This window comes from Biomphalaria glabrata, chromosome 3 (assembly GCF_947242115.1).
Source record: "Biomphalaria glabrata chromosome 3, xgBioGlab47.1, whole genome shotgun sequence".
NCBI lineage: Eukaryota > Metazoa > Mollusca > Gastropoda > Planorbidae > Biomphalaria > Biomphalaria glabrata.
The window spans coordinates 17,526,144-17,670,322 of NC_074713.1; the positions used below are offsets into that span (position 1 = coordinate 17,526,144).

Below are 144,179 nucleotides of genomic sequence, written 5' to 3' on the forward strand. Positions count from 1 at the left end.
TCAATGTGTCCTGAGTAGTGAGTACCCTATAGTAAGTAGCAGAGCGTGGAACAAAAAATTAAATGTGTTCCACTTGCACTGTCTCCACTTTATCTTAAAAATGACATGACAAGACAGAATTAGCAAGACTGGGATAATTTCTTGCTCAGGTCTCCCAGTTTATACACCACTCTCAGGCAAAGCTTACCTGGATATATCCGCCGTATGGAGGTTGAACGATTTCCCAAGGTCATCCTGACACAAGAAAAATGGGTTGCCCTCACTTCCGTTACGTATAGGTAATCAAACAGGACATCAAAACAGTGGACATCGATGTCGACTACTTGGAAGATATAGCCATAGATTGCACTATGTGGAAATAGCGACAAACAAAGCAATGGAGAGGGAAAAGTAATGATCTCAGCTCTGGAAGAAAAGCGAGTCAAACGAAAAATTATTGATTCTGCTATCACCAAACCAAAATGCCACATTCTCCTGCGATGAATATAGACGGTCATCTGATTCTTTGGCTGATGGTTATCGAGGGTGCCATGTTGCTAACACAACAATCAACCGCTTTATATTTTCATCATCTAATGCCAGGTACCATTCAGAGTTTTGTTGGCCTCAAAGGCATCATAAAAATCTCAAGTTTAAAATCCCAGCCATCACCAAGATTTATTTCGGAAGCCAAGTGAAATCGTGGACAAAACTAAGAAATATCAAGTCAAACAGGTCAATAAAGCTATTGAAGCTAATATGAAAAAAAATAATTAAAAATCCTTAAACAGAAAACGTACCTAAGGGGAAGAACTCCGCACTTACAAATATATGTCTCTATAAAGTAGAAGTTACTTCTCTTATTCGAGATCAAACAAAATAATTAATTGACAAATATAAAAATTGATTCATATTTTGTTTTTAGATACAAGAAATAATTGTTTCAAAGTTTCAAAAATGGGTGTGGGAGAAATAACGGGGACAAAACCCTACATATTTAACCATGTCTTTGAATACTGATGGATTAATTTCCCTTGTTGGTATCAAACCAAATAAATAATAACCAGTTATTAATTGACTATTTTTTCGATTGATTCATTGTTTACGACAATGAATAATTGTGCAAATATAATAATCCGAGAATGATTGTAGTAGAAATATATTGAATAAAGTTTTTACCTGACAGACAGAGTGAGTTGATATAAGCTTTGTAAAAAAAAAAGTCTAACTCCCAAGTTTAGACCTAATCACTTGGTTAGTTCAGTCTGTGTGCTTAATACAATCAGGCCTAATTTTTAAAGTTTATCCTAATGATCTGATAATGTCATTGAAATATATAATATAATCGTCTTTGAATAAAATTAAATTCCATAGACATTTTGTGTAGGCCTACATATGAAAAGTTATATCGTGATAATCTAATCCTAGTGTTATTACAGCAATGAATGGATTGCCTCATTCGCAAAGAAAAAACAATGACTTGGTAGAATTTAAGTCATTGCATAACACGAATGAGTAGATTGACTAGTAGGAACACGCGTTAAAACGTAATCGTCTTTTTTGAAGTAACGTCTATATTTCATAAAATATAAATAAGCAGTTTCGTTTTTCATTACCTACACCTTATGCTATACATCTCACACATAAAAACTTTTTCATAAAACAGGTGTTAAAACCACAATGAAAGTGCATGGCATTATGTAATTGTTCTCAAATTAGCCCGCATTGTTAAAATACACTGCTTTCCAGAAAGAATGGACAAGAACGACCATGTTTCCGAACAAACAAAAAATTAACCAGAAAATATCTAATTTGGCAAAGGAGAAAGTTTTTAGCGCCATCTATTTTGATTTTTATGAAAAGTGTGACTACGGAAGTAAAAAGACTAGATTCAGGATCTAGATATCTAGAACTAGACTCTAGGAGCTATACATAGATATCTTTATCTATATAGATTTAGATCTAGATGTTGCAGTTAAGACCCGCGGTCAGCGGGTAATATCTATCTAGTCAGATGATAAAGTTCCCCTTTCAGACCTTGCGATCTATAGGCATCTCTTCTATATCTAGATAGATAGATTATAGATGTCTAGATTTAGAATGTAGAGCTACAATCTATATAAACTATATAGAGGTAGATCTAAGATATTGATTTATTCTTTTGCCCTTTGGTGGCTTGGTCTTGGTGCTTCGGTTAAGACTTAATAAGAGTAGGGCCTATGCCTATGCAGTTGCCTACTAATAAGTAATAACCTAATTCTAATTAAGCCTACTACTATTAGTACTAGATCTAGATTTATACATTAAAATCTATCTAGACATCTAGATCTAGTTAAAGTTATAGTTATATGTAATCTAGGTCAGTGTATCAATTTTTATAACAATAGTAGTAGGCCTAAATTAATGATCTAGATCTGGTAGACCTACTAGTAGTACTAGTAGGTTTGTTTTAGATCTAGAGTTCATTGGTTGTCTGATTTATACTAGGCAGGGTCTACACTAGTCTAAACAGCAGAGGCGGGCTTGCTATTTGGGAAAATGCCCGGTGGGCTGCTCCCATAGGCTGGTGGGCCGACGTCGAGAGGATTGCTTGGAATGGAAGTATGGTCCTTAATGCCATTCATTGGCCTCCTTCAGTCGTAGAACGACTATGCTTCATCTCAGAGCACACTTCCTCATGTGGCTATGGAGCCCTATTTCTACAAATAGCGTAGGTTAAGGTGGCTTTTGCTTCGATGGTTGGAGCTGGCCATTTTTCGGATTGTACGATTTTCTTCCTGATCTGCAGACGGGTGTTTTTGTCATTGCATTGTTGTTGTTGATAGCAGTGAGCTCATTTCTTTTCTGCCTCGATTGAGAACAACAACATCGGACAAATAAGTTCACTTAAGACTATTTTGTGTTAATTGTTTGTCTTTGTGTGTGTGTGTGTGTTTTTTGTAGCTGATGAAGGCATCGTAGCCTAAACGTCCTTTGTTTAACTTGGTCCAGCAGGGTTTCAAATATGCATGTTTTTCGTATCTTCTATTTCGAAAAGACTATACAATTTACTTTAATGTGAACTTAGTCTAGTATACCAGCATTCGAATAGGCCTACAAATTACGTAAATTCTTGCATGCATGAATTTAATTTTCTATGCATTACCAGACTCTACATATTATGCGGACATTAACGAATGGATGCTTATCATTATTATCTGGCATTATTATCAGCACTTTGAGGGCTGGATCGTATGGTAGCTATTGGCCTAATGCCAGCACAGATTTCGTCACATAGTCCGTACCTTCTAGAGAGAATATTGGCCAACTTTTCTGTCAAACAACTTTTCTTAAGGGTGTAGATATCTGTATCGTTAGAGTATAGACCACAATGTATAGACCTACTACTTAAGAATAAAAATTGATGTAGACCAGTGTTTCTCAAATTTTTTAAATGAGATAAATTTCGTTCACCCTGCCCTCCTCTTTTACAACTAGCGGCCTTGGGGGGGGGGGGCACTCTTGGCTCCCGCCATGGGTTCTGTGAAGGTTTGAAGAATGCAATCGATAAGATTTAAATTAAAAAAAAACAACTTTATGACAAATTTCCTTTTTATTTTTCATCTACAATTACGATATGTTTGGAATATTTATATTTCAGCGTCTGAGCTTCACAAATTCTTTCCGCTAGTGTCTACCATTGTAAGAAGAGCGCTATCAAATATCTATATATACCGGTATCTATATAAAATGTCAAGGTAAATAGGTGAGGGACGTTCTGATATTGGAAGCACGACAAATAGCTCACGACATTTGATTCAACCGACTAATAATTCACAGACAATTGGCTCACAAACATGGTTCACTGGAGAGTAAAATGTTCTCGTTGAATTTGTTTACAAAATGAAAGAACACACAGAGGATTCAGATTGTTGCTATTGTTTCCACTATTTTTCATTTTACACCTAGAACACAAGAAACTAAGAAATACGTGGATACTGCTTTAAGATGGCTTTGAGTTAAAAACACATGTTTGTATGAAGATGTTATTAGTTTAAATATAATGAGAAATAATATGAACTATTACTTTGCTGTCCGAGGTCGGTGTACTAAACTTTTTCAAAATGATGTTATTGAAAAACAGAAATGACTAAAAAGTGGTATTGTTAAAATTGTTTATTTCAAAATATCAGAATTCAGAATACATTGAAAAGCTTTTTTTTTTTTTTTTTTTACAAAATCATAAAGACAATGATATGATACAAAGTAGCTTTCGGCAATGTAAATATGAAGGCTACAGATAGCTACATAAAAGTAAAAATAAAAAAAAATAAGGGAGAAATTAATGAACAAATTGAATGAATTCACAAAATGAAATAGCTGGTTACTTCCCTTATAAAAGTAAATTGAGAGTCTGAAATTGAAAACTTTTTTTTAACGTAAAAAAAGGGAACTCTGAATGCTATGACTTATGTAACTCTTATTTTAACAAATGTTACACGGCAAAGAGATGAACAACTACTCATTCTTTATCATGATTGGTAGAGAAGTTGGTAGTTGTTCTGCTGTTTTCTCTCTCTTAACTATTGTTGATATATACAGGAAAAATTGTTATTTACTTATAGCCTAACTGATGACAGTGAACATGGTTTCAACTTGGGACTAAAATGTTAACAGCCTATCATATCTCCTTGACGAAATAAGATTATTTACTTAAAAAAAAACAACTTTTTAAAATCCTATTTTTCTTATTATGACTAGGTAATCTTTGATAAGAATGTATTCATTTTACAAAGATTATTTATTCATTCAAAAAGCAATAGAAAAAAAATATGAATAGAAAAAACATCATTTAATTGGACAAGTATGACATCACTGTAAGACTATAAGAGATAGCACTGTCATTTTTATACAAGATAAATATTGCTAAAATCAAAGATAGTGAACAAATATACTGAATGCATTTGTGACAAATGTTAAGTCATTAAGAAAAAGATTTATAATTATAATTTTTTTCCAAATTGTTATCTAAAACAAATTGAAATATTGTGTTGTTGATCTTAATAAAATATAATCTAATTATTCAAAGGGAATATTTCTTAAAAAAAAACAACAACATATTTCATCTGCTTTTTTCAGTGATTATAGAAGATTGTTTAAAACAAATACATTAATTTTAAGTCAAGTTTCAAAATCTCAAATGGTAATTTGAAATATGATAAAAAAAACAAACCCTAATAGAGCATGAAATCTAAATTGAAATTGTATTAATTAATATGAATGTCACTCAATGTACTTACTTTTTAAAGGACACATTTTTAGGGGAAATTCAAAGTTCTCAGTACACAGCTTTTTTTTTTGTTAGATGTAAAGTCAAAGTGTCACATAATAGCTTAAATTTCCTTTTTTTTAAAAATAATCTTTCAAATAATTTTCTACCATTCTACACTGGGATGAAAAAATATACATAAGAAAACTTCTTAACAACAATTGGCATGTCACATAATTAATAATGCTTACATATACTTTTTAAAAACATAAAGGAAACAATTAAAGCATCACCTTTTTAAATGGTGGCTATTGATAATTAATTTAGATAGGCAGGTAAATTATAAATCAATTCAAATTAGCCAAGTTGTTGCTATTTTCATTTATAAAAAAAAAATTCTTTCTATTCCAAATCTAAAGAGACATACTAGGTTTTTAATTGTTAAAAATCTACTAATTTTATCAAATTATAATGAAGTTGTGATTATTTTCATAAATTGATTCTTAAAAAAACAAAAATTTGCTTAAAAACTAAAGATAACATGTAAACAATGTAAAATGGTTGTGATAAATGGCTTTAACCTCACCTTATTGGTTATTATTGCCACATCACTTTTGGTTGATTTTAGTTAAGTGAATTTGAATTAATTAAATATATTTTTCATAAAATTAATTAAAATTAAATCTAAAACCGCCAAATCGTATGGACAATAAATTTAACCCATATATTTTTTATTTACTTATTTACCAAATATAACAAGTAATAAAGAAAACAGAAATTTATTGCACATGAAACATTTTGAATTTAAAATATTAAGCATTTTTTTTTCTCAAAACCTGCTTATTTGAAGTTTCTTGGCCAGTGCTTAATCTGACACAGTTAGATATGAATGTAAGGGTTACTTGTGACACCCCAATAGTCCATCGGACTCCTTGACAAGTGAAATTAAGTTTTTTGATAAAAGCAAAACAGTAAACAGAAAAAAAGTCATGTGATAATCAGTAAAGTTTTGAGAGATATAGGTGGTACAATAAAATAAGTACAAGGTTCACTATGATTGGTGTAGTGATTTACTTGAGGGAAATATAGATATCATTAAGTTTTATGAAATTAGATGCATGTGGATCATTGCCAATTCATACATGGTGCATTCAAAAAAGTTGTGGAGCTCAGGACATCTTAATGACTCAAATTATTCCAAAGAGTTGTCTTAGTGATCATTGCCCAATAAAAGTAGGTTTCAATGGCTATTACATTTCTCATTAAATCTTAGAATTAAAGAATGGAACACATCACAGATATTCATATAGCATCACATACACATTTACAACATCTTATAAACACCTTTTAATTAAGTGCTTCATCTGTTTTGACCACCAAGTCATATATATTTATATTGTTACGAATCTCACTATCCAGGCTCTCTGCAAACTGCACCATACACCACCAACTTAAAGAACTTGACAACTCAGGGCTCCAAAGTAACGTAACACTTTAATAGTTGAAAAAATAACAGCCAATACTGTACAATTGGCAACACGTACACTGTACAAATGTCTCTCCGATAACAACGTTCCGCAGTATCAACTCTTGCACTGGCCTCTCCGTCTCGTTCCGGGCTTGCACTGGGTTCAACAGTTCAGGACTGACTTCACACACTAGGCTTGTTGTGTCGGACTCGATCGCAGACCAAGATCAAGACGCCAGCCGTCTCAACTGTACTTGACAGTACTCCGCACTGAACCGTCGTAATGCTCCGTACAGAACCACACCGCTGAACTGTGCTGTAGTCGACCGGACTGTAGTGAACCGGGCTCTGAACCCCTGACGTGAACCGTCTTGACTGCGACACCTCCGCTCTTATATAGGGTCCCTACTGGCCTTCTCGAACCGGACAGAACGCCGCTCGGCGTTTCTAGGTGGTCAGATGACTACAACTCTTGTGACGCTCCTGAGCTCTGTTCACGACGTCGATCCTTCTCAGACCGCCGTCGATCCTTCCCGAACCGCCGTGTTGACACTCGTCTCGGCTGACAGTCGTAACTCGTCACGGTTGACCGCTCGTCTAGCGCTGGCCTGGGGCGATTTGCGTCGGCTGACTACACACACTCCACTACCCCCATCTGTGCCACCACCAGGTTTATAACAATATATAGATATGATGGCAGTCTGGTTGTGCAGTATGCGCACTGGACTGTCTTTCGGTCATTGTGATGGTCCCGGGTTTATATCTGACCTCTGTCATTTCCTGTTGTCTTGCAGGTTTGGACTAGGAAGTAGATTATCTTCAACATCCAAAACATGTATAACATTTTACAAACTTATACAAGTGTGTGTGATGTGAATAAACTGGAGTACACATTAGGAAAACACTATGAAGTCTATGCCTCCACATAACGTATTTCTTTCAGGCAATGACTCAAATGATTTTCATACCTTGTGCTAATAGTCTAAACAATAAAATTGTGCAAGTTCCACAAACATAAGTAATAAGATATGTTTATTTTTAAAAGCTATGCTTTTTTTAAAATAAAAATACAACACATTCTACTACACAAATTCTAGATTTGGTTCTTTAAAAATGTTGGTTCAGTATTAGTAATACTATGTGTTTGAATTAACACTGCACCACAAAAAAACAGGTATTACTATATAGTGATACAAATAAAAATGTTAGCAAAATAACTATAAAAATGTGTTTTTTACTAAATCAAGAATTTAGTAAAGAAAAAACAAGGGATAAAGCAATAATTTTTATCTAGTAATATTTTTGTGGCAAATGGTTACAAAGGGCAAGACCTTTTAATTAGTCATATATATCCTAATATCTAAAACAAAACGTTAACACTTTGATGTGAAGGCAAAAAATGATCAAATGCCCTGTGCTAAAGGGAAATGATCATATGCTCTGAAAAGTAGAACTTGCAATCCCCATGAGATAAAAAAAATCATGGCTGTCAAAAAGAGCAACACACTTATTTATAATTTACAGTGACTAGGCTGACATGTTTTAGTTCTTTCTCATTTTATTCACTTTTGTTGAGCTATAAACTTAACTTTTTTTGCATGCAAATTATGTTAGTTTAGTTTAATGTCATTTGAACTTACGTGTTTACAATAGCAGCCCAGACCTACATAGTGTATACAAATAATCATAAAAATAGTAATTTACAGCTAAAGCCACATAGTTGTAGCAAATGTATTAATATTATGTCAGAAAGAAAATGCAGGCAATTTTGATCTGTTTTTTTATTCATGATTTTTTAAATTACTTCTTTCAAATAACTTAGTTTTTTTGTTGTTGTTGGCCTAAAAGGTTTAAATAAACAGAGAAGGAAGTCAAATCTAAATGTTATATTTTTTTAAAAGTGAGTAAGCCCTGTATAATTTTAACATAATTTTAGAAAAAAAAACATCAATTATTTTGCTATGTGCTTATAAATCACAAATAATACGCTCTGGTTTGTTTCTTATAAGATATAATAGCCTCAATGATCCATCTGTTTTAAAAAAGCATTTCATTGAAGTAGCATAAAATGTAATTATTGCTGTCACAGTAGAATGAACATGGAGCACAAAATAGATGAATGTTTTCTTTATAGCAATACAAAAATGTGTTATGATATAGTCTTAAGTAAGTAGTGACACATTTAATCCACAAAACTAACAGATAAAGTACAATTTTGTATCAAGTACTCTGACTGTTTTTATTATTACATTAAATGGAGCACTCTCAAACATCATTCAATTTACACCCAAACAGAAAAATAGCTATAAAATAAGGGGGCCGAGTTTAAAGCTTAATTCACAGAATACATCAATCATAAATAAAATAAATATTGATTAAAAAAGTAAAGTCTGACAAAATTGACAATTTATTTTGCAAATTGTACTTGACACAGGAAGGGCAAGACTGACATGCCTCGTCAACAATTTTTCATGGATTGCTGCATTATTAGAAGAAACATTCCAGAAAATTGAGACAATGTGTCAGCACTATATTTTCTTGAAGAAAAAATAATATCATTTCCTTTTTAATTGGAGGGAAAGAAATATGCTAAGAAACATGAAAAGAGAACAGCAGAGCTACATTTTGGGATACCTACTGAAATAAGATGAGCACAATGATAAAGCAGGTATTCTTGCTGCCCACCTTTTCATTTAGAATATTTTTTCTAAGGTAAATGTTTTGTATACTGGTAGAATTTTTTTTTTGCTAGACACAAAAATACAACACTAAAAAATATTGATGTATTTTGTTCCAACTTTCTTTCAAATGGCTTTTAAAGAAATTGTAATTCTACAAAATTTCATGTAAAAAATATTCAATGTTAACTAGCAATAATTTATGTTCAATTCTACTTCCAACGATCTTCCTCTTCCTTCATCTTGCTTGGATCCACTTCATTTCTCACACCCTGCACTATGCTGGTCCCAGCCTCTGCCAAGAGGGCCAGGGGTTTGAACAAACATTCAGGTGCTGCATTTCTAAGAGCGCCACCAACCACTCCTACATAGCCTTTGTGTGCACTCTCTTCACTAACGATAGCGGACAAACTTGAGGCAGACTCTTTCACTCCCTTAAAGATAAAATGACTTCATTTATCATTGTTTCAAGGAAAAGTGAGCTATGCAAACAAAATTAAGTTCAATACCATCTTCAAAACCCATACTTCTTTTCAAAACAAGTGTAGCAGAGAGGCCAGACCTACATTGTGGACTACAGGTTGGGCATCCCTGCACTTAAATATATAGATCTAGATTAGTCATATGCATTTCAAGACAAAAACAAAGCTGTTTTGAGAGTCAAATTTTCCATTCTTTAGATAAGGTAATATTGGTGTCTGCACTATTTCTGTTTTGAGAGTCAATGTTCCATTCTTCAAATAAGATAATATTGATGTCTGCACTATTTTTGTTTTGAGAGTCAAATGTTACATTCTTCAGATAAGGTAATATTTGGTGTCTGCACTATTTTTGTTTACAAAATATGACTGATAAGCAAAAAAAAGTTCCTGCCTCTAGATATAAGCAAAAACAAACAAACAAAACTGGATAAATAGAAAATCTTTGTAAACAGAAAATCATAGATGTTCCTTGGATGTCAGGACCTGCATCAACAGTAGTGAATAATTTAGATTCCTTATAACCATTGAAAGACACATTCATACATAGTTTTAAAAGTTTGTTTATGCATCAAACTGATAATTGTTAAAATACAATGAAGTTTTTTAAAATAAATACTTTACACTTTTTTCTGTAATAAAAAGAAAGAATCTACCAACCTCAGTAACCAAGGTCAAAGCAGTTTTAGCACCCTCTGCAATGGTTCTAGGTTGTCGACTATTCTGTCTTAACTGCTTACGCCGCCTCACACTAGGTCCAGGTGACATCATATCATAGCCCATCTCAGCACAATACTGATAAACAAATTTTACAGTTCTTAAAATTAAACCCTTTTCATTACGTAAAAAGTTGAAGTTGGATACAAATTGTTTTAATTTATTTTTTTTTGAAATATAATTAAATTATTTTTTTTCTGAGATCAAATGAAGATTTTAAAGGACAGACTAATACAAACTAAATGCTCTACTATTTTCTTCTTTAGTTAAAAAGTACTCAGTAAAATAACTCACATATGTTAACAACAAAAATTACCTACGCATGCACTTGATTTTCAAAATTAAAAAAAAAAAAGGTTTTATAATCACGTTTTGCAAATCACATTTATAAAAAAAATAATAAGGGAGATAACACTCATATTTGAAAAATTCTGAAATAATCAACACCTTTCTTTTCAATTCTTTCTTTAAAAAAGTGTATTTCTCTTGGCCTGCTTTTTGACCTGGAAATTCCAGTTTTGCTAAGATCCAAACATATTCTACAAAAATGTGTATAGAGCTTTACTATTTGGGTATACCCATCTATATACATTAAGGTCTATGCACTTTACAAATAAATCATTTTATAATAAAGAGTCATCTCACCTGTATGGAACCCACCACTTTATTGGTCAGTTCTAAGATAGCCATGACTGTATTCAGTGTAAATGAATTGGCACCACGCTGTAGGCCCCTGATTATTCTCCTGTCTTTCTGGTACTGCTCAATGGGAAGACGGATCAAGTCCATCACACCCTGAACTGAAATCAGACAAGAAATAGTTTTAAATACTCCAATACAAAGTAACCAACTTAGTCACTTGGTGAAATGAGATTAGCTAATGAGTAATTCTTTAATAATACTTAATATGACAAGCTACTCCATTATTGGATTCAACAGACAAAAAATGTTTACGACAAAAGGAATAATTGCTGTCAGAAATGTAGGATCCTTAAGTGCAGAGGATTAAAGATCTCATACAGACAGACCTTTACATCATCTGCCCCATAGATCACCAAGACTGAAAGGGGGACTTTACTTTTTTCAAACAGAAAGGTTTTTCTTTGATTCCTCTTCAATTATAACCTGGCTAAGAAATATTTGCCTTCTTGAGACTTTGTGAATTATTTTTGTGACCCACCTGTAAAAATGTGGCAGGTCCTTTCTTATAACAAACTTTATGACCTATCAATACAGCCTGACCTTGTATTATAGGTCTATTGACAGCTCATTGTAAACTCACTTTGCCACTTACCTATTTGAAATATTATTGAAAGACTTCCAACACCCTTGAGAATAGAGTGAATTTGATTGGTTCTGATGTCATTCAGCCATTCATTATATGCATACATCAGTAGCTTGTCCCAGCCTAAAATGCTGATATGATACAATATTGCTTATTAATTAATTTTTTAAGAATTAAGGAATTAATAATAATAATAATCCTTTTTTTTTTTTCAGAAAAATGTTGACCAATTAAAAAAAAGTACAGGTTACATTTTTATAATAATTATCTTTTTCATGTTAAGTATTACTGTAAAGCAATTAACAAATTAAATCTCTTAAAATGCATTGGTATAATAATAAGAAAATCCATCACTGATGCTATTTCAAAATTCAAAGATACAGTAATGTGTAGTATACAAGAAAAAAGTACCCTTTCTGACAGTTTATTCTCTTTAATTTAACAATGGAACCAGTCAATGAAGCCACACCAAGCATCATTCCCACCATGCCCTGCAAAAGTGTGTGTAATATAAAAATTAGAAATGAACAATCTTGCATTTTCAGAAACTCATTGATTAATAGGCATAATAAAAAAGATTTTTTTTTGGTAGACAAAAAGTAACAGACTAAAAAACTCTTACACTGTCCATATCACATCTTTTCCCCCTGTAGTCCAGTTTAATTGTCACCTCAGAGATTAGAATAAAGGACCTGAAATAATAATTTTATAACAATAATAATTGTATAACATTTCATTCAAACAAAGAATAATTTTGCTTTTAAATCAGAAACAGTAAGAAAATAACTACGTTTGAGTTTGTTTTCTTTTGGCTTTTTTTTTAGGGAAGGGGAGGGGAATTAATATTTTGTACTTCATGCTATGAGTTGTACTTGCTTGATAAACACTGGTAAGTCCTCCTCAGGTAATTCCATATTGGTATTTTCATTCAGTCTTGCCTGCAAATTGCAGATGCAGATAATTAAGAACTTTTAAAAATGAAATAATTAGTAGTATGCTTTAATTACATTTCAAAATATAATAAAACCAAAGTTATAAAAATTACTTCCTATATATTTATTTACCATTCATTAAGTATCAGTATCATTAAAAAAGAAATCTTTTAAACTATTGTATTTCTTTGAAAGAGAAGTGTATCTCTAATATTTAGATAAAATCAATCATCACAGGATTCACTTTATTTATGCTTTTTTCTTGCTCTTTCCATAAATAACCTAATAATGCATCTATCTTATAAAGAAAAACCTGTAAATATAAGCTCTGTTGGTTGGTAAAGTCTTCAAATTTCATCAGCAGCTCTGTCTGGTCCATGCTGGACTCGCAGGTGGAAGAGGAGCCAATCCTCATGATGGGGTCAGTGCTGGTGATGGAGCTACGTGGGCTCAAATGTGTGGGAGAGGCCCGACCACTTAGAGGGGATGATCTGCCACCACTTTCTAAGGGACCTTCTGTTTCTGGCTCTGAGACTTGAGAGATAAACTTCCACAAGAAGTTCAAAGACATCTGTCATATAAATAGAGGAAAAAAAATCTTTAATGTATCTAAAGTGTTGTTTTTTTTCAATCCATTTAAATCATCTCTATGATCATGCAGAACTTTGGATGTTAATGTATAGCAATGGAAATGTAATTCACATTGCAACAAGTGGCTGGCCTTTTAAAACTTGTTACTTATCATATTCAACATGTTCTACTCGTGTAAAAAGATTTAAAACTTTCCACAACTGGAAGCGTCTAAAAAAAGCCAAATTGAAAGATCACATGAAAACATGTAAGAAAGACTTGCAGGATTGACACTGAAACAATGCTGTCAGGCAGAAATCATGCAAGCTGACCTGTAGACTACATATGGTTACAAATCTCCCTTAATTATTTTTTTAAAATAAATAGTTTGTGTGTGCATCTATGTGGAACTCCTCTAAAATTTGTGTAGATGTAGATAAAGAAAAAAAATTTATGTAAGTTATTTGTGGTTAAGTTTTAGTATTAAAAACAAAATGTAGATAAGCATTTTCAAGTTAACTTTATCAATTTAATTTTTTTCTATAGAACTGCCATCATTTGTGCTTTGAATTTAAATAATCAAATAAATCAATATTCTGACCTCTCTGGATGAAAGAATAATTAGATTATGTACTGTAAGGAATACTCATTGCATTACTGTAGGCTAAAGATAGTGTGCTATGAATAAAGCTGTAAGTGGAACTATAAATGAAAAGCTAATGTAATGTTAAACTTCTATACCTGATCTATATTTAGTTTGATTGGGAGACAGAAAGCCAAAAAGCTAATGTAATGTTAAACTTCTAAATCTGATCTATATTTAGTTTGATTGGGAGACAGAAAGCCAAAAAGCTAATGTAATGTTAACCTTCTATACCTGATCTATATTTCGTTTGATTGGGAGACAGAAAGCCAAAAAGCTAATGTAATGTTAAACCTCTAAATCTGATCTATATTTAGTTTGATTGGGAGACAGAAAGCCAAAAAGTTAATGTAATGTTAAACCTCTAAATCTGATCTATATTTAGTTTGACTGGGAGACAGAAAGCCAAAAAGCTAATGTAATGTTAAACTTCTATACCTGATCTATATTTAGTTTGATTGGGAGACAGAAAGCCTTTACTTCACACTCTTTTCTAAAAGGCAAATATTCAGGTCGAGTGAATACACCAGAGAACATCAGCTGTAGAATAGAACATTGGTTTTTATATAAAGGTTAGCTCCCTTTGGTTGACCCTACATTTATTACTGAGAAAGTTTTCAGCTTCCCTTTATCTATTATAGCATCTTTGGATCCCAATGCAAGCATTAAGACATCTTTCAAATGTACAAATTACATTGAAGTGTCATGAAGTAAATAAGACTGCAATTAAATTAGATTGAACTAAAATCATATAACATTTTTACTCAAAATAACAATAATATTATGTTACCATGTAAGCTGAAGACTGTTCAGGGTGTTCTTTGTCAACAAGTTTTACCAACAATTTGTTAACTTCTGAAGATTTTATCCTGTCTCTGATCTCAATACTGTTGACTAGAAGTTTGAATCGTGAAGCCTGTTTAGTGTTGTTGGGGTATACCTCATAGCGAAATCGTATCTAAAAATATATATATATATATATAAGTTGTGCATTTGTATTCTAACAAGTACAGTCAATAGCCTTGCCATTCAATCTCTTCAACAAATGTCAGCTTTCAAGAGAAAAGTGGTTGTAGAAAAATCCTAGAGACTGGTCACTTGATGGACTAACACCACACTTCTTTGCAAAATAACTAACTCAATCACTTGCCTAACATCACAGCTTACTCAGATATAACTTAGTAGCATTCTTCTTGGATCTCCAATGTCTTCAGTGAACCTTCAGAAGATAAGCTGTTTAAATGATTTCCTTACCTTATTTCAATGTTAGTAAAATGATTTTCTTACTTTAAATTCTTTCTCAATGCTAGTAAAAAAATTTCGTTACTTTCTTCCTCAATGCTCACAGAAATGGTGAATTATACAAAAACAATACATGAATATGTCATTCATTCTTTAGAATGAAATTACAACATACTGCTCACAAAGGAAAATTCCCTAGTCTGTCCATAGAGGATGATAAAGTAATATTCTTCTTTGGAAGGTTTGTGAATTTTTATCAGTAAATTTACACCAGGCAATCCAAAATCTTGGTACTTCAAGTCATTAAGGAAAAAAAAATCTAAAATATTCCTAAAAATAACAACAAAAAAAAAACCCTTATATTTATCAATGAAGACGTTTGTAGTCCTTTAGCTCTTGAAAAGAAAAATTGTTAAAAAAAATGTTTCTGAAATGGACTAGTTTGCAAAAAAAAATATATTAACATTGAACTTGAGCAAGTTATTTAAAAAGATGTATGTGGGTAATTTAGTTCCACTACAATACAATCAAGATATCTTCAATTCTTTTACCTTGTTAAGGTCAAGTTCCATAAGAACATTAAAGTCTCTGGAGTCACCACCTCTGTGTCGCCAACTGTGCTGACGTGTCTTTATCCCACAGCTTGATTTTCTCTGTTCCCTTGGACTAAAAGAAGCACACACATATTCATAAATACAAAAAGACGTTCAAGTAAGTGTTACCAACATATTTATAAATAATTAAACATATAAAAGTCTTACCAACATATTCATAAATACTTATACACATAATTATTTTACCAACCTGCTCATAAATACAAAAAGACATTCAAGTAAAGGTAACAACATATTTATAAATACTTAAACACATACAAGTATTCATTTACACACATACAAATACTTACACACATACAAGTCTTACCAGCATATTCATAAATATTTAAACACATACAAGTAAGTGATGCTGACATATTAAAATGGAATATATACTGAGCTTAAGGTTAGGTAACAATAATAAATATGTGTAGGTGACGAGTAAATATATTTAAAAAAAAAATAATTTAATAAGTAAATAGGCAAGTTATACAATTTAAATAATCCATACTAAAACTAAATTCATTTTTTTAAAAAGCTAAACATTTCCTACTTGTATTAAATGTTAGAAACAACATCATTACCTTGGATTTCCTTTAGATAAACCTTTGTGCTCTAAGGAAACAAGATAAAAATAAACAGATTACAAATGTAAACATGGACAAACTGGATGTTGTGAGCACGTTTGAGTAAAATAAATTGAATAACTTCTAAGCTTAGATAAAAAAAACAAATATGCAATATGCACAGCAATTAACAGTATATTACAGTACATTACCGGAGCTTGATCCTCTCCGTGGGTGTGAGAAATCACTTCCTCCATATATATGCCAAACAACAGACATCTCCCGCAAAGTGTATTGCACCTCAGGATCTGGAAATTTTTCTGGTGCTTTTAGGTGGTCGTAGCTAGATGTTGGCTTACGTATAAAGTTCTCATTCACTTCTATGGGCTTTGGTGTCAACATGTGAACTTCATGACTTCCTTTGATATTCTAATAACAGGTCAAATTGTATTATTGTAATTGTGTTATCTATCAAAAATATTCAAGAACTGAAAATTATTAGAAGCACAAGAATAACAAACAATAGACTACAAGATCACAGGTGCTACAAATTAGGAGGCTGACTAGTGCTACACTAATCAATACATTTAAGGCCCTAAAAAAAATAACTTGCTTGACCAACTAGAAAAAATAACAACCACATCTGGAAGCATATACTACCAGTATACATAGCAAGATGAAGTTCATTAATAAGGTGGAAGAAAGAAAGTTTTATTTTTCATATTTCAATCAACTTCACATCCATTAAAAAATCATCTACTTTATCTCTTTGTAACATCTCCAGGCAAAGTGGAAGATTGAAAAGTAAAGTTTAAGGGATTCAAATAGACGCTGAAATGTATTTCAATGTACGATAGGTCCTAATCAAAGGTTATTCTTGGATTAAGTCAACTGTGACAAATCTACAAAGATGTTCTTCAATATAAATAATTTTTTTGATATTTAATGCAGCAACATTACAGGGTATTAAGGGGGTGAGCCCAATGCAGCTAATTTTAATAGCTAAAAAAAATGGAGGGGGAAAAAAGCGGCAGAATTAAAAGTCATTTTTCTATATGGGAATGAAAGATATTAAATAAGACTGTCTTGTATGAACAACACTTTTCTTAAAGCTAACTGCTGATGTATATCTACACACAAAATCCAAAAATAAAAAAACAAATTTACAAGGTAAAAAGTAAAGTTCCCCTTTCAGACCATGCGGTCTACAGGGCAGATGTGAAGATGTAAAGGTCATCTGTTTCTGTGGCCCACAATTAATGAGGGTGTCATGTGACCAGCCTTTAATTTTCTCCAACTAATGTCAGGTAACCATAAGAGTTGGGTGGACTCAGAGTCGCCCTTAAAGATCCCGAAATTAAAAAAAATTCCAGTCTTCACTAAGATTGAAACCCAAGATACCCAGTTTGGAAGCCAAGCGCTTTACCACTCAGCCACTGTGCCTCCAAATTTACATTGTAGATTAATAAAATAGCTAATTCAAGTGGTAGAAAAATACTAATTGGTCTGGTAACTTATAATGTGAACCAAATAACAATGTTTGCTTACAGTAACTTCTTTGAAATGACAATCAACAATTTCAAAGTCCTCCATATTTCCGCCCATTCCTTCTTCATCAGGTGTAGTTGAGTCTGAGCTGTCTGAAATTGTTATCTGGAGCAAGGCATTGTCAAGGTCATTCTTCATGACAGGCATCTGCTTACTGTCACACTGGAAGAACACTGTGGTCATTTTCTGAGGCTTTTCTTTTTTTCCCGAAGGATGTCTCAGTTCTACAATGACACGTACACAAATTTGAATGTATTAGACAAGCAAAGAGCTCATGATCTTCGAGAGCAATGAAATAAAGTCAGAAGAAAATATACATAGATCTACATATATATTTATACCATAAAAGGGAGTGGAAAAATGACATAAAACTATTTGTAGTATGTAGGATTTCATAGGAAGCTAGTAGGATTTTATAGGGAGCTAAGTCCTCTTAATAGATAAGAATACTCTGCTGGGTGACTGGTTAACTGATGTAAACATGATTTTTTTCTCCTCTCCCCGCCAAAAAAAATAAAAAAATATATATTATATGCGTGTGTGTACATAAATAATCTTTATTACATTCTGACCCTTCATTCTTTCGGAAGAAGTTTATTGTACCCTAGAAGGGCTAGAATAGATTCTTCCTGAGTTAGTGGAAAAAATGTAGACTCCCCGCCAGCAAGGGGGTCTGGGGAAGCGCTGGGACGGGGCCAAACACTATTTCTTGTATTGAAAGCCAACAAAATACATATTCTGAGGTAACTAAAAAGCATTATCCTGCTATTAAAAAGTTTTATTTCAAAAACCTAATGTGCTCTTCTTACTGACCGCATTGGGCGGCAAGCTGTTTCCACAAAAATCTGACTCTGCCTCTTCAGACATGCTCTTAGGACCTCCATGAAAATATGGCACCAAATTAAACTATGATGTCCCTGTTTGTGCTTTCCTGGTATTGGCCTCCATGTCATCGCAACTCTTATAATGTGTAATTCATTGTATTGGAGAACATGTACCATAAACCTCATACAATGCTGTCACAACCTAACTAAAGGGTCGACTCCCAGTTCGGCATAGGATTTCCTTGAATGAGACCCGATCTCTATAACTGAGTTCTAAAATCCGTCTTAGCCATCTTTGTCGAGCCACATTTAGTCTTTTTCAATTTCGGCAGATGACTATTCATTGCACTTTATTAATGGAGCCCAGCCACTGGTAGAAATTTGTAACCTCTCTTGGCCTAAGTAGTTTTTTTTTAACAAATTTAAAACCCCTTAGCAACGCTCATAGGATTTAGTAACTGTATTTTGCTTTAGAATAATATTGAAGAGAGGTTTTCACCCTCAAAACTCTCTGTATGGAGATTTTAAAAACAAAACCATCTGGAGGGGTTTTAAACTTAAAAAAAAGCCATTTGGAGGAAGGGGGATTAAACTAAACTCCTCCCCCCCCCCCCATTGGCTTGGCTATGCTCATAGAATTTTTAGTGTGTAATTTGCTTTTTTTTTATATTGAAGAGGTATGTTTTAGCATCAAACCCAAACTCAAAACCTCTCTTGAATACGCTCATAGAATTTTGAGTTTTTCGCTTTTTTTTTTTTTCATTGAAGAGGTATATTTTTTACCTTTAAACCTCTGATGAAGGGGGGTTTAAACTCAAATCCCCATTTGGCTACGCTCATAGAATTTTGAGCCTGTAATTTTCTTTTTATTATATTGAAGAGGTATTTGTTAGCTTCAAACCCTGCTGAAGGGGGGTTTAAACTAAAAACTCCTTTGGCTACGCTTTTTTATATTGAAGAGGTGGTTTTTAGCTGCAAACCCCACTGGAGGGGGGTTTTAAACACAAAACCCCTCTTGGCTACGCTTATAGAATATGAAGACTGATGAATGGATAGTCATATATAGAAGAGGGGGTTTTCTCGTTAATTTCGGAGGGGTTTTAAAATCAAAGTCTTCCTTAGCTGTGCTCTTGGAATTTGGGGATTGTTATTTACATTTTTTTTTATTGTTTCATAAGCTACTCCTGTCAATCTGTTCATCTTTTTATTTCTTACAAGCAACATATGATGCCAACATATGTACACATATGTAAACTTCATTCAATGTTAATGTTAAAACATATATATTCTAATATAAATAAACTTTACTCTGTGTTTCTGGACACTCAATCATGGCATCTTCTAATGCAGCTTCTACAGAGGCAACTTGTTCTGGGGTGATGTTTTGTAACACAGGCAGCGAGGAGAAAACATCTTCATTCTAAACATTGATATAGAATTATATTAAAACAAAGAAATCTGCATATTGTTTGCAACATTAAGTCAAATATACATTTTAAAATTGTAAAAAAAAAAATAAAGCTGTACTCACAGATAGTGGAGGAAGCTCTTCACTCCCTGTAGGAGTAATGTCCCCTGCATCACTCTTTTCTTCCAAATCTCCATCACTGACAATATACTGAATTAAGTCCAGTAAAGCTTTGGTTGAGTCTGCACAAGTGTACAAGTTCAGTTCATTTACCATAAAACGTAAGTCTGATTTAGGAGCTTTCTGTAAGGAAAAGTAAATACATAAGTTTGGCTCACTGACCATAAAACCACAATTCTGATTTCCGAGATATGAAATAAAATTTAAAATGTCTTATTAATTATAAATTTGAATGTGACAAATTTAACACTGTGCTGGTAGGAATACATAAGCGCAAAAATGTGCTGTTAAAAATACAATAACAGAACTAGAATGCACAATCTCTGACAGCATTATGCTTTTTCTTCAACTGTTATAGAGGCATGGTCGAGAGGCTAAGTACGCTTGACCTTGGCTTGGCTACCTATAAAGGGGGCTCGAGGTGTGACACCCGACTCGAGCAGAGTTGTGTTTACTGAACGCCTAAAGACAGCACGGAAAACCTACTCCCAGATACCTCTCCCCCCCACTGGTCCACAAATGAGATTGGACCATAGTGCTCTGGGCATGCTATAAGCATGAAAGTAGTGCTATATAAAAGCAATAATTTTATTGACAGTGACAACAATCTTTTTAGAAACAAAACGTATACCATTGTTTAGTGATCTATTAGTGTTTGTTTCCTTGTATAGAGTTTTAAGAATAAATATATTGTAAATCAATTAAATACCTGGTAGCCCTTTTTGTCATAGCAGAACTGAAGCCAAATTTTAAACTGGTCAACTTCTGCTACACAAATATAATCTGTTTGAAAAAAAACAAGCAAATAAACAAAGATTACAAGTTATTAGGTACAATACCTATAGTATTATGCCCAATGACAATAGTTAAATTAATATTCAAATATTGTTCAAGTATTGTTCTTTTAAATAAGTTAAATTAAATTGAAGTAGATATTTTAAAGAAATTTCTGTCAAACTTGTGTTTCATTGGAGTTTGTAGTTTCAGTTTGTAACCCCATTGCTGATTTTATGCAGCCAGATTTGTGGTACTTTGCTATGTCTCAAATATGCATTTTAATAATAATAATAACTAGCAATAATATATAAACATTTTATATTCTTAATTTAGACTTCAGTTCCATCCCATAGTACCTTTCAACAAGTTCACTTCCTTATTACACCTCTTAGATATAAACAATGCTGAATCATCCAATGAGAGTCTGATCTGAGAAAACACCGACTCTGCAATGATATTGCTGCAGACATTGAAGTGCTCCACAGTAAGGAATGTCCAGATGGGAAGATTGATGGGTCTGGAAATAAAAAAAATGTTTTTAAAAAATGTACAAGTGATAAAGTATATGCTAATTAAAAAGTAATGAATAATATGCTAATTAAACTCAGGATCGAATGTGATAATCTTGAGGCATTTGTATTCAAATGGGTCAAAGAAATAAAATACCTAAATAGGAGTAAGTTACATTTGTGAAAATATCTCCAAAGTATAGAAAACTAAATACATGTAGGTTCAGATAACCTTAAAAACTTAAACAAAAGATGTTTTTGCTAGTAAATAATTATAATGCTGGATTATGGTTACCATGAATCCAATTATTTTTAAAATGGCCATTATTGAAGCATAAAGGATTTCTGTAGAAAAAGAGCACCTAAAACAAGGACAATGCTGTCAAGTATATTTAGCTAGTGACAGACTGTTACTTTTTTTATGTTCAATGCTAAGTGGCTAAATATAAAACAATCTACCAAACACTGTACCTGTAGTCAACACAACAGTGATCTATTTGAAGATGAATTTCTGTCTTTATTTTAGGCACAGTGTAGCCAAGTATAGGGAAATCTTTCAGGTCCAACAAGTCAATTGTCTAGGGAAAGGAACAATAGCTAACTGTTAGCATTTGTACATATATATTAGGGTTAGGGTTATATATATATATATATATATATGTTAAAGTCAAAATCAAATTAACTGAATGTCAAAACTTAGTAATTCCTTGTTGCTTTCATGTGATACCTAAGTCTCATATGTGGACTACATTGAGACAGTAACATGATAATTGTTTTGCTCATATTGGTTCTGGTTTACTTAGAAATGGAAATGGAATCACTGTATAGGAATTAGTACTATAAAAAAATCCTCTACTGTGTTTTTTTTTTTTTTTAGCCATGGCTTCATAATATTTACATTTCATGGAAGTGTTTGATAGAGGATTATCAGATGAACTTGGTAATTAATCCCTTATTCCTGGGCAGTCATAGAAGACTCCGTTTATATTTGCCTTAATCCTCTTAGGGTTATGGAAATCATATGGGGAACAATGAAATGTGTCAGCACACATACATAATTACAAGAAAAAAAAAAGAATAAAATCTAATGAAAAGAGTGGGGATGGGCTTTATATTAGGTGATAATAAATTTTATTTAACACAAGAGTCAGTGAAGTTTTAACAACAATATTTCTAATGTTAATTTTGAAAGAGTGATTATAATCCAAGGACCCACCTGTGAGATCCAACTCTCTCCAGGCCTGTGCATCTCATGACGTAAGGTAGCACCATCTACCCTCAGGGCCAGAGTGAAGTTCTAAATAAGAAGTGTACTTTTAAAAATAAAATAACAGCTTAACAAAATATATATTCTAGATCAGCTGTAAGCAATCCTTTTGCCAAATAATTGTGGCAAAACCAGATTTCTGAGTAGTTACCAATCTCTGAAAAAAGTTAACCTAAATGAAAATGCTTTTTTTTTAATTAACCATATGCAAATAATTACAAAACAATGAGGAGTAACTCTACTAACTTTGACATTATTCAATGTGTCCAATTTAGTCTTGACAACCAGAGTGACCATATCAGGAGTGTCCATCCCATAGCCAGCTCTTCCCTGAGACTTATCAGACACCCAACGGTCAGAGCGATACAACTTCGATTTCAGGTAGTCTGGGATTTTGTTTCTTACAAGTTCAAGGTTACCAGCTTTGACTGGATGAAGCAAGTGAGCTAAAGGGAACATTGAGACATATAGTGAATGAAGGCACATTTTATATGGAGACACATATTATAGACAGACATATATAAAAAAAACATTATATAAAGATATATGGAGAGCATATTATATAAAGATACATATTGTAATCTTAATAAAATCTCTTGAATTTTTTTACACTATTTGAATTTATCTGGAATTACTGACAAGATTATTTGCTATCACAAAAAGTTTGGTGTTTACTAAAAAGTAGCACCTGTACATGTAGATAGGACAAAATCAAAAGTTCTGATATAGGGAGCTGGTGATTGAACACCTAAGATTCCAGCTCCAGAAGCCTCAACAGGGCACCTCAGTGGTAGTGGTATGTAGTACTACCCAACCCAGAAATGGTCACTACCATAGTGGAACCTTCAGGAAGGAAGAGCTCCCAGCCCATACCTGGCTTTTGGATAAAATTGTTTCTAATAGTCAGGATAATGGCCTCTATGGCCCCATTTCCCTACTAGGCTACATTGAAGGAAGTGGAACTGGATATGTTAAAGACGGGTAGCAAACACAGCCTCTGTCGGGTTTGTCTTATTAAGCTGTTTTTTTAATCTCCTATGGGGTGAGGATGGAAGATATCTGACAACCCAGTCCAAAACATCCACCATGTTATTCTGCAAAGGGGTCCACCATGCCATTCTACAAAGAGATCCAGCATGCCATTTTACAAAGGGGTCCACCATGACATTCTACAAAGGGGTCATCGGCAGTATGAGCCACTGGTGTGGTGGTCCTTACGTAGTATTGTGGCTGTTAGAGAATAGGAAAAAGAAAGAGTTCACTGCAGTTAGCGCAGCCTTTGGCTGCTTATAGCATGGTAGCTGGATCAGGTGGCTGTGCACGACATATATATGATACAACCTAATGATAGCAATGGGCACTGTCATTGTGGAACCTTAAGACAGGACTTAGGGTGAAGAGCTCCCGGTCCATGCATGGCCATTAGGTAAAATCCTTCTTAACAGTCATTGTAATAATGACATGCCCTGCAAGTCACCAATCCCCAACTAGACTTCATGGTGATTGAACTATTTATAAAGAAACATATTCAGTTGTTAATACTGATGTCTGCAATGATCACTTAGGAATCCATAAAGAAACTTATTTGTAAACACTGAGGTCTGGACTGAACACTTTACCATTGTGATACATTTGAGCATTGTTGGCTTGAAGACACAAATATTTCAAATCTGGGTCTCCTGCATGCTCATTGACAGAAAACAGAAGGCCATCTTTGAGTGTAATCATGATCTCGCCATGGAGATCTGGATTAGACTTGTCCTGTTGGGAAGACATCAATAGCAATTGACAAGAGCAATATGAATTAACATACATCAAGAGAAAAAAAAATGCAACAAAACTTTCAGACTGTGTGGCTGAGTGGAATAAACTGCTTGGCTACTTATCAAGGGGTCTCAAGTTCAAATCTCAGCCTGAGTTGAGTTGTGTTTGCAGAGTGCCCAAAGGCAGCAGGGAAACCTTCTCCAAGATACTCCCCCCAGAAGTTCACAAGAAAAATTGGATGAAAGTGCACTGAGCATGCTACAGAATGAAAGATGCTCTGTGCAAAAAAGAAACACAAAAAAAGTAATGCCCCCAACTCATTGGTGTCTAGTAACAGCCCACAACTGATTGAACTAAACTCATTAACTTCAAGGGATTGCTCTAGACTCATTGACTTGATTTCCTCAGCAAAAGCAAAAAAAGAAAATTGAGATGTAAATATACAGAAAGTAGATTAAGTACATATTCTGTTTCTGTTGACAATTTGTTAATAAAAAATATAATTCTATTGACAATGTTAATAAAGATATCATGGCCATTTTTCCAAAAACAAAAATGTTATGTACTCATAATCAGTCTTTAAAATTGTATGATTCATCCAATAGGATGTGTTAGCAGCTCACCTGATGAGGTACAACTGCTAAGAGAGCTCCTTTTCCTATACTCAGAGAGAAACAAAGTTTATTCAGTAGCTTGGGTGAAACAGTTTTAGCTGCCTTGTTGCTGTTTTTGTGGTCATGGATGGAGTAATGCATGGATGTATCATCATCATCATCAGACTCAGAGTTCTCATCATCTGGGGACCAAAGAATGTGAAGGGAATCAAACAACAAATTTTACAATATAAATATTAATAATATTGTATATGTAAGTTTTACATTTGGGATGGGAGGGGGGCAATGCTTTTAATAAAGATTGATTTGATTTTTTTCTAGTTCCATATATTCGCTATTGGTACACACACAAAACGTTGTGGAAGTAAAGACAGATGGTTATTGGTCTGACTAAACAATACATTTGACACAAAAAAAGTTTAATTTTTTTTTTCCATTTTGTTTACGATCTCAATTTTAAAGCATGCTTTTTTTTAAAATTTATATTAAACAAATTATAAAACTGCAGAGTTTAATCATTTAAAATTTTTTAATTTTCTTTAATAGAGCTATTAAATTCCTGAAAATAAAATAATCAACATTTTGCATGAGTATTTGAGGTAATCCATATAATAATTACAGAACATGAGCTCAGCTCACCATCAATCTATTGTAAGTAATCTCCCCATTGAAAAATGACAGGGTGGAAAGAAGATGATGCTAACTACTAGTACATTATTTATCATTAAGACTATAGTGAAATGGCAACAGAGAATGTGGATAGCTTTCTTTAAAGCCTGCATTTGTATCAAAGGACAAATAATTCACTGGCCTCAAGATACACTTCTTAAAGACTATATCTGTGGAGAACTGCTTGATCAGGAAACAACCGTCACAAGATATAGGGCTAGTTTTTAAAACAACCAATGCCACATATAAAAGAGAAGAAAAAGAGAATGATTATAGAATTAATTATTTAAAACCTCTGTAGATAATATCATAGATAATAGTACCTGAATTATGGTTCAGCTTGTCATCCAGATCTCCCATGACATTTTGAAGCAGGTGCATGACACCCAGACTTGTGTTTGAGGGTATCATACTTGCCAGGTAAGCATGTTTTCTGGGAGGCTGGGGTTCCCACATCAACAGATCATTATTAAACCTGCCACATAAAGAACAGTACCATCAGTTAATCTCCCCCTTTAAATTTAAATAGGAATCAGACATATAAATAAGTTTTCAAATATTTTTGAAAAGGGTTTTGAAAGAAACACCAGTCACACAGACTAAAAATATCTAAGTGTAATAATAAATGAAAAGTTATCATGGAATCCCCATATTGATGAAATTAGTAAAAAATCATTCAAAACTTAGAGACAATTCAGGACAGAGGAATAAAAAGTAAAGTAGCAATAATACATAAAACACTAAACCAGAACTAACAAATAGAAAAACAAAACCTAATGAAATACTCAGAAAGACACAAGGATATGTTTGTTTTGTTTGTTTGTTTTACATGTTTCGGATGTTCCTTCAGAGTTGAAGATAGTTTACTTCCTAGTCCAAACCTCCCGCAGGACAACGGGGGATGGGAGCGGGCAGGGTTTGAACCCTCGACTAATCCAAACGACAGTCCAGCGTGCAAACCGCACGACCAGGCAGCCATATAGGCACATTTCTTATTCTATATCCTAGGACAAATTCGTACAAGTGCTCCTTTTTCCCTAGTGCCATTAGAGAATGGAATGGGTTGCCTGAATCAGCCAGGAAAACCAACTACTTAGCAGAATTTTAAGTCATTGATTAAGACGCATAACTAGATTGACAAATGAAAGGCGTAGGACGTAATTTTCTTTTTTGAAGTAACGTCTATACTATATAAGATAAGAAACATCAAAGGGCAACAACTTAGTACTTCATGTTATCCACACTACACAATCATCTGATGAGAGCTAGATTGTAAGGTCAAACTTCTGATTATTTCACTTCATTTTTTATTTGTTTGTTTGTAAATTGCTGCTTATTTTACCTACTTGTTTTACGAAGTACTAAATAATGTTGATGGAGATACAAAGACATTTTAATTGTTTTTTTTTAATAGGAAATTGGTCTTTTGTGGTATTTAGACTCATACTATATTCTTTACCTTAATGAAAAATATAAGCAGACAACAAATAAATTGTAACTAACAGTGAAAGTGTATCTTCACCTGTTATAAATAAGCTCCAAAAATTCTCTACTGTGAAGAAATGCAGTCACTGATGGAATGGTTATGTCAATGGAAAGACCAGTACGGGCAAGGCACTCTTCACGAAATTGTCGAAGCTCATTTGTGTCCCCTGGCATTACCATCTGTTGAATAACAAATATTTTGTTAGTTTTTTAAATCAATGGAAGGAAAAATATTTGTCAATAGATTTTTAAAAAAAATATATGATTTTTAAAATCTTTTTTCCATCTTCCTGAAATTTTCTAAACCAAAATGATTTTGGTTTCAATAAACATAAAAACCAAACAAATGTAAGATTTAATGTCTGAAAAGAGTAACAAATTAAGAAAATATCTTGATATGTTCATATAGTAGTAACAACACTGAACAAAATGTAGTACATGTTCCATTCAAAGTCTGTGCTTTCTGGCACTACTATTAATGAAGTCTTAGGTTCACACAAACATATTGTAGCAATCTACTTCATCTACTTTATTTAGTTAATTCTTTCTATCATGGAAGTTGCTTTTACATACATAATTTTTACACACTTATGTTTGTAAGATGTTTTACATGTCTCTGATGTTCCTTCACAGTTGAAGATAATTTACTTCCTAGTCCAAATCTCCTGCAGGATGACTTTGGAATGGAATTGGGCAGGGTATGAACCTGGGACAATAGAGACGGCCAAATGACAGTCCAAGGCGCATACCACATGACCAGGCAGCCATCTAAATATTTCTAAAAACAAATTTCACACAGCTCAAAGTTTCTTTCTGTGTTGCAAACTCCTCACAAATACATAAAAATAGGTCAGGGACTGACTGCTTACCTCATCATAGACTGGATTGCTTTGATTGAAGGAAAGATCATCTCTCTCATACAGACTTTTCTTCTTACTGAATGGACCAGCTTCTCTCTTGAGCAGGCCGGGCTCCATGTAGCTGTCTATACTGGTGGCTGATGCATCTGATTCCTCCTCAGTCTCTAGAGCTGAGTTGGCTTTGTTGCTGATATTTATGACAACCCTTAACAACAGAAATGCTCATTAATATTTGAGGCAAAACTCAATTTTTAAGTAGATAATAATCATATAACAAAAGAAATCTGTTTGTTTACTTATGTTTTAAATATACAAACATTAAAGGTGCATTGAAAAAGGTAGTATGTGAACAATAAAAGTTTAATATTTAATAATAAATTTATGATACTCCAGCTGAACATTAAAATAAGCTCTAATTCTCATTAAAAAATTCTCAAATTGTTTTCTTATATTCCTCATCCTAAAAAATCTTAAATCAAGGGATAATGGCTTTGCATACATTTGATGTGACAAAAATATGCAGGTCATAACTGGGTGTGCTTGGTCACATGAGATGGGCAATCATCCTTATAATCTTCCGAACCGGAGACAATATAAATACATATTCCTTATCATAAAGTAACATCCTAAAATGTGGCTTATTGTTTTATTATCTTAATATGCTTAATTAGTAAATTAAAATGTGTATGACTTAAATCTAAGGAAAAGCAAACTTAGTAAAAAAACAAACATCTTGATCTTGTATCAACCAACTACAAATATATGTGTGCTGTTACCTGGGCCAGTTGAAATGATGAACATCGTGCACCCCCGGATCTTCAACAGTCACTTCTCCAAACAGGATTGGATCTTTGTTTATATCTTCTTGAAGATAAGCTGATACATTAAACAAACAAAAACCTTGTTTTAAATGATAGAAGATCAATGGTCAAATTATGGGGATGACTGATGTGTCATTAACACATATACTAACAAACATACACATATACTAACAAACATACACATATACTAACAAACATACACATATACTAACAAACAAACACATATACTAACAAACATAAGCCAACATTTTAAAGCATGAACATGAACCTAATTTTATTCTCTCATTCCAGAAATAAATACTCTGTATGAAAAACTAGCTAACATCAGTTACAATTATCTTGCATTGCTGAATTCAATTTGCACTTCTAATTCATTCTGGATTAACAATGTACAAGGCTACCTAAATACTTGGTCAATCAACAAATATAAAAACAACATTATAACCTTCAAGAAGGAAGGTCTTCAACAAATGAAATACAAGAAAAACATAAAAAAATACTTTAAAAAAACAACAAATCTTATATCAAGTGTAATTGTATCAATTAGTTTGTATCAATTATGCATTTATAGTTACAACAGACCTGACATAATAAATCTGTGCAATTAGAAATATTTTTACCAATTGTTTTTTGTTTAGCTTTCAGAATGCGCTATGAACCTATCACTATCTGGACAAGTTGGGAAAGTGAAAGGAAGAAAGGAGTATCCTTGAGAATGTCTACATGATTGATTTTTTTAATGCATAAAAAATTTTCACTAAGGGTTCAAGAGCTTGTACCACCACATCTGTCAAGTATGATTTCTTTCCCTTGTTCAAGATATCAAACAAAATAATTAATTACCAATAGTTAATGAACTAATTGGTTATTTTTTTAATATTGATTCTTGTGTTGTCAGGTAAAAGAAATAATTTTGCACAATTTCGACTTAATCCGAGATAATGTGTGGGAGAAATAATGTGTACAACATTTTTGCCAGATAGACAGACAGTGAGATGATACAAGCTTTGTAAAAGATGGACAATGTCTAAAAAGTCAAATCTCACCACTAATTTTAAAGATCTGAAGTGCCAGTTGAAGAGGCTCATCTGCTTGAATGTTGGTCACAAAATCTGGTGACTCCAGTTTTAACAAAAGGACTTCCTTGTGAAGGTTGCGCCTCCACCAGTCCCGATTGTGTGTTGGTCTGTCAATACGTAAGTCTGGAATGGGGAACCTGGTAAAATAATCAATGTCATTACTTTCTAATTAACATAGCCTAAATTAAAAAATAAATTGAGTTAAAAAAAAAGATTTTGAATTGTAAAAATGTCTCAGTAAAATTATCACAAATGAAAGATTTTTTATTTCTTCCGTAAGGCTTCATAAAAAACATATCTTTTACTGACTATGATTAACAAGGCTTATAATTAAAACAAGTCTCAGAAGAATTGCATATAAGGAGAAGTAATATAAGGGGAATAACTCGCACAGTGCTTTTTTTTGTACAGAAATAGGTGCTGGTACTCAGTGATGGAGTGCCTAAGTTTTAACTACTAATAAATTAATAATAAACATTTAAGTTATTCTATTTCCACCAAAAAAAAAAAAAGAAAAACCTAAGAGCTTTTACAAACCATTACATAAAATGTTATTTGGGGTTCAGAAAAATTAGGATTGAGCTACAGCAGCACTAAAAGAGGAAAATCTTTGTCAGACTTCACAGATAGCAATAGATTATCATCTAAATATCCTTTTAACAAAGATCATATAACTCAATGACCAACCTGACTCTCAGAGTGGCATGGACAGCTTTCACTTGTACATCTAGATTCAGTTTGTTTCTTCTGTGTTCATCTTTAATAGCTTCCTCGATCTAGATGACAACAAAAAGTTAATTTCAGCAATAATTTTGCACCCAATAGGATATTAAAAAAAAAGTTGCAATAGCTTTCGAAAACTATAAATGAGTTTGAAGCTTTTTATGCTGAAACAAACGATGAGTAAACGTGACATGTAACATGTCAGCAGCACTAAGGTACCAAGGTTGAGAGTAGAAGGTGAAAAAAATGTGGCAAAACATGGATAATAAGCCCCAAGGAGAACTCAATCCAGGGTCCCAACCCGGTTATTTATTGTCATTAAATCAAAAATGATTTAGGAATTTAATGACTACACTGAAATCTACATTCAAACTTGATTTTCAGTTTAATTTATCATCCATTTATCTACAGGGAAAAGATATCCAATTTAAAAAAATTGAACCTAATAAGAATCAGAATAAAAAATAACTGTCATGCTCAATTGCAAATAGCAGCTAACTGATGTATGGAAACTGGCCAGACCAGAGATCAATCTGTGTATATGTAAAGCCATGATCAAAATATGGGTTCAATTTTTGTTTGTATTGGGTCTTAGATAAATAAATATAAAACTCAAAGCTGGAGTAATTATTTTATAGACAAATAAAATGATACTTGACACTGTGTTTCTTCAGTGTATTACTATAGAGACACCTCCAAAACTGTAAATAATACCTTCCTTTGAGAGACAAAAAGTCTAACTGATGGTGTGAACAACAAAATTCTCAAATAAAATATGTGACAGTAACATACACATAAACCTACACCAACTTGTCCATTCGTGTCCATCAAATGTGCCCCGAGATTTGTCCCACTTCCATTGGCAGGTTCTCTGTGAATCAGATTGGTCAGTCTGTCTAAAATTGTAATATCAAGCTCTGACATCATACTGTTGAAATCCAGAGATACTTTGATTGCTGGGTTTTCTCTGCCATGTCTTTTTGACTGAAAGTAAAATAAAGAGAACACTGACAATATAAAATCCCACATTCAGAACACTTCAGTAGTGGTTTTCACAAATGCATGTTTACATAACAGACATGGGCGCCTGCAGGATTCTGAGTAGTCGAATTCTAGCCACTGTTTGCCCCATCAGATCAATTAAAATCTAAGTAGCAACTGAACAAGTAGTGCTTCCACTGGTGACTGAAGTACAGTTGTAGTAGACTAGCCTATGCTTATCAGGCATTGATGGCTGACCATTCAAGTGCACCCCTCTGAATTCTAGGAAGCCAAATTTTAGCCAGTTTTTTACACCTTCAAATCAAATTACTTCTGCTAGGAAGCAACTTAACATGTAGTGCTTCCATTAAAATAAAGTTAATAAGGATAAGCTATTGTAATAAACTGTAACAAGCTAATCTGTAGTTAATGTCCGACCATGTCCAATAATCAATATTCTATAACACGTTAGTCATAACGATTTGTTTTCATTTGCATATAATTAATAGTTATCATTATATTTAGTTAAGACCTAGAATATGATAAAAGTATTTTTTTTTGTCTTGGAGTAAAAAACCTTGCCAGATGTCTTTTGATATGGGAAAGTTTCTTTGAACAAGATTGTGGAGTGCAGTTATCTTGGTAAATGTATTTACGTCTTGCGGAGTTGCAGTTAGTGTTAGCGCTCAATAAAATAAAATAGCAGGTTAAACAGGTCCACCAGTTTGTGATACAAGAGACATAAAAAAAAGTTCTTTCCTATATCAAAATGTTGATTTGTATCGACGGAGCACTGGCAGCAGCAAGAAATCAAAATATACTAGCAGCAGCATGAATTAACTGTGTTTTCTTGGTATTTCTATAATGAAACTGCAGATATCTCAGGCACTGAATAGATGTGTTTGAGCGTTGGATTTGTTGATGGTGATTGTACTCGATAAGAATTCATTTGTTTTGACATTGTTGTTTAGAGAGACGCGCACTGCCTGTTTCCAACTTCATTGTCAGCTAATACATTATGTACATTTTTCACATGGACAAACTACTAGGCCAAGGCTACGATGGCTGTCCCGTGACGGGTAGTATTTAAAATAGTGTTCAGCAAGGATTCGTGAAAAATATCCTAAAGCAGACATTGGTCCATTGCGAGTCCCACAGACTTAAATTTGTTATTATTGACCTGAATGCCATTTCAGATATACATAATGCTGTTGGTGTCATCCAGAAGATAATCTATTTCTTCCATAACAGTCCCAAGCAAGAGTGTTGGTGATAAGGTGACCTCTTTTGTGTGAGGCACGAGGGACTGAGAAATACGAATTCATTTGCGCTTAAAGTCACAACTTTGAGAAAATCTTTGACTATTTAGCGTATTTTACAATAGTGGCTGTAAGTGAAACCAGACAAACTGCATGTGTGTAATTTGTGCCTGCTTCTCATGTGTTTCTGATTTGTCTTTTAATTGTCTATTATTCATCTTTTCATGAACCCGTTTCCATGATGTTGCAGTCTGTCCATCTTAGCATAAGTGGCTGCTTAACAGCACATCAGCAGTCACATTAATGACATAAATACCAACTTGGCCATGTTGAGGAACACTTCAAGGATGTCATTTTGAGGAAGACGAGACTGCTGGCAGGAAAATGGGATATTGAGTTGGTGCTACAGAGAATTGGTAGTCAAAAGACACACTGAGAAAAACAACAACATATGTTTGGATTTCGGGAGTTATTACAGAACACAGCTTTTCATTACGTAACTTTGTTGGTTAGTTTCTTCATTAACGTTTCGCTTTTCAATAATGCTCAGTTCAAATTGTCTTGTCTATATCCTAAAATGATGCAAAAGCTGCAACATTAAGAAGAATATCAGCACTGCAGATAAACATTCATTGCCGGCTTGTCCATCGCAATGAGAAGCAATTCAGTAGTAAAGTTATTGACAGTTTTGGCAACGTTTGCATTTTTTGTTTGATCAACCATTGGAATGCTTGAGCCGCACGGATAAACTGACCAAAGTGTACAGTAAATAATTTGTTCACGTCTTAGTTGTTTTTTTTTTTAAATTTCATGATACACATATTTACTGTGAACATAATATCGCATAGGTATGGGTGGCGTGGTGCACCATTTCTTTTCTTTAATATTCTTCCTAATAAAAAAGTTGCAGTTACGACTTTGAGCCATGAGTGGTGACTTGCACCCCCATGCAAAACATCCTGCGGGCACCCATGATAACAGACCAGCACATTAGAGCCCCAACCAATCAAAATAATTAAAATCTGCACTTCTTCATTATATTACTTAAAACAAATGCAAATATATTTATATTATTCTATTTTCCTTAAGCTCCATTTGACAATTAAGTAAATACAAGTCTATAAAAAGAGGAACTATTACATTTTAAAATAGACTGTATCTCATAACATAACTCTAACATTTGCATAGAAATAGTTTTTTTCATGGCTTAATGTATATTCCATTCAACTAATTAGCTCACTAGATGTTAATCTTATTCATTTTTTTTTTACCAGCAGGATGATTTTGCAAGTCTTTGTGTAGTTTACTCATGTATTTTTTCAAGCACTGATAATAAAATTTAAAACCAGTCATTACCTGCACAGAATCTATAGTTATAGTCAGAGCAGACTGTGGTGTCTTGGTTCTCTCAGAGCTAAACAAATTGAATGGATCATATGGTACTGTGTTCTCATTCTGTCCATTGATATCAAAGGCCAATAACTATGAAGAAAAGAATAAAATATTTATAGAATTAATATTAAAATATAATTTTAGTTGTTTATCTTTCGTGTCTTGCAAGCCTCTGCTAGAAGTAGAAGATATAAGTTAAAATATGATATATTGTTTCATTTATAAATTCTTCAGGTTTGTTGTTTTATGTATTACATGTTAATTTATATTAAAATTAGAATACTGGTTTCTTTATTTTTTTCAAACTTTCTTCCTATTTAGAAACATTAGACACTAAACTAACTAGATGAAAGAAATGTTAAAGCATGAAAACTATTGAGATCATAATATATACAGTCTACTTTTTTTTTCAATTTTACTTATTCCACTTGGCTCAGAAAGTTATTTCTCAAAATATATTCAACATTCAACAGAATAATGTATATTCTTGGTCTGTATGGACAATAAACTCTTGCTATGAGATATGATACAGGAATACATGCACTGCATACAATGTTTGTATTGTGATTAAATTCAAATCAAGTTTGGAAAGAATGCAAACCAAAATATATTTCCCAAAAGTAAAACATGTTTAGAAACTATTATCATATTCAAAATGATTCTTTCTCTGCATTTACTTTTTTTAAAAACATTTTATAAAATGATGGACTTAAATGCTGCAGTGTTTAATTGAACTTCACACTGTTTACATGAGTGATGGGCAAACAGTGGCTTGCAGGCCAACTCTAGCCAAGTAAATGGTTCAATCAAGCCGTTATATATATATATATATTTTAAAATAATAATTGAAATTTACTATTACACTCACAATGCAAAAATTAGTTTTGAATAAAAGTTGATCTTCTCTGTCCAATAAACAAATTAAATGTTCAGATACATGGAAAACAATTCATTGACATTGCCTGGGACATGTTTCAATCAACAACTTGTTCTGTTTGCCTATCAGTTTGTAAAAATGACTATATTCATTTCATGTATTTTTTTTTTAAAACATTTAAATAATTATATTTCATAAATGTAGTTATGGAAACAGAGTTCACTGCTTCATATTATTCCAAACACATTGCTTTGCCTTTGCGGCTATATAAAAATATTTAAAAAAAAAAAAAAAAGCCCAGTGCTACAAGCTGCTCTGAAAATGTAAACTTATTAGTGATGCAAATTGCATAAAAAGTTTATTACAACAAGGTGTGGTTGCAAAAAGTAGCGATGTAAAAAAAAAAAAAGGTTGTGTTCTATTTACCAGAGGATAAGACTTTAGTTAAGCATGTAGGACTGTTATTGTTCAAAGTATTCCCTCGGAATGGAAATCAAAGCACAAGAAGAAGAAGAATGTGGGTAGTTATGCAGCCAGTGTAGGAATATCAATTATAGTTTAGATTTTACAAGGCAGTAAATATGTACGAAACAATAAAATCGCCATTCTCATACATCTCATTAATTCTTGATTAATGAGATAGAATTCTTTAGAAAATATTTCAATTAAACATGTATTATGAAAAAAAAAAATTCTTTTTTTTTTTGAGTCACAAATTTAAAAAAAATTAAAATCAATAAAACTAAGAAAGCTAAATAAGTGAACAAAATTATAGTAGCTTTTTACAATTTAAAACCAAACGTTAAATGTCATGAGCACATTTTTAAAGGCACACTGTATTAGGTTTCAATGGATTAAAGACAATGTGTTTAACAATTAATTTCATTTTAATAATGCAAATCTTTGCTAAAACCAAAAGATTTCTATGCTAAATGTGAAGATACCAAGATATGTGAAAAAAAAAACAACTTTTTTTTTCATTGAATTTTAGGTAAACAAGTAAAAAAAAGGAAGAAATGTAGAAACAAAATGAAAGCTTGTAAAGAACATTACTTTAATAAAAGTTTCAGTATTAACACTACTTCAAAAGTTTCAGTATTAATTCAATGCTAAAAATAGAACAAGGATAGCATAACCAAAGATAAAATGTTTATTTTGGTCACTAGGCTAAAAATTTTAATGAATTAATGTCTTACAGACAATTAAAAGTAAAAAGATCTAATAATAATATCTTATAGATAATTAAAAGTAAAAAGATCTAATAATAATATCTTGTTTTAATAACTCATTCAATATTTAATTTGTTCAAAATATATAAATTACTTAAATGATAAAAATTTTTACTTTGGAACATGTATGTATTAAGCTTTTGAAAGATGTTTTTTTTAATAGCCTAATATAATATCCAACAACAGAAATCAATTTTGAGAAAAAAGTTTTTTGTTTGTTTGTTTGGAATAGACTTAAATCTCTGCAAGGATTTTTGTAGCCTGAGAAAAAGCCCACTCATTGTGAATACATAAGTATTAGAAAATCTTCAGATAATATTTTGTAACACTCTCTTGTAATTAAAGAGCTTCAAGTCATTTTCTTCTCAATGAAATGATAAATTATTTTGACCAAAAGTTGCTTTTGAAATAAATTATAAGCTCCCTTTCATCAAAACTCTCTACTACAAAGTAAAGGAAATAAACAAAAACAAAAAATCTGCCCATTCTAAGGCTTTAATAAGGAGCATATCTAGAGGAAGCTATAAACACTAGTTATGAACAGGAAACTAATAAAGTCAAATGAAAAGAAAAAAACAGTTTTAAAAAGAACCATTTGCTTTTAAAAAAAGCTGACAAATCACTATGAAATATTAATTAAAATGAAATTATTTAAGTAAGCAATTCCGGACAAAAAGAAATATTCAAATGGTCTAGTTCAGTGATAATGAAATGATAAATTGGCAAATAATATGTGACTCAGTCTAAATTAAAAATACCTGATTTATTTGTATATGTTTGCTGGTATTCTTCTTTCCTTTCTTCTGTTTTATAATATAAATGTGTATAAGAAAGTTAATCATGATATATTACAATTGTAGAATGAATAAGACTGAGATATAATTCTACATGGCTTTCAATGATTTGTTTGGGATTTGAAAATATTTTTTTTTGGTTTTGGTTTTTCCTTGCAGATGAATGGGGCAGAGAGAGAGAAGGAGTAGGAAGTTGGTGAGGCAAAAGTTAATCAAGAAGTTTAGATTTTCTATCTTTAGGATAATTAATACATAGTAAGATTTAGTTAAGGGAGTTTTCCAGAATCAAGTTTGCAGGGAATCACAGAAGTCTAAGTTTATAACAAAAGGAAATAACTGTGTTTTGTTTGTAACTTCTCCATGCAAGTCCAATGGTCAGCAAAACTAAACAATTACTATTTTATATGCCGCTAGGAGGCACGGTGGCTGAGCGGTAAAGTGCTTGGCTTCTGAACCGGGGTTTGAATCCTGGTGAAAACTGGGATTTTTAATTTCAGGATCTTCGGGTGCCTCTGAGTCCACCCAGCTCTAATGGGTACCTGACATTAGTTAGGGAAATGTAAAGGCGGTTGGTCGTTGTGCTGGCCACATGACACCCTTGTTAACCAAGGCCACAAAAACAGATGACCTTTACATCATCTACCCTATAGACCATAAGGTCTGAAGGGGGAACTTTTTTTTACTTTATGCCGCTAGGGACCCTCCAATTATGCCATCCATATGAAGGAATTTCTTTGTAAAGTCACACTCCAGAGAAGATGTGATGGTTAGAACTTTGAATCAAAATGTACCTTGACATCAAGACAGCAACTGACATGACTTGAGATTTACTTAGATGGGAAGATCTATATTCAAAATTTCTTTTTAAAAAATTAATAATCAGGGTTGCTGAATGGAATTTGTATACTAACGATGTCTAATGCCAGGAAATATTTACAGTTTTTCCCCTAACCTTTATTTTTTATTTAATTAAACCCGATTTACAGACCCACCATTGAATACAAACACTACGTTCTATTATCGTATTGTTACGTATTTCTGAATCTTCTGGCTAGATGTATTCTTATCTTATCTTATATAATACATACGTTACTTCAAAAAAGAAGATGATTACGTCCTACGCGTCATGCATTTAGTCATGCATATTAACCAATGACTTAAATTCTGCCAAGTCACTGGTTTTCCTGGCTAGCTCAGGCAACCCATTCCATGCTCTAATAGCACTACGGAAGAATGAGTATTTGTACAAATTTGTCCTAGCATATGGGACGAGGAATGTGCCTTTATCTTTATGTCTTTCAGAGTATTTTATTAAATTTTGTTTTTGTATTTGAAGATTATGGTTCAGTGTTTTATGTATTATTGCTACTTTACTTTTGAGCCTTCTGTCCTGAAGGCTTTCTAAATTTAGTGATTTTACTAAAGGTGTTACTCTAGTCAAATGTGAATATTCCTTTGTTATGAATCGCACTGCTCTATTTTGTGTCTGTTCTAGTTTCTTAATGTTTTCTTGAGTTGAGGGGTCCCAAACAGAGGAGCATATTCTATTATTGGCCTAACCAAGGTTAAATAACATTTTAGTTTTATGTTCTTATTTGATTTATAGAAATTTCTTTTAATAAATCCTAATGCTTTGTTTGATTTTTTTGTAGTTTCATCAATATGTGGATTCCATGACAGTTTTTCATTTATTATAACACCTAGGTATTTTGCGTTTTTAGTCTGTGTTACTGGTTTGCCATGAATAAGATAAGTGGAATTAATTTGTTTTAGTTTTTTTGTTACTCTTAACAACTGACATTTTTCTGGGTGGAAAGACATGCTCCAATTTGATTCCCATTTCTGTAATTCATCTAATTCTCTTTGTAAAATATCTGTGTCTTGTGTTGTTTTTATTGTTCTATATATTATGCAATCGTCTGCAAATAATCTGACTTTTGTTCCTGAAGTAATGCAATTTGGTAAATCATTTATGTAAATTAAAAATGGTAGTGGACCCAAGACTGTTCCTTGAGGTACACCTGAGTTTACTGTTTAGTTTGCACACAAATAAAAAAAAACACAGCAAAGAACTTGACGACTAAACTTTCAGTTTTATCTAACTTTATTGAATAATAACTATAACCATTCGTCACTGTAACATGTAGCGTATACGTCTTACATCGACTGTATCGACTGTACCGCACAGTAGACCGCACAGTAGACAACAGTAACGACGACTGTCCTGACTCTTTTCACATGAACTCTCTGGTTTATATAGAGTCCCTAATCGTTTGTCCAATATTGCAAAAACACTTCTAGTATCCTCTGGAACAACACGGGAGGAAATATTACATCCTGTCGTTGTTTATACATGTCGATTCCAGAGGACACCTGCTGCAGTGTCATCTCGCCGAGGTCACCGTAGTGACCTCTACCTGTCACTGTTCATTCGTAACACTGCCCCCTTCTTAGATCTGTTCGTCCCAAACAGATTCTATTTCACCACGGTACTGATGGAGTCGGTCAACGTGGACAACCTTCAGCTTGGACCGTGGACTTTTCTGTATCCGGTAGACCACGTCGTTTATTCTTTTTACGACACGGTATGGACCTTCCCAGTCTCTTTGGAGTTTCGGGGATCTGCCTTTTCGTCTCTGTGGGTTATAGAGCCACACTAGATCATTCTCATGGAACCCCGACGTATTGGCCCGTTTGTCATACCTCGTTTTCATCAGGTCACTGTTGGTCTTGATGTTTCTGCGGGCCAATACATGAGCATTCTCCAATCGTCTTCGGAGATTGGTGACATATTCAGTTGAAGACACTGGCGTATCTCTCGGAATCCCAAAAAACAGGTCACATGGTAGACGAAGCTCACGACCAAATAACATCTTCGCTGGGGTATATCCTGTGGTGCTATGAACGGATCCTCTGTATGACATGAGGAACATGGGGATATGAGTGTCCCAGTCGTCTTGTCGGTCATCAGTAACCTTAGACAGATGTTGTTCTAGGGTTCTGTTGAATCGCTCCACCATCCCATCAGATTGCGGGTGGAGAGCTGTCGTGTGAGTCTTTTCGATGCCAAGTGTCTTGCACATCTCCTGGAAAACTTTGGACTCGAAGTTCCTGCCCTGGTCAGAGTGCAACTCATTAGGTACACCAAAGCGACTGATCCAGTTATCCACGAGTGTTTCGGCCACTGTGATAGCTTCTTGATTTGGTATGGCATAAGCTTCTGGCCATTTGCTGAAATAGTCAATGACTACCAAGATGTATTTGTTTCCTTTCTTGGTTTCAGGAAATGGGCCTGCTACATCTATTGCGATCCTCTCGAATGGAACACCAACATTATACTGTTGCAAAAGACCCCTAGTTTTGCGTCGAGGGCCTTTTGCTGCCGCACATATGTCGCACCTTCGACACCATTCCTCTACATCCTCTCTATATCTGAACCAGTAGAACCGCTGACGAACCTTTTCCAGAGTCTTATTGACACCGAGATGAGATCCGCTAGCGCCATTATGCATCTCTTTCAGTACTTCAGCAACTCTCACCTTCGGTAACATCAGCTGAAGGCGATTGGATGTTTCATCAGCAGATTCCCAAACTCTTTTGATGACACCATTGACCACCGTCAGCGAGTCCCACTGAGCCCAGTACGCCTTGGTGGCTACCCCCTTCTCAGAGATGTCTTTCCAATCTGGCCGTTGTCCATCTTCTTTCCAAGAAGAATGGGAGCCAGATCTTCATCTTGCATTTGGTCCTCTCGAATCCTTTTATCACACCAGGGTCCGGAAACATCTACTTCGAGCCGAAGACAATTGACAGCTACCTCCTTTTCTTCAGCCCTCTTGCAGTGCTTACATTCTGATTTGCAGGTTCGTCGAGACAGTGCATCAGCATTTTGGTGAATTTGCCCTTTTCGGTGCTTAGTTTCAAATTCATAGGTTTGAAGACGTTCGATCCACCTTGCCACCTGACCTTCAGGGCTCTTAAACGAAAGCAACCATTGCAGAGCTGCGTGATCTGACCTTAAGATAAATTTCTGCCCGTATAGGTACTTGTGGAAATGTTTTATTGTATCCACAGCAGCCAGCAATTCACGTCTCGTCACACAGTAGTTCCTTTCAGCTCTCGATAGGCTTCGACTGAAGTATGCGATGAGTCGTTCAGTTTCATCCACCTTTTGGGACAAGACTGCGCCTATTCCAGTGTTGCTTGCATCTGTGTCGAGTATGAATGTCTTCCCTGGAATGGGGTAGGCCAATACTGGTGATGAGGATAGTGTGTTTTTCAGCCTCTCGAAAGCTTCTTGACATTCAGATGTCCAAATAAATGGCCTCTTTTGCTCTGTCAGTTGATGAAGGACCTTACAGATGTTGGAGAAATTTGGCACGAAACGTCGGTAGTATGTACAGAGTCCCAAGAAACTTCTCAGCTCATGGATATTAATTGGCGTAGGCCATCGTTTCACTGCCTCAACTTTGTCAGGGTCAGTGCTGACTCCGTCATTTGACACAATGTGACCAAGGTACTTAACGTTTTTCCTGAATAAGGAATACTTCTTTGGGCTGAGTCTCATTCCAGCACTTCTTATCCGTTGAAATACTTCCTTCAGATTTGCAAGGTGCTCTTCAAACGTTTTGGCAATGACAATAATGTCATCAAGGTAAACAAGGTATGTAGTCCAATGAAGTCCTCGTAAAACCCTCTCCATCAATCGTTCAAAGGTGGCTGGTGCGTTGCAGAGACCGAATGGCATCACAGTAAATTGCCAGAGGCCGTTGCCAGCAGAGAAGGCGGTTTTCTCTCTATCATTGGGATGCATTTCAACTTGCCAATACCCACTCTTTACGTCGAGAGTAGAAAATACCTGGGACCCTGCAAGCGTGTCCAAAGTATCGTCGATTCTAGGAAGTGGATAACTATCTTTATGTGTGACTTCATTCAGAGCTCTGTAATCTACACAAAATCGCATAGATCCATCCTTCTTCTTTACTAAGACAATAGGCGAACACCAAGGACTATTTAAGGGCCCAATGATTCCTTGCTGCGTCATGCCCTCTATCATGTCCATAGCTTCTTGTTGCTTTGCTAGCGGCAAGCGACGTGGTGGCTATCGAATCGGTCTGGTGTTTCCAGTGTCTATTCGATGTTGTACCATGTTTGTCCGTCCGCAGTCTGTTTCATCAGATGGCAGAATATCTGCAAACTCCATGATCAACTGTTCCGCTTTGCTGTACTGCTCATCTGATAAATTCACTTTCATTTCTGTCAGGAGCTTGGTAATTTGTGGATTGAAAGGTTTGGTGGAATTAACGATCGTGATATCATTATTACAGTTTCTGATCAGGTCAAGAGTATTACATATTGCGATGGGGCTGTCTTTCTCTAGATGTCTCTCCTGTAGGCCGAGGTTCATGATTCTGACGGGCACCTTTTGATCTTTTCCGACAAGGACCAATGTTTTTCCTACTGCCATTCCGCTGTTGTCATTTTCCATGCCTTCCACTAACGCCGTCATCGCAGTTTGACCATGCTCTAACTTTCCCCAGATAATTGCTTCAGACTGAGCTGGCAAACTTGTATCTTCTGTTAAAAGGATTCTTCTTATTTGACCATTCTCTTCATCTTCATCCCCGAGCAAGGGAATCTCAACATCACCACATTTCAAAGTACCACCTCCGATGTTCAGAGAGAATTCACATTTCTGCATAAAATCGAGCCCAATAATACAGTCATCCGTAATGTTAGCGATCAGAAATTCATGTATAAATGACTGATGCCCGAGCTCAAAGTTTATATTTGTCAGTCCATGTATAGGCATCATCTCTCCACTGGCCGTCTTCAAGGAGTAAGAGTTCACTCTCTTGATTTCGTTCTTTTTGACAATGTCTGGACGAATGACTGAACGTGAGGCACCAGTATCTAGAAGAAAACGGTAATTTCGAGATCCAATTCTACCATTGATGTACAGACTTTTATTCTTCCCTAACACAGCGACTGGAATTATAGTTGCAGGGGCTGTCATGTTCTTGATCGCCGATTTTTGCCCCATAAAACCGGCGAACGTTAGTTTCCCTGGTAGACATGAGCACCTGACCTTGCATCTGTCTCCGGTCTGTGCTGATACTCTGTTTGTCGGGGAAATCTTCTCGTGCAGTTCCTTTGTAGATGGCCAGGTTCTCCACAATTCCAACAACGTACACTGGTTCTATTCTGTCCTTCTTGCTTCTTATTTGGTCTGCGTTCTTCTAGCACTTCAGTTACCCTTCTGAGAAGTTGTGTAAGATCTTCTTCTTGGACTTCCAGCATACGCCCATGATGGATATTCTTAGAGGCGTCTTTGGCGGCTTCATAGGAGAGGGCGTAGACCAGAGCTTCGCTGGATTTGCGCTTACCACTGATTCTTATTGCCTTCTTCAGTTCTGGATCTCGAATAGCATCAATGAATGCATCAGTGATAATGACGTCCAGAAAGTCTTGTGCTGCTGTCGGATATGCCAAATGAGCAAGACGTTCTATGTCCGCCTCTAGCTCTTGCAAGGTTTCACCGGAGCGTTGTTGTCGGGTTTTCAACTGAACTCTATAAACTTCTTGTAAATGTTCGTCTCCGTAACGGAGCTCCATAGCCTTAACAATGGCAGCGTAATCTTGTTGATTTGTTATTGACTGAAGCAGTTCTGCTGCCTTCCCTCTTAAAGCTAACACCAGAGCAGTCGCTTTCTCTTCTTCAGTGTTCCAGTTATTAACCTTGGCCGCTGCCTCAAACTGTCTTTTGTAAACAGTCCATGAGATGGATCCATCAAACACAGGCGGCTTTATCTTCCCAGAGATTTCGGGCACTATTGTTTTTGTTCTAGTACCCCGTTCCTTACTCAGTTGTTCTTGGACATGAGTCCTTATCTCTTCCATTTCTTTTTCCACAGTGTTGACTCTCTGGTCATTCTTCTCGTTATAGAGCTCATCTGTTCATTTACTTTTTCATTCACGGCGTTTATTTTCTTGAGGCTCTCCTTCATTAAGTCCATCTGGCCCTGCATGTTACTCAGGATCTCTGTTATAGGATCTCTGTCATATCTGGGTTTAATTCAAATATGTATTCATCTGGATCTTGATCTTCTTCAATAAGGGTCTGTCTTAGGCGTTCTGTTAGTGTTTCTTTGTTACCGTTGAGCTGCAGACCTCTCTCGCGAAGTTCTTGCCTTAATTCTTTGACCAACAGCTGGTTAAGTAGTTTCTTCGAAGACATTTCAGCCAGAAAGTATCCCACTTCTGACACCAATTGTTACGTATTTCTGAATCTTCTGGCTAGATGTATTAGTTGGCACACAAATAAAAAAAACACAGCAAAGAACTTGACGACTAAACTTTCAGTTTTATCTAACTTTATTGAATAATAACTATAACAATTCGTCACTGTAACATGTAGCGTATACGTCTTACATCGACTGTATCGACTGTACCGCACAGTAGACCGCACAGTAGACAACAGTAACGACGACTGTCCTGACTCTTTTCACATGAACTCTCTGGTTTATATAGAGTCCCTAATCGTTTGTCCAATATTGCAAAAACACTTCTAGTATCCTCTGGAACAACACGGGAGGAAACATTACATCCTGTCGTTGTTTATACATGTCGATTCCAGAGGACGCCTGCTGCAGTGTCATCTCGCCGAGGTCACACGTAGTGACCTCTACCTGTCACTGTTCATTCGTAACAGTATTTATGCATAGGCCAGTGTCAGTGAAGACAACAGCCCAACCTAACGAAGATTGGTCTGGTAGTGTTAGGTTCTACTAAACTAGATCTTTTTAGGCAGCTCCAATAGCACACAGAAACAGGGGCGGACTAGATCTAGGTGTCGAAATCGGCCCTGGCATTAACGTATAACCCAGTAAACAAATGGCGTTCCAAAAAAGGATCATCCATTGGTACTTCTCATCAAAATATGTAAAATCTCTCTAAGCTCTTCGAAAGCTGGTGTCTCAAGTCGTCTGAGTTTTATGTCACTAAAATTTCTGAGATCTAGACATGCAAACTCTTCATCCAAAATATTCGTTGCCAAAAGTTGTTCATGACTTGCGGAAACTTTTTATGGTGATATTATAAGCCTGTATTTCATTCGCCTTTTCAGCCTTAATAATTATCTCATTATTTTCCTAACATTCATTTTTTTCCATCCTCGTCCTGGGGGACAATGCATTCAATTTACAGTTGCAACTCTTCTATCATTCACTTTGTTTTTGGAAAGTAGTAAAACAACATCAACATTATGATGTTAAGTGACAATAATTACACAACAAACTTAAATCCAAAATCTAACGAAAAATAACTCTTGCTCTTCACATAAAAAAAAATAAGTTTGAATACAAACAGACAAACCAAACATGGATATGTATCATTGTTTGTAAAGACATTAAAAAGAGCATATTATAATGTACCAAAAAAAACATGTAGCGCCAAAATGTCCCGCTTCGTTCCTCTCTTACTTTTAGAATGTCCAACATGAATCTTGTAGCTTGTACTAAAGATGTGCTTCAGCTGAGTGTTATTACACACGATGCGCAGGAAATGATTCATTTAACAGAGTAAAGTTTCTTCTTTGGTCAAGCCTCTTAAGTTTGTCAAGCAAATAAAATAGTTTAGAAATGTTTTGATTTTTGTTCAACATGCATTCACGCACAGCAATATTTATAACTCAATGTCCTGTAATAATAGTTCTGTGGAAACTATAGTAAGTCACCACCGCAAATTATTCACAACGACAAGAGGAATGTGGAATCTGAGTTTCTGAGAGTTGACACCAGAAGGTTTTAACCACTTGTTTTAATCATTGTAAAAGAATTCATTGGTAGCTAAACAACAAGTAATGGAAATATAAAAATACATCTAGAATCTAGACTAAGAAGTAACCCATGGAATCTGAGTTTCTGAGAGTTAATCCCTTTTAGAAAAAGACAAAATTTTACGACCTAAAATGTATAGATTATACCGTATACTATTAGATGGCATGAAGCTGTGAGTGTCGGAGTCACGAGATAGGAAACAAGGAGAGTGACCAGCGTGAAAGAGCGCCGAACCAACAGAAAGCTGAGAGAAGACGTAGGCCTATCTGTATCTGACTACACCTACCCATGCCACATATGCGGCCGGTTTTATATGAGCCCGAATATGACTGTAAAGTCCAATCCTCGCTTTAAATATATATAAATAAATATATATAACCCAACAAATTGGGTAATTCCCAATTTCTGGCAACTTAAGATTTTAAAAAATATATTACAGTTGAATAAGGACTTGCACCGATTACGTCATAATCAAAGCTAAATATAAGCATGACATCGGGTTAACCAATACAAATAGAAGCCATAGTCAATTGACTTTAACAATCTATACAAATAGGTGCAATTCTTTTCCTGCCTCCGAACTACCGCACCCTAAAAAAAAAAACAATAACATGTAGATATCTATTTGTTGTAACACGACCAGGAACAAAAACGTATTAGGCTATTTATTACGTGTAGAGTTTCTCTAGGTCTCACCACACGCACACAAATGTACCTAAACACTCCAAAGTGTTGAAACCTTTACATTTGTGTATTTAAACATATAGATTTCAATTTAGAATTTTAAACTCTACGCGACGGACTAAAAATGTATTCCCGGACTAACAGCGTGCATTAGTCATCACAAAGTAGATCTATCATGAAGTATGACCTTTGCCAATAGACCTTAACATTTAGTTAGGCCTACATTCTTACACTAACACAACAAATATTACAAGAAATAGACTGTCAATTGTTAGATGATCAAAGTGAAAAAAAAAATTCTCGTTACATTGTTTCTAAACAGGCGAAGTGTAAGTAGGTTACAACAGGATTCATTTTTGTAATCCCTTGAAGATCAATGTATAAACCTGACAGTTTGTATACTACGAGTAAATCTATGTCTCGTAATCCGAATCATGAAGACGAACCAACGACCCTAATGTTGTGCTTAAAAGAAAATGTCCTAGTCATGAAAGTGTTAAACGACTCTAAGATAGAACTGGAAAGAAATTGTCCAAGTCATGGAAATACTATACTTCAGAAAGCTTAACGAGGGCATAAAATTTTTAAAAAGTAAAAATAATTGATACAATTTCACTTTAAAAAAAAAAAAAACTCTTGTAGATTAACAAGATTTTCAGAACAAGCAAAAGAACTTCCTACAGAGAACTGAAGATTGTGACAACAATGAAAGGCAGAGAAACAAGAAGAATAAGGGAGAAACAAGTCAAATAGGCATTTGTGATAGGGACTGCAGGTGTGGTGTCCATATCAAGATCTACCAGTGACAAACTACACATAGATCTCCAGTGCAGCAAGAGAGTTTCGCTGTGTGAAGAATGTCTGTAGAGTGTGTTTTACAGAATGTCTGTAGAGTGTGTTTTACAGAATGTCAGTAGAGTGTGTTTTACAGAATGTCTGTAGAGTGTGTTTTTACAGAATGTCTGTAGAGTGTGTTTTTACAGAATGTCTGTAGAGTATGTTTTACAGAATGTCTGTAGAGTGTGTTTTACAGAATGTCTGTAGAGTGTGTTTTACAGAATGTCTGTATGTTTTACAGAATGTCTGTAGAGTGTGTTTTTACAGAATGTCTGTAGAGTGTGTTTTTACAGAATGTCTGTAGAGTGCGTTTTTACAGAATGTCTGTAGAGTGTGTTTTACAGAATGTCTGTATGTTTTACAGAATGTCTGTAGAGTGTGTTTTTACAGAATGTCTGTAGAGTGTGTTTTACAGAATGTCTGTAGAGTGTGTTTTACAGAATGTCTGTAGAGTGTGTTTTTACAGAATGTCTGTAGAGTGTGTTTTACAGAATGTCTGTAGATTGTGTTTTAGAGAATGTCTGTAGATTGTGTTTTAGAGAATGTCTGTAGAGTGTGTTTTAGAGAATGTCTGTAGAGTGTATTTTTACAGAATGTCTGTAGAGTGTGTTTTACAGAATGTCTGTAGAGTGTGTTTTTACAGAATGTCTGTAGAGTGTGTTTTACAGAATGTCTGTAGAGTGTGTTTTAGAGAATGTCTGTATGATTTACAATCCTGTAATGTTATTCGTTTTTCTTTCTTTCTTCGTATTGTTTTTTTTTTTTTTTTGTTGGAAGAAAAGGCTCGTGTCTTTTGTTTTATTGAGAAATTCCCAAACGGAAACATTGGTTATAATTTTTGTTCTATTTTTCTAATTGGATTCGCATCTGTCGCTGGTACTACTACTTCCAATTGAAATGAAAACAAAATAGATCAATCTAGATGCTAAATGGATGTGTAAACAGAAAAATAAAAAAAAATGCGCGTTGTTCAGTAAAAAATCACATGAATAAGTTACCAACTTTTACTAATTGCTTTATAGTCTGAGTAGAAATGTGTAACGCTTCACTTTCTAAGGCATGTATTAATCTGCCACAGTGCTATGTATCCATGCCATTAACTCCACTTTGTTCGACGATATTTTTGGTACCCCCTTCACTTTATTGCATTCTCTTCATTGGCAGACAGATCATGATCTATTACCTAACTTGGAAGATGTCGAACTAGATCAAACAAGATAATTTTTGTAATCTAACGCCATTTTGAAACAAAGACACGAGGTTTTTACCACAATGCCGTGATATAGCATAAATATCTTACACTCAGGTAAGAAAACTCGTTCTCGTCAAGTCACGTTCGTAACGAGATTTTTCTTTGACTACTTCGAATGATTTGAATACGTTGACCATTAGAATTAGCAATGGCTAGAGCTCCATACTGACTGTTTACAAAACTTATCTCAACTCACTTTGTCAATATGGTAAAAAGTTTGTACAAGTTATTTCTCCCGCACCCGAATTATGATGAAATTTTTCACAATTATTTCTTTTACCTGACAACACAAGAATCAATTTTAAAAAATAATTAATTATTTTGTTAGGTATCTTGAACAAGGGAAAGAAATAGCACTTGACAGATGTGGTGGTACAAATTGAATTAGTCCCCTTGAGGACTCGTGAGCCTGTGTGAACATTTTTATGCATTTAAAAAAAGATCATGTAAACATTCACCAACATACCCCCCTTCTTCCCTCTTCAATTTACAACTGGTCCAGACAAATGATAGGATCATAGCGTGAGATAGCTAAAAGCAAAACAAAAACAATTGGTAAAATATTTCTAATAGCTTAGATTTATTATGTCTAGGTCAATCGTACAAATAAACATGACCGATCCAAACTAATTGATACAATTACACTTGATATAAGCTTTGTTTTTGTTTTTTTTAAAGTATTTGTTATAGAAATTATATTTATACTAAAAAAGTGTTAATGTATTTTTTTTTTTTAGTTTTGGAGTAGTCTCCAATTTTCTAAAGTTTAGGCCTACATTCTCCTTGAGTCATAGAGTCAGTCTACAAGGTCCACAAAAACACATTCTAGGCTGGTGATAGGTTAATTCTGCGCAAATCTGAACTAAAAAAAAAAGGCGTTCACTCTTAGCGGCCTCTGTTGTGTACAGCCGCTATTGTTTTTGTTCTGTCTGTCCCGATTATAAGATCTTAAAAACTAGAAGCGCTAGTCCCTACTACAAATTCACTTTCGTTATCGCCTTTATTGAGTCTCCATGAATGTGTCAACTTTCCCCTTTTTCCCCCCTGTACTACGGTTCTCGTGAACTGCTGTCCATCAACTGGAAAAAAAAAAAACGCTAGAAGCAATATAACTTCTGGTCTATATAAACCTACTTGATCTATATATTTATGCTTTCGTCATGCTTAAAAAAAATACAACTAGTTTTCTGAAAGCGTACTATGCAAAAAAAAAATAAACATGCATTTTGTATGAACATACATGGAAACTAATTTTAAACATGGTGAAACAGTAGCATTTCACTTGTTCTACTTCTACTTAGATTTCCTATTTAAAAATTAATTTTAAATTGTGCAAAAGTCTTTTCTTCAAATAATTGCAACAAATTTATGCCAGAGAATAACAATTTTAGAACACGAAGAATTACATAAAAACTGTCGCCATATTTCATGGGTGTAGCCAGGATTTTTTTTCGGAAGGGGGGGGGGAGAGAAAAATACATAATCTTTATTACATTCTGACCTTCATGCTTTCGGACGACGTTTATTGTGCCCGAGAATAGGTTCTTCCTGGAGTTAGTGGAAAAATTGTAGATTCCCCGCAATTGCCAGCAAGGGGACTGGGGGAGTTCTAGGAGCTCCCGCAGCGCGGGGCAGAGCCTCGCCGCCAAGCACTATTTCTGGCATTGAAAGCCAACAAAATGCATTTTCCTGCTATTAAAAAGTTTTGTTTCAAAAACCTAATGTGCTATTCTTACTGACTTAGACCCTCCCGCGCCGTTCGGCGCATTTCAAGCTGTTTCCACAAAAATCTGTCACTGGTAATGTCTGAAGCCTCTTCCCACCTGCTCTGAAGACCTCTATGAATGAGTGGCGCCAAGTTGTACTAGGATGTCATCGCAACTCTTCTTATGCGTAATTCATTTTGTCGAAGAAAATGTCCTGCAATTCTCATGCGACGCTCTGTCACAATCTTACTAAGGGGTCGACTCCGAGTTCGGCATAGGATTTCCTTGATTTAGACCCGATCTCTATAACTAACTCCTAAAATCTGTCTTAGCCATTTTTGTTGAGCCACATTTAGTGTTTTTCTATTTTCGGCAGTGACTATTCACTGCACTTTATTAATGGAGCCCCGCCACTGGTAGAAATGTGTAATCTCTCTTGAATACGCTCTTGGAATTAAGTGACTGTAGTTTGCTTTAGATTTTATATCGAAAAGGGAAGTTTTATCGTCAAAATCATCTTTTGGGGGTTTTAAAATAAAAAATCTCCGGAGTTCTTTTTTTAAAATTCAAAACCCAATTTAGCTACGGTAATAGAATTTAGTAACTGTAGTTTGCTTTAGAATAATATTGAAGATAGAGGTTTTCCACCTCAAAACGCTCTGTAGAGGGATTTTAAACTCAAAACCATCTGGAGGGGTTTTAAACTTTAAAAAAAGCCATCTGTAGGAGAGGGTTTAAACTCAAAACCCCCCATTTGGATTGGCTACGCTCAAATAATTTTAGTGTGTAATTTGCTTTTTTTATATTGAAGAGGTATTTTTTTAGCATCAAACCCCTCTGAAGGGGGGAGGGGTTAACTCAAAACCCCTATGGCCACATCCCAAAACGCTCATAGCATTTTGAGTGCGTAATTTGCTTTTTTTTCTTACACTGAAGATGTAATTTTTAGCTTCAACCCCGCTGGCGGGGAGTTTAAACTCAAAACCCCTTTGGCTACGCTCATAGAATTTCGAGTAATTTGCTTTTTTTTTATATTGAAGAGTTACTATTTGGCTTCAAACCCCGCTGAAGTGAGGTTTAAACTCAAAACCTCCTTTGGCTACGCTAATAGAATTTTGTGTGTGTGTCATTTGCTTTTTTTTTATATTGAAGAGGTATTTTTAGCTAGAAACCCCGCTGGAGGGGGTTTTAAACACAAAACCCTTCTTGGCTACGCTCATAGAATCTGGTGACTGATGAATGGATAGTCTTATATTGAAGATGGGGTTTATCGTTAATTTCGGAGGGGGGTTAAATCAAAATCTTCCTTAGCTATGCTCTTGGAATACGGGGATTATCGTTTGCATTATTTTTTGTTTGTTTGTTTTGTTGTATAGGAGAGGGGGATTAAACTGCAAAAAATCAGTCACTAAATTCAACACCCCCCCCCCTTCTGAGGGGGGAGGATTTCATTTCGGGAGGGGGGTTGAACTTTACAACTTTAGTTGACATACGATATCGCTGTCTATTCAACGTTCAAAGATTAAGGCAAAGACCAAAGTAAAATATGACTGCATTAAAGACCTGCAATTCACAGATGTGTGTCTCAAATGAAAAGGACCTTCCGCTTGAACAAAAAACAGAGGTGAAATAAAAAGAATGCATGCCATAAACAAGCAGAACACACAAAATACTTTTAAAAAACAACAAAGCTTATATTAAGTGTTAGTCTGTATCAGTCATGTAATTAAATATGTAACAGATCTAGACTAACAATAATAAATCTGTGAAATTATAAATATTTTTTACCAATTGTTATTGTTTAGAGCAATTTCATGCTTTTAGCTATCTCAATACTCTATGATCCTATCACTTGTCTGTTCCAGTTGGAAAGGGGGAGAAAGAACGGGTTATCTGTGTAATCGCTTTTTAAATGTATTTTTAAAAAAAGAAAGGAAACGACCTGAATTCGAACTTGTGGACTTAAGCCTTCTCAGGCTTCTCAAGCCAACGCGGTAACCACTCTGATCGTATACTTATATATTGTTTCTATTTCATGTTTGTGTTCACTAAGCCTCAGACAACAGCCTATTATAAAGTGGACTAATTCTGCTTATACCACCACTTTAGTTAAATACTATTTCTTTCCCTTGTTTGAGATACCAACAAAGTTATTTATTACCAATATTGAATTAACTCATTGGTTAAGGTTTTTTAAAAATCGATTCTTGTGTTGTCAGGTGAAATAAATAATTGTGCAAAATTTCAGCTTGATCCAAGATTGGGAGTCGGAGAAATAACGTGTACAAACTTTTGGCCAGACAGACAGAGTTGATATAAGCTCTGTAAAAAAATAATCAATTATGCGCATACCGGGTATGTACCTTTTCTTTTTAATTCACTAAAATCAGACTGAGGCGCTCCCTGGTCAAGGCCACATTCTTATATGGATGCGAATCTTGGACACTGACTGCAAATCTCGAGGAGGATCCTAGCAATGGAGCTAAGATGCTACAGAAAGATCCTATGTTACAACTTACAAAGACCGCATCAAGTATAAAGAGATTAGAAACAGGATTGATACAGCTACTGGACCTCACGATGACCTGCTAACCACTGTCAAAAAACGTAAACTCAAACTCTATGGCCACATCCCAAGACTCGCAAAGACCTTCCTTCAGTATGAAGAAGTAGAGGAAATCAGAGAAAGCGGTGGGTAGACAACATCAAAGAATGGACAGGCCTGTCAGTGAATGAAATTCTATCCAAGCTAAGTACAGGGAGGAATGGAGAACGACGGTTGACAGATCAAGTGTGGTGCCCCAACGGTTTCTTCACCTCAGCTTTCCCTTCATATCTTTCAAATAAGAACTATCGTTGTTTAGTTCTTTTTGTTGTACCCAAACATATTGAGCAGGTTACCTACATTCATTGTTTGTTCATAAACAACGTTAACCTAAGTGTTGATTCTATAGTCAAATTTCGTTGCTTCTGACATTTTATCATTAGTTATTACGTATATTACAATTAAGATTTTGAAAATAGAAATAGATTTGACAATAAACTGAAAATGCTTTCTTTAGTAGACTACAAAGGGCTTCTAATGAAAAGTGTTAGTGCTAGTTTTGTATCGATGAGGAATGAAACATGACATCTTACGATAAATAAATAGACGAGAACAAAAATGTTATTAAGCTTAACATTTAGAAGCGCACAAGAACTTACAAAATTACAAATTAAATGATTCCTTTTTCAGGATTTCAAACTTGATAATCTATAAATAATGCAGAGATTGCCTGATTTGAAATGTGTGTCTTAAAGTTCTTAATTGTCTTTTATTAACTTCATTTTTGAAACGCTTCTTTCACATTACGAAACGTAGACATTGCATTTGTAAACTAGTTGAAGACTTAATCAAAGGTTGATAGAGATTTCTTGAAGGTCCATCTGTATGCCATTTGAATTATAAAAGCAAAGAAATGATTGTTTCTATTTAATGATTTGATTGCCAGGGGAACAAAAGAGTGTTTGTGTCTGTTTGTCTTTGCTATCAGTGTCTTGTATCTCTTTTGTAATGTTAAAATCACGAAATCCTGACCCAAAGGGTGATTTTTTATTACGAGGATCTTCTTTGCTTTTTTATGGATGTTTGTCTCAAACAGCTGCACTAATGGGGTTTGTTTTTTGCCAATGACTTTACCATCAGCATTTGAGATTCTATGGAGTTTATTTTTATTTTTAATGCTCAGATTGCCATACCAGGCAATGATATTAAAACTTAAAATATTGCAGATGTGAGCGTGATAAAACATAGCCAAGGCCTTTTCACTAACATTAAACGAGGGCAGTTTTCTCAGTAATCGTAATCTTTGCTGCCCTTTTTTGCTGATATAATCAATAAAGAACAATCTTACATAAGTGTTAGGTAAGTCCAGATGTTTGTAGCCACAATGTAAAATATTTAGGATGGCATCGTCTAAAATTGCTCACAATTTCAAAAAAAAAATAATTCTTTCTGTCAAGACTCATCTTCAATTTTCCGTGAAATGCCATAGTCTGCTTTGATATATATTGAGATATCAAGAAGTCTGTGCAAGATTTTCCTCGCTCCCTTCTTTACGTTAATCATGGCAATGCCTTAAATGTCATTTTTTAGCGGCCCCCGAAAGGGGAAAAGACGCTATTAGTTTTGTGTGAAATGTCTGTCCGTCCGTCCCGTTTAGATTTCGTAAACTAGAAAAGATAGTGAAAATCCGACATCACAATATATTAGACCAGTGATGCTGCTCTCTTCTCTGACATTCTTTCGAATGTAGCCTAAGTTTTCCAAATTTTAAAGCCTGATCAATGTTCTTTAGTTTTAGTGTGATTTTTACAACTATTGGACAAGTCCACTATTTATCAAAACAACAGAATTAATAAATCGTCTTGCTACTGAATTGTCCTCATCAAGCAAACTGTACACAACTATTCCAATACTTTTGAGTCATGGTGCTCTCTATTTTTGTTTTAGTAAAAGTTGCCTATATTTGCTAAAGGTGTTTTTTTTTTCAACTTGGCTGTCACCCGGTGCGGCCAGCACCCCCTTAGTGACGCCACTGGGTGAAGGTGAAATCTTAATCAAGGGAGGAAAAGGCATGTTATAAAACGTGAGGAAATGGTTAATCTATTTTTAGAAGGTATAGTTATAGACTTAATACTATTCAAATTTCAGGAGGACTTGTTGTGTCCCCATTAACTGCATTAAGCTACTTCCTCACCACCTTTTTTTTTCTCCTTTTCGGTCTTCCATACCAAGTCACATTGATACGAGGGTTCAGCCAATCAGAAAGCTTGGTTTCATGACCTCGCAAACTTTTTAGGTGTGTTGCTTTTGGCCAGGTACGATGTCAACAAAGTGAATGGGGACACGACAGGTAGGAGAACCGTGCTATATCTACCGACGTCTTTCAAATGATTCATGCTTGGGGCACATACCAAGATGTGCTTTTGACGAGATACTGTGACTCCTGTGTGTCACGCTCGGTTATTTCCGTAGACAACCGGATCTGTTCAATATTTACGGGAATGCGCCCAGAAGCGTAATTGTACAAATTCATTCACGAAAAAACAACTTGGGCAAAGAGCAAAAATACTAGACTACATGAACAGCCACAGTGCTCAAATTATAGGTATACTCAATACTGGAACTAGATCGGTTCTATATCTACACTGACTACACCTTCAATAATTTCAACTAGCCTACGTCCAACAGATCTACAACACTAGATCTAGATCTACAAATTAGTTTCGGCCATGCAATACGGAAGCATTAAATTACTACCAATGTGGATTATTCAAATTGTTAAATAACTAGATCATGGTCAGAGCATTGAGCCAGACAAAAGTCAAAGATCTTGATCTAGATTCAAATATTCTTCTCTTCCTCGGAACCAGGGATTAACTAAACTTGGTAGGTATTCGTAACACACAGGTGAGTGCGTACTATAAGTAGCCTATATCTAGATCTAAGTCTACCATGCCTATATCTAGTTACCTAGTAAAAAATGTATTTAGAGTCTCTCTTTCTGCTGCTTCCCCCCCCCCCCCCCCCATCAGTGCTTACACATACAGTAAATCCTGGATTACTGTCACTGTTTGTGCGGTGTTGTGTTGATATTGAGAAATAGAATCTAGTTTTTGCAAAGTAAAAACATCATAACATACAGAAAGAAAAAGAAAAGAGTGATATAACATCTGTTAAACCTATCTAGATCTGTTAATAGACTAGAACTTTGGCAAATAATTGTTGGGTCTTTTTTATTTTTCAAAGGGATGGCTACAAATCTATCCCAACTTAAATTATGGTGTAATCTCTTGGCACAAAGTTGTAAGTTGTAATAATACGATTATAATGGCATTCTGTTCATTAATTTTTAGCGCCCCCGAAAGGGAAAAAGACGCTATTAGTTTTGTGCAAAATTTCTGTCCGTTGGGGCACTACACAAGATCTGTTAACCTTCTTTCTCCATTCTTATCTCTCATTTGTCTTTAAGATATAATTTCATTCGGATGTTCTTTCTGAAAATATTGAAGCCTGCCTGGGTGGACCACTTCAGGGGCCGATTTTGAGCACACTAACTGTCTTTTGTAACCTTGTTAATGTTAAGAATGTTGTTACAAGAAACTATGAATTGCTAATATTATGAACATGACTGGCCTTGGGTAATTGGAGGCTCTAGGTATAGTAAGTTTGGTGGCCCTGAATTAAATTTAAAAAACAAGGTTACAAAGACAGTTTGTGTGGAATCACTAGCTGAAAATTGGAACTTACATAACTTAACAATACAAATATTTAAAAAAAAAAAATTTTGACAAAAAAAATCTACAACCATTTGCATAAATTTGTTAAAAATATGGTAAATAATAGCCTCCCCTATTATTTAAACTCAAGCGTTTGTTACTATTAATAGTGAATAGTTGTAAAAGTGGTGTATTTTTATGAAAAAAAACTGCTTGCATAAGTGATGTAAAAAATTAGATTTTTCACTTTCAGAAAAGAAAAAAGTAGCCAATGCATCAGAACTTTGAATGGTTTAAAATATTGTGACTCGGATTTTCACTATCTTTTCTAGTTTACGATATCTAAACGGGATGGACAGACGTTCCACACAAAACTAATAGCATCTTTTCCCCTTTTGGGGGCCGCTAACAAGAAAAACAAAAAATACTTGAAAAAAAAAAAGCTTATACAAAGTGTAATGGTATCAATTAGTTTGGATCAGTCATTTAATTAAATTTGTAATAGATCTAAACAAACAACAATAAATCTGTGCAATTAGAAATATTTTTACTAATTGTTTTTGTTTAGTACTATTTCATGCTTTTAGCTTTCTCAATAGGCTATGATCCTAACAATTATCTGTACCAGTTGGGAAAATGTGTGAAGAGGGAGAAAGAAAGGGATATCTGGGTGAATTTCACCGTAATCAGTTTTTAAAAGCATTTACAAAAAAAAAAGAAAGGGGAAGGACCTGATTCAAACTCATAGCTAACACCTATTCAAGCCGATATACTAACCACTCTGCTAGTGAGATATTTATTAGGAGAAGATTGTATGGTTATGTATTGTTTGTTTCAAACTTACTTTAAAGTGGCAACATATATAGGGAACTACTTCAGGTTATACCACCACTTCAGTCAAGTACAATTTCTTTCCCTTGTTTGAGATACAAACATACAATAATTACCAATAGTTAATTAACTAATTGGTTAATTTTTTTTTATTGATTATGATGTTGTCAGGTAAAAGAAATAATTGTGCAAAATATTAAGCTTGATCTGAGATTGGGTATTGTAGAAATGGCATCTACAAACTTTTTACCAGACAGTCAGAGTGAGTTGACATAAGCTTTGTAAAAATTGAAAAGAAACAGCGAAAAATAAAATTTTGCAATTTATTACAAACAGAGAATTATATTTGAAGGATTTCCATCATTATCCTGGAGAGAAGTAGGATAGAGATATAAATGACTACCCATATATTTTTTAGCGGCCCCCGAAAGGGGAAAAGACGCTATTAGTTTTGTGCGAAATGTCTGTCCGTCTGACCGTACCATTTAGATCTCGTAAACTAGAAAAGATATTGAAAATCCGACATCACAATATTTTAGACCATTCAAAGTTCTGATGCAATGGCTACTTTTTTTTTTCTGAAAGCGAAAAATCTAATTTTTAAAATCAGTTATGCAAGCAGTTTTTTAAAGAGAAAAAGCTAATTAGTATGCATTATAAGTTAGACCTAATTTAAAATGAATAGTAATCTTATAAACTTCATTTTTCTGAACATTTTTTTTATTGCGGAATTTTTTTTTTTTTTTTTTTAGGATTCGAATAACAGATTGAGCCTTTTCAAAACAATTAGATCAATTATAAGACATCAGTTAGGCCAGGGGAGGCGCGGTGGCTGAGCGGTAAAGCACTTGGCTTCCGAACCGTGGGTCCCAGGTTCGAATCCTGGTGAAGACTGGGATTTTGAACTTTGGAATCTTTGGGCGCCTCTGAGTCCACTCAGCTCTAATGGGTACCTGACATTAGTTGGGGAAAAGTATAGGCGGTTGGTCGTTGTGCTGGCTACATGACACCCTCGCTAACCGTAAGCCACAAAAAACAGATGAACTTTACATCATTTGCCCTATAGACCACAAGGTCTAAAAGGGGAACTAGTTAGGCCAGGTTCATATCCAACTTTACATTCACTTACACCTATCCTTTGATCTGCGGGACCGTTGGGGCACTACACAAGATCTGTTAACCTTCTTTCTCCATTCTTATCTCTCATTTGTCTTTGATATAATTTCATTTGGATGTTCTTTCTGAAAATATTGAAGCCTGCCTGGGTGGACCTCTTCGGGGGCCGATTTTGAGTTTGTGTTTCATACAAACTGTCTTTTGTAACCTTGTTTTTTATGTTAAACTTTCTTTGTTTCAGACTCCACAAGAATGTTGTGCAAATGTCTACTTATCTGCCTGTTTATTATAACTAAGAGTGCAGAGCCCCCAGACTGTGGCATGTATCGCACTGCATTTCCTGACTGCAAATGTCTGGCAGCTGATGACAACAACAGCAAAGGTGTCATTGATTGTTCGGGTCTCGGTCTAACTTCTGTGCTCACACCCCGGAGCCCAATAAATTTTATCTACGAGTTACGTCTTAACAACAACAGCATCATGATTTTAAAAAATAATTCCTTCAATGGATTTAGTAGCGGTATCAGGAAACTGGACTTGAGAGACAATAAAATAGCCACTGTTGAAAATGGATGTTTTGACAGCTTAACTAATAGCTTACAATATCTTTTTATTGATGGCAATGGTACATCTGATCCACCCAAAGTTGCTTTGTCTAAATTGTATAGTCTAACTGAACTGACGATGAGAAATTATGGGGAAGCTGAGCTAAGCGATGTATCAGAGAAACATTTGTTTACGACTTTTTTCAACCTTCAAAAGTTGTCATTGGAAAACTGGAAACTAACATCAATAGCTTCTCATGCATTTTCTGGGCCTACAAACTTGATTAGTTTAACATTGAATAATAATTCTTTAGTTATACTTCCTATTAATTTTTTGGGAGATGGAAATGTGGGTAATCTAAAACAACTAACTATTTCAAACTCTAATATACAGGAGATAAGTAGCTATGCTTTTCAAAAGCTTAACAGACTTGAAAACTTGGATCTAAGTCATAATCATGTCAACAAGTTGGATCAAGACTGTTTTGATAATCTGGCCAACAGTTTATATACATTAAACCTAAGTGGAAATATTCTTTACAGTGAAAACTTACAGGGATTGAGGAATTTACCTAACCTAACTCTATTGGATCTGTCAGCTAATGAAGGTATCTCTTCAATTCCAGATTTATCTCTACTTGGTTTAGCAGAAAATAATTTAAGATTATATTTAGGAAACAATGACATAAAAATTCTGAACACCAATTCATTAGCCAGTTCAGGTAGTCACCTACATACACTTGACCTGTCCAGCAATGCAATTACTTCTATAGACAGCAATACATTTAATAGTCTGACATCACTAGTATCACTCAATCTGTCAAATCAAAAATTACCCACTAATATCTGGACAGTTATCAAGCCTCTTATCAAATTACAGGTTCTCAACTTATCAAGCGCTGGGCTCAACAACATACCAGAGTTTGTGTTTGAAAACATGACAAATCTTCGTGTGCTTGACCTGAGCTCCTCTAGTACTTCATTTCATAATTCATTCACTTCTGTCATACAACCAGCAGTATTTGCAGGGCCACGTGCTAGTTTCAAAGAATTTTATCTGAGTGGCAGCAGTGTGTCCAGACTTTCACCTTGTTTGTTTCATGGCTACACCAGCTTCCCCATCACAATGTCGCTTTTTGGTGGATCCTACCTTACATGTGACTGTGACACTTACTGGTTGTGGATGAAGATAAAAAATGGGGACATCACTTTTCTGCCAGGACATAAGCCAAGATGTTCATCAAACTGGAAACTACTGTCAGATCTACAACAGTCAGATTTCTGTACAGAGCTTCCATCTGTGTCGTGTACAGACTATTATGAACATCCATCACCAAACGCCACACTGGCAGCAGGCACAACAAATATCAGCATCTCCTGGAAAATAGCTGCAACAACCAGCAATATAAAACTTCAGTCAATCAAAGTGGAGATTGATGAGAATGGTGTCTTTGTTAAAAGTCTCAACCTCCCCACATCCAGCACAACGTATGTGTTAACAAACCTTAAAAACAATACCCAGTACACTGTGTGTGTCACAGCTATATATATTACAGATTCTTCTGTATCATGCAAGTCTACTAAAACTCTTGGAAACATTCAGTCAAGTGCCCAGAGCGGAGATTCAAATAATACTGGCATCATTGTAGGTTGTGTCATTGGAGGTGTGGTTTTAGTAGCCATCATTGTAGCCATTGTGTATATTCTGTTCATACGCAGGAAGCCTCAGCAGAAATCTGATCTTCCCCAGCAGCCTAGGAAGTTTCACAAGTCTGAAATGCCCACCATGACTGGGGAGTCGAGAAGCTTTGCCAAACAGAAGAACATCAACGGGTCACACTCTAGAGATGGCAACATGCAAGTTTTGGCCATCAGCGATGGTCACACTGGCCCTCCTCGAGTGGGTAGAGCACAGGTGCTTACTAGCCAGAACAGTGATGGCAAGCCAAAAAGCACAAGCTCTATCTCCTCATCTGAACAAGCTACATATGAAAATGATAGAGGGGCTCTGCCTTCTGTGCCAAACACAAAAACACAACTCAATCAACAGGGCTATATTAACATGGGATACAAAAGAGACTCTTATGATGAAATAGATCCAAAAAGGGAAGTGTCAATCTAAATACCAAGCAAATGCTCAATAGGATGGCTGTGACCATTGTAAACATAAAATTAGGTTCTTGGAATGGCCTAAAGCAGCAAAGAGAAAAAGAACTGAAAGTTGATGTAGAACAAATGTCAACAAAAATATCTAAATATCAAATATAACTTTGTGAACATAAAACAAAACAAGGAAGGAGCTGCTATGTTATACCAGGGTTTATGGGGAAAAAAGTTTTTAATAAACAATGTTTTAAAAACTGTGCCTTTCATGGACATATTCAACTGCTGGTTGGACTGTAAATATTTTTTTTTCTAAATGGATAAAAAATTAATTAATCAGAAAAAGAATTTTAAAGAAACCTTTTTTTTTAAATAAACATTAGAAAGACACTGTATATAAGGAGGGACTGGAACCCTAAAGACTTTCATTGTAAATATGGGTGATGTCTATGAAGTCTATTTCTCATAGACCATTTTAAAAATGTATATTAGATCAAATTATGTAATAAATATATTCCAGCATTTTATGTAACTTTTATTGTAAAGAATCTCTGCATCATTAATTTCCTACCATGCTATTTATTTCATGCTTTGTTATGTTTTATTGTAAAAAAAAAAAAAAAAAAAAAAAAAAAGCTGACAAAATCATATCTTATATTTTAATGACCTCTTTCCAGTGACTTGGCAAAAACATGTTAAATATTTTTTGTTGTGTATTCTGTTATTGTTGCAAATCAACATTACTACAAAAACTATAGCACTGCAACAAAAAAAAAATTTGAGTGGAATGGATTACTAGTTAGAATCTGATTTTGTCACTTTAAAAATGGGGAATGTTGTTTTTTTTTCAATCCAAATTAAAAAACATTTTTTTTTTACTGAATCTCTTTTAGTTTCATCAAAAGGCTTCCATTACATTTTAGGAAAAAATTATGGCATCACTGTGATATCTTTTTAAATTAACTAGTTTTATCTTTAAAAAAAATAATTTTAAATTATTGTACAAATTTTTTTCATAAAAATTGTTTAAAAAAAAACAACAGCCAAGCATTATTTTAAAAAATCTTTTAATGTCCTAGAACTGAAAAGTTATACACTAAAATATTTACTGCTTCCATTTATTGTGTCGTTTATGTTTAGTAAATCTTCCTTCTTTGCTTTTTTACAGCTACGATCAATACAATAACATAAGTTGAAGAAAACTGAATTATTAAAACTTGTAAATATTTTTTTTTTAAATTTCTGTTGTATTAAATTTTTGTGATGGAAAAAGTATTATGAAACCTTGGTCACCTGGACAGACTTCAAAAACCATCAACTTTGACAGGCTTTAGATACAAAATTTTGTTAACTTTGACAGGCTTACAGAAATATTATAAAACATTAGTAACTTGGACAAACTTATGAAGTAAGTGAAATGAAATATTATGAAACCTAGACTAATTTGAAGACCAATAGAAGTGTACTTTTTAATAATTTTGATTTGTATTTAAGTAGAACTCAACAATTAGAAAGAAGATTAATTAAATCACCCTTGATTATTTATTTGCTTATTGTATTAATTCTTTACAAAACTTCTGCCCTATCACTATCCTATTAAGAAATTGTCTACTGTTTTTTTTTTTTGTATTTATTTATTTGTATTTTTTTTTTAGTATTTTGTCACTCATTATCAAATTGTAAAATAAAAAAAGACAAACACCATGACATTAATTTAACAAATTCAGTGCACACCTATTCAAATAAAAAAAAACTCAATTTTTTTTTTTTGCTCCAAACAATTTCAGGCACTTTCAAAAACTAAACTTTCACCTGAAAATCCAACTTTGTTTTAGACATTTACAACCTAAAGCATACCCGTACTATAGAGAGCATAGCCCAACAAAATAGCCAACCACAAAATAGGGCTCTCCATACCTTAAAATGTTTTTATTTACAATTTGCATTGGCCAGCAATGAATACACCCTTTGATGCTGACTGTTTGACATTTTTTTTCATAATACATTTTAAAGGTCTAACAAGAACTGTTTATATATATGTAAACAATGTTTTGTCTTGTTTTGCTCTTACTGTTCGAAAAGATGTTTAATAATTAGTTTTCATATTTTATGTCGTATGACTATGCAATTTGCTGAGATTCTTTGTATACAATATTTTAAAAAATTCTACATATACCTATATAAAATGTAAATGCATACTTCGAACCATTCCAATGTGTAACATAGCATTTTTACTTAGTTTAGAATTTGTTGAGTTAATTAAATTGTAAAAACCAAATTTTTATATTGTAATCTGATATTAATTGTTCATCAAATAAAATTCTCTTAATGAAACAAAACTATTTTGCTACCCAGTTTCTCATACACTTAACCATATTTATTTGGTGTCAATATTCCAAAACTCTAGTCCTGATAATATTGTGAAGGATCTATTAGCTAGCTTACTGTTTATTAATTAACTAATTCTACTATCTACTAGGTAGCTTAGTCCACTGTTTAGCAGCTTAGTCTACAGTAGATTTCAAGTTTCTATATTTTCCTGCTTTATTTATTTCGTAAATTCATTCTTCATGTATTTACAACACACATTTTATAGTAATAGAGTGCAAGAAGGCTGATATTGAAACTGTAGGGAGAAATTCAATCTGAAACAAGAAAGTTGAGAAATATCACAAAGTTTTGAGTCTATCTTATTGAAACTGTAGGGAGAAATTCAATCTGAAACAAGAAAGTTGAGAAATATCACAAAGTTTTGAGTCTATCTTGCTGCAAATGCCTCTTGCAAAAATGGCATACATTCATGAAGGTCCTTCTTAAAAGTTGAAACTACATCTCATAAGCACCAAGATCAGGCTCTTCAACACCACTGTCAAGCCAATACTTCTTAGTGTCACAAAGACCAGGAGGAACCACCATCACAACCATGAAAACAATCCAGGTACCGGTAATCATCAATGCCTGTCACAGACAAGATCTCAAATGAGCAACTGTGGCACAGAACAAAGCATCAGCCTTCAGAGATGCTGGAGATGGTTAGGTCACATCCTGCACAAGCCTGCATCCAACATTACAATACAAGCCCTCACCTGGAAACATAGAGGAAGAGTAGGCAGCCCTGGAATACATGGAGCCATGATTTGGAAGCAGATGTCAAACAGATGTGGGGAAAGAGAGACTCACCCTGAATTGAAATGCCTGAAAGAAGTTGGTTGGCGGCCTATACCAATCATTATAGAAAGCCTCAACACTGACCTGTGATGTTGCAACGTATGGGCAGTTTAGACCAATAGCTCATGGCCACACCCCAGGTCATGATGTCAGTGTTGAGGCCTATTATAACTATTGGTCTTAGCCTATGCCCCAGACAGGACTACACGCAGAGATATTTTATAGGACTGTCACTTCATGGCTTCCTAGTCATGTGGTATGCGCACTGGACTGTCATTCATATGGTCCCAGGTTCATACCCTGCCCGCTGCCATTCCCTGTTGTCCTGCGGAAGTTTGGGCTAGGAAATAGATTATCTTCAACTCAGAAGGAACAACCAAAACATGTAAAACATTTTACAATTAATCACATGACAAGAGACAGAAGGCATTCCCCTAGGAGGAGCAGAATGGTAGACCTTTTGTATCAGGTTGTTTAACTCATTACAGTGTCATATCACAATAGCATCATGATTTTGGCTTCTAAGCCATCCAAAACCTATGACTAAATGTTTCCACCAGGGTATCAACATACTCTGACCACTGAACACCAGCTCTATAAACAAGGAGATGGGCTAGTCATCCTCAAGCAAAGAGTATTGCAATTTGCCTGAAACCAACTTAGATAATTTTTAAAAACCACATTTGAATAAAAAGAGCACTTATGAAATGATTAATCACAAACTTAGGCTAACCTTTTGGGGTACAAACATCAGAATAGTCCAAGTCAAATAATTATTTTTTTGAAAATTAACCTCTTCAAACTTGTACAAAACAAAAACCTGACCTATTCCATAAAGAAAATCTTTCCTGGTTCACAGCGTTGCAATAATAAAAAGGAAGGCTAAAAAAGGAGTTTTGTATAAACATGTCAGATTTTAAATGTAAAATTGCTATTAAAACATGTTACTTAAAGATAAATCATGGAAGACAGACATGTTAGTCACTGAGCTATTCAAATAGTTATTAAAGAGGAGGTTTTAAAAAGTCTATACAGTAGAACATTGAATATCCAGATTAATTGGGAACGGGATCTGTCCAGTTAACCAAAATGTGGAATATTGTTTATATTCCATTTCACCAACAATCTAAAGAAAATTCATACAACACCTAACGCAACAATAAAATTCAAATAAAATATACAGGGAAAAAAAAAAGTGTTATATGTAGTAGCCATAGTAGTAGTGTCGCTAGCTTCTTACATTGTCATGTTTCCTGCCTCACATGATAATTCACTAAACAGCCACCCAATACTTGTCACTGCCTTGCAAGCTTTAACTTCATTATGTGCTATGAGACAACCAGAATATACCAAGAAGAGGAAGCAATGCAATAGACTAATAATGAATAAATCTGCAAAGTTTCAACTTAATCTGAGAATGGGAAGTGGGAGAAATATCATGTACAAGATTCCACCCAGACATACAGACAGAGTTGAGTTGAGTTAACATAAGCTTTGTAAAAAAAAAAAAGATTTACTTCAAAAATGAATAAGATTAAAAAGAAAAATTGATATATATATACCAAATTAAAACTTAAAATAGCCAGGTATTAAAACTTGTAATATAGTAGTAGAGGGTGACCGGTCACTTCATCCCCGGTCATTTCATCCCCGATCACTTCATCCCCGGTCACTTCATCCCCTGGTCACTTCATCCCCTGGTCAGTTCATCCCCCGGTCATTTCATCCCCTGATATTTTCATCATCTGATCATATTATCTAACAAATTTTAATTTTAAAAAGCATTAAATGAGCAATATTTAATGTATTCCTTTTTTATTTAAATGACAAAATTGTAACACTTTAGATTAGAATAAAATTAAAATTAAATGCCATTAAAAACTATAAAAATTTAGCATGTAAAAAAAGAGGTAATGTAAAAAAAGTGTTTTTGTGTTAATCTACGTCAGTAAGATAGATAAGCTATCGATTGTAAGTACAGAAGACGATCCATCGATTCATATTGATGAACAATGTTTGTTATTCTCTTAGCCAGTGTTGCATATTTCTTCCTCGGGCGTTCTTCAGTGCCGGCGCTAGCCTGTAAAAACTGATGCCTTGTGCAACTGACTATCCTTTCATAGATCATCTAGAAATGTCCACATAGTTGGATGGTGGCATGAAAATAGAGATTGGAGGGCGTGATGCCAACCCTCCACAGCATTATTCGTTCGCGCAACACCACCGATTATGTCCAGGTATTTATTCCATGTACTTGGAGCCAAGTTGGAGGGAATAAAGCTGAAGCATAGTTATCTCCTCTGCCACGCTGTCTGCGACCAGGTACATAGGTATGCTCGAAGTAGGATAACAGTTCCGGCATCCGATCGTGTTGTGGCATGGATTTGGCGAGTAATTCAAAGGAATCACTAATGTGTTCTTCACGTACATAGGCCAAAGCCGAAAGACATCTTACCATGCCACGTAACTCGTTACAACCGTCATAGTCACTTTTCATGCCCAATTCATTGACTTTATGTAATACAGCTTGACAGTGGTGAAAATAACATCCCGTTACTCTGCATGTCTGAAACTTCTCTTGTAAAGTTGTCATGGTGGCTTTCTCAAAGTCTGTAACAAATATTTCAAGGCTAAAAATGACTCGCCCATTTTCAAGAAAGAGCGATTGAAAAATATAATAAAGTGAAACATGGTCATACTTTCACCACAGCTTGGCCTTTGATGATAAGTTATCAGCGGCACGGTCATAATTATTCTAATCGCACTTCTATCTCTCAAAAGATTTCCACTACTTGCACCACACCTTGGCCTTTGATGAAAAGTTATCAGCGGCACGGTCATAATTATTCTAATCACACTTCTATCTCTCAAAAGATTCCCACTACTTGCACCACACCTTGGCCTTTCATCATTACGCTATACATAAGTACACATCCAGATTTACCATATAATATTAGATTTCTCATTAAGAATACAAAGTGGAAGAGGAAACACCATAAACGCATTAGTAATATGTCATAAAATGTCAAAAAGAAAGCATTTTACATAATCATATTTATATATAAAATATTAAATTGAGGATGAAATGACTGGGGGATGAAGTGACCGGGGGATGAAGTGACCGGGGGATGAAATGACCGAGGATGAAATGACTGGGGATGAAGTGACCGGGAACCGTAGTAGAGGATTACAATGTATGCAATAAAGAAAGGTATCCTTAATTATGATCTTTTAAAAATAAAACTTGATTGAAATGTTAGATCTTATTTATATAAATATATATTTTAAAGTTTGCAAATCATATAGCTAATTAAAACAACTTAAAAAATATATGCTATAAATTCATGACTCCCATTTCATGTAAATAATTTTTTGCAGCTTAGCTTAGACCCCATACATAAGCCATTCTCTCAGATATACAGTTTTAAAAAGCCATCTTTTTTAATTCCAAAGTAGTATTAAAGCAATAATTGTGCTTCATATTTATTAAAATACCAAAAATAAACAAATAGAAAAATATGTCTAGTTTTATTAAAATGTATACTTTCAGTACCTTTAGGAGAAAAAAAACAACTTATAACACTAATTATTTCTTTAAATATGTTTTATATTGTGCAACTATCATGCTCAGTGCATTATGGTCCAATCTCTTTTGTTTACCAGTGGTATCTGGGAGAAGGTTTTCCGTGCTGCCCTTAGGCACTCAGTAAACACAACTCTGCTTGAGTCATGTGTCACACTCAAGACCCCCTTGCAGTAGCCAAATGGTTTCAGACTCTCAGCCACACATCCCACACTGTCTCTGGGATACTTTATATACTTTACTTAATATACTTATATACTTTAGTATCAGAACTTTCAGTTAAACAATTTCCATTAAAAACAATAGAAAAAGGATCTCACTATAAAATAAGCTAAGTGAATTTTTTCATTTTGAGACAGAAAGAGCTCTTCTTACACAAAAGTTTTTAAAAATAAAAACTGCTGTAATTTCTTATCCTAAGCCACATTTGGAATTAACAAACAATTCATTCTAAGGCAATAGGAGCTCATGTTTTAAGGCACTCTTTCATTGGCATGCTGTATACTTAATGAGAGATAGTTAAAGATTGCTACTTAAAAATAGCGGAACTATATTATGTACTAGGAAACATCAACAAAATTTACAAGAAAGCGCTTCCAAACAGTGCTATTAATATTTCACTCTCATCAAGCTATTTACTCATGAGTTGTTATTCTATTTGCTTTAAAAAAAAAAGAAGTAACTTACCACAGAATACTGAGGAAGTTTCGGAAGAGCAGTTTTAGCAAAATCACTAGGTTTACTTGTACAGTCAAATAAACACTCAATTATCTCCAGTTTGCCAAATGTAATGTTAGCACTCAACTTGGTGTTGGAGATCCTCTTTTCTTGAGTGACAGCAATATGGACTGGCTTTGCTAATAAGCTGTAGAGAATATCAACTGGTTAGAACTTAAAAAAAAAAAAGATTCTGGGCAGTAAAGTGCAGTCTAAGAGGTAGATGTTGAAAAATGTCTTTGTTTCTGAGACCATCTTTTAACAAAAGTCTTATGTCAGAAAACAATCTTAACTTTCCAACAAATACCAATTAGACCTGGGTATATGGCAAACTGAATGATGCATTGTAGCTGAATTTAGCTAGTCTGAAACTTAAAATAAAATGTTTATATTTTATATGCTTCATATATAGGCTATATATGTTTTTGTTTAGTGCTATTTCATGCTCTTAGCTTTTTCAATATGCTATGAACATAATTTATATCAGATTGTTTCTATTTAATAATTTGATTGCAAGAGGAACAAAATAGTTTTTGTGTCTGTTTGTCTTTGCTATCGGTGTCTTGTATTTCTTTTGTGATGGTAAAATCACAAAATCCTGACCCAAAGGGTGATTCTATATTTCTAGAATCTTTTTAGCTTTCTTAGGGATGTTTGTCTCAAACAGCTGCCCAAATGGGGTTTGTTTTTTTGCCAATGACTATCAGCAGCATTTAGGATTCTGTGCACACTGTGCTACAGCCTGGCAGAGCCTGTGGTGCTACTGATCTCAAACTGTATCGGATATTCCGTTCCTTTGGTCTCATCAGCTGTCAGAGACATTGATCCGACCATAGACAATGCCCAGGCTTTCATTTCATCTCTATATTAGGATTCTATTAAGTTTATTATTATTTTTAATGTTCAGATTGCCATACAGGCAGTGATATTAAAACTTAAAATATTGCAGATGTGAGTGTGATAAAACATAGCCAAGGCCTTTTTGCTAAAATTGAACAATGACAGTTTTTCAGTAATCGCATTTTTTTCTGCCCTTTTTTGCTGATATAATCAGTATTTGCAGTAAAATTTTGTTTATTGTAAAAACTTAATTACTAATAATTAATTAATTAATTGGTTAATTTTTTTATTCTTGTGTTGGCAGGTAAAAGAAATAATTGTGCAAAATTTCAGCTTAATCTGAGATTGGTTGTGTAAGAAATAACATATACAAATTTTTTACCAGACAGACAGAGTGAGTTGATATAAGCTTTCTCAAAACTTAATGATAAAAACAAACAAAAAAAGGAATATTTACCCTAAATGATCTATTGGCAATATTGATGCTACTTTGTCTCGTAACAAGTGCAATGGACTCCGTGAATCCAGTTTTGACAAAGCTTCAAAAAGACCAACTGCTACAAGTTGCAGCTGATTTTCATTTGTATTAGTTGATGCTGGCGAGGATTTAGGTGGGGAGCCCTTTTGATCTTTAGAAAATGATGATCTTGAAACTCCTGGTAGAGCCTGAGATTTGGTTTGAGGTTGCTTGATATCTTGGCCATCAACCGATGAAGCTAAAAATTCACCACTGTCATGATATTCATCATCCTCATCACTATCATAGCGAGCAGTTTTGAAAGACATATGAGACTGGTCCATTCCACTATCTGAGAAAAAAACTGGGGCAGTGTCTGCATGTTCTGAAAGTCGTACATCATTGATACTAGATTCAGGTGGACTAGATGGACTGAAAGACTGAAAAGGACCAGATAGTGTTGCCTTGTTGGTCAGCGTTGACAGCAAAGAGCTCAGAGGTGTAGTAATAGTGGACTCTCCATCCAGAGCAGAAGGAATTAATCTCCCAGGGTCAAGGTCTTCTAGCAGAATGGAAATAGTAAAAAATGGGATGGTCATGTTGACTTTTAATGTCTCTGCCATGTTGTCATCCCAGTGTCGACTGATGCTGCGTTCTGGAACTAAACACCATGCAGTAAAGTAAATTAGTTAATCCTTAAAGAAAATCTATATTAGGAAGTGTTTGATTCCTTTACTTAACTTAAAATTTCTTTCCTACTCAACTTACCTTTATGTTTTTTGGTGTAAGAGAACTCACTTGCTATGAAAAAAATATTTTTTAAAATGTTGAAAGATGTGTAATAAATTTAATTTCAGCATTTAAAATGAACATTTGTCTATGTAAGTGTACTAAGACTAAGAAAGCTCAAATGTAATAGTTAATGATTAGCCTAATTTTTAGCGGCCCCCGAAAGGGGAAAAGACGCTATTAGTTTTGTGCGAAATGTCTGACTGTCTGTCCGTCCGTCCCGTTTAGATCTCGTAAACTAGAAAAGATATTGAAATTCCGACATCACAATATTTTAGACCATTAAAAGTTCTGATGCAACGGCTACTTTTTTTTTTTCTTAAAGCGAAAAATCTAATTTTTAAAATCAGTTATGCAAGCAGTTTTTTAAAGAGAAAAAGCTAATTAGTATGCATTATAAGTTAGACCAAATTTAAATTGAATAGTAATCCATTTTTCTGAACATTTTTTTTATTGCAGAAATTTTTAATGAATTTTTTTTTGAGGATTCGAATAAGAGATTGAGCCTTTTCAAAACAATTAGATCAATTATAAGACATCAGTTAGGCCAGGGGAGGCGCGGTGGCTGAGCGGTAAAGCGCTTAGCTTCCGAACCGTGGATCCCAGGTTCGAATCCTGGTGAAGACTGGGATTTTGAACTTTGGAATCTTTGGGTGCCTCTGAGTCCACTCAGCTCTAATGGGTACCTGACATTAGTTGGGGAAAAGTATAGGCGGTTGGTCGTTGTGCTGGCTACATGACACCCTCGCTAACCGTAGGCCACAAAAACAGATGAACTTTACATCATCTGCCCTATAGACCACAAGGTCTAAAAGGGGAACTAGTTAGGCCAGGTTCACATCTAACTTTACATTCACTTACACCTATGCTTTGATCTGCGGGACCGTTGGGGCACTACACAAGATCTGTTAACCTTCTTTCTCCATTCTTATCTCTCATTTGTCTTTGATATAATTTTATTTGGATGTTCTTTCTGAAAATATTGAAGCCTGCCTGGGTGGACCTCTTCGGGGGCCGATTTTGAGTTTGTGTTTCCACACAAACTGTCTAGTTTGTGTTTCCACACAAACTGTCTTTTGTAACCTTGTTTAAAAATAATAATAATAATAATAATCTTTATTGTACGTAAGGAAATTAGTCTTACAATTTGTGCATTACACCAAACAAAACATGATAACTATATAAAAAGTGTAATTAAGTTCAGTCTTGCCATTCATACTTCCCATTCAGCCATATTTTATACAAGGGCAAGATGCAAGACTGAAAAAATTTAAAAAAAATAGACTTCAAGTAAATAAATCCTAGGTAATGCACCAATTTGCAAGGTGTTATAAATATTTCATTATTGAAAAATTTGTTTTTTTCACAAAAGGGATAACTTCTGCAAAAAAAAAAAGCCATTAAATCTTTTTCTCAAAAATGTAAAATAAACAGAATTTTAAAAAAAAGGCAATTAATAATTGCATTACCATTAAAGTTGCTGTATGAGCTATCAGCAGTAAATGTACTGACAGAGGCACTATCACTGACATCAAAAACTGAGACAGAACTCTTGCGACCACTTGGGTAGGCAGAATAAAACATATCATCCTCTGATAGTATGCTTTCTGTAAACAAAGAAAAATAATTTTATCTAAGACTTGAGTGAAATACTTTGATTAAATTGTTTTATTTTAGTAGAAGATTGGGAAAAAAAAGTTATTGTCCAAGGAAATATTTTATAATAGATTTTTGCTTGATCTGATTCTTAAATTTAGAAAAAAAAAAAAAAAAAAAGTAGCCTATTTAAAAAACTGATATTTGAAAAAAATATAAATAGGAAAGATAATTATGTAGATTGACATTAAGTGTGTAGGTACTCTAGGTAAAAGTTTTAAAAAAGGAACCCTCCCTTTATTTTTTTTTAAATATTTATTTTTACATTGCTTCAAAATTTGAGACTTTTTTTTTCAAAAACATAGTTTAATGTTAGCATTATATATCTTAAGAAATATGCTTTATCTACAGCTAGCCTCATAGACTTGGTCAACAATATTTCAGTGAAAATCTCAACCAGAGCATTAGTCCAGAACTAGTGGCATAATCAAGCATTTCAAAACATTGGTCGACACATTCAGGCATCACTTATTAGATCAGAAACACCAGTAAGAAAACATTTCTTAGTACTCAATTTTTTTATTTTGACTGAAAGCTATAATGATGAAGGAAACAAACCAAACATCAGAACATGGCCAAGATAATATACATCAAGCACAGCCTCTGACTTGTAAATACATTTGTAATACCTACTAAAAAATATATTTTAAACTTCTGTGAAGCTATTATATACAGAGTGCGTAAAAAAAATGTATACACACTTTGAACTGTCATAGACAATTTATTTCCAGTTCTACAAGGGTAAATTTCTGTGAGAAAGTAATGTCATGTTTCTTAAACATGTTGCAGCAGTGGCAAGGAAGTAACTGCAACATGGTGGACGTGCGTTTGAGTTTTAAAGAGCGGAAGTACGAGCATAACTGGATCACAATGTGCCAGGCCAGTGGTTAGGACGCAGGGGACCAATCGAGTTTCCTGCACGCTCTGCAGACCTCACGCCGATGGATTTCTTCTTATGGGCACAGTTAAAGATGAGGTGTACAAACATACACCACGTAACCTGGACACACTGTGGAATGAGATTCAGGGGGTGTGCGCAGAAATCTCAGTGGACACTTTGGTACGATGCACGGAATCAGTGTTGACTCGTACTCAGCAATGTATTGATGCTGAAGGCCACCAATTTGAACATTACTCACAGTAATCAAAAGTATTTTTTAAATTGGACATTAAGCTTTCCATGTCCAGAAATTTAGCATTGTAGAACGGGAAATAAATTGTCTACGACAGTTCAAAGTGTGTATAAAATTTTTTGACGCACCCTGTATATCTCCATGGTGTCTTAGCTGCCATTATAAAAAGATAAGCAGCTACAAAAAAACAAGATCTCAAATCTCTGATGTTATTATTGTTATGCATGAGTTCAAAAACAAAAAAAATTATATAACCTGCTGTTTTTAAAGGAAGTTTTGTTAATTACCTGCGGTAGCACCACGCATGACTTCCAAGTGTTTCTCTATTGAAAGTTCAGGCACACTAAACAAATGACTGTGTCTCTGGGGTGGTTCTTCTGCTTCCTGCAGCCTGTTGCACACTTGATAGTCTTCTTGTGTCATTGGAATAGACTTGGAAGTTTTCTTGGATTCTTAATGTTCATTGGATTAAAAAAAAAAGTATCTTTTTGAAAGGCTTTGATTCTACATTGAATTTTTTTTTATTGTGGCCTTGCTCAACATTTTTTCTCCCTTGAATAGATTTTTCATTTCTAAGAACTTTCATTAATCACCAATAAATTGACCAATGACTATTTTCTTCATTAGAATAGTTGTTATCCATTATCTAGAGTACCTTAGTACTAGTAAAGCACATTTAACAGAGAATTTTTTTCCCCCATCCAATAATTGAAAAACCAAATATAAAATACTGACAGAAATGGAGATGTTTATATTAATCGCTCACCAGATGCATTGATAAATTGTGTGATCAAGTCAAGAAGTTTTGGTGAGAGAAAAACATGCAAACTTTCAGTGACCCAAGACACATCAACCTGTGCAATACACATATTTATAATGTAAGAAATCTTTTCATTATTTCACTTGTAAAAAAAAATTTTTTTTTCTATTTTGTTATTTAATTTTAAATAGAAATTTAATTACTGTGATATTGAGAAATTTGAGATTTTGTAGAAATTTTAATAAAATAAAACAATGAACTTTTCCTGATCTATCATATGGGATTTAAAGAAAGTATTCAAAGATAAAATCAAAGAAATCAAGTTTTGCTCTGACAACAACATTATTAGAATTTATTTCTAAGGATGATTTTGCATGTCTGACCACTAGATGATGGCTTCTGGTATTCTTTTATTTTTAAGCACAATAAAAATTAAATTGATGTTTCACACTAAACTATAGAACAAAAGACTGTCCTATTATAAATGTAAACTTCTTTTTTTTACTTACAGCTGGGCCAGGTAGCTGGTCATCATTCTTAATCTGAATTGTAATGGTCTGCGTCTTGTCCAGTGAAAGCACAGGGATCATTCCACCCCCTTCAGGCTCTGTTGTGTCCATCAGGCTGTCCATGTCCTGACTGGTCATTCCTGGGTAGATGGACTGGGTCATGCAAGAATTGGTCATGTAGCTACCAGAGTTGGGTGGGGAGCTCATGGCTATGTCAAATGCCTGAGAGATATACAGCAAAAATATAAAAAAAATGAATAAAGATTTTAAAGTACCTTTGATTTACAACAAATGGAAAATAAATTTTAAAAAGTATATAGAAACAAGACCATCATTACAACACAGGATATCAAGTTTGATTACTGATATTTTTAATGGCTTCAAGAAATAGTTACTTTAGAATGTATAAATGCTTTATCATATTATCAAATGTCCCATACTAATTAAAAAAATATAAATATATATATTATATATTAAGGTGATGATATCCATGGGAACTTTATAGATTTTGAGAATATATGATACTGACTTTATAGTGTTTTCATGAATATCTTTTGAAATTCAAAGATTGTTACATTAGGAGATACTAAGAGATCTTGTTTCCAGGGAAAAAAAATGCTAGGCTGTAAAAGTTTTTAATTAAAAATTGTTACTATAAAAAGTGCTTCCTTTATTTTTCTTTTACATAAGTCTTAAATATTTTTCATGCATCCAAAATTTGTCATATATACCTATATATTTATGTCAGAAATATATTCATAGGCATTGCCTGTGGGACTTTAGTACTCACACAACATGTCACACACAAAGTCAACCCTAAATTGCATTGACTACAATTATGAATAGTCTACTTATCAAACCATTATTATCCATTACAGATAGTGTTGATGATAAATTAGTCCTTTAGGGGACATATTTTTGTTACCTGTTTAAGTGTTTAAGGCTGCAGGACAACTATATGTTAATGTTTAAGTGATGTAATAGGTCTGTATTAATGTGTTAATGGTACATGGATAAAAAAAGCAAATGGTCCAGGACCAGTCTTTGGCCTCCTTCAGTCACAAAGCAACTTCATCTCATAGAAATGTGATGAAGCCTTGGGAAATAGCTATGGTCAGAAAAATGTTGCCCACACAGCAGTTCCCCCCTCTCTCAAAGCTGATATGTCCAAAATAAGTTTCACAGGCTTCTGATTTTTCCTCAGGGTGAACTCCCAAAGTCTTTATCTATGTTTAGGTATTGGGTATAGCCATAGCCTGGCTTCAATACTGATCCTGAAATCATCACTGACATGTGTCAAACTGCTATCATAGCTGCCATAAGGCAGCAGAGGTTTGGATTCCTTCTCCTAGGTGGATAGCCAGCCAAGGATAATAAGCCCCTCCTGCCAGGATCACATTTCTTGGTATAGCACAAAACAAGCAAACATGGACGCTTCTCATACAAATTAAACAATACTCATGAGAGCCCTAGTTGATCTAGATCCCATAAAAATACTGAGTGACACAAACTATGAAGATAGTTTATATGTATAAGTATAATTTCAAAAAACTATAAGAGGATGTAGTTGCTGCACATAATTTGAGGATGAAAAAGATGATAGTAAAATTGCATTTTATATAGGATCCTTTTTAACTTTAAAAAAAAAATTATATTTAATATTTTAAAGATTTTATATTTAATTTTAAAAACAAAAGGAAATGCTTTTGGAAGACTATAAGAGGCCAGAGCAATTATTACAAGTATGGTGAAATATGATGGTGAATTAAGATTTTTAATTGCACAATCTGCTTTTATCAATATACTGTGGTTTTATATAAAATAATCTCATTTAAATTATTATTCCCTATCTGATACAGCAACTTGGGGGGGTTCCCTCTCAGTGGTGGGGAAATCAGTGAATAAAAACAATGTTAAAATAGTTTGAGTACTTTACAATGTCAGGATGGAAAATGGCAGCACTACAAACAAAATAACCAAAGTTGTTAAGAGATGATTAGGTATGGAAATCAAACTTAAATTGTCATTCATCTTTACAGACTGCATAATTTTCCTGTTGTGCTTTCAAAGACACATTAAAAGAGGTTCATGCAACTTATTGCAAGTTATATAAAAGAAAATAAATAAAAATAAATAAATTCTGTATTTCCAGTTGTACTTTAAGAAAATTCTCAATATTCATCAACTTGAAAAAAAAAAGTAAGTTCCCTTTTCAGACCTTGTGGTCTACAGGGCAGATGATGAAAAGGACATCTGTTTCTGTGGTCTATGGTTAACGAGGGTGTCATGTGGCCAGCACAATGACCAACGACATTTACTTTTCCCCAACTAATGTCAGGTACCCATTAGAGCTGGGTGGACTCCGAGGCACCAAAGATCCTGAGATTAAAAATCCCAGTCTTAATATTGTTATAACCCTGGTGGTGACACAGATGGTCGTAACTGTGTGTTTTTAGCCTACGCAAATCGCCCCAGTCCAGCGCTAGATGAGCGGTCAACTGTGACCAGTGACAGTACACGCCAGTTCGGCAATGACCTGGGTCGTAAATATTACGCACGCAAGTCACGGCAAATATAATCAACCTGAGTGGTCAAGCGACGTTCCATCCGGTTCTGGAAGGCTTGTAGAGACACTATATAAGAGCGAGTGTGTCAGAATCACTTCACTTCACGTTACCTCGCAATGTGACCAATACGAGACGAGAACTAGCATGGTGTGTGAAGTCAGGCAGATCAAGGCTAGGTTTTTGGACAGTTAGTGTAATATTGTTGCCAACTGTACAGTGTTGTAATTGTCACAGTCTTAGTTGACATTGCATGATCTAAAGTTCACGTCATGTTAATAGTTTAAAAGACACGTGGAATTCCTGATGTAGAAAACAGGAAGTAGAATGAAAAGTTGACTTTGAGTTCAGTCAAGTCAAGTCAGTAAGGTCTTGCTCCCGGTACAGGAAGGTTGGACGTTTCTTCCTGGACTGGTGTATATATATGCATATAGCATGAAAGTCGATGGACTAGTGATTGTTGCTTAATAATATTTGAGAGTTGATTTCATTATGTGCTTATTGAATATTAAGGTATTATTCGTATTTCAATGGATATCTATAGTTGAAGCTCCAGTGTCACTAGTAGTAATTGTTCTTATTGTTACCCGCTGAGATGCGGACGTGATTGATACTTTTGATACCGCTGTTATGCGGATAGGATTATTATTTCTTGACTTGTAGCACTAACAAGGAGTGCAGTATATTATTATTATTTTAGTAAAATAAACTTCATGTCGTCTGCTGAACGGACTTGAGTCAGTCGTATAGTGTTTGTCTTGTCACGTGTCTAGAGTACTTCAGGAAGCAAGAACCCAGTATTACACCATTCAATCAGTCTCTAATATTCAACGTTTATTGACAGTAATGTATTTTAAATTAAACTGACTGATACTTTGGAGCCCTGAGTTGTGAGGTTCTTTAAGTTTGTTGTGTCGTGTGGTGCAGTTTGAAGAGAGCCTGGATAGTAGGAGAGACGTAACAATATAGTCTTCAGATAACTTGAGTGGACTTCTGGATAGGATAAGGGACAATGACCAATTACTAAAAAAAAAACAGCATTTAAGATTTTTTTCTACTGTACTTACAATAGTAGACTGCTGGATAGGATCCAGGGCCTTGGGTGACGTTGGTCTGTTCCACACCTCCTCAACACTCAGTGTGACTTTGCTAATCTCTACAACTTTGGTTGTGAATCCTTTTAAAGCTGTCTGCCCTGTTGTAGTTTTTTCCCTGCCAGGGATACTAGAGGGAACACAGTCCTTGTCGAAATATTCTATTTTTTCGACTGTGAGCTCCACACACACTCCAGGAGACTTTTCTGTCCTTATGATGACATTGGTCATTTTCACCTGAATTCTTGAAGTGACTTAAATAGTAAATAAAAAAGAATATTATTCATTTCAAGGATTTGATTTGAGATCAACATTACTAAGCATTTGAAAAGTATACAAATGAGCACAGAAAAAAACCAACATGTTACCACGTTCAGGAGGGAGCATTATTCCTAAGAAAACATATGTAATGAGTTGAATTAATAGATGATATAAACTCAGAGCTGACTTACTAGATGACATAAGCTCAGAGCTAACTTACTAGATGATAAAAACTTTGCTTGAGTTGATTTACTAGAAGATATAAATTCTAAGAGTTGACTACAATAAAAGAGTTGACCTACTAGATGATATAGAGTTAAATTTTTAGAATATATAAACTCAAACAGAGTTGACTTGTAAGTAAAACATTCTAATAGTGTTGACTTACTAGAAGATATAAACTCTGACATAATCTCCACACTTTCAAATGGTGAAACTCCTTTTCCAGCTTCAGATATCTTGGTGATGTCTTCAACAGCCACATTGTTTTTCATCACTTCCTCCACCATGGACGCAGTCATGCTCTCAAACATTGATTTAACATCAATGCCATCATCTAATTATTATGAAAGCAAACAAAATGTTAGTAGAAACAGTTCATTTTTTTTGGAGGGAGGGGGTGGGGGAACTAATTATTTTATTGAACACAATCTATTTTTCAAATTTAAAATAATATTTTAAAACAAGATAACTTCAGTTCACTTCATGGTGAAATGTTCCTAACTAATAACTAGATTTTGAGACATGCATTTATACTAAGTGTAAAAATCCTGATCTCTTGATCTAAATGGGACTTTTTTAAACAGATAAATGGATTTTAAAATTAAATTCTAAAACTAAATGGAAAGGATAAAAAAGCTAAAGTCATATTGAATCAGAACTTTTTATTATTATTATTATTATAATTCACAATACAAGCCACTTATTCGACTGAAACTAGTAAAAATAGAATAATAATATGCCACACTGAGAAAAATCACAATGAGTGACTTATTTTGCCTCAATTGAATGTGATGAAGGTTTGACAGAAATTAACAGCTTTGGTTATGAAAGGACAACTCAAACTGGAATTAATTTGAAACCACTGTGTTATATAACCACTGTGTTATATAACAAGCACAACAGATTCTCCTTGTAATATGATAAAATGTAATATAAGTGTATTGATTAAAAGAACCAAGAACTCAATTGACTGCCTCCTAATCAAAACACTGAAACCCTTTTTAAATTTTGACTTTTTTATATAGATCCTATATATCCAGAAAATTATCATAACTACTGGATTTCTATTTTTAGTGGGTTTTTTAATTAGTATTTTATGTTCACATTGTGCATGACTCTCACATGTACAAGGTACTGTCAGCCAGCTTGTTCAAAGCTTTTTATAAATCCTATATATTCAGAAAATACCAGAAAATGTAATTTTAATGTATAGGAAGAGATTTTCAAATTGGTAGAGTGTTTGGTTTCAAAGTTCTAGGTTTTAGTTGTGATGAAGATAGTGTACTTGAGTTTCCAATCAATTTTACTAGACACAATAAACAAAACAAGCTTATGTTGGCCAAATACTTTTTATCCCATGAGAGTGGTCTCAACCACACTCTCATTCAACAGTCTAATAGTTTGTTTAAATGTCTATATAGTCTCATTTTAATATTTACACTTTAAAAAATAAGAAGCCTTCAAATGAAAGAGTACAACAATTCATTTATTTAAACTTACAAAAAAAAAAAACTAACCTATTTCAGTTTCTTTCAGTTTAAGAACAAGCATTAGTCCTTCAACTTCCACAATGATAGATTCTGTTGAAATGTCAGCCCATGGGATTTTCAAATGCAAAATGTCAATGTAACCCTCTAACAAAGTGAATGGCACATTGACACCTTCAAGTCTTTCATTGATTGCCTGAAACAGAGTTTAATTAGACTATTTTTAAAAGGCAGGATACAGAGCTAGGTGAGGTCATTGCAGACTAAAGATATTCAGTACCAAAGAAATCTAGGTCTGTCAATGTCTTTATTCAATGACATAAATGTTGTAAAATGTTTTACATGTTTTGGATGTTCCTTCAAAGTTGAAGATAATGTACTTCCTAGTCCATACCACCTGCAGGTTGAGGGGAGAAGGCAGCAGGCATAAATATACATATACTATATATATCATTACTTCAGGATTGTTAAGGAAAAAAAACAAAAAAACAACTGTCATAAAAAAAAATCCCATGGCTTGGTTAAATGTATATCCAATAAGGTATATTGTCAAGCAGAAGAAACAGAGAAAGAAAAAGAAAACAATGTAACAATGTGTAATTCCCCAGGGATAGTGAAGGACCAAGATGGTTTGTATTTGTGTTAGTCAGCCGGTGCTCCATTTGTTTGGAGATTGCATATTTTCAAATGATGTTAAATTGTTTCTGTAATTATCTAAATATTTTGGGAATAAATAAAACATATTTCTCCTTCATTCAAAAATTAAAAAAAAAATATATAAAAATACTTTAAAAAAACAACAAAAAAACAAGCTTATATGAAGTGTAATTGAATCAATTAGTCTGGATCAGTTATGTAATAAAATTTGTAATACATCTAGACCAACAATAATTAATCTTTGTGATTAGTAATATGTTTATGGCTATCAATTTAATGCAAGTTCATGCATTTACCTTTCTCAGTTGGGAAGAGGAGTGGAGTGGGGAAGAAGTGTGTACATGTGAGAAGGTTACTGTGATAGCTTTTTTTAAATGTATTTTATAAAAAAAAAAGTTGTAAACTTTAATTTCAAACCCAGGACTCAATTATCCACAAGTCAATATGCTAACCACTGTGCCAGGAAAGTGCTTATTAAATGAACAACCATAAGTGCAAGCGATATAATGCATATAATTTGGCCGTAAAGATGGAGCAGCCATAGGGGAGTCTACGGGAGATTGTTTTGTTCTGAAAGGAGCAAGCACACGCACCATTTTGGATCCGTCAGTGGGACTTTTTGACATGGCATGGATACTATTCATCTGTTACATGTGTAGGATTTCAAAGTTTTTTTTTAGCAAATGTGGAAGCAGTTCAGAAATTTGATGTCTCCAGGACTCTGAAGTGAGGGAAGGACTACATCCCTTTAGACCTTCAACTTTGCTGATATATGCTGAGTTGTTCTTAAATTTTACCAAAGGCAGCAATTCCACAAGCATTTATGGATATTGTTCTTCCAAAGTAGAAAATTTTTTTCACCTTTGCTAGTTTCTGGACATATTAAGGTCATATCTCTATTTTCATGATTACTATGAGAAAGCTGATACAGAATTTCAACCTTTTTCATACTAATAGTCAGGACAAAATTTGTGCTAGCCTTGGTGAAGAAGGATATACTCTTTTGGAGATCTGCTTCATCTTAGGCATTAAGGGTGCAGTCATTTGTGCATTTTTCCTGCAATTGATGAACTGCAAAAATGTCTACTGTTCCTCTAAAGCTTTATGTTGCCTGAAGTCACATTGACTTTCCAGAAGCTTCTAAATGAAACTAGCCTGCTGAGCAGCTCCCTAGTCAGAACTTTACCAGCAATTGATAGGAGGAATATGCCATGTAGAAGTTATCACATATATTTGACATTAGTTTAGTGTCAATATGCTAAATCTAGGCATAGATCTAGATCTATATATGAATTCCAACATAGAGTTTACATGAATGGCACATCTCATTAAGCCACCACAAATGGAGGAGCTGGAATACTCATCGAATGGCCAGGTGGAGAAAAAACTAGAAAAATCCATTGCAACTGGAGAGCTCTCTGACAGCCATAGAGCAGAAAGGGAAGCGCTAAAACTAGCTGCTACCATGCTACCAAATCATCCAAGTACCCCCAAACAGTCAGATTGTCTTTCTAACCGATGTGAAAACAATCCTCCAAAGCTTGAAAAACTCTGATTCCTCCTAAATAAAACAACTCAGGACAGCACTTACAAAGCTCAACAACAACCGCAAAAAAAATGGATACAAGCACATATAGAACTAGAAGGAAATGAGAAGGCTGACACACTCGCCAAGAGCGGGAGAACAAATTCACAATTAAACATTGCACTCTATCCAGAAGAAATGAAGAAACTAAAAGTTAATAAAATAAATGAGAAATGGAATCACATCTGAATCACAAGAAAGATGATGCCTATTATAAGCTATCTGACAAGATCAACGTCTAATCTTTCGACTCAGGACCGGACACAACAATTGGAACCAGTGAAATCTGCCCATATAAAGTGTCACCAGAGAATGCTGACCATGTCCTACAAAACTCTTTACCATGAGGTCCATACAAGACACTGGCCCCAAAACACCCCAATAGAAAGAAAACTATACGGAGAGCTCCCTGATTTGGAAACCACTGCACAGTTAATCTCATATAGGCCTATTGGTCTAGTCATCTGAACACTCCAACATAAAAATATGAACAAGGAAGAAGAATATATATGAATTATTTTGCAATTTAATTTTAATTAGATCAATAACTATGTGTCAATTCTATTTATTAAAATGTAAAGGCAAAGGTCATCTAGATATTTCTGTAAGCCACGGTAAATGATTGTAATATGATCATAATGATTAATAATGTATTAATCTGGATGATAATGATTAAATTAACATTATGTATAATAATACAGCTTTTTAACAGCCTCTTCTGGCATTAGTCTTTAGATCTATCTAGATCTAGCTCTTAAACTTTAAGTTAATCTAATTATATTTATAGATAATAGTCCGTTTTGATGAAGTAATATAATTTTATAAAAGATAAGAATATTCAATTACTTTTTTAATTATAGACTTTTAGATTTATATTGAACACTATATTTTCCAGGCATTGCCTTGACAACATTATGAGATAAATAAACAATGCAAGATGAGACATTTGTTTTTGTTTACATCGAACAGCTGTAATTTTTTTTTATTACCTCACAGTTCAAAAAGAGGCTAGCTAGTGATCCTCCATCGAGCCCAATATCCACTTGATCTGTCGTCAGTTTTTTCAGCAAAAATTCCCCCAAGTGCTTCTGAATGTACACCCTTATCGATCTTTCAAAAAGACTATTGAAAAATCCCTTTCCTATAGTTTTTAGGTACTTTTTAATCGTATCCATAATCTCATTTCAAGTAAACAACATCAAACAAATAAATCTAATACCAAAACCTAGCAATGTTTTGGATGACACAGTTTTGTTTTCTTTATCTTATTATTAAAGGGGAGGTCACTGCTAAATACCATTGGTAGCGACTATTTTTAGACTGTAAACACTAAGCTAAATAGTCATGTTATTGTATTAAATTTCGCTTTATTACAGTAAAAATATCGCGAAAATGAAAATGTTAATAAGCTCTAGGTTTTTTTTTTAATTTGTTTTAATCTTATTTCAATATATTTTAGCTCTACATCTAAATCTTAATGAGATGAACAAATAGTGTTACTCTGATTCAAAATTATATTTTATAATATAATATGTTTATATATTAATAGCTGTGTTGTTTTACATGATTATAAATATAATAGAATGAGATCTACTAGATTTATAAACAAAATTATCCTGCTTTAAATAGTTTTTTCCACAATTTTGACTTAATATTATTTGCATTGCAACACTTTTGATAATCTTTAAATACTTATAAATAGATCTATAGTCTATTTCTATTGTCTGTTAAATGTTTTGGATGTTCCTTCAGAGTTGAAGATAATCAACTTCTTTGTCCGAACCTCCTGCAGGACAACGGGGGATGGCAATGGGCAGGACATGAACCCGGCACTATAGAGACAACTGCAGCCAGCCATCTATTTCCTTAAATTACTAGATCTAGATAATTCATTCCAATAACAGAATGACAATATTTTCTTACTATTCAAGTAGGCCTACGGATAACTTAATCTGTTTTGTTTTAAATGTTTCACATGTTCCTTCAGATTTTCAAGATAATTAAATCAGCCCAAACCTCTCTCCAGATGACAGGGTATGACAGCGTTTGAACCATGGACCACCATGACCATTGAACGACAGTCCTAGGCTGAGTCCATACCAAATAACCAGGCAGCCATAATCTAAAATTACTTATCATTTTTAGCAATCATCCCATTATTGTAAAATAATAATGTATCAAAATTTATGTTAGTAAAACAATTAAATCTTTTTTCTTTTGCAATTTATTCATCTATTTATTTACATCAAAAAATGTCATGTGAACTAGGAAAAAGATTTTTCAGAGTTAATTAAGTAAAGTTTTGAACAAAGTCAGTTAGCTTGACAGTCCTATATCTGACAGTCAGATGTCAAGAAAAGTCCCTGGTGAAGTGAACAAATAGCAGCAACTAGCTTAAGAATAAAATACAAATTCTACAAAACTGCAGCTTATAATGACACCCAAAGAAAAGCTTCAAACCCAAAGAAAAGCTTCAAAGTCAATGAAAGGCAGTAAAATGACAATAAAACTTAATTTGATCCTTGATAGACAACTGCACCTGTCTCAGATCCGAAAAGAATACATGCCATAAAGAGGTTTTTTTTTGTATCTAAGTGAAATACTGGTACTCAGTATACACTCATCCTTAATCTCTTGACTTAAAGTCTTTATCTTTATGCAAATTTTAAAATTAGTTGAGTGTTGAGAGATGTTCTACATTCACAATGAATTGTATCAATATAGTTATCACAGAATATATAGATGTCAAATGTAATGAAGTGTCACAATGAGTGATTTAATAGTTTTCTGAATGATGCAAGTCTAAAGAAAAACACAAAACTCTGATTTAATTAATAAATATGTATTTATTGAAAGTACTGGGACTACTGATTCACCCTAATTCTCATACTATTTTTTTAACTAAATAAATGTTTATGTTTCCAGAAATAACCATAAAAATATTGTCTTAGCAGCTATTTTTTCGGTTTTTGGAAATCTCAGCTACTTATTGTAATTGTGGTCAAATGTAAGGCAATATATTTTTATACCAGTTTCCCCAGTTACTTGCGTCATGTAAGAAAAGCAAATGAAGCACAGATTCAGCTATGATATTTGTGGGACATTAATATCTCTTCTCTCCACAAGTTGATGCATGCCTTTGCTTGAATCCAATGGGCCCTCAGCTATTGAATTTATGTTACCAGTATTCAGTTGTGATTGTGTTTAATAACAAATTTGCATCATTTACGTAGATTTCCTTTTCTTAAATGGTACAAAACAGCATAAATGCTCTAATGAATTTGATGACATGAATGGACATCAGACACTGGTATGACAAAGTAGAAAACACCAAACTGTGGGAGATGAGTGGACAGAAAAATATAGAAGTGCAGATCTTAGAGAGGAAGTGGAGATGGATTGGTCACACCCTTAGAAAAGATACCAGCAACAGAGCTAGGCAGGCCTTAGAGTGGAACCCCCAGGGAACAAGACGCAGAGGAAGACCAAAATGAACATGGCGACACAGTGTACTTGAAGAAGCAGAGAAGACCGGGAAGAGCTGGGACACCATCAAAAAGCTAGCAAGAGACAGTGGAGAGTGGCGTGTTTTTGTCGAGGCCCTATGTTCCATGAGGAACTCAAAGGAGTGATGATGATGATGATGAATGGACATCAAAGAAAGCAGAGAGGAAAGCAGACAGAATTAATGTTAGTTGCAAATTTTTTATAAAAACTATTATATTGTTGTAACTCCAGTGGCAGACTGAAAGGGTTAATGTATGTGCGGCCTACTGATACACAAAACTCAGGCCAATCACACAGGTCAACGGCTGTTGAACAAGAGACATTACTGCTAGTACACGCAAATATGACCAGTATTATGGTCATGTGACCGAAAGCCTTCATGGTCGAGAGACAGTGTGTTAAAAAGGAGAGTCCAGGACAGCAAGCAGTAAGGACTGTGTGCTACAAAGTGAGTCCTCAAAAATGTAGCTGTACAAGCTAGAGAGACTTGTAGTGATTAGTTCGGTAGTTCTGTAGTGTAGCAAAGCATTTGAAGTTAGTGTAGCCAATTGTGTTTATTGGCTGTTGTTGATGTAATTGTAAATAAACCGCCACATTGTTTATTGAAACTCTTGTTGTCAAGTTCTTGTGTTACATGTGCTGTGTAGCAGTGTTTGCAGAAGGCCTGATAGAGAAGATCATAACAATATATTTTAATTCTGAACTAAACCAATTGATTTATTTGGACATTTGTTGTCAAATTACATTTTTTAATATTATAAACTCATAAGCTTCAATGGATAACCAGTAAAATTGCATAAAATTTAAATATTATATAGAGGTCTCCTAAATGTCATGAAAAATTCTAACAGATTGTGGTTTATATGCCTCAATTGAAATTTCTTTAGCACTCAACAGTTAATATTTATAGAGGCTATTAAGTACCAAATATAATAAATAGCTCTTAGTAGAATCTAATAGGCAAAATAAAATAAACACAAGTTAACAAAAATAGTACTTTTACAATTTAAAAATGTTTAAATCAATATACTTTTACAAAAACATTTAATAAGCATTTTGAATATACACTTATGTGTTATTTTCAGTCTTAATAGTTTTTATTATACCATTAAATTAACAAGAAAATAAATAATAAATTTCAATTAATTAATAATTCACTAGGAATGCAAGTTGGTGCCTCATTGTAACAAAAGATACTCTGAAATCAATACATTCACATGTATAATAATATTAACTAAGCACTAAGCAGTCACAATTTTGTGGCTTTAACATAGTGACAGCTGCAATAGCAGTTTTAGATATTTTGAAGACTTCAAATACTGATAAATTTTAAAAGCATTAGCACACTTCAAGAGATAACCACTTGGTTGCAGCTTACTGAGGATGGTTTCTCTCCATTTCAAGTTTAAAATGCTTTAATTTACTGCTTCAGTAGAATGTTTTGATTCTTAACTGTGCATAACTTAGCCTTTACTACAAGTATGCTCTAGATATTTAGATAAATGAAAGCATTGTTACCTAATTCAAATGTAATAAGATGTACATCACATTAGAGCAGCATGCCATTCTTGGGTAATGCAGGTTTCAATACATTAAAATGGGTGCTAATTTGTTTGAATATCATAAATTAACAATTTCTTTAATATTCTTCACAACACAATCTGGTTCTTTTTTGTACATCATAAAGAAACCTTGCACTTGGGCTGCAGATACAGGCTGTTCAAGGGACATCACCATCTGAGAGAACTCTTGAGCCCTAGACTCTGGCTCATCTGGATAAAATCTTCTAAACATCTGCTGTAGTTGGTAGTCAGTGGCATGCCCCACATATTCTTTCAAATCAACACGGCCAGGTCTAATTAAAGCTTTGTCAAGCCTGAAACAAAGCATTTTTCATAACAAATGAGTTGACCAACCTTTTGTTATTTTAAACATAAATTAATGCATTTCCTGAAAAGGACATTTTTTTTATGTAATTAAAAATAACAACGCCTTTAAACTCAATAAAAATAAGGTTCTCCATTGGTTTAAGTTTGTCTTATTCTAGAAATATCAAAATATTGTTACTTGTAATTTTATAATCAAAGGAACCATCGCATTAATAAAAAATAGTAAACAAATAAACAATGATGAAGTATTGATTGGATTATGACTATCAAACTGGCAGCTTTATTAGTTATTCTATATAGTTGCTTTATTAATTTATATCTAATATACATGTACAAACTAATTAAAGCTCTTGTTCAATAGCACAGAAGAAAAATGCTAAGAACCTTTCAATGTAATTTGTCGTCATAAATAAAATCCTTGCTTCTGCAGATGCTACACCATCAAGAGCATTCAAAAGGCCTGACAAAGTAAGTCTACCCATTCCCTGATAAGCAATAGAATCTGAAATTAATTTAAGAAGCATTTTTAAGCAATTATAAATTATTAAACGAAAAAAAAAACTCTTAACTATATTTTCTAAATAAATGAGAAAAAAAAAATAACATATTGCATAAAGACATGTGGCTTTCTTTAAAAACTTCAGTGTTTAGTCTTATATTGCTGCTAACACACTTATCTCGCTTTAAGTCTAGATAGAATTATTATAATACAGCTGAGTGATGCAAGGTTATTTGTGTCCTGAACTTTGATATATCAAGGCATTGGATTTGCACCACTACAAAGCAAAAAGTTTGGGAACTAATTTCCACTGTACAATTATATAAAAAAAAAATTAACAGTTTTAAAATATGCTTACTTTCTTTGGTCACATCTCGGCTGACAAAGGCTGCATCAATATCCTCAAGTAAGATTATACTTTGTTCAGGGGCATTTGTCAAGAGATGTGTTAGTCTGTCATCTGACATACCTTTATCACTTAAATTTAACACACAAATGCTGTAATCTATGGCACCTTTATTAAAAAAAGAAGAGAGAAATCTGGTATAAGCTTTTCTTTCCAACCTCTGCCTAGAATACTGACACTAATAAGTATTAAATTCCAATAATAATAATCAAAATTGTTTATAAATCTTTATAATGTTGTTTTTTTAAATAAATATCAACACTCTTGATGACAGAGAGTGGTCTATTTAAAAGTGAGTAATATGCTGCCATGCTGAATAAACAGAGGTGGTTTAGTTGTAGATGACATTATTTCTGGACTACCTAACCATAATATCATTAAAATAAATAGCCTTTAGAATAAAAGCAGTCATCAAAACAAAAACACAAAGAAAAATCTTACTCTGGGATAAATGTAACCTAACCCAATTACATCAAGCTGCATTAAACTTTCAACAATCATTTCTATCAGAAAAAGACATGAACCAACCAGTTGATGACCTCTGAAATTGCATTAAAATCTTAAAAACATATAGAAAATTTACTGGAAAAATAGCTAACGTTGATCCCCTATAGATTTAAAAACGAGAAAATTCTGACCCAGAAAACTACAGACCTATATTACCAGCACCACATGTAAAATACTAGAACGCATAATGTGTAGCAACATCATAAGTCACTTAGAAAAACATAATATCCAACATGACTGTAGAAAATAAAAGTCATGTGAAATTCACCTAATAAAATAGGTAAGATGCCAAAAAGATGCCATTTTATTACACTTTTTAACTAGGCATTTGACTAAATTCACAACCATAGCTCGCTTAAAAAATCAAAATATTTTGGCACTACTGGTTTATAGCACCAATGGATTGAGGATTTCCTGATAGGGAGAGAATTTAATAATAAATGGCTCTAAATCAACACCACAAACAGTAAACTCAGGATACTGTTTCTAATTTACATAAATGACCTAAAAAATTGCATTAGTTCAGAAATAAAAGTCAGATTATTTGCAGATGATTGCATAATATATATAGAACAATAAGTAGCCTACAACACAAGATATTGAAATTTTACAAAGAGAATGAGAATAAAATTGGAGCATTTCTTTCCACCAAGAAAAATGCAAAAAAAAAAAAAAACTAAAGCAAATGAAGCTCTTTATTTTATTCTTGGTAGACACAACTAAAAACTTATTATATATATATATATATATATATATATATATATATATATATATATATATATATATATATACATATATATATGTTAGATTTCAATCAATTACTCAGCAAGCGTTTGGGTTTCTTGTTCGGTTGTATTCAATGTAGTTAAACAATAGCACAAAGATAACACACATCTATTTTAACAAGTGAAAAGATGTGGTCAACACTGATGAACAATGAATAATACGTTTAATCCAATAAAAAGGCCACAGTCAGAGTCTCCAGAGTCTCTGTCGAAATAAAACACGTCATTACCCTAGAGAATCCTATTGCTAACTGATTTTCCAGTCTCTAACCCAAAATATCCCAAGCGTCACTAGTCCCGTTCAATATACGTCTCCTATGGTGCGTCTCTAACTAACTAATAATATAAACCAGGTGCCTAACAGATTCCTCCCCCCCTTGGAAAAAAAATATGTCAATATAATATATATATATATATATATTTATATATAATAGATGAAAAGTTATCATGGACTTCCCATATTGACAAAATTATTTTTGAAGGTCAACAAAGCAATAGGATTAATTAAAAGAAATTTGTACAAATCAAACAAGAACATAATTAGTTTGGTACCCTCAACTCAAGAAAACATAAAGAAACTAGAAAAGACACAAAATAGAACTCTGAGATTTATAACAAACAAATATTCACATTTGATTAGAGTAACACCATTAATAGTAAAATCACTACATTAGTGACACCTCAGGACAGAATATTAATTGTAAAGTAGTAATAAAACACTGAACTATAATTTACAAATTGAAAAATAAAACTTAATAAAATAATCAGAAAGACTCAAAGATAAAGTCACATTTTATTCCAAATGCTATGGACAAACTCGTACAAGTTCTTCTTCCCTAATGCCATTAGAGCATGGAATGCGTTGCCTGAATCAGCATGGAAAACCAACGACTTAGCAGAGTTTAAGTCACTGATTAATATGCATTACTAGATTGACACAGGGACACACATATGACAAATTATCTTCTCTTTTGAAGTGACCTCTGCAATTTATAAGACAAGATAAAATAAGATTGAATCTATAAGGAAGCCTGAATTTTACTTAAAATTTTAGTTTAGAAAATATATCCAGTACTATAATGTTTCTGAATCTATTAGAGAGAAAAATAAAGACAACTTGTAGTTGTCCATGACACTATTTGAAACAATGGGCCAATGAAAAGGGTAAATTCAAAATTTATCTTACTTAAATGAATCTTAAGATACTTAAAAGGAAACTAACTTTATTTACCATTGTTCATTTATCAAAATTTGTATTACCTGCTAAAGCCATGATGTAGCTACTTTTTCCACATCCTGGTGGACCATATAAAAGATATCCTCTGCGATATGGGATGCCTCTTTCAATGTACCATTTGGAATTGTTTATAAAACCCTGAATATCATCAAATATTCTCTCAGAAACTCCTCTGTCCAAAATCACAGAGTTCAAAGGCCTCTTCCTTCTGGGATATCCTAATGGTCTCCATTCTGGCCCTACAGCACTGTACATCATGGTCTGTCCTTCATTGCTGAGTAGTGCTAAATTTCTAGCCTCTGTTAAAATGTTCATGAATAACTCTCTGTTTCTACCAAATGCTGTGAGAGTGACTGTCTCAAAGACTTCCATCACTTTATTATCCCTATTTCTTTCAACAATGACCAAGTTCTTGTTGTACCAAAAGTAATGGCTACCTGGGCTGGGAACAAAGTGGAACCTGGTTTTAACTTGGCCAGCAGCAGATTCTTGAAATTCTGTTTCCACACTTAAATGTTGTGATCGGGTTCCATATTTAGTTATCCACTGAAGCAGCCACTGGTAACTTTTATCCCTGCTTGTTACTTCCATCGTGATCATAAGATTACGTCGAAATACAATGGTGGCTCCCTGAAGCCCTTTTCGTCCAACTGCCGCTAACACACCCATTCCAAAGAGGCCTGCACCAGCGCCAAAGTAGGGATTGTCTCCCAGACTTGAGAGATACTCTATAAGAGTCATTTTACTGTGTGATGTCCAATCTTCCAGAGAATTTGGAAAGAAACATACCTGAAATAATATTGTTTAATTTTTTAAAATTATGAAAAAATTATCATCAGATATTTTCAGTCAAATTCTTATAAGTGATGTGTAGAGGCTGAACACAAAATTACTTATTAAGTCTGAATGTTGAACTGTTGGTATAAGTTGGAATTCTGGTAAAAGATTTCAGGATATATCCCTGGGGCTCAATGGCTTAAGTAAACTAAATGAATAAAATTGAAGGTTATATTATATATAGTTATGTGCTAGCTACAAGAAAAATTAACCTTACTAATTCAGTAATTGCATCTGCCACAAAAATAGCCTAAATGGAAACTAATATTGTTTTAATATATATAATGTTTAAATGTACAAATTATATATCAAATAGTAAATATGTCCATTTTAAGTGGAAAGTGGCCTGTCCTGCACTGTGCGATAATTAACATGCTCACACCTGAACAGACTCCAACATCATGATTCATGGGAAACTACTACTATCCTAGTCTAGTAATCTTAATCTTAAATCTTACTACTACTCACAGTCACACTCAGTCTACTGTCCTAGTCTATAGATCTAGACTAGATCTAGAATCTTGGTGAATAGAAATTAAAAGCCATAGCCATTAGCATTACTAGCCATTAGTATACTATAGGCATGGGCATGTCATTGGCATAGGCCTACACACAAAGTAAGAGTGACCTGTTATAAAATGATTTGACATGAGTGGGTCTACTTTCGTTTTGAAATTCATAATCGGGATTTTTTTTCCATACTCGATATCTATTTTTATCAAGAGTTATTAATATGGTCAAAAAGTTAATATATACGTTGCATATTTTAATTATCGTTTGTAGAAGTCAATATCTAGAATTAGACTAGGCCTTTAGATCGAGAATTTACTAAAAATTGAGATGAGAGCGTGAACTAGAATGTAAAGTATGAATGTTGTCATAGGCATAGGCAAACTAGGCAGTCTCCTAAAATAGGGCCTCGAATGCTATTGATGGGGGCCTCGCACCTGACTCAAAACTATTTTTTTAAGAGAAGAAATAGCGAAACTTGTTACCAATAATTTTATTTTTTATTTTCGCTGTTTATTATTTATTTTTCTATTTCATTTGGGGCCACCAAACTAACCTCGCCTAGGCCCTATTATTTATATAATATATATATATCATGGGCGTAGCCAGGATTTTTTTTCGGGGGGGGGTTTGGGGGGGGTGAATTTTTTTCTCCCCCCCCCCCCGACCCCTCCCCCCCCGGGAAATTTTTTTTAAAGTATTTATGTGTGTGTGTGTGTGCATAATCTTTATTACATTCTGACCCTTCATTCTTTCGGAAGACGTTTATTGTGCCCTAGAATAGGTTCTTCCATGAGTTAGTGAAAAAATTGTAGCCCTGATAGCAAAGATTTTGGGCCCAGTAAGGGCCCCAACTGGGCAAGCCCATGCTAACCATATGGGCCCCAAGTGGGGGATGAACGTTGGCCCAAACGGGTGCCCTTAGGGCTGAGTCTGGGCTCAGTCAGGGGGCCCAGAAAATCCCAGTGTTAAACCCTTGTGGGGCCAGTAAGGGGAAGGACTTATGGGCCCCAACAGGGTAAGAGATACTTGGCCCTTTGGGGACAATTAATGAAAGCCCAATTAGGGCCCTTAAGGGTCAAGTCTGGGCTCAGTTAGGGGGCCCAGATGAACCCTTGATGGAACCCTCATGGGGCCAGTATGGGGTAAACATTGAGGGGCCAGAAAGGGCTAAACACATGGGCCCCATTTGGGGGATGAACGTTGGCCCAAACGGGTGCCCTTAGGGCTGAGTCTGGGCTCAGTTAGGGGGCCCAGATGAACCCTTGATGGAACCCTCATGGGGCCAGTATGGGGCAAACATTGAGGGGCCAGAAAGGGCTAACCACATGGGCCCAATTTGGGGGATGAACGTTGGCCCAAACGGGTGCCCTTAGGGCTGAGTCTGGGCTCAGTTAGGGGGCCCAGATGAACCCTTGATGGAACCCTCATGGGGCCAGTATGGGGCAAACATTGAGGGGCCAGAAAGGGCTAACCACATGGGCCCAATTTGGGGGATGAACGTTGGCCCAAACGGGTGCCCTTAGGGCTGAGTCTGGGCTTAGTTAGGGGGCCCAGATGAAGCCCTGATGGAACCCTCATGGGGCCAGTATGGGGTAAACATTGAGGGGCCAGAAAGGGCTAAACACATGGGCCCCATTTGGGGGATGAACGTTGGCCCAAACAGGTGCCCTTAGGGCTGAGTCTGGGCTCAGTTAGGGGGCCCAGATGAACCCTTGATGGAACCCTCATGGGGCCAGTATGGGGCAAACATTGAGGGGCCAGAAAGGGCTTACTACATGGGCCCAATTTGGGGGATGAATGTTGGCCCAAACGGGTGCCCTTAGGGCTGAGTCTGGGCTCAGTTAGCCCAAACGGGTGCCCTTAGGGCTGAGTTAGGGGGCCCAGATGAACCCTTGATGAAACCCTCATGGGGCCAGTATGGGGCAAACATTGAGGGGCCAGAAAGGGCTAACCACATGGGCCCAATTTGGGGGATGAACGTTGGCCCAAACGGGTGCCCTTAGGGCTGAGTCTGGGCTTTGTTAGGGGGCCCAGATGAAGCCCTGATGGAACCCTCATGGGGCCAGTATGGGGTAAACATTGAGGGGCCAGAAAGGGCTAAACACATGGGCCCCATTTGGGGGATGAACGTTGGCCCAAACAGGTGCCCTTAGGGCTGAGTCTGGGCTCAGTTAGGGGGCCCAGATGAACCCTTGATGGAACCCTCATGGGGCCAGTATGGGGCAAACATTGAGGGGCCAGAAAGGGCTATCTACATGGGCCCAATTTGGGGGATGAATGTTGGCCCAAACGGGTGCCCTTAGGGCTGAGTCTGGGCTCAGTTAGGGGGCCCAGATGAAGCCTTGATGAATCCCTTATGGGGCCAGTATGGGGCAAACATTGAGGGGCCAGAAAGGGCTAACCACATGGGCCCCATTTGGGGGATGAATGTTGGCCCAAACGGGTGCCCTTAGGGCTGAGTCTGGGTTCAGTTAGGGGCCCAGATGAGGCCAGTAAGAAATGACACTGAGCTCTAGCTGAAATGGCATAAAATGACATAAATAATTACATAAACAATTTACTAGTTGAAATTAATAGTTTATTGCATTATAAAATGTTAATGTTAGCAACTATTAAAAATAATTAAAAATACCGGAATACACTAAAAAACTTTTTTAAAAAGTAAAAGCAATACCTGTAGCAAAGATTTTAACTGTGAAAATTGATCCTATAATATTATAGTATACTATTGAAAATGCACTGAGTCAACAAAAAAGTTGTGAATGATAACATGAAAATCTATAACAAATTTATAAAGAACATAATTCAGGATCATCTACAGAAAGTATAAGTGCTGTATAAAAATTATGTTTAAAGCAAACAGTTTTGACAATCATAAAAACAACAACAATAACAACAAAAAAAAAAACAACTTAGCTTTTGTAATTATGTAAAAAAAATATAAAAAAATAAAAGTAACAAAAAAAGTATTGAGTTGGTGGAATGTAAGCAATATGTACACTGAAATAAGTAAAAGCATATTCATTTAAATATTAATTGTAATAACAAATTGCTTAAAATGGCAAATTAGAAATAAGTTTTCAAAATATGGATGCTTATATTTTTAAAAATACAATAAGTACTTATTATACCATAAATTTTTTTAAAAAATATAATGGCTACCAAATTTATGAAATTTTAACATGTACAAAAGCTTGAATAGCCTCTACAGAAACATATAAATTATATATAGAATGTAATTCAGAATTATCTAAACAAAGTATGAGCCTGCTGTATGTAAATTGAAAAGCAAACTGTTTTCACAATCATGAAACAAATTAAAAAAAAAAAATTAACATCAGATTATGTTGTACCAGTAGTTCTAAAGAAAAAATGACCAAAACAAAAATAAGCTACCTGTAACAAGTTTGTGAAATGTTAGCAATATAAACACTGAAATTTTAAAAACATACATTTAGAACATAATTGAACATTAAGTAAATGACTTAATTTGTTTAAAATGAAATAAATGTGAAACATACTTTTAGAAAAATACCAGTGCTTACTTTACAAAAAAAAATTAAAAAAATAAATACAAAGAATAATTAATAACCATAAATATATAAATTTAAACAAGTAAAATATAATTAGAGAATGGTGCTTTTTAATCAATAGGGTCTACATGCACAAAAACCCAAAGCTGAGTCTGTTCGAGGTAAATATTCTCAAGACCTCGCCTAATTTTAGATGATAATATCTCAAAAAAATATAGGTCATGTACGTTACCCAGTACCAAAGAAAAAGTGCTCAACAATGAAAACTATACATTTATATATACCGGTAGCTCATGTTTATAATTTCAACAAAATATTTTTTTCAATTTTGAGCAGAGTAACTAGCTGCACTATCATATTCATAATTTTTTAACAGTGAATATTCTATGTAAGTAAGAGCAAATGTTTCAAGCTACTGTTCAAAAGCCAGTAAACAACAATGATGCTCATATGGTACATCATCTGTAACTGTCAACTTATAACCTTATGTTGTAATAAAAGTAAAGTTCCCCTTTTCAAACTTAGCATCTATAGGGCAGATGATGTTAAGGCCATCAGTTTCTTTGGCTAATGGTTAACAAGCAGGGTGTCATGTAGCTAGCTAAACAACTGTCTTTACTTTCCCCAGCTAAAATCAGGTACCAGTATCCATCAGAGTTAGGGTGTCTTAAAAATCCCAATTTTCACTGAGATTCTAATTCGGGTCTGGAAGCCAATGCTTAACCACTTAGCCACCATGCCTTCCTTATGTTGCTATAGCTGAACGAAATAATTAATGGTGAACATAAATATTTATAATTAATATATGACAAAACTAATGTGTATTTGAAAAAAGCACAGTACCGGTAATCAACAACCAAGAACCACTACATGTTTTATGTAATGCACCTACATAGTATGTTATTAAACTAACAAGATCCAGCACATGTTTGAAATATTATATTTACTTATTTCTTTGTTGTTAAGTCTAGATAGGTAGTTTTTTTTTTCCATTAGTCATTAGTTCTAATATCTGTAGTATGTAAATAAATTTGCTTGTGCATCTTACTTTTTTTAAACATTTATAAACTTTGATTAGGTTTGTTTGTAAAATGTTTTACATGTTTGGGATGTTCCTTCAGAGTTGAAGCCATCATCCTTCTTTTTTTACGATTTCTGTGCCATCACATGTGCCAAGTTCAAGTACTTTCTCTAAGTTATTTGATTTGACAGCAGACTTGGGTAACTCACTTGAATAATCTAAGAAGAACATAAAAAAAAAATTTAAAAAAAAATATATTCCTATGATTTCAAAATGAAAGGTTCATATAAAACATACAAAAAACAAAAACACAATGATTTTCACTTTTTCCAAACCAAAAAATGCTGACATTATCTATTCATTATTTGTGTATGCAGGCTTCATTAACTACTGTATTTTCGCAAATGTACATATCCTGCACAAGTTAAAAAAAATTTTTTTTTTTTTTAAATCTTACAACTCGTATCATATACCAAACGTGACTTGACGTAAACTAACAGTACATTAATTGTTGTTTATCTGTCCCTCAAGATGCTATTGAGCTTCAGTTGTTCCAACAAGTGATAACAGAGTTCAAAATTCTGTGAAATATGAGCCTACCATCATATGTATAAGTAGTATGTTTTTCCAATAGAAAGTCACTGACATAGTTATCTGGTGATGGTGGAGAAAACATTTCACAACCACACAGCGAATTATAGGAGGTATAAAGACCTATCAGTTTACACACAATGTTCATAAAAAATTAAAATACTTATGAGCCTCTTAGGTTATGTTGACGCAGCATTTGATCAAGAAATGATTTGAAAGAAAAGTAACAATGCAATTGTGGCATAAAAAAAAATTATAAAGATTATGTTAGTTAAAAATATGGAAATAAAAATTCATACGGTACCTAATATCCATAATTTGGATTGAAAATTCAATACATTTATTTTCTTAATGCTGTTTTCACTGGATAGATCTGTAATATATAAGATGAGATAAGTATGATTCTGCTGACACATAAATAAATAAATAGCTGAATTATTGTTTCACATTAGGTACTTCGATAAAAATTTCAAAATGATCACAATGCAATGGAACCTATTGAGTTAGATAGAGCTTGAGAAATGCTTTCCAATGATACCAATTTTATATTGCTGAGTTAATTGTGAGGGAAGTTATTAAATTTTTAGTGGCCAAAAATTAGCCTTCTTTAGCCTTTGTAAATAAATAAAAAATCTGTGACCGAAACAACTGACAGTTGAACTTAAATTAACTGTCTTAAAAGTCTTAAAGATATGGGGTTGAAACTTCACACTCTTTTACATTAACCAGTATTCTGTTAAAATAAATTTAAAAAATAAGACCAAGCAATAAAATCTTTGAAAAAAAGTAAATTAATATATAAAAAAAGCCTTCGACAAAAAATAAAAATATATGTGATTTTATCATCATATGAGCCCAAAAATCACAAATAAAACAAATCAGAGATCTGTATTGTGTTTTATTTTGTTTAATTATAATTCTACTGTATTTAAATAGCTATTTATATGCATCAGATAGATAATTCTTATAAATTATAAATGAAAATAGCACTGCGCAGAAAAATATTTCCTAAAATTTAATGACTATAAGTTTCATAAACTTCATAAAAAAACAGTTTTAACCTTTTTGTAGAGCACTGGCAATTAATCATTTTAAAATGCCTTAATTTAAATGCTTTAAAAAATAGATTGTAAATGAAAAATTTCTTGCTTCGGACAATAAAATAAAAAAGAAACCTTGCGATTTTTTTAGAAGTTATTAAAAGATTTTTTACTTGAATTTTTGTGCAATAATAGCTCATCATTTTAAAAATATAATGTACTTATTTATTAACTATTAATTTACATGTATATTAATAGAAAAAAAACAACACACAGAAAAAAAAATTAATTATTAGTTCGCTGAGCTAAAAATTTGAAAAAAAAATTGTAATATTTAATATTATTTTTTAAAGTAATTAAACTTTTTACTTTAAAATTTGCAGATTACAAAGTCATTATAATAAAGACACATTCCCTCTCCATAATCTAGCATTCAAACACTATGAAAGTTAATCTAAATGAAAGATTCCTATGTGTGCTTCTAAAAATAGCTTGTGATAGACAGAAATGGACCATTTCCAGTAAATCAGTGTTGGTTGTTACTAAAAATAGATTTTAACCATCAACTTTGAAAATTAATATCTAAAGAGCAAAGCTACAAAGTTCAAACTTAGCACACAGATATATATTAACATGCTAAATTCAATAGAATTAGTGAGATTGTTGTAACCATAAACACTTTTATTTTATTTAAAAAAGAAAATGTTACCCTTCTTTGTCTTTGTTAATTTTAATATCAAATATCTTTAAAGTGCGCCAAGAGAATTTAATGAAATTTGAAATATACACATTTCATAATATGATAAATTATTGTAGCAAACAACATTGTTGTAACTTTTATAGGAAAAAATTTGTAAAAATGTCAACTTTCACATAAACTTTTGTTAAGAAAAATTTAACAGATTGGCTTCAAAAGCAAATAAAAATGATCTCTGATATCTTATGTTTACAAAAAGTAATCATAATTAGTCCTCAAATCAAATACAATATGCTAAATCTTTGATGGAAATGACCACCCCTAAAAAAAGGGTAAAATGTGCTGACACACTTTTCAGCCATTTTTTGGGAGAAAAAAAATTGATCTAGGTCAGTTTATTGAAGTACCTATTCACATAAATGATATTTTACATCCTAAATCCTACAATATAATATGGCCTTACCAAATTTTCATGAGAATCTTCATACTTCAGTTTCACTTCTATTTCCAACAGTGATACATTATTTGCCATTGGGAAATTTGCTTCATACCCAATCCTGATTGTATTTATCTCTGCTTCTTTTAATTAATGAGTCTGTACTGCACTCAAATCTTTTCTCCAGTATCTCTAGAACATGTTCTGCAGACAGAAAATAAAATAAGTATTAAATAAATTTTACAAGTAAATCTAGACTGCTAATATAAATTATTCAGGAAATCTGGATCATCAGATTTGTATACAACATTTTTGGCTTGAAAATATTGTAAAAAAAAATTACCAGTTTGATCAATAACATCAATGGAGCTCTTGTCTCAACTTGAGTCTTGACTGAAAGTTATTTTCCAACATGGTCCACCTTGAAGAATATGAAAAAATATTAATATAGTAGCCTAAGTATAGTAATAATTTTTTTAAACTTAATCAATTGGTAATTATAATAAAATTGAGTAGTAATAATACTTTATATTTTAAATTAAATACCTGTACTCATTGACTCTTGGACAGATCCAGCAAGAAGTGATCATGATTCATAGTGATGCCATCATTCTTTCACTCTTTGGTTCCCAGAGTCTGAAAATCATTTTTTTTAACATTTCAATTTTTTAAAATCAAAGTCACTCATGAGAAATATTAAATACATAGATCTACATAAGGCATAAGCAATATAAAGATAAATTATAAATTCTGCACAACATATTGAATGACAAGATTATTGACTAGTTTCAGTATAGTATAGTATAACATTGTTAGATTTGCTTCTACAAAAAAGTATACAAAAATGTATTTATAGGCCTACATTTTGCATTTAAATTGAAAATAGATCTCAAGAACTCATGTATTTTAAAATATTAATTTTAATGGTTGAATTTGGTTTTACTATCTTTTCTAAATTGACTTTCTAAATCTAATCTATTAAGGTTCTAATAAACTGTGAGACACGCCACGGGATTCGAATGATTATAATTATTATTTCAAACGGCTTTCCTTGCGTCACTTAAAATAATTATTTGTGCCTAGTGACGGCCTAGTCTGACTAGACTTAAACTTAAACCAAAAAAAGCACATTCACAAACAAAAATGACATTAAAATTAAATGTAGATGTAGATCTAGATTCTAGTATTCTAGATCTAATCTACTTTAATTTATCCAGACTTAATCTCTATAAATTATAATAAATAAGTATAAAATAATAAAGTAGATCTAATTGTCTAATAAAATAAAAAGTACCTTTGCTTGACGCACACATTCCAAAGTTGTTAGAATAGAGTCGAGTTAATCACAAATCAACACAATCTTGAAGTAGATCTATGAGTACTATGACTGGAATGGGATGGTCATGGTGTTTGGTTCTGGCGCTATTTTTCTTAATGATGCAATAGGCTGTAGCCTATCATGTAGACCTGTCTCTGGTTGGTCAATTGTAAGTAAGCCACGTGACCGGGTAGCCTACACATTGACCAGCGGCACAGTCTTTCTTCCCCCCCCCCCCCCCCTCAGGACTATAATCTTCTCTAATACTGTATTAGTAGTGTCTCTTGTTGAATATTTAAATTGTTTGTTTTATTAACCCTAGTATTTCGATACCATAAAGCAGTGTGCAGCATTTGAACAAATGATGTGAGGATGTGTTGGTTCATCTCGTGACCTCATCTACTTGACTACCGTACTTACACAAATTGCATTATAGACATTATAATTAACGAAGATGGTTCTTACAAAGTTAGATTGCACGATTTAAAATATGGATCTAATTAATTTTATATATATTTTAAATCATAAATATTCTAGAATGGGGTATACAGTAGATATTAGATAAAACACTGACACGTACATAGTCTACAACTATGGCTACAACACATTTGCATGCCTCTTGATTTTTTTTATGCTCTTTATCTTCGTAGAATCAGTCATCGATAATATTTACGAACTGTGCCTATAATGTAGTTTATTAGATCTGTCATGTAGCATGTATTTTGAGTCATAACTTTTTTTTAAATGTATGAAACTGAATAGCAAATCCTGTCGTTCATATCATGATCTTGCCAGTTATATCTTATACTTTAAAATAAAAATTCCTTGAATTATATTTAAATCATAAGATAGTTTTAGTTACGTGTTTCATTATATTTGAATGTTATTGACCTAAACATTTGTGTAACTCATAAAAGAAAGAGATCACAAGGTCTATTACGTCAACAAAAAGATCGAGTAAAGAGGTGGTACGAAAAAGATTTACAGTGAGAGTCAGTGAGCCTTGACCTACTGACCATCAGTGTGAACACGTGTACTTTCTTGCTTGATAGCACGCGTTCTATGCAACGAGCAAGGAAAACGTCAAACACGTGTTAACCTAAGCTGATCTTTATTTGTAGGAATTTTACACGCACTCGATCTTTATAAATTGATATCTATATTTAAATATAACTGAGACAAACATTTAAATCAATATAAAAGCATTCTTATTAGTCATGTTTCAAAACGACTAAATAAATTCAAACACGATTGGTAAAACCCCTATTGTTAATATTCTTTGCTTGTGTAAAGTTTGTTTACATTAAAAATATCTACCGGTACTGGAAACTAGCATTATAGGCTACATTAAAACTTTTAAAATCGGCCTATTACCAGAAGATGCAATAAGAATTGCAATTTAAATAATTTATTTATTTGAAATCTTATTGAACAGTGCAACTATACACAATTACAGTAAATCAGATCTGTAGTATGAATGGTTAAAATATATTTAATACATGTTACAGATAAAACGTAAAAAAAAAAAAAAAAAAAGAAACCAATGCTGTGCTTGTTTAACTGGATCTGTTGATTTTCTATGTTAACCTAAATATATATATATATATATATTTATTTATTTCCTGAGGTAGATGTGAAAATACATAACCCTAAATATCAATGACTGTTCAGTAAATACCGGTACCGGTACCTTCCGCAATGATAGAAACCTACAAGAACGACAGATTCAGTTTTATTACTTCGAGAGGCGTCATTTTGTCTAGCGTTTCATTAGGTGTTAACTCGAGACATCCAGCAGAGTGGGTAAAAAAAAAAAAAGAAGAAAGGGGAGTTAAGTTAGAGGAAGGCTATAAAAGAGATCACCATGATGTTAATTAAACATCTGGGTCAGATAGACGTAGAGGGAGTGTGACATGGTCACGTGGGGTGTTACGTACATTACATGAGCAAAGTCAAAATGATGCCTAAGTGAAGGTCCATTTACAGCAAGTGTTGTAAAGTCACAAGTTGCTTTTTTTTTTTACTCGAAAAAATCAAAACACTCGACATCATATTAATCGCACATTTGTATCTAGCCATCTCATGAAAAATCTTGGAGCTAGGCAATGACCCTTTTTTTTTTAAAGTGTCACGTACTATATTAGATCTAGAAATTTTAAATTGGCATATAACATGCATAGTTCATACACACGCGCGCTAACAAACATGCACACACACAAATATCCCATATATATGTCGTTATAGTAGAAACGTTTTGATCAAACTACTGTGAGAAGAATAAATAAAATATATAATATAAATCACTTTTTGACTTAATGACATTGAATGTTATACCTAAAAATGACCTACAATCCAATTTATTTAATAAAGTATAATGTAAGATAAAATTATCACAGTTTAGAAATCAGCATTCTATAACTTTAAATTAAATGCAAAGAACGAAAAAAAAAAGAAGTAAAACATATAGGAACCTATACACATTTTTATGAAAATAAAATAATTAAAAAACAGCAATATTGTTTGTATTAATAATCTAAGTGAGTCTATCCGAGCCAACATATTAAAGTCATGGTTTTCTTTTTTTTCTTTTACCTCCCATCGAGTTATGTTACGTAATAACTTTCTATGTTTCGTCTGAGATAACAGCTAGACCGGGAGAGCATTCCTTGTCAGTAGGGAGAAAAGAGAGAGAGAGAGAAACTAGAGGCAAACTGAGCCCAGACTCAGCCCTAAGGGCACCCGTTTGGGCCAACGTTCATCCCCCAAATGGGGCCCATGTGTTTAGCCCTATCAGGCCCCTCAATGTTTTCCTCGTACTGGCCCCCATGAGGTTTACATCAGGGCTTCCACTGGGCCCCCTAACTGAGCCCAGACCCAGCCCTAAGGGCCCCCGTTTGGGCCAACGTTCATCCCCCAAATGGGGCCCATGTGTTTAGCCCTAGCAGGCCCCTCAATGTTTTCCCCGTACTGGCCCCATCAGGGCTTCATCTGGGCCCCCTAACTGAGCCCAGACTCAGCCATAAGGGCCCCCGTTTGGGCCAACGTTCATCCCCCAAATGGGGCCCATGTGTTTAGCCCATTCTGGCCCCTCAATCTTTCCCCGTACTGGCCCCATCAGGTTTCCATCAGGGCTTCAACTGGGCCCCCTAACTGAGCCAAGACTCAGCCCTAAGGGCCCCCGTTTGGGCCAACTTTCATCCCCCAAATGGGGCCCATGTGTTTAGCCCTAGCAGGCCCCTCAATGTTTTCCCCGTACTGGCCCCATCAGGGCTTCATCTGGGCCCCCTAACTGAGCCCAGACTCAGCCCTAAGAGCCCCCGTTTGGGCCAACGTTCATCCCCCAAATGGGGCCCATGTGTTTAGCCCTTTCTGGCCCCTCAATGTTTCCCCGTACTGGCCCCATGAGGTTTCCATCAGGGCTTCAACTGGGCCCCCTAACTGAGCCCAGACACAGCCCAAAGGGCCCCCGTTTGGGCCAACGTTCATCCCCCAAATGGGGCCCATGTGTTTAGCCCTAGCAGGCCCCTCAATGTTTTCCCCGTACTGGCCCCATCAGGGCTTCATCTGGGCCCCCTAACTGAGCCCAGACTCACACCTAAGGGCCCCCGTTTGGGCCAACGTTCATCCCCCAAATGTGGCCCATGTGTTTAGCCCTAGCAGGCCCCTCAATGTTTCCCCGTACTGACCCCATAAGGTTTCCATCAGGGCTTCAACTGGGCCCCCTAACTGAGCCCAGACCCAGCCCAAAGGGCCCCCGTTTGGGCCAACGTTCATCCCCCAAATGGGGCCCATGTGTTTAGCCCTAGCAGGCCCCTCAATGTTTTCCCCATACTGGCCCCATCAGGGCTTCATCTGGGCCCCCTAACTGAGCCCAGACTCACACCTAAGGGCCCCCGTTTGGGCCAACGTTCATCCCCCAAATGGGGCCCATGTGTTTAGCCCTAGCAGGCCCCTCAATGTTTTCCCCGTACTGGCCCCATGAGGTTTCCATCAGGGCTTCAATTGGGCCCCCTAACTGAGCCCAGACCCAGCCCTAAGGGCCCCCGTTTGGGCCAACGTTCATCCCCCAAATTGGGCCCATGAGTTTAGCCCTCTCAGGCCCCTCAATTTTTCCCCGTACTGGCCCCATGAGGTTTCCATCAGGGCTTCATCTGGGCCCCCTAACTGAACCCAGACCCAGCCCTAAGGGCCCCCGTTTGGGCCAACGTTCATCCCCCAAATGGGGCCCATGAGTTTAGCCCTCTCAGGCCCCTCAATTTTTCCCCGTACTGGCCCCATGAGGTTTCCATCAGGGCTTCATCTGGGCCCCCTAACTGAACCCAGACTCAGCCCTAAGGGCACCCGTTTGGGCCAACGTTCATCCCCCAAATCGAACCCATCTGTTAAGCCCTTTCAGGCCCCTTAATGTTTTCCCCGTACTGGCCCCATGAGGTTTCCATCACGGCGTCATCTTGGCCTTCTGATTTCGCCCAGACTCGACCCCTAAGGGCCCCATTTGGGCTTTCATTAATTCTCCCCAAAGGGCCAAGTATCTATAGCCTTATTGGGGCCCACAAGTCCTTTCCCTTACTGGTCCCACACGGATTTCACAAGGGGATTTTCTGGGGCCACTGACTGAGCCCAGACTCAACCTTAAGGGCCGAGTTCTTCCCCCAATTGAGGCCCATGTGGTTAGTATGGGCAGGCCCAATGGGGGTCCTTACCGGGCCCGAAAATTTTGCTATCAGGGATACAGTTATTGTATGCAGCGTTTACATCAGTTTTTATATTGTTCGTAAAAAAATTTCTGATAAATTTAAAGTATCAAAAAATATAGTTTTCATTAAATATGTAAATAAAATTATTAAATCAAAAGAATCGTCCTTATATATTGTATAACAATAAAACACTTGTTTTTATTTCATAGCTATATACATATATATTAAAACGAAATAAATTTAATGTAAAAAAAAACAAAAAAAAAACGAAGCAATAAAAAGTTTATATAAAAAAATAACAAAACATTCAATGAGTTTATTGTGTTTATAATGAAATGGGAGACTATCCGAACCAATTATATTGAGCTCTTTTTTTTGTCTCCCCTTGAATTTCATTACGCAACGAGTTTCCTGGCCGACGGTCTCGTCCGAGATAAGAGCGAGGCGGGGAGGGCACTCCTTGCCAGTAGGACGAGAAGGGGGAAGGTGGTGGGACCTTAGCTGTATTACGCAAAATTCAGACCGCCAGCCGACGCCCAGCAGTGAAACAATGGGGCGAATCTCTCCATCCCCTGCTACTTACGGGCCCCATTCATCTAAGGGGGGTTTTGAATGGGCGCATGACGGGGTAGGAAAGGAAAAAACTGCCCCGCACGACTATCCGGTTCCCCGTGCGGGCCCCTAACTCAGCCCGGGCCTGAACAGGTAGCTTTGCTGGCTGGGAGATTCCCTGACATTACTAGCAAAGGGGTCTGGGGGAGCGCTAGGAGCTCCACCAGCGCGGGGCGAAGCCAAGCACTATTTCTGGTATTGAAAGCCAACAAAATGCATATTCTGAGGTATCTACAGTACATTTTAATGCTATTAAAAAGTTTTATTTCGAAAACCTAATATGCTATTCTTACTGACTTAGACCCTCCCACGCCGTTCGGAGCATTTGACGTCAAGCAGTTTCCATAAAAATTTGTCACTGGTAATGTCTGAAGCCTCTTCCCACCTACCATGAGGACCTCCATGAATGAGTGGCGTCAAGTTGTACTAGCATATCATTGCAACTCTTCTTATGCGTAATTCATTTTGTCGGAGAATATGTCCCGCAAACCTCATGCGTCGTTCTCTCACAATCTTACTAAGGGGTCGACTCCCAGTTCGGCATAGGATTTCCTTGATTTAGACCCGATCTCTATAACTTACTCCTAAAATCTGTCTTAGCCATCTTTGTTGAGCCACATTTAGTGTTTTTCAATTTCGGCAGATGACTATTCAATGCAGTTTATTAATGGACCCCTGCCGCTGGTAAAAATAAGTAACTGCTCTTGAATACGCTCTTGGAATTAAGTGACTGTAGTTTGCTTTAGATTTTATATCGAAAAGAGAAGTTTTATCGTCAAAATCTTCTGTTGGGGGTTTTGCACCTCAAATGCTCTGTAGGGGGATCTTAGACTCAAAACCATCTTTAAAACCTCTCACATTTCATTAAAAAGGATAATAAATTCCAAGTGAAGCCTACGGGTTTTAAACTTTTAAAAAAAAGTCATCTGTAGAAGAAACTCAAAACCCCCGATTGGCTTGGCTACGCTCAAATAATTTTAGTGTGTAATTTGCTTTTTTTTATTATATTGAAGATGTATTTTTAGCACCAAACCCCTCTGAATGGGGGTTTAAACTCAAAACCCCTTTCGGCAACACTCATAGCATTTTGAGTGCGTAATTTGCTTTTTTTCTTACACTGAAGATGGCGGGGGGTTTAAATTCAAAACCCCTTTGACTACGCTCATAGATTTTAGAGTGAGTAATTTTCTTTTATTTAAATTGAAGAGGTACTTTTTAGCTTCAAACTTCACTGGAGGGGAGTTTAAACTCAAAACCCCATAGACTACACTCATAACATTTTTAGTGTATAATTTGCTTTTTTTTATTATTAAAAAGAGGTATTTTTTACCTTCAAAACTGAGTCGAAACCCATTTAGCTACGCTCATAACATTTTGAGTGCCTAATTAGCTTTTTTTTATATTAAAGAGGGGGTTTATCGTAAATTTTAGACGGGGTTTTAAAATCAAAATCTTCCTTAACTGTGCTCTTGGAATTAGGGGATTTTCGTTTGCATTTTTTATTGGTTTTGTTTTATAGAAGAGGGGGAGTTAACTGCAAAAACCCCAGGTAGGGGGTTTAAACTCAAAACCCCTAGTAGGGGTTTTTAAACTCGAACCGCTCTGGTAGGCGTTTTAAACTCGAACCCCCCTGGTAGGGGTTTTTAAACTCGAACCCCGCTGGTAGGGGTTTTTAAACTCGAACCCCCCTGGTAGGGGGTTTTAAACTCAAAACCCCTTTAAATTGGTTGTGCTAGGGCAAGTGATGGTTTAGTATTAAAATCTCACCTAAAATAAACAAAATCAAAGCAAAAAATCAGTCACTAAATTCCGACTCCCTTGGGGGGGGGGGGATTTCATTTCGGGGGGGGGGTTTGAACCCCAAGAACCCCCCCCTGGCTACGCCCATGATATATATATATATAGGGCCTCCAATTATCTACGGCCGGCCCTATATATATATATATATATTGAATCACCATTGCAGTAGGTTGTTAGATCTACTCTGCGCAGATGTTCGTATTATCATCAGAGATAAATATAAGTAGGCCTACAGTACTTGAAACACACATAATATATATATATATATATCATTGGCGTAGCCAGGATTTTTTTTCGGGGGGATTTCCCCCCCCCCCTCCCCCCCGCGAAAAAAAATGTATATGTATGTATATGTGTGTGTGTGTGTACATAATCTTTATAACATTCTGACCTTTCATTCTTTTGGAAGACGTTTATTGTGCCCTAGAATAGGCTCTTCCTGGAGTTAGTGGAAAAATTTTTGACTCTCCGCCATAGATAGGAAGGGGGTCTGGGGGAGCGTCAGGAGCTCCCCCAGCGCGGGGCTAAGCCCCGCCGCCAAACACTATTTCTGGTATTAAAAGCCAACAAAATGCATATTCTGAGGTATCTACAGTGCATTTTCCTGCTATTAGAAAGTTTTATTGCAAAATTTAATGTGCTATTCTTACTGACTTAGACCCTCCCGCGCCGTTCGGCGCATTTTCCGTCAAGCTGTCTCCACAAAAATCTCACTGGAAATGTCTGAAGCCTCTTCCCACCTGCTCTGAGGACCTCCATGAATGTGTGGAGCCAAGTTGTACTAGGATGTCATCCCATTTCTTATGCGTAATTAATTTTGTCGGAGAACATGTCCCGCAAACCTCATGCGACGCTCTGTCACAATCTTACCAAGGGGTCGACTCCCAGTTCGTCATAGGATGTCCTTGATTTAGACCCGATCTCTATAACTTACTCCTAAAATCTGTCTTAGCCATCTTTGTTGAGCCACATTTAGTGTTTTTCAATTTCGGCAGATGACTATTCACTGCAGTTTAATAATGGAGCTCGGCCACTGGTAGAAATGTGTAACCTCTCTTGAATACGCTCTTAGAATTAGGTGACTGTAGTTTTTTTTAGATTTTATATCGAAAAGAGATGTTTTATCATCAAAATCATCTTTTGGGGGTTTTAAACTAAAAAATCTCTGAAGTTATTATATTTTTTTAAAAATTCAAAACCCCATTTAGCTACGGTCATAGAATTTGGTAACTGTAGTTTGCTTTAGAATAATATTGAAGATAGAGGTTTTCTACCTCAAAACGTTCTGAAAGGGGATTTTAAACTCAAAACCATCTGGAGGGGTTTTAAACTTTAAAAAAAAAACCATCAATTGGAGAGGGGTTTAAACTAAAAAACCCCAATTGGCTTGGCTACACTCAAATAATTTTAGTGTGTAATTTGCTTTTTTTTTTATATTGAAGAGGTATTTTTTAGCGTCAAATCCCTCTGAAGGGGGTTTAAACTCAAAACCCCTTTTGGAACGCTTATAGCATTTTGAGTGCGTAGTTTGCTTTTTTCTTTTTACACTGAAGGTGTATTTTTTAGCTTCAAACCCGCTGGCGGGGGGTTTAAACTCAAAACCCCTTTGGCTACGCTCATAGATTTTAGAGTGTGTAATTGGCTTTTTCTTTATATTGAAAAGGTATTTTTTAGCTTCAAACTCCGCTGGAGACAGAGGAGTTTAAACTCAAAACCCCTTTGACTACACTCATAAAATTTTGAGTGTATAATTTGTTTTGTTTTTAATATTAAAGAGGTATTTTTTTACCTTCTAACCCCGCTGAAAGGGGGTTTAAACTCAAAACTGAGTCAAAACACATTTAGCTAAGCTCATAACATTTTGAGTGCATAATTTGCTTTTGTTTTTCATATTGAAGAGGTATTTTTAGCTTCAAACCCCGCTGAAGGGGTTTGATTTCATTTCGGGGGGGGGGGTTGAATAATATATATATATTATAGAATATACTTATAGGTCTGTGACTTGAAAGTGTTCAAAAGCTCCTTCAGAAATGAAGTGTAAAATTGCATCTTGCACAATTGTTAGGTCTGCTATACTGTCTCAACGTGGCATTCTGGTGGAAACGATTAGAGCCTACTTGAGGTAGTGATTAAGCTAAATGAATAGCAAAACAAAACTTCTAAGGGAGTGTCCAAGGGAATGCGAGAGCTTTCCCATTGCACGGTACGGAGTTGAAAGAGAGCTTCCACATCCCTTTCGATAATCCATGCGCCGTTCGTCAATCCTCAAGGGACAGTTACACAAATGGCGAGTCCTGCACGATTAGCTTAGTACAACATAGGAAAATGGCGGGGTTCCCGGTGTACTCGGCCTTCGGCCATGCATTCTAGTCCATGCGCCCAGAGTACCTTCAATGAAGTCCAGTAGGGAATCGGCGCCTACACGGGCGCCGTTTATCCCGTTGGTCGTTAGAAAGGCTTTTATCCAACAACCAGGCCTGGACATTGGGATTCTTCATCCCATGTCCTGTCTGAGGGCTCCCAGCTGTAGAAGGTCATATCGGTTGAATGGGCCAGACCGGACCGTGCCGCGTACACAGCGCACCGTCCCCGTTCCTGGGTCCCACTCGCTATAAATGGCCGAGAACAGTGCTAACTACGGGGAGCTTGTCTCATATTCCTATACTGTAACCGCCACTGTTCCGTGCGAGGTTCGCCAATCCAGCAATCCGGTTCTGATGACGACCCCTTTGTGGAACGGTGTGGCGGACTTTTTGGACTGGGGTGCAGGCTACTTGTTCCATCCCCACCCCGAATGAGATAAAAAAAAATAAAGCTCACCTAATGAGACCTGCTAGAAGGCCTGGTTCGCTATTCGTACTTAGCCTATCTAGTTGATCCACTATAAGACGTTTCCACCGTAGGCGCCACGCTGAGGCGACGTGTAGCTGAAAATCCTCCTGGCCCGGAGTACCAGATACCGTATATCCAGTGGCGTAGCATCCATGGCGCGAAGGGGTTCAATGAACCCGGGCCCACAAGCAATAGGGGCCCACAGCTGTGGCGTAGCAACCAAGGCGCTAGGAGCTCATTACGCTTGGGCCCATGCTCAAGGCCAGTTGGAGCCCACTTTAGAACTTAGGAAGAACATTTGTTTTGTTCATTTGAAACACTTTTAAGTAGTTTAACTCTGTTAAGAAGTAAAAACATTGACTTTTAAGACACTATTACTTATATGCAGTCCTAACTGAATCAAACGTTATGACATAATTACTTTTTTTTTTAAGAAAAGGTACGACAATATTTCCATTGGAATGTCTTTACATTTAGTTTCTCATTTTTTGTCACACACTAAATTTGTCTTATTGGCTGGAGAGGAGCCCATCAAGATGTTCTTGAACCCGGAGTACTAGTGTGATATTTACTTGTGTAGCAGGCAGTGGTTACGTCCTATAGTCCTCGCAGTACTGGAGTGATATTTACTTGTGTAGCAGGCAGTGGTTACGTCCTATAGTCCTCGCAGTACTGGTGTGATATTTACTTGTGTAGCAGGCAGTGGGTACGTCCTATAGTCCTCGCAGTACTGGAGGGATATTTACTTGTGTAGCATGCAGAGGTTACGTCCTATAGTTCTCGCAGTACTGATGAGATATTTAGGCCTACTTGTGTAGCAGGCAGTGGTTATGTCGTATACATCTAGTCTCTGGCCATCACCTAAATTAAAATTTAACTTAACACTAGTAGTCCAATATTTAAACTACATGCTTACATATTACTTCCTAATGCGTCTTAAAACGAATAGATATTAATTAATAATATCGTTTTATCCCGTGCTTTTAAGAATGTGCGCTTATAATACTGTCTCTAATTCAGTCACAAGAAGCACTGGCACATGATTTCCAACATCAATTCGTTCCAACACCAAGCCGTGTTTATGCCATCTCCCATTTAGCTCGAGCCTGTCACACAAGTCCTGGGTTGGATCCCCATACTAAATGAAATATAGATGTTAAATGTTTTCTTGGAGGTTCAGCGAATGCCTATTTAAATTATTCCGATAGCGGATTCCAGTGGTGGTTGATTTTGAAACCAATACGATGCCAATGCCCATACATTTTCATCGTATGACCTCAAAACCATCCATTCGAAGTTTTTTTGTTTTCTTGCGGTGGTTGATTTTGAAACCAATACGATGCCAATGCCCATACATTCTCATCGTATGACCTCAAAACCATCCATTCGAAGTTTTTTTGTTTCTTTGTTTTCTTGCGGTGGTTGATTTTGAAACCAATACGATGCCAATGTCCACTCATTCACAACGTATGACCTTAAAACCATCCATTCAAATAACTTTTTTTTTTAAAGTTACGATCTTTACCATTGGAATGTCTTTGCATTTAGATTACACATTTTTGTCACACAATAAATTTGTTTTATTGGCTGGAGGGGGGACACCAAGATGTTCTTGAACCCGGGCCCACCAAAATGTTCTTGAACCCGGGCCCACGGATACCTTGCTACGCCACTGCGTATATCGGAAATAGCAATGTTTTACAGAGACATTGACTTGGACCTCTTCAAGAAATAACGTTTGTTAAGCAAGCTTATACACGCCTAGAGTTCGAAGAGCCTTCGGCTTAACTCTTTTGACAATCACAAGGTCTGGCCCTGTTGGTGCCTTCCCCCTTTTTACCACAATAAGACGAATTCAATGTGGGACTGAATTGAGTAATCTGAATGTATCTTATCTTATTTAATACAAAAAAAAAAAGATTATTATGTTCTACGCGTCATGCATCTAGTCATGCATGTTAACCAATGATTTAAATTTTGCCAAGTCACTGGTTTTCCTGGCTGGCTCAGACAACCCATTCCCTGCTTTAATAGCACTAAGGAAGAAGGAGTATTTGTACAAATCTGTCCTAGCATATGGAACAAGGAATGTGCTTTTAGCCTACCTTTGTGTCTGAGTATTTTATTAGATTTTGTATTTAAAGATTATGGTTCATCGTTTTATGTATAATTGCTACTTTACTTATGAGTCTTCTCTTCTGAAGGTTTTCTGAATTTAGTGATTTTACTAAAGGTGTTACTCTAGTCAAATGTGAATATTCGTTAGTTATGAATCTCACTGCTCTATTTGGTTCCAGCTTCTTAATAATATGTTTTCTTGAGTTGAGTAGCCCAAACAGAGGATGTATATTCTATTATTATCGGTACATTTACAAAAGACATTACAATGCAAGTTGTGTAGCCATAACTTGGATATATATTATCTTATTTATTGAATAATGATATATGTATTCTAAAGGCTATTTATTTTAATGATATCATGGTTCTCTTGTCTTGCAAAAACATAAAAATTTGTATTTTGCAACGATTTTGACAAGCGTGTCTGTAACAAATTCCCTTTTTAACCTTTCAACACTATTTGTACATCTTCATTGATGCAGGGCAGTGCGAAAGTGTCTTGAGAAAGCCAGTCGTCATTGTTTTCTGATGTCCATAAATATAAGGCTATTCTTCTTTTATAAAGTGCATTGTGTGCTACACGTAGGCCTATATTTATTGGGAACCGCACATATTAATTAATTTATTCGGTGTTTGTGGTCCACTGAATGTTATAATGGGAATGTTCTTTACAATATCTATGTCATCACAAATTATTTATACCCGGTAATTTTAAAGTTAATAAAAATTAATAGATAGGTAGCTCTACTATTCTAAATCAAATTACGAATTCCTACCAGACAAAAACAAAATTAGGAAAAAAAATAGTTTAAACTAAAAAAACAACATGTAACATATATAACATACTTTAAACGTGTATTCAGAGGAGTAAAATATAAATACCTTTATTATCTGATAAAAACAACTACAAATTAACTTTATGAATAGCATATAAAAATCACACTTGTAACGGAATATTAAGAATCATGAAATCAGCGGTTTTTTTTTTTTTTTTTTGGAGATTTTCAGAGCCTACATGTGAAAAATGGACAAAACTTTAAATAATTTGTTGTAACTTATTCAGTGTACACAAGAAAGTATGTGTTGATAATGTGTATTTTTAAAAAGTAGCCTACATAATAATTTTTTATATCGCGCTGCAGAATCAAATTTTCTAAATTAAAAAAAAAAGACAAATGGGCAACTAACTAGCGGTAATAAAGGAGTTTTGCTACGTAATCAAATGCCTTGCATTGAGATATTATTATTCTTTTTTTTACTTGACAACAATGACGTTCAATTTAGCTTCAATGAACCTTGTTCACTTTTTCATGAAAATCTCCAATAGAGATCGTTTTCAACATTACTTTCACGGTGAACAACAGCAAGTACATAGATCTACAGACAAGCATTTTTATTTTGAACAAAAAAATGTATAGGCCTACATCAAGAATGTAAGATGATATAGGAACTCCATCAAATCATCTTGTTTGCTAACATCGCATTTATTTAGCAAACACATTTTTGCTAAGTACTCTTATAAAATAGAATCCAAAAGTTACCTCCCATGAATAGCGCCATTCTCTTGTCTTGCAAAAGCATAAAAATTGAATATATTTCAAAAAATAATGTGCGTGCTTGAACGGTTAGCAATTTAATGTTTGCCATTTAAAAATGGACTCTTTTAGTTTGATATTCTATCAAATATAAGTTTTAATCATGGTAGATGGCGTACACAGTGCCAACAGCAAAATAATTTGGTCCTTGAAAGGAGGCAGACGCAAAAGTGTCCAGTTGTTGATTCCACAGCGCACGACTTGCCAGTTGTACTCCCTGTGATTTGTTCTCCAATAAAGTAACAGTTGTCAAAAGCTTGTATCTGCGAAAACAAACAAATCTTTGACTCATTTTTAGCGGCCCCCGAAAGGGGAAAAGACGCTATTAGTTTTGTGCAAAATGTCTGTCCGTCCGTACCGTATAGATCTCGTAAACTAGAAAAGATATTTAAAATCCGACATCACAATATTTTAGACCATTCAAAGTTCTGATGCAACGGCTACTTTTTTTTTCTGAAAGTGAAAAACCTAATTTTTAAAATCAGTTAGGCAAGCAGTTTTTTTTAAAGAGAAAAAGCAAATTAGTATGCATTGTGACAAGTCAAAAACTCGCTGTCAGAGTCACTCAAATTTATCACAGCATTAATTATTATTTTTCATTATTTATTTATTTTATTTTAATTATTTCCCCATCCTACCCCTAAATTATTCACCCGCCACACCTTTTCCGCTCCAGGCTAGACTTAGTTGACCACATTGGAGATAGTTAAGGCGCGTCCTTTCATTTATCTTCCCTTGACCGGGGCAAAGATACACACAGACTCTTTGATCTTATCGGCAGGATGTCTGACAGCCGCAGTGGACACCACCTTGTGTGGAATGCAAGTCACTCCTCCCACCCCCTCTTTCTCCTATGTCTCTCTTTGATCTAGGAGACCACGAGGACAAACACGCCCATTGACCTCCCAATGTGCGAATCCCATCTCTTGTCGGACTTCACCCACGTGTAAGATAATTCTAAGCCTAGGACATTTCCTGTTTCCGCTCACATTTTCCAGGCCTTTGTATATAAGGTAAATTAAATCAAGTCAGACTCTCTTTCTCATTCGAGCTGAGCTATCGAGTCTGGACTATATCATTTATTCTCACTCCTAGAGGAATACCTGGTGGTAAGCCGAACTTAATCACAAGTTCCATCTTAATTACTTTTGTGCTATTTCCATTGGATATTATCATGTGTATTTTGCTTAGTTCATTGTGTATTTCTCACTGGCGTAAGTAGAAAACATAAACATGTGCTATGTATATATTTTATGTATTGCATTAATCTATTAATGCTATGTTGCATCATTTGATCATTGATGCAACCATGTATATATTTGTACACCTTATTTTATTTCCTTTATCTCGGTTGACAGCCTTGATAATTCTACTATCGCACTAATACTGCGCTTAGAAAGGAGATATGAGTTATCTCCCCTGTATTGAATTATCTCCCCTGTAGCCATTTCACTCTAACGAGAGTTGCGCCTCTTGAACGGACACCCTCTCCATTCAAGCGCGCCCCATTGTTCTCGATCGACGGTCATATGTAAACATACCGTCAGGATCGCTGACCACCGCCCAATTCAACCCCCCCTCCCTTCTTTCTCTATCCACCTGTGTTGTTTATTTGAGATTATTATTTCCCCTTCTATGTACATTTTATATTATTACTTTCCCTTTTATGTACATTTTTATATTGCTACTATCAGCCATCTATTTTCCAAATCCCATTTGTCATCATCTCCCTATTGTGCTCTAAAGCAATTTTACCAATCTGACGAATGCACCTCAGTTGAGGGCATCGATAAGATGCATGAGAGACATGTCCTAACTTGTCTTTATTTATCCGCAGCCTCCCTCAGGTGTCTGCCTATTTATCGGATTACTTACCTGCCTATTTATTTGCTATCGAGAATCACCTATTGCCTATTTATGTGCCGAGTGCTATTCAGCACTGCATTTGCCTACTGAGATCTACTCAACTCTACCACTTGGCGCTATCGGCATTACCCGCCTATTCGACAGCCCACATGTCAAGCTATTAGGTGCGACGTCCCTATAGATTCAGATCTGTGTGAGACGTCATAGCTACGCCAACCCTCTGCAACTCACTGGACATATCCTGTCAACTACGCTGCCCACGGCAGATCAGCTCTGCCCGCAGTAACCTTGTGCCCACGGTAGCCGGCCACCCGCCCTACTGTGCCCACTACAGATATTAGATTTTGGGGATTGAGACTCCACAAGAACTATATCACCGGCGTCCCTCTATCCGCTAGAGCGCCACCTCCAGCTGCAGAACCTCAAGCCAGGACACGGCCAGCTGCGACATCAACAGGACAACCAGATAAGTCAGAGGACAAAGTGACATACTCTCTTATTAGGTGCAAGAGTGATGATTAAATCTAGTATTATTTAGAGATAGGTGCAAACCCTCCCCCTTTTTATTCTTATATGTATATTTATGTAAATAAATATTCTTCATTTTTAACTTTTGTATCTATCTTTCATTGCTTTGTCTCGTTGCGTGTCTGCTCCCGATTCATATGCTGATAGGTTGGTGTGTGATAGCTTTAAAAATAATCATCCCCTAGACATCAAACGCGCCAAACACACATCACATTTCCCCACCTGTCACATGCATTATAAGTTAGACCTAGATTAAAACGAATAGTAATCTTTTAAATTTCATTTTCGTGCATATTTTTTTTTTATTATGCTGTGACAATGTTTTCTTTGGCGCGGTAGCTGAGCGGTAAAACGCTTGGCTTCCGAACCGGGGTCCCGGGTTCGAATACTGATGAAGACTAGGATTTTCAACTTCGGAATCCTTGGGCGCCTCTGAGTCCACCCAGCTCTAATGGGTACCTGACATTAGTTGGGGGAAAGTAAAGGCGGTTGGTCGTTGTGCTGGCTACATGACACCCTCGTTAACAGTAGGCCACAAAAACAGATGAACTTTACATCATCTGCCCTATAGACCACAAAGTCTGAAAGGGGAATTAGTTAGGCCAGATTCACATCTAAATTTGCATTCACTTGCACCTATCCTTTGATCTGCTGGACCGTTGGGGCACTACACAAGATCTGTCAACCTTCTTTCTCCATTCTTCTCTCTCATTTGTCTTTGATATAATTTCATTTGGATGTTCTTTCTAAAAATATTGAAGCCTGCCTGGGTGTACCACTTCGGGGGCCGATTTTGAGTTTGTGTTTCCACACAAACTGTCTTTGTAACCTTGTTAGATATTATTTTCTGTAGTTGATATTGTGTTAATGTAATTGCATGTACTTTCCCCTCCCTAATTTTCTGTACTTTTTTTTTCCATCACAGGAAAAAGGCGTATTTGAACCAAATGCTTTAGTTATTGTATGCCTCCTTTAGTCGTAACGACTATGGTCCATCTCGTAGAACAAGCGAGATGAAAGACTGGGCATTGTACTTTAGTTATACTATAGTTACACTTACAACTTTAATTTAAACCTTGCTAAGCCTCTCTCTTTGTCCCATCTTCCCTCCCTCCCCCTCCCTTTTACCTTCCTCCCCCCCCCTCTCACTCACTCTCTCTCCCTCAAAATATTGTTAGGCCTATTTCCAGTTGCAATATGATTCTGGTCTGGCCGCTGCAAGACTGAAGCCCGACGTCTTACGACTAGGTGAAAACTAAATTCGGTCTTCACCGTGATAGGCTGCAAAGCAAAGACCACCATGTTCTATAATTGAAGCAGTTTTATTTATGTAGGATTATATTCTAGTTGTAGGCTCTAGTTGTTGACTTACCGTTCTATGCCCAAAGCTTTCACTCTGTCTCTAATAAGTTCTGTTAGATTCTTACTCAGTCTTGGAAATACTTTAGGATCGTAAGTTTTCCCAGTCAAGTAATGCCCAAACACACCAAGTATGACCTACGCCAAGCAAAATATAAAAAAAGGCTTCTTTAAAAAATAAAGATTATCTAAGGGGAAGAACTCCGCATTTGCAACTATATATCTCAATAATGTAGAAATGTTTCCCTTATTTGATATCAATTACAATAATTACAATAAAACGACTACTTGGTTAATTTTTTAATTGATTACAATATCTAATTGTTTTAAATTTCAACTTGATTCCATAAAAGGTGTGGGGGGAAAAAGTGAAACTATTTAAGGGGACCGAACCCATTCATTGAGTCATATTCTATGAATACCGGTACTGGAGGATTAATTTCCCTTGTTGATATCAAACAAAATAATTAATTACCAATATTAGCATTGACTAATTGTTATTTTTTTTTTATTGACTCTTTTCTATGCCAACGAATAATTGTGCAAAGTTTCAAGTTAATCTGAGAATGTTTGTGAAAGAGACAGACAGACAGACAGATAGCTTTGTAATAAAAAATAAAGTGAAGATCACTTCATTAAAGCTTAGGAGTTCTTAGAAAATTCGATCGTTTTTTAAGGCCCTAAAAGCATTGAGTAACATTGATGCAAGGCAAACATTTTTTTCTATTGAAATACTTGTGGGTAAACATTTCACTAATGTTTGCAAAGACGTTCTTTAAAAGTTGAATGTATATTCTAAGCATTTAAATGCCTTTCTTAGACCTAATATATAAAAGTATAGCAAATACTTAGGACGAGATTCCACTTAATCAGCCACAATGTCTTCATAGAGTTTAAATCTTTAATTAACATGAAAGTTTAGGTATACATATCATAGATAGGCGCATTACATTTTTTTTAATTTTGTGTAGAAGGAAGTGTGAAATTGATAAATCCTGAAAAATATTACAGATATAGATCTGTAGGACCAGGTTCTATGGAGTGAAAAAATGACACCGAGCTACCTATTTATAGATTACTAACAACATTTTATGTTGAGCTGCATTGTTTCGATAGATTATGGGCGAAACACGAAAGTACGAGAATCACTTTTGGAACAACAACAACAACAACAAAAGAAAATAATTAAAAGTATGAGGAGTCGTCATATTATATCCAGAAAACCTCAACGGTTCTGAAAATCTATAACATGTATCCCTAATTATACAAACCTCTTCAGCTTTCTTGACGGAGAATTGTTTCCCTTCGTCTGACACCATTTTGTATGTGTTCTCATAGGCCACATAGGAAGGCTGACTGGCAATCGTGGAAGTGGCTAAGTGTGAGAGCATGCGCATCTTTAGACGTAAGCGACCAGCTCGAAATTTGGCAGAATTGGAGTGGTCCATACTGGACTCTAGCTTTCTTTCAGCTAAAGATCCGGCTTTGGACATTTTGTGTTGTGTCTTTAAAATCTTTCAGAAACAAAATTGTATTTCAGACAATGTCAAAAGCAAAACATTCGATGGTTTATATGTAAAACATAAATAGGCATTAACAATTTTATCGTCTGTTTTGCAATAGGCCTAACTTCTGATTGAAGAATTGTTGTGGAAAATATCCTGACATAATAACTTATATGTTGAATTGAATAGAACGAATTTGGTTTCAAGACGGATATCCTTAAAAACCTATTTAAAACAATGAGGGCTATAAATTTAATTACAATTGATCGATTTTAAAAACTAATTTAAGATTGATATCACTTGGCTTTATATTTTTTATTCCATGCTTTAAGTACAGCTTTAGAAGATCTAAAATATTTTGTAAAGTTTTTTGTTTTTTTTGGACAATCTAAACAAAGATTGCAATGAAACAAATTGCAACAGACATCACCATTGATCTAATCAGAACAATTTAATATATAAGCTGTCGTGTATAGATGTATAGTATGTATGGGCTAACACCGGTTTGTACGGTCAATAAAAATCTCATTTTTTGTTTCAAGAAAACTTGAGTGTACTGATGATTAGTAAACCGCAGTATCTATTTAGCGCATTTATCTTGATGTTGAATGAATGTTGTATAGAGGACGCCTTGATGCATTCTTATCTCATCTGTCCCCTTTTCGTCGTAGGGGCGGTGTTGGGACAGTTTGCGTCACCAAATCCCTCCACTTTACCCGGTCAGCAGCTATTCTTAGCAGAATGCCCGGTAGCAAGAAATAGGCCGGTCCATTATTTCATGTTATTCCACCAGCTTTTCTTTGGTGCATTACAAATTGTAAGTTTTATATAGAACCATAATGGTTCATTGAAAAAAAAATTGGAAGATCTTCGAATGAGCTGTTCTGGTTATTAGAGAACTATATGAACAAAAATTAACATAGCAGACCTACGCCTAAAACGTGAGCGCGTTTTGCTATTGTAAAACGAAGTCGTATACGCTATTATTCGAAAAAAATATGTCATGCTTTTTTATGAAATAAAAATAGCTTACAATTTGCTCTAATATAGCAAAGATATTACGGCACTTTAAACAGCAATTTTTTTCTTGCTGAGTATATTTAACATAAAATTTGTAACTTAGACAGTTTCCAACGAAATTAAATATTATAATTTTTATTTAAGGCCTATACTTTGAAATTGTACATTCATAGTTTGAGTCTTCTTGATACATGATAATGACGAGAAAAAAAAGAAATCTAGGTCTGCTTTGAATTGATTTTTTAAAACTTTGATCTCCAATCAATCATAAATTATTCAACGCATTGATTACAAGTATTTTCAGAAGTATCCCAGCTGATTTGAAAAAAAAAAAGGTGTGGTATGCATTTAAAACATCGAAGCTAAAAACATGCCAATAAGACTTCCACTGTAAAAATTATTTCCCATTCGTTTAAAGTACTTTATACTCTCTATCTATTTCCAATTAATACTTTACAAATTTAAAATATAGGGCCTACAGATCAAAATATATATTATATATAATATTGCGGGAAAATAGTGGTTTTTTTTTTTTTATTTAACAAGTCTAGTTAAAGCTTGCTGAGTAATTTTTGCCAAGCAATACTTTACCGAATTTCAATTTGCTTTCAGTCATTTAAACAAACGTATAATATCTTCTATTAGTAGAATATAGCGATCATGTGGTTAATATATTTTTAAAAACTAAAGAAGACCAGCATGTATATATTGAAAGCTTAGTGCATGTGCAAACGTTGATTACAGTGCCAAGGGGTGTCACTCATACAGGGACACAGCTTCTAATTAAATGAAGTTTTTTCACAAACATAAAATAAATTTTGATTTCTATTAGTTTAAAGACAGACCCACTTAGTTGTTACAGAGTAACATTTTTTTAAGGCTTCCATTAGGCACATAAATTTTATTCCTACAGGATCACTGTGGTCATTTGGGTACTGGCCCACCGAGCATTTGCCCGAATGCCCATATTGCCAGTCCACCCCTGACTGTAAGCCTATACATGTCAATCTACATTGTATTATGAGACAAGCCAATATTTTCATAATCTTTTTTTTTTCGAAGGAAAGGAATTAAGATAAATAATATTAGAAAACTTTTTTTTAATCAAGTGTATTCATTATTCTGTCCCTTTAACGTGTAAAGAATTGGGTCACATTTGTACAAAATTGTATTTTTCATGCTACAGCTGCAGTACAATATGTTCTGCGCGATCTGGTCCAGACTAATTAACTCAGCAATTATATGTTTGGTTGGGTAGCATAAACCTCTTGGCTAATTATCCATGGGTCGGTGGCCAACAGTTGTGTTTGCTAAAGGCAACACGGCAGCCCTTCTCCAACATACGGTACCTCTCCCCACCAAGACCAGATTGGACCTTGTAGGCTGTCAGATTTAGGTGCTACCTTTATCTGACAGCCTACAAGGTCCAATCTGAGTCAGGATTCGAGCTCATGCCAAATCAGTTACACTTCTCCAATGAAGCTAGCATTGCAGCATTAGGAACCATATTTGTTTGAAACTAAAGACTCGCTGAGTTGAGTAAAGTAGTAGGCCAATTGTTTTGTTTGTTGATGACATGTCTATTGCTATTCTTCACATGTAAGTGTAGACAGCCTAGGTAAACACAAAGACTTACATTACTGCTGCACCAGATCTAGATCTCCCAGTCAAGTCTGAGTTATCAAGTTATTCTTTAAGTTAAACTGACACAATTGTAATTTAGAAAGTAAATAAAGACTTAGCCTACCAATTGAATAATCGTATAGGCCTATTATTAACATAATGCAAGAAAACTTATTCAGCCATTTAGGCCTAATTACTTAAATTAATTTATTGCATTAACACAAACAATACACAATAAAATTTAAGGCCCAAATAATAAAAATTATTACTTCTAAAAATGTAATAAATAGTAAGACCTATGTGATCGAAAGAGTAATGAAAGAAAGTAATTATTAGGGGGGAGAAACAATTAACAAACGACTTTATGTTCTAAAACTAAATAAGATCTATGTTCTTTCTGAAAGAAATGATTTACAAATACAAACAGCACAACCTAATGAAATAACTAGAAAGACATTTCTTATTTCATGTGCTAGGACAATTTCTTGTAATTGCCATTAATAGTATTAGAGCATGGAACGAGTTGCCTTAGCAGCCAGGAAAACTTCTATTAAGTCTCAACACTCACTACTAGATTGACACATGAGTAGCCTATACGTCTGAATGAACGTCTCTAATTTATAGGACAAGACCTTTCATAAATAAGGTCTACTTATCCCCCCCCCCCCCACATAAAGACTCCATTAAAATGTCTTCTAATTCAAACCATTAAATTATATAGAGAATAGTTAGCCTAACTTTTTTTTTTTCTTCATGTATTCATTTCTGAACTATTTCTCTCCACCTACCTTACAAATGTAGATGTTTGCCTAATTGAATAACACGACACTGCTAGTAACGTTTCAACTGATATATTAATTAGTAAGTCTTCAGGAAGAAATAATTGATAAGTCAGCTCCAGTTAAAGGAAGGGTGAAAGAAAAAAAAAGTCCCAGAATGGGCTGTTCTAATAGAGCCCCACCAACTGCCGTCTCGCTGCCAGTGGACACTACACACCGCAGCAGTCTGCCCGCTGTCGCTATTGTCTGCATTGTGTGACTTTAAGATCGAAACCAATCACTTTTTTTCTATTGTGTGTAATATACTTTTTTTTTCTAGTATCACTTCCCCTCCCCACTTTACTCGGGTACTGTAGGCCTACTTCGTTATTTCGGCAAGGAGCGAAGTTTTAGGAGGTGAGGTTGTTCTATCAGATGAAAACTTTTAAAGTGGTTGTAGTTTATTTGAAAAGGGAGAGAAGTTATTGTTCAAGTCGTAGTGGAAGTGGATTAATCAGCTCAAAGCTGCTTGCTAACTTCGCAGGGGAGGCTATAACATCGGCCTTATTGCTACGAGACACGGATGAATATTAAGCAGCACTAGCGTGTGCATGTGGGGTGGGTGGGTAAATCCAGAAAGGGAATCATCTCCATTCTGAAAAAAAAAAAAAAAAAGACAAGCTACTAATTCAAATAGTTCCAATTGAACTCTGGATGACAAAATGCCCAGGCGCTCGTCTGTCTATACCAAAGCGCCGGTTAGGACGGAGAAAGTGTTTGAATAAACATTTGTTTTCCTTTCATAAATATATGTGGGTATGTGACCTTGTTGACATAAGATCACGCGATCAGTAGACGGGGATACGGGGGCTACTCCAAATAGCTGTTGCTGTAAGGCTCTTTATATAAATTCGTTAAGTGTTTTAGATTGGCTGGTCTACTATATATAGATGTCCGAGATAACCTGACGAACTTATAATACATTGATAGTTACTATCAGTGCTGGATTTACTTTTAGGCACTAAAGCTTAGGATCCCCAGACAACTTACAAAAAGTAAAAAAGTGCAAAGGAAAGTGTGTTTTAAGAGGCGCCATATTTCAAACAGCTTTAGGGCCTTATCTAGATCCGGTGCTGGTTACAACTAGAGACTAGGCTAAACATTCTTAAATAACGCCCCGTATTTTCCCAAAAGGTATTCTGTTTGTCAACAAATGGCAACACGGTTTATTACAAGCGTAGGCTCAACTTCAGACGACAGGGAAAATGGGAAATGGTAAGCTAAGACACAGGCCAAGTGTCATAATAAGATGCACGTTTTTTACTCCCCTGCCTTCGCTATATAAAGATACGAGAACATGTTTAGAATTGTTCACACCCACCGTAGTCAACCTAAAACTAGTAGGCTACTGGGAGGTAATAAGACAAAAAAAAACAATCATACAATTGTAAAGGAACGTAAGGGACCTCTGCCATTGCTAAACAACGTTCACTTTATATGTAGAACCAAACATGTCATCTAAAACCTGTGTATTCAGAATTTGTTTGACTGTTGTTTTTACCCGCCTTGAGAGTGGCGCCTAAAAGAGAAATCCTAGATCTAGTGGCAGTAAGCTGAACTTTCCGAGTCTAACCTTAAATCTAGTGGCAGTAAGCTGAACTTTCCGAGTCTAAGGTAAGGCCAAATGTTCAAAAGAAATTCAAGCTAACACCGACTAATAGATTACTTCCCCTACCCAGTGTTTATGTATCTAGCATAATTGCATAACTGAAGATTTATACCTGTACACGCTTTATATATATATATCGGTATATAATTATTGTTGTTAAAAAAAAGTTGACTATAAACAAGACTGCAAACAAGAACTAAATGAGCCAACTATCCATCATAAAATTAAACACATAACACTTTAAACTCAAAAAGGTAAACACATAAACACTTTACTTTAAACTCACATGAGTAAACACAAACACTTTACTTTATGAACACTTGTTTAATGGTAGATGTATTTATAAGAAACATTAACCCACAAATTTTTTTTTTGTTTTTTTTTTGCTTTCATTCAATCAATAATCACTTAGTAAAGACTTGAATAATACATCTCAATAACATTGTCAGAACAAATGGGGCCAATATTGAGTAGACATAACAGAGCAATGTAAAGTGTTTGTACAAGTTGTTATTCTTATAATACACAAGACAATAATATGGCTTGACACATAGGGAGAGAAAAGAATAGTGAGAAGAGAGAGAACTCATTCATTCCAACGCACTACAGCCAATGTCATGGGCTTTACGGTACTAACGGTAGAAACAGTACATGTATTAAACAGGAGGTTAGTGAAAGTTTTGTTGAAAGATTATTGTCTAGTATAGATCAGGATTAAGATGAACAGATGTTACAACATGTAGTTAGTGGCACTGGATTACAGAGAGAAACGAATAATTGTTTTTACAAAATATTACAACTTCTAGGAAGAGCTTCACTGTCTCAAGAAGCAAGTCAAGCATCATAAAATAGAGGGAATGGAATGGAGAGACTTCAAACCAAACCGAGAAGCTATCATAGACCAGTTAGCCCTACAGTAGTCCACCTAGTTATCAAGAGGCATTGAGTCAATGCACTCAGTTACTTGACAAATTAACATTAATAACTAAGTTAGTAAAGAATAACTGGTGACTAGCAAATGAAAAAACAAAAACATAGCACATTAATACGATCAGATAACTATTTCCATTGTCAACTTAATAACATTACACAGAGGCTGCCATTACTAATAGCATGGGAAGCTATGAATAAAAGCCAATTTGCTTACACAATAGTTCAAAATTGAGCATCTAGATACCTTGTTGGACTAACGAGAGTTTTATTTATAACTTAAAAGACAACCCTGAAAAGATCATCTAGACCTGCTGCAACTTTAAGACCTTTCAGTAGAGGACCTAATTGCATTAATACAATTCTTATGCAGTCATTGTGAGAAATATGTTTTTAACCATGGCAACTTTCAAAGATACATTACACTCGACACCCAAAGAAAAGATACTGCCAAAGAGATGCACAGCTAGCAAAAAGATAACTTGAATAGACTCATGGCAGGCCACAGCTTGGTCTGCACTAGATGTGACAAAATATATAGGACACAGCTGGGAATGTGTAGCCACAGAAAGTACTGCAATCTTCTTAGAACTTGGGGCTCAGAGAATATGCCACCATAAGTTAGGAAACTAAGCAACTATAGACAAGTCACATTAGCATTCCCACTTCTTTATTCCCACATAATTTGATCATTAGCTGGCTGTTTTTTCAAACTGTAAGATGCAGTTCTCTTGCCATATACAAGTCTATGCCAATTCAGTTCAAATCTGACTAGACAGACTGAACAAATCAAAATGTTAATCCTATTCCTTGACCTCGGACTGTAAAGCTTTTCTCACAACAAAGGCAAACAATATTATCTACATGTTAATAAAACTATGTACATAATAGATCTGATACCATTCAATTGCAATACAATTACAATGAAAATCAAAGAACTATGGCCAACTTACAAGACTGAATACACAGACTTTGAACAGATGGTTCTGTCTGATATGTCAACTAAAAACATCATGTTTCTAAGGATATAGAACAAACAAATTTCAGAGACATCATTTGGGCAATATAAGAACTCAATAGTATTGAGAGGTACAGCTAGTGCTGATATGGCCTAAAAAAGTGTCCATTAGTCTTGAACTATTAACTACTTACAAAGTTAAAGTAAAAAAAAACAAAAACATAAGGACTCTTTCAATTGGATGAAGAAAATGAAAAATCTAGTTTAAAATACTGTACTTAAAAAAAATGTCTAGGATCAACTGCATCCTTGTATTTAAACTTCTACTTATTTGTTAAATAAATTTAGAAAGAAACATCTTGCTTAAAATGCAAGGAAAAAAAACATGCCAAAAAAATTGTGTTTATGTTAAAGATCCTGTGCAGGGGAACCTGCACACCAATTCAAACCAATAAATATAATACTATTCAAAAGATTAAAAGTTTCCTATCTATTTGTCCATCTCCAAATCAAATGCAGATAAAATTAAAAATACCAAACCAATTAACGAAACAAAAATAATTGAAAATAAAAGCACAAAATCTAATATCAATACAACCTGAAATGCCTGAGAGTTTTACAATTGCACTTTTTTTGTTTTCTAATTCAAACAAAGGCTGAGAAAAATATTCCACTATAAACAAATCACATCTTGCAATGCAACAAAAATGTTCTTTTGGCTACATGGCGTGGGTGAGGTATTTGACAGCTTTATGTGGTAGTGGATGTGTTTTCTTTTTAATTTATTTATTAAATGAAACAAATACAATAAAAAAAATAATGCTGCATCTCACACTAATGAATATTTTTTGAAGTTCACTGACATTATTTGTATTATTATAAAGTCAAGGAATATCCTTGATTTGGGGAATCTCTTCTAACAATACAATGACACAGAAGGTTCCCAGTCTCAGTATCTTTAATTCTACAAAACTAAGCCAGTGATCAGCTGGCATTCATTAGACAATAAACACTTGATAACTATGCACACTTAATCAGTGTTCAAATTCAAACTTTCTGTTTTGATTGTGACAAAATAGAAACCAGTGTTCAGTAGTTGAAGGCTTTTTTTTTAAATAAAAAAAACACAAAAAAAACAAAAAAAAAAAAAACCCATTTAAAATGCTCTTAATAAATGAAACAAAAGAAAATATAAATGAACTTTTCCCAATGGGCTAACTTGACAAATCTTTGCTGCTTGGTTTGAAACAGCATATCTGATCTGACATCTCCAATGTGTTAGAACAGTAAACATGACTAATGAAATAATATGTTGGACACAAAAGCTCAGTTCAAATATTAGTTTCATATAAGAAAAAGGAGATAAACGGTATATAAAAAACAAAAAAATTAATAAAAAAAAAAGGGGGGGGGGGTTATTACAAAATTTATGTTAGGAGCTTTTAGCATAAATATAGTTAGAAAGAAATAGAATGCCACTAATACAAATATATCATTTCTTGGTCATGTTTTTGTTAAAATATGGATGGGTATCAGATTGTATCTGTTTGATCAAATCACTTCTTATCCCTTATATTTCTTTCTGTACATTAATTTTACATCAATAGTTTCATTATATTCTTTTATAAAATAAAGATGATTACATTACAATGTCTATACAATGCAAAGTTATCACATTCATATATTCTGCCATTAGGATTGAAGGGATGAAATAAATTAAACCAGAGCACCACGTACAATTATTTTTTTTTTTGGAGTACTGTATTATCATTATTTTTGCTCTTGGATTTCGGGCTTTCTGAGCGTGACTTCCCTGATTTGGCTTTAGCTCCATTCTCAGCATCTTTCTTGCTGGATTTAGACTTGGGGCTGTCCACAATGTCATTACTGTTGCTGCTAGTGCTGCTCATTTTGTGGTTTCTGAACTGTGGGCTGTCAGGCAGCTGGAATGATGTGGCAGATGTGTGGGTTGGGCTGGGGCTTGTTGAGGACACAGCCTTGGAGCCTGAGGACCTTCTGCTTCTGATGGACAGACGTCTAGCGGTTTTCTGAAGAATTTTCTCAGGCTGGACTTCTAGTAGAGCTGAATCACTTGCTGATAGTGGACAAAGCAAATATGAATATTAAATATTATTCTCCAGCAACCCATTTGAAAGATACTATTTAAAAGAACATGACAAGTAAAAATAAAACGCTATTAAAAAGCAAGATTTTTCATTCTAATTGTCTAAGAACTACTTATATATATATATTAATAGCACTAGTTTCTAACTAATGATAACAACAAAAGCTTATATTAGCAATAAAGAAATAATAAAGCTAACAAATACAAATGAATATTTATTTAACAAAAAAAAATAATCTAAAACTGATTTCTGTTGGCAAAGTCAAGTGCAATAAAATAAAAATAAAGCTATCAAATTAATAATCTAGTTTAATACTAAGTTCCATGTGTATACAATAAGACACTAGTAGCACCAAGTGCACTGTTAGAGTGTTAGTGTGACTTGCATTCAAGAAACAATGCTAACATGCAATAGTGTTCTATTTAATATTTGAATCCCCCAGTCTTTGGGCACCAAAAAAAAAGAAGTTAAAAACCAAGAAAAACACAGTTTTCCCTTCTGACTGAAAATTGTGATGTTATATAATTAAAGTCATACATCAAACATAGTAATAGCCACAGAACGAAATTGTGCAATAATTTTAAATAAATAAATAGTTGATATGAAAGATTTGCATTTCTGCATGCATCAGTGAAAAAAAGTATTCTAAGAAACATATGATATTAAGTAAAGGTACCATATTAATATAGAGAGGCTGACATGTTTAAAAAAAGACATAGAATCCAGCAACAATACAACAGAAAATGACATGTAAGGGGAGATGAATGGTGATGACCATGCATACAAGTTCCAAGTTTTGACACAAAAAGATACTCAGAAGCAGTCAAAACAAAATGAAATAAAATACAGACACAAGATTAAATTTAGTGGAGACATTGAATGAAGTCATTATATTTAAAAAAAAAAAAAAAGACATGCCTCACAAAATATGTGTACGAGATCCAATAATTAAACAGAAACTGAACAAAATAGACCTAAAAATGGAGAAAATAATGCTGAAGGTATGAACTTACCTGATCATTAGACTACAGACAAGTCCATGTAAGCCAAATAAAAAAAAAAGGGGGAAATTGTAATATGAGATAAAAGCTCTTTGATACTGGGTTTTGTTATTTGGCTCGCATATTAAGCAGTGCAGCTTTTGTGATTATTGTACTGATTTGTCAAAATTGTATTTTTAAAAAATTGCATTTCATGTTCTAAACTTGACTACAAGGTTTGCTAATAAAGCTGAACAAGTATTAGTATTAATTCTTCAATTAATATCTATTTATAAATAGGAGAGCTCATTTCACAAATTTAAGGAAACAAATGTATTTTTTACCCTTTCTTTTCAAAATGTTTATAGACATTAAGCATTCTAAGCTGTGTAATTATTCAATGACCTGGTACACTACTTGAAAGTTCTGTTTACACATGACCAATGCTTTAAATTCTAGTATTAAGCTATTTATCTGTACTCCAAGGCTTTGGAAATGGGGGGAGGGGATCTTACCAAAGATTAAAAAAAAAATTCAGAAGAGTGTATTTGAAAAAGCTACCATGATCAACATTATTCTTCTTGACACAAATGCCATTATACTCTACCCACTATACTCTCTACTTGACACTACTGCCAAAATGCTCTACCCACTATACTCTCTACTTGACACTACTGCCATTATACTCTACCCACTATACTCTCTACTTGACACTACTGCCATTATACTCTACCCACTATACTCTCTACTTGACACTACTGCCATTATACTCTTACCACTATAAACACCTCTTGACACTACTGCCCAAATGTTCTACCCACTGTAAACTACCCCCAGACACTGAACAAAAAGAGAACATCCCAATCATAGAAATGACATGAAAACAAAGCAGACTAAAAGTTAATTCTCTTAGTTGTACCTAAACAAAGCAAGTTGAAAGCAACAATGGATGTACAAATAGAAAAACAAAAGCCCAGTAAGAAAAACAAATGTTAGTCCTGAATTGCGTACCATATAGATTTTCATTTTGGCCATTAGAAAAAAAAAGTGTAAAAATTGTGTAAGAAAAAATGGATGCCCAAATAATCCCTAAATATTGAGTTATGCCCATGAAAAAAAAAAATAGCAAACACAACACTAAGTTGAAATTAAAAAAAAAAAAAAGTTTTTTTTTTTTTAGATTTACTGGGAATTGTAAATCTATAAAGCAGGGTGAGTGTTGTTAAAAAAAAGAAAGACAAGTGATATACTTCTTTAATGGTTTTGTATCATGGCGGTCCCTTCTAGATGGCGAATGGGCCTGGTGGTCTTTTCTGGAGGACATGGGGCTTTCCTTTGTGTTAGGGGTCAAGGTGGAGCGTTCTTTAGTATGGGCCTCTTTAGGAGGGGAAGATGTGAAATAGTCTCTAGAGGTAGGCGGGGACAGTAGCATATTTTCCAGTCTGGGCGACAGGTGGGTTGCAATGGACTTTTTCGCCAGAACAAGGGCAGAGTGGTCTTTTGGGACAGCAGCAGCCCCACCCAGTTTGTGGTGAAATATTAAGTGACTGACAGCATGGGCAACTCCTGTGGATAGTGTGATGACATGTAGATGACTGTGATTGGAACAAACAAACAGAGAAACAAAACATTGCAATGAAAATATAACTGAGCAAATAAAAACAACTCAAAGAGTCAAGCTATAAAAACAAAAACAGGAAAATATCCACAGAATCAATTAATAGTAAGAATCTTTCTTCAGTGGTACCAGCCTGCAAGAACCAGTTGAATTCCCGTCCTAACCATACTGTCCATCAGTATACCCCATGCACACACTACATGACCACCCACATGCTGCTTTGTCACTAATACCCTTCAGCCAGAATACTTTGTAACTAATTTGTGTATGGCCAGGTATAAAGGTCATCTCAAAGATTAATATCTATACAATCACTCAAATTTGCCAAATGCTTAACATTATTTGTATACATTTCAACCCTAATAAACTTCATCTAACTGAATGAATGTTCAAAAGTTAACAATTTACAATTAGGACCAAAAAAAAAGGTCAAAAGTAGTAAATAACTAAAAGCAACCTGGGTCTTACTATTACTTCAAACTTTGTCACTTAAAATTAGGATTATTTGTCCATTTCCTTTTAGTCTTTACCACTATACCAGGCCATGTGTAAGTGTGTGTATACATATATTAAATATGAATGTCAACTCTACTACATATAGTTATATAAAAGTATGTAAAACACAGACAACTAAGCATCATTCAGCAGAATGAATGCCAGGTCACTGTGTCCTGTGCACAAAGAGAACATACCAACATTTTTTAGACCAAGTTTTCCTGCAGGCCAAGAATTGAAAGAAAAAAAAAAGCCAAATTATATAAAATTATTCAGACAGACACATTGTCTGAACAAAGTACTCAATAAGTTGTAATTGTATTTGATGGTTATTTATAGTTTGTTTTTGTTTTAAAATAATATCCTAATTTGAACTGAACTCTTGCAAAATAAAAATTCAATGTGTGATAAAAGCACATACATAAGAAAAAATAGAAAAAGGAAACAAAATAAACAATAATAAAGGAAACAGAAACAGCAAGGGTAACAATGATGAGTTTTACACGCAAATAACTTAATGTTTATAATTCTGAAATATGCATCAAAATAGAAACCACCTTAAACTGTTATATAAGCTTTAAAATTTAACAGTAATTTTAAAAGTACTTTTTATATTTGCATTACACTTTATTTTTTGTAAAACTTATTTTTGTTATAAACTATAAGTATCCCGCCCAAACTAAAACTAGCCAAATGTGCTTGTAAAGTATATCAAGGAGAATAATAATAAAAAAACAAAAAACACAACAGAAAGTTGAATGGATAAAAAAGAAAGAAAACAAACATGAAACATCAGACATCTATCACAACTAGTTGCTTCAAAAGCACTAGAAACAAACAAGTCCAATAAAGATGATTTTACATTGTGATCAGACAGTTACTACATTTAAAGAGGCAAAATAAAAAGAAATGATGTGGAAAGCTAAAACACTTCAATATACAAGTAACAGTGGTATATTTCACTTTGAAGAAGTATTTTAGGTTACAATTCATAGCTTTATTGATTTTTTTTTCCTGTTTACATTGTTCATTCAACTATCAATGAGGCTAAATTACACAGAAATTTGCCACAAGTGAATAACTACAAATCAGGGACATTGCATAAGGTTGTATGAACACATTCTAATGCCCTATACCCTTGTCCATTAATTTTGATGTTATTAAGAATATTCTGAACTCTTAAGACTACATGAAGAAGAAAAGGAAACATTTCATTTTTTTAAAAATATCCATACATTGAAATATATATATATATATATATATATATATTTTATTGTAATTTTTTGGGGCATATTCATTTAAGATAGTAAATGCCTCCCACATATACAAAGCACACATACTATGATAAATGATTATGATTAATATTGTTTTAAGACTTTTAGTCAGTTAAAATTAAAAATGAGTAAAACCATGTATTCACTGGACTTATTAAAAAATAAACAAACAAAGAAGTGTATATATTTTAGGGACCAAAAAGTACAATTACAAGCAATGGAAGTGTTTACGGTATTTCTAAATAAACATAATTATCAGTTCAGAAACAATCTATCCTGCTGGCTGATATAATTGTGTACAAGTTTATGAAATAGTAGATCATGCTGGATGGTGCATTGATATATAATTATGTTAACAGTTAGTCTATTCTGCTGGATGATATAAACAAGTCTATTCTGCTGGCTTGGATGATGCTGGTATGATTGGGTTAAATAGTTAATAATAAAGCACTAATCTATCCTGCTTGAAAGTATAATACCAGCAATAATTTTTCCAAACTTATGTTAAGATATTTTGTACAAGATTAAAGGCTTTTAGAACCAGGTGTTGATCAACAACAGAGCTTTTAGAACCAGGTGTTGGTCAACAACAGAGCTTTTAGAACCAGGTGTTGGTCAACAACAGAGCTTTTAGAACCAGGTGTTGGTCAACAGCAGAGCTTTTAGAACCAGGTGTTGGTCAACAACAGAGCTTTTAGAACCAGGTGTTGTTCAACAACAGAGCTTTTAGAACCAGGTGTTGGTCAACAACAGAGTTTTTAGAACCAGGTGTTGGTCAACAACAGAGCTTTTAGAACCAGGTGTTGGTCAACAACAGAGCTTTTAGAACCAGGTGTTGGTCAACAACAGAGCTTTAAGCTGCCCAGTCACACAGAACAAATGCCAAACATTTTTTTTCAGTTGGTATTCATCACACCACTGCTCCAACATCAAACAATAGCAAAATGAAATGGTTTTAGCAAAAGAAACAAAAACTAGCCAAATAAAGAAGCAGAAACTAAAATGTAAAAACGGAGATGAACAATAAAAACTGACAAGAAAAATTAACAAGACAAAATTTACAAAATAACAACACAGAAAAATGAGATAATACTAAATCCATTCTCAAACAATGCTGAATGAAGGAACGAAGTTAAAAATGAATAATGATATGATTCAAATGCTGTTAAGTTTTATTTTTTCAATGAGTTGAAAATGGTTTCAGTACTTTAAAGACACATAAACAAGGGAGATTAATACAAAGCAACAAAAAGAACAAGTGCACAATTTGAATAAGAAATATTTCACAAATGCTTCAGAGATGAAACAAGTCAAAATCCATCAAAATAAACAGAAATAGATGGTCCAGTCACTTCACAATATCCACATGCTTAAGCCAGGACGTCATCCAGTTGATCTACCATGTATTCAGGTGTGAACTCTTCCAATAACAAATGAACAACAGCCATTGAGACTAGGGATTAGTTAGCTTATCAACAGATGGGTGATTGAATTTATATATAAACTTCCTAAAGTTCTTGTTTTCAGTTTTTATTTTATTAACATGTATAATGTTCCTTACTAGGCATATATATATATATTTTTTCATATAATATAAGTTTCCTTTCCCAAGATGGCTCAGTGCTATTACCCTGATATGTATAGATTTTTTAAAATGTATTCCTTTCTTAATTTGTATATCTCAATCAAAATGATTAAAAAAAAAATTTAAAGCACTACTTAGAGAATACGAAACTATCTGTTTGATAGCTAACAATAACAACAACATTTTGTCAACTACAGAAGACTAAAATTAAGAAAATTAAGAAATAATAAGCAAAAAAAAACAACAAAAAAAAAAACTAAGGTGGAGAAAGGATGCCATACAGGAAATCAGGAATCATTTAGACCTTTTAGTACAGTGCTGAGTAGACTGGTTAGATTGTTTGAACAATGTCATAAAATCAAATCAAGTGAATTGTAGACATTAGAAATGTCAAGACTAAGTGATTCGATTACCAGAGAGTGTCATCTTTTTTCTGTTTGGGTTTAATTTTAGACCATAGACATGCTAGACCCAATTTAGAACAACTTAGAAACAAAGGAATGATTTTCAAGTGACCTGAAAACGTCTGCTAACTTCATGTTCATAAAACTAAGGTTACATCCTAATATTCAATATAGTCAGGAGCAAACTATGACTTGCAATAATGAAATGCTTTAAATAGAATTGTTGCAACTAAATATCAATTATAAGTATGATGTATACAAGGATTTGTAATGATTTACCTGGAAGTTACTTATGTACAGGACTATGTAGACTTGGTGATGACACTTTAGTTATCTCCCTCAGAGCTATTTACATTGTCTATTGGGACATCTTTGTGTTGGTTTTTCAGTTTAAATATTTTCCATTTTTAAATTACTTTTATGTGTATATAAATTTAATACCAATTTGAAAAAAAATGTTTTTCAACTAATTTTGCATGGTAGATAAACATGGTGACGTCTGCAAGCGGGGACTCATGACCTACAAAAAATAAGCCAAGAGCTGTCAATTATTTACATTTGGTCTACAGGGTATCAAAATCACTGCTGACAACCCTGTGCTGCTTCCTGAATCCAGTGGGCCAGAAGATGGCTCCAGGTGCAGTGTGATGGTGAATTCCTCCTAGGTGCGTGAAATTACCAGTAAAATAAAATTAAGAAGTTAAAGTTGAATTTTTTTTAAAATAATAAATTTACAGCTTCTTTGATATTCCAGTTATACTATCTGTATCAAAATTAGGTTTACCATTACATAATAGCTGTAAGAATAACAAAAAACTGCAACAAAAACAGGCAAATAACATGTTTTCATCTGATTTTGTCTGTTTCACTAACTTCATATAGTATCCAGTATCCTCATCAACTGTAAAATATTTAACAATGTCAACACAGACAGCAACAGCCAATTAAAAGACAGTATCAAATGAACCTTTATTAAAATGAATGCTAATTACCATTTTTTGTTTACATCTCAACAGAATTGATTACAAAAGCATTTCTTGCCTCACAAATGACAACTGAAGGGCAAAGATGAATTTATGTCTTTGTTGTTTTTTTTGTCCAAACAGTGTGGATAAGATTTATAAATGCTGGTATGGAAATTGATTTGTTCAAATTTAAAACAACAAATAAAAGTAATAGCACCACATTTCAGAGTGCATGATCACTCCACACATCTTTGGAATTGTGAAAATACCATTAAATGTTAAAAAAGGATACAAATGTGGGCATGATTTAACAAGAATTACTAATGAAAATAAAACACAGAAAAACTATTGATCAAGATAGTAAAACATTTAATTATAAATAAAGAATTATAAAATAATGAATGATAAAACAGTAATAGAGCCTATAGACAGTATTCACACAGAAGAGAACTGTTCTGATATAAATGTAAGAATAGGAATATAGGCTTCTTGCCTGTAGTAAGATAAAATACATTCAACAAAAACAAATGATGAGACAGGTACAATCATCTGGGAGGAAGCTTGTAGACTAGTATAATTAGAGATCATCAAATTAATTAATGCTTTCAAAGCATGAGACAAATATAATCAGTTAAAAAAAAACAACATTATTAGTCATAGTCTATATTAAATAAATTAATGTATAACTTTTTAGCAGAACTTATTTAAATGTGTACAAGAACATAAAAAAAGGAGTTCTGAATAAAAACATTTTGTTTAGAGAACAACACTAGAAAAGTTGGAATACTTCATGATACATAATAAAGTCTGCTTTGAAATGGAAATTACTAATCAATTTTGGTTAAACAGTAACGTTTTCTATTACTTAATTTGAATGATTTGATAAAAGTTATTTTTCATAGACTAATTAAGTTAAAAATGAAAAAAGAACTCTAAAAAGAAACATTTGAACTTCCAAACATAGTACTCATCTAATGTTTAGCTAAATGTTTCACTGTAGAGTAGAAGTTTTGAGTTGGAACAGAATTAGAGTAAATTATGCACATGTTCATCTATCCTATATGCATATCAAAAGGTAACCCAGGAACTACCAGGTACATATGACTACTAGTTCTCCATACTTCTCAAATTAAGAGGGAAACAAAGATTTTTACAAGGCAGAACTGATCAGAGTTAACTATTTAATTCTTTGACTCCGGAAGGACGCTCCCATTGTTGATTTTTTATAGCTATAAAGCTGCGATCAACGCTGGCAATGTTGATGTTTTGATTTTTTTTTTCTTTTTTTTTTCTCCCGTATACGTTTTTTAATTGCTTGAAATATTATCTTGAATAGTTCCCTTTGCTAAACATCCGGAATTTCCTTCTTTCAATGTGTTTTTACAGTGATTTTTTTTGAAAGAGTGGGGTCTTAAAAAGGCTCTACTTTCTTTAGATTTATGTTCTGGATGATGGTGATATGTGATAATGAGCTCAGAACATTCATTTTATGTGTTTTTAAATGGTTTTAATATAAAGTTATGTCGTTAATATTATTTTTTTTTCTACTTTGGATCATAATATATTTCCTAGATCTTGTATAGAACCAGAGCTATTGACTTGTACAAGGTAGTCAGTTTTCCTTTTTCCAATAGTAGTGACATAAATATATCATTTTCTAATTAAAAAACAAAAAAGTTATAAAAGTTTAATTGATGCATTCTATTCACTCCGAATAGCCAAAAAAAAAATAATTCCGTCCAAACGTGGCAAATAATTCTGGAGTCAAAGAGTTAAAGCTACAATTATTACTATTTTCAGATTTATGATTGAGATAAAGCTTTTTTTTTCTCTTGTAACTATATATAGCAAATCTCACCGAGTGAACTATGTCACTATTATGCTGACTTTCAAAACTAAATGGAGTCTTTAGAATAGGTATACAGTTAAATGTCATTTAAAAAGATTTTTTAAAATTTTGTTTTGTTAATAAATGTGAAAATGCAGTTAAATAATACTGAAAATGTATGATCAACAAATATAGAAATTACTTCAATAAAAATTTGGACCCAAAACTAATGGGGAAAAAAAAGACTAGCATGAATACAGGCTTGGAGCTATACAAGCTTGAGATTAAATATGTGATTTTATTTGAAGCCCTAGCTTATATAAAGACAAGATTATCTAAACCCTTTTGCCAAAGAGCAGACTGTGGCTTCCTACCTCTCTGCCTGGAGCTGTTGGGGGACATCTGTGAGCTGGTCTCAGTCTGACCCTGCTGGCATATTTCATTCAGACTGTTGTTACTGGACTCGGATGGTAGAGTGGAGTCAACTACTGTGTGTTGATGGGATCGGGTTAGATAAGACAAAAAAAAACCCTCAGTAAATGAATAATTAAAATTCATGCACGATGGTAATCTTTGTTTCTGAATACAATAATAGCCCCCTCCAATAAAAATCATTAGACCTTTTTTTTTAGATTGATATTGGGCAATTATTTTATTCTAGATCTAGTTATTCTTTGAATCTTTTTTAGAAAATAATAAAATGTAACATCAATGAACAAAGATCTATTTATACTTACAAACACTTTGTACACAAACAAATCCATTAACAAATGCTACTTAACATTGCTAAAATCAGAAGCTTTGACTAACTTGCTGCATTGGCTGGTAAGACTGGAGCAAAAACATTCTCAGCAAAGTCTTCAAACATTGTGTTCTCAGTGTGCTGCTGAATGATGGTCTCTAGGCATTTGGCACGCTCCTCATAGCTAAGGGGTCAGAGGTTAAGGATCATCTAAATGCCGTAGCAAATGGCTATATGACCCAAACAGTTTTAAATAATAATTCAACCATAAATAAGAGGTTTATAAATGTTAGCTTGAATGTGAATTTCCTATTGGTATTCCACTGATAGCGATCTATCTACATAGTATCTTATAGTTTTCATCAACACATTGAATAGTCTTTATTTGGAAAAATGAAATGGTTGATACTGTAAGCTTTATTGTTCCCCCCCCCATCCCCTTCACTCCCTCTTTCTCAATGTTTATATCTTAACACTTCAGACCAACAATCTCACCATTGATTCCAAATTTAATTACTATTTCCAATCAGAAACTTACCATCTCAAAAATGTTTATTTTTCTCTAAACAAAAGTATACTTAAATGGAGTCAAAAAGATACTATGCATGATAAAATGGCATAGATGAACGCTTTAGGCGGCTGGCATTAATCGCAGTAGCTCTAACTAAGCCAGACAGGACATAATGATCCACAATGGCTCCATCAAAAAGAGGTCCAAAGTAGGGAACCTACAGAAAAATAATCATAATTTCAATTAATACAACAGGATGTAGGTACACTATATTTACTAAGAAAAAACAATTACAAAAATCATTAAGAACAGGTGCCTTAAGATGTTAACAATTCTACCTTTTGAGATGTTTAATTGGATCTTTTAGGATGCAAACTCAAATCAAAGCATGTTAAATATAAACTTTAAACAACAAAATGAGCCCTTCCCAATTAGTTGCTCTTACCTCTGCCTTTCTATCTATTTGGATGCGATAGAGGCCAGTTGGGAGGGGATAAATAATAATAACAATGTCCCCAAACTCCGTGGGAATTATCCCCCTTCTGTAATCTCTGCTGTGTTCTGACCACACAATGTGAACCTCATCATTTCCAAGATGGCGCATCTGAAAGTCAAAGTAAAATATAAGGAAGTAGTTAAGTAAAATTTGAAAACAAATATTAACACTTTTCCATTCTAGGTAAAGAAATTGTTTTTTTGTTAAATGTGAGAAAAAAAAAAGTGAAATTGTGCTGAGAAAATTACCTTGATGTGCCAATCATTTCCAATACTAGGGATCCTAGTAGACACATGGAATATAACTTCACAGGTTGAATTGGCCCAGTAGGGGGCTGTGTTACCTGTTGTTCTGTTTTGTTGGAGTCCACCCATGAATCCTTGATGTGTTTCCAAGTCCACCTTTCAAAGAGTAAATAAAAGTTTTAGTTGCACCAAATCTACAATAACCAATATATATATTTTAACATTCATCTAAATTAGAAGTTTTAAAAATGTTTTTACAATAGTTTGACCAAATGTTTTGAAGCAACTCTTCACAAAGTTATTGTCAAGACTAGATGCTGTTACAAATCTTTATAATAGTCTAAACTATATGTTAACTCATTAGCTACTAGGCCCTTACCCCAGCTTCATTGCCTGAAATACTAAGCAAAGGGAGGTAACTCTAATTTTCCCATAGAGTAATCTTACAAAAAAAATTATTAAAAATACTAAATATCATCTAATTACTTTTAAAAAATCTTTAAAAAAAAGAGAAATGAATGACCTTTCCAAAAATATATATTTTCAATTATTTTTATAAACAAATAAATGATAAAAATCAACATAAACACAAAAGTTTTTGCTTTTCTACTTTACTGCTGCCTGAGAAACTCATGAAATTTGGAATAACAGAGTCCTCTGTGAAGATGAACTTGACACATATGACACCCAGTTCTGGTCTCACTGGTTCTGCCACTTGCTGTTTTGTTCCCATCTTTAGAGCACTGAAAGCAGCGGCGTTTTCGGCCAGGCATAGGCTGCAACATGTGATGGCTGTTGTATGGCTTTGATCTTCCTGCAACACTTGGTGTGTCTAGTAGTGTAACTCTTGTTGCTGCTGTCAGAAGCTGATCAGCTACTTTCTTGTGAAACAATAAGTGATTTTGAGATAAAGAATCTGTAGAATCATTGGGTCTAGATTTTTTCATCAATAAAAAGCTGTTGATCATAGAGATGTCTATCAGATACCATAGCATGTATCTCCACCACTTGTTGCTTACACGTCCAACTGGGTAGTATGAACGATGCTGGTCTGCCAGGTCTACTCCAAACATGCCACTATTATAATTGACAACTGGTAGAGGTATTTCCACATCTAGCATGCCTGTTTTAGACCTACGCTCAACTGTGGTCATGACAGGGTCCGAGTTTGTGGACAGGATATTGACTTGCCGCTTATCAGTCCATTGTGTAGCAACAATCAGCCCTTTCTGTCTCATCTTCAAATCTCCTTTCTTTTGTTTTGATTTAGGCAGAGGCCAACCCTTTCTACGAGCTCTGATGGTAGCACAGCTATAGGTCTTTCTTTCCAACAAGTCCTCAGCTAACTTCAAAGAGGAAAAAAAATTGTCAAAATACACTTCATGGTATTTGTCCAAGTATGGCTCAGTCATCGACATGACCACATTGTATCCCAGGCCATTGGGAGATGAATAATTTGATTTGCCTGTGTACACCCTAAAATTTAGTACATAGCCTGATGAGGCTTCTGCACAACACCAAATCTTGATGCCCCAAGGAGTAGGCTTGTTCTTCAAATACTGCTTCATAGCGAGGCGACCACGAAAGCCTACCATTGCCTCATCAACACTCAGTTTGCGCTGAGGTTTGTATACTGCTTGACATGTACTCCTTACATGATCCAGTAGAGGCCTAATTTTGTACAATGGGTCATAGTTGTCACTATTTCTTGGTGGAAAGTGTGCACTGTCATTGAGGTGAAAATATTGCCTGATCTTTTCAAACCGAGTGCGGCCCATTACATCAGCTATTGCTGGCACCCTCCAGCTTTTGTCCGAGGACCAGTAGAGCTTAGTACTTGGAATCCAATGAATACCAAACATAATATTGATGTACAGGAAGGTGTAAATATCTTGAGAAGTCACTGGTTTCCACTGGGAATCCCTCTGGCCTTTTGCTACCTGCTGTTGCTCTGCATATCTATTGGTTTCTGTAACCATCAACCCTATCATTTCATCCGTAATAAATAATTTGAAATAATCTAAAGGACTGCAGTCTTCTTCTAGATAGTGAACACCCCCAACTATTTCATCAAATGGTAGCATTTGATCTGAAACACTGGTCAAAGTATTGGTCCAAGATAAAGATTCAGTACTAGATCTAGGATCAGCGACATTATCATTAGGACTAGCTTCAGTTACAGTACTAACACTAACAGAATTGTTTACATCTAGATCTATATCGTCAGTATCGCTATCAGATTCTACTTCTAGATCTAGGTCTAAATTATCTAAATCTAAATCAGATTCTGCCTCATTATCTGAATCTATAGACCCTCTAGTATCAGCAATAAGCGAGTCAAGAAACTGAAACGCCATTGTAGCAGAAGTCAAAATTGAGAGATCAAAGCGACTGAAATTTCACTTACTTTTGAAGTCGCATAGAAAACGAAAGAGAAATCAGAAAAACATCCGGTTTTTTTTGCTGAAACGATTTACATTCCTACTTTTTAAAAAATCCAGCCAGTGACAAAAAACCTCTCGCTTACTGTGAGAAAAAGAGAGCTGAACACGTCACGTTGTGGCAGGAGGCGTGGCGGGCGCATTTGGACGCATTAGTAGTGAGGGGGGGATGGGCGCATTTGGTCGCATTAGTAGCTAATGAGTTAAAAAAGGTTTTTACAAGAATTCAATGTTTTAAAAACATGTCTTTACGTTAGCTATTTCCTAAACTATGTTTTATAACATGTCTTTACAATAGTTATAACCTTGTGTGTAGGCTTTAAAAATGTCTTTACAACAGTTTTGTAAAGAACAATTATTAAAATGCATTAAGAATTGTTAAGAATATGTCTAGATCTTGTTAGCTACCAGCTCTCATAAATTTTAAGTACAGCTTACCTCCCATCCAAGACCAGCAACAAAATCTTCAAAGGCACGGCTAGCTGAACTGTTAGACAAAATTGAGTTCTTATCTTCCTGACCTTGGCCTATATATATCACAGCTATTTTATGAGTCTCACGACTGGCAACAGAGGGATGGAAAAAGGAGAAACTTTTATTGTATTCAATCATTTTCAAAAAGTTATTTATTTAGACTCAAACATACTACAATCAGTGCACTCACCATTT

General features: G+C 34.6%; 5 protein-coding genes and 2 long non-coding RNA genes across 23 annotated transcripts in view; 2 read left to right on the forward strand and 5 right to left on the reverse strand.

The window, feature by feature from the left end:
• The first annotated feature begins 6,702 nt into the window (after positions 1–6,702).
• Positions 6,703–9,473, forward strand: LOC129925158 (uncharacterized). The gene is made up of 2 exons (XR_008776936.1): positions 6,703–7,625; positions 9,130–9,473. It is a non-coding gene; the product is annotated as an uncharacterized LOC129925158 (long non-coding RNA).
• Positions 9,239–84,378, reverse strand: LOC106056924 (autophagy-related protein 2 homolog A-like). 3 transcript variants are annotated; one of them, XM_056023765.1, is made up of 43 exons: positions 84,104–84,378; positions 80,903–81,068; positions 79,552–79,719; positions 78,876–79,156; positions 75,245–75,466; positions 74,742–74,829; positions 74,263–74,427; positions 72,656–72,793; positions 71,166–71,198; positions 70,398–71,058; positions 69,071–69,248; positions 37,425–37,469; positions 34,525–34,650; positions 31,733–31,912; positions 30,893–30,981; positions 30,173–30,342; positions 29,082–29,181; positions 28,315–28,510; positions 27,483–27,625; positions 26,284–26,435; positions 25,301–25,473; positions 24,533–24,674; positions 23,160–23,359; positions 22,863–22,943; positions 22,118–22,224; positions 21,494–21,654; positions 21,070–21,143; positions 20,304–20,483; positions 20,081–20,192; positions 17,949–18,172; positions 16,613–16,829; positions 16,419–16,449; positions 15,793–15,907; positions 14,790–14,957; positions 14,438–14,539; positions 13,100–13,357; positions 12,731–12,792; positions 12,477–12,546; positions 12,266–12,345; positions 11,864–11,985; positions 11,215–11,369; positions 10,513–10,647; positions 9,239–9,807 (listed from the first exon to the last, which is right to left on the reverse strand). In XM_056023765.1, exons 1-43 carry the CDS (start codon positions 84,287–84,289, stop codon positions 9,586–9,588), a joined length of 6,678 nt encoding a protein of 2,225 aa, XP_055879740.1. In that variant the 5' UTR covers positions 84,290–84,378; the 3' UTR covers positions 9,239–9,585. The 3 variants fall into 3 exon arrangements, with proteins under 3 accessions (XP_055879740.1, XP_055879741.1, XP_055879742.1); XM_056023766.1 differs by lacking the exon at positions 37,425–37,469; XM_056023767.1 differs by lacking the exons at positions 79,552–79,719; positions 80,903–81,068; positions 84,104–84,378 and adding an exon at positions 79,417–79,427.
• LOC129925157 (uncharacterized) lies at positions 55,597–62,479 on the forward strand. 2 transcript variants are annotated; one of them, XM_056023769.1, is made up of 2 exons: positions 55,597–56,228; positions 59,226–62,479. In XM_056023769.1, the coding sequence occupies exon 2, from the start codon at positions 59,237–59,239 to the stop codon at positions 61,649–61,651; it is 2,415 nt and encodes an 804-aa protein (XP_055879744.1). In that variant the 5' UTR covers positions 55,597–56,228; positions 59,226–59,236; the 3' UTR covers positions 61,652–62,479. The 2 variants fall into 2 exon arrangements, with proteins under 2 accessions (XP_055879744.1, XP_055879743.1); XM_056023768.1 differs by having other exon boundaries at positions 55,600–56,207.
• A 1,562-nt stretch (positions 84,379–85,940) lies between the features above and the next one.
• On the reverse strand, positions 85,941–93,614 carry LOC106056922 (mitochondrial chaperone BCS1-like). Of its 2 annotated transcripts, none has more exons than XM_013213854.2 (5): positions 93,250–93,614; positions 91,968–92,733; positions 89,368–89,523; positions 88,895–89,012; positions 85,941–88,497 (listed from the first exon to the last, which is right to left on the reverse strand). In XM_013213854.2, exons 2-5 carry the CDS (start codon positions 92,683–92,685, stop codon positions 88,242–88,244), a joined length of 1,248 nt encoding a protein of 415 aa, XP_013069308.2. In that variant the 5' UTR covers positions 92,686–92,733; positions 93,250–93,614; the 3' UTR covers positions 85,941–88,241. The 2 variants fall into 2 exon arrangements, with proteins under 2 accessions (XP_013069308.2, XP_013069306.2); XM_013213852.2 differs by lacking the exon at positions 93,250–93,614 and adding an exon at positions 93,164–93,237.
• A 4,178-nt stretch (positions 93,615–97,792) lies between these two features.
• LOC129925218 (uncharacterized) lies at positions 97,793–103,282 on the reverse strand. 2 transcript variants are annotated; one of them, XR_008777015.1, is made up of 5 exons: positions 101,907–103,282; positions 101,159–101,248; positions 100,956–101,033; positions 100,640–100,816; positions 97,793–98,066 (listed from the first exon to the last, which is right to left on the reverse strand). It is a non-coding gene; the product is annotated as an uncharacterized LOC129925218 (long non-coding RNA). The 2 variants fall into 2 exon arrangements; XR_008777016.1 differs by lacking the exon at positions 97,793–98,066 and adding an exon at positions 98,783–98,812 and having other exon boundaries at positions 101,907–103,281.
• An 11,565-nt stretch (positions 103,283–114,847) lies between these two features.
• LOC106057119 (dynein light chain Tctex-type 5-like) lies at positions 114,848–124,481 on the reverse strand. Its single transcript, XM_013214190.2, has 4 exons — positions 124,274–124,481; positions 120,609–120,851; positions 119,351–119,475; positions 114,848–115,847 (listed from the first exon to the last, which is right to left on the reverse strand). The coding sequence occupies exons 2-4, from the start codon at positions 120,828–120,830 to the stop codon at positions 115,682–115,684; spliced, it is 513 nt and encodes a 170-aa protein (XP_013069644.1). The 5' UTR covers positions 120,831–120,851; positions 124,274–124,481; the 3' UTR covers positions 114,848–115,681.
• A 3,019-nt stretch (positions 124,482–127,500) lies between these two features.
• Positions 127,501–144,179, reverse strand: part of LOC106057120 (ral GTPase-activating protein subunit alpha-1-like) — a 55,085-nt gene continuing 38,406 nt past the window's right edge. For 5 of the 12 annotated variants that reach the window (XM_056023781.1, XM_056023780.1, XM_013214193.2 and 2 more), the window contains 9 exons: positions 144,175–144,179; positions 143,949–144,072; positions 141,073–141,225; positions 140,774–140,932; positions 140,418–140,545; positions 139,886–140,001; positions 139,450–139,563; positions 133,217–133,240; positions 127,501–129,895 (listed from right to left, as the gene is read on the reverse strand). The exon at positions 144,175–144,179 is cut by the window's right edge and continues 67 nt beyond it. In XM_056023781.1, the coding sequence (XP_055879756.1) occupies positions 129,540–129,895; positions 133,217–133,240; positions 139,450–139,563; positions 139,886–140,001; positions 140,418–140,545; positions 140,774–140,932; positions 141,073–141,225; positions 143,949–144,072; positions 144,175–144,179 (1,179 nt within the window). In that variant the 3' untranslated portion in view covers positions 127,501–129,539. Of the gene's footprint in view, positions 129,896–132,156; positions 132,473–133,216; positions 133,241–135,631; positions 136,944–137,232; positions 138,242–139,449; positions 139,564–139,885; positions 140,002–140,417; positions 140,546–140,773; positions 140,933–141,072; positions 141,226–143,948; positions 144,073–144,174 lie in introns of those variants that run through there. The other 7 variants (XM_056023778.1, XM_056023779.1, XM_056023783.1 and 4 more) reach the window with 7 other exon arrangements.

Coding starts and splice junctions, on each gene's coding strand:
- LOC129925157 (XM_056023769.1), top strand. CDS start 59,237: ATGTTGTGCAAATGTCTACTTATCTGCCTGTTTATTATAACTAAGAGT.
- LOC106056924 (XM_056023765.1), bottom strand. CDS start 84,289: ATGGATACGATTAAAAAGTACCTAAAAACTATAGGAAAGGGATTTTTC. Junction 74,428..74,741: donor ACAATTTATCAATGCATCTG/GTGAGCGATTAA, acceptor ATGAACATTAAG/AATCCAAGAAAACTTCCAAG. Junction 30,982..31,732: donor ACACGAATGGACAAGTTGGT/GTAGGTTTATGT, acceptor GTTGTCATCTAG/ATCGAGGAAGCTATTAAAGA.
- LOC106056922 (XM_013213852.2), bottom strand. CDS start 93,184: ATGATGTTGGAGTCTGTTCAG. Junction 89,524..91,967: donor CTACATCATGGCTTTAGCAG/GTAATACAAATT, acceptor TTTTTAATAAAG/GTGCCATAGATTACAGCATT. Junction 88,498..88,894: donor ACGACAAATTACATTGAAAG/GTTCTTAGCATT, acceptor GCTTTGTTTCAG/GCTTGACAAAGCTTTAATTA.
- LOC106057119 (XM_013214190.2), bottom strand. CDS start 120,830: ATGTCCAAAGCCGGATCTTTAGCTGAAAGAAAGCTAGAGTCCAGTATG. Junction 119,476..120,608: donor CCGTCAAGAAAGCTGAAGAG/GTTTGTATAATT, acceptor TGCTTGGCGTAG/GTCATACTTGGTGTGTTTGG. Junction 115,848..119,350: donor AAAGCTTTGGGCATAGAACG/GTAAGTCAACAA, acceptor TTGTTTTCGCAG/ATACAAGCTTTTGACAACTG.